The sequence below is a fragment of the Zingiber officinale genome, chromosome 6A, assembly GCF_018446385.1.
Source record: "Zingiber officinale cultivar Zhangliang chromosome 6A, Zo_v1.1, whole genome shotgun sequence".
In the NCBI taxonomy this organism is placed as follows: Eukaryota; Viridiplantae; Streptophyta; class Magnoliopsida; order Zingiberales; family Zingiberaceae; genus Zingiber; species Zingiber officinale.
In genome coordinates, this window is record NC_055997.1 from 132,250,934 (window position 1) to 132,393,914 (window position 142,981).

The window sequence follows — 142,981 nt, forward strand, 5'->3', positions numbered from 1 at the left end:
AAAATATCTTTCCAATCTACAAATAAGGAAAGAGATCTAATCTCTTTCTTTAATCTTTTGTAGATCCTTTTAAGAGAGATATTTTAATTTTAATTCTCTCCAATAAATTATATCTTCCACATAAGAAAAATTAAAAATTAAAATTCTTTTTAATTTAATGGGGGCCGACCACCTAAGCTTGGGTTCAAGCTAGGGTCGGCCACCCATGAACCAAGGCTTGGCCGGCCCTAGCTTGAACCACAAGCTAGCTTGGCCGACCCCTACATCATGGGTATGAAGGTGGGTATATGTGGGTATAGTACTCTATAAATAAGAGGCTACGATAGGAACTGAGAGAAGGAATTGGTTTTGGTCTCCCGATAAAATTAAGCATCCCGTATTCGCCCCGAACACACAACTTAATTTTATCAATAATAATTCATTCCACTAGAGAACTATTATTGAACTACCGCACCAATCCCAAATTACATTTTTGGGCTCCTTCTTATTATGAGTGTGTTAGTCTCCCTGTGTTTAAGATGTCGAATGTCCACTAATTAAGTGAGTTACTGACAACTCATTTAATTAATATCTTAATCCAAGAATAGTACCACTCAACCTTATCGTCATGTCGGACTAAGTCCACCTGCAGGGTTTAACATGACAATCTTTATGAGCTCATCTTGGGGACATTATCAACCTAGATTACTAGGACACAGTTTCCTTCTATAATCAACAACACACACTATAAGTGATATCATTTCCCAACTTATCGGGCTTATTGATTCATCGAACTAAATCTCACCCATTGATAAATTAAAGAAATAAATATCAAATATATGTGCTTGTTATTATATTAGGATTAAGAGCACACACTTCCATAATAACTGAGGTATTTGTTTCTTTATAAAGTCAGTATAAAAGAAACGACATCTAATGGTCCTACTCAATACACTCTAAGTGTACTAGTGTAATTATATAGTCAAGATAAACTAATTCCTAATTACACTATGGCCTTCCAATGGTTTGTTCCTTTCCATTTTGGTCGTGAGCTACTGTTTATAATTTATAAGGTACTGATAACATCATCTTCTGTATGTGGCACCACATACTATGTTATCTACAATATAAATTAATTGAACAACTACAACTAAATGTAGACAATTTGACCAAATGTGATTCTTTATTCAAAATAAATGTTTACAAAAGCTTAGGCTTTCAGTATACACTCTAACAATCTCCCACTTATACTAACGACTAAGCTGCCATATCTTCTGCCATACATCTGATTCTCATTCCCTCCACATGTCGATCGAAAGCTTTTGCTGGAAGGGCCTTAGTGAAAGGATCAGCCAGGTTATCTGCTGATGTAATCTTGGCGATGACAACTTCTCATCGCTTCACGATATCTTGTATCAGGTGGTACTTGCGCTCTATATGTTTACTTGCCTTATGGGTGTTGGTTGCTACTCGGAAAACCTAGAGGTTCCACTGTACAAAAATTTTGTACAAAGGTTTGAACCTTTTCCTAGCTAACATGTGTTCTTTTAAATTAAATTTTGGACCGCCTGCGGAACTTAACACGTTTGATCCAAAACTTAATCTATTCGTTCTTTTAGGTTTTGACTTGAGTCTCCTGTGGAACTTAACACGTTCGACCCAAATCACCTTAAGTTATTAATTCCATTAAATATTAATTTCCATAATTGGTTCCCAGTACTGACGTGGCGAGGCACACGACCTTCTTGGATATGGGAGCAACCACCACCGACTAGACAAAAACTTTTATGGAAAGCTAATATTTAATTTCCTAAAATAACTTTAGGTTAACCGAAAAGAACAATCAAATCACAAGGAAAAATAAAACAAAAGAACACAACATCGAAAAACATATTCGAAATACTAGAATCGTAAGCCTCTTGTATTTGGTATTATTTTCCATAAATAACTAGTATGATGCGGAAAGGAAAAATTACTAGTTATACCTTCTAGACAGACCTCTTGATCTTCTACCGTATTCCTTTTCTAACCTCGGACGTTGTGTGGGCAACGATCTTCCGAGATGAGAAAACACCAACCACCTTCTTCTCCTCCTAGCTAGGTTCGGCCACAATAAAGAAGCTTTACCAAGGATGAAGAACAAAACACCAACCAATCTCCAAGAGATGCAAGCTTTCTCTCCTTCTTCTTCTTCTTCTCCAAGTAGTATCCGGCCACCACAAGAGCTCCAAGGGAGATGAAGGATTCGGCCACCACAAGAAGAAAAGAGGGAGAGGATGATGGCCGGCCACAACACCAAGGAAAAGAGGGAGAGAAATAATAGAGGTTGTTCCAATGAAGGCACCCCCACCCCTTCTTTTATATTCCTTAGCCTTGGTAAATTAAGAAATTTAATTACAATAAAATTTCCTTAATTTCCTTGACATGATTTAATTGAGAAAAATAAAATAAAATTTCCCAATTAAACTATAATGGCCGGCCACATCATGGAGGAATAAATTAGACAAGTTTTAATCAACAAATTAAAACTTCCTAATTTGTTTCCAGAAATTTTAAAAAATAAAATTTCTCTTCAAAAATCTATTCATGGTTAATAAAAAGAAATTTCTATAATTTTAATTTTTCAACATGTGAATAATTTTTAAAGAGAAAATAAAATATCTCACCAATCTACAAATAAGGAAAGAGATCTAATCTTTTTCTTTTATCTTTTGTAGAGAGATATTTTAATTTCAATTCTCTTTAATAAATTATATCTTCCACATAATAAAAATTAAAATTAAAATTCTTTTAATTTAATATGGCCGGCCCCCTCTAGCTTGGGTTCAAGCTAGGGCCGGCCACCTTAAACCATGCTTAGGCCGGCCCTAGCTTGATTCCAAGCTAGCTTAGCTGGCCCCCTTTAGGTGGGTATAGAAGGTGGGTATAGTACTCTATAAATAAGAGGCTACGATAGGGACCGAGAGGAGGAATTGGTTTTGGTCTCCCGATAAAATTAAGCATCCCGTGTTCGCCCCGAACACACAACTTAATTTTATCAATAATAATTCATTCCACTACAGAACTATTATTGAACTACCGCACCAATCCCAAATTACATTTTTGGGCTCCTTCTTATTATGAGTGTGTTAGTCTCCCTGTGTTTAAGATATCGAATGCCCACTAATTAAGTGAGTTACTGACAACTCATTTAATTAATATCTTAGTCCAAGAGTAGTACCACTCAACCTTATCGTCATGTCAGACTAAGTCCACCTGCAGGGTTTAACATGATAATCCTTATGATCTCCTCTTGGGGACATTATCAACCTAGTATCTCTAGGACACAGTTTCCTTCTATAATCAACAACACACACTATAAGTGATATCATTTCCTAACTTATCGGGCTTATTGATTCATCGAACTAAATCTCACCCATTGAAAAATTAAAGAAATAAATATCAAATATATGTGCTTGTTATTATATTAGGATTAAGATCACACACTTCCATAATAACTGAGGTATTTGTTCCTTTATAAAGTCAGTATAAAAGAAACAACCTCAAATGGTCCTACTCAATACACTCTAAGTGTACTAGTGTAATTATATAGTCAAGATAAACTAATTCCTAATTACACTACGACCTTCCAATGGTTTGTTCCTTTCCATTTTGGTCGTGAGCTACTGTTTATAATTTATAAGGTACTGATAACACCATCTTCTATATGTGACACCACATATTATGTTATCTATAATATAAATTAATTGAACAACTACAAACAAATGTAGATAAATTGACCAAATGTGATTCTTTATTTAACATAAATGTTTACAAAATCTTAGGCTTTCAGTATACACTCCAACAATGGGCTCGTGGTTCCTTTGAGTTTGCAACTGCACCGCTATTATCACAATAAATTGTGATGATTTTGGGAAAACCAGGAATCACATCTAAGTCCATTAGAAAGTTCCTGAGCCATACTGCTTCTTTAGCTGCCTCAGAGGCTGCTACATACTCAACTTCCATGGTTGAGTCCGAAACACATTTCTGCTTAACACTCCTCCATGCAATGGCTCCACCTCCCAAAGTAAATACATAGCCTGATGTAGACTTACTATTGTCCCTATCTGATTGGAAATCTGAATCCGTGTAACCCACAGGAAGCAAATCGTCTGCTTGGTAAACTAGCATATAATATCTAGTCCTTCTCAGGTACTTTAATATATGTTTTACCGCAGTCCAATGTCCTTGTCCAGGGTTACTCTGATATCTGCTAACCATGCCCACGACAAAACAGATATCAAGTCTCGTACATAGCATTGCATACATTAGGCTTCCTACAGCCGAAGCATAAGGAACTGCTTTCATGTCCTCTATCTCCTTTGATGTCTTCGGAGACATCTCTTTAGATAGAGCTACTCCATGCCTAAAAGGTAAGAAACCTTTCTTGGAATCCTGCATGCTAAAACGAGCAAGGATTGTATCTATATATGAAGCTTGGGACAGACACAACATTCTTTTCTTGCGATCCCTTATAAATTTGATCCCAAGAATGTGTGCACAATCTCCTAAGTCCTTCATATCAAATTGTTTGGACAACCATACCCTCACATCCGATAATACCTTGACATTATTGCCAATTAACAAAATATCATTTACGTATAGTACAAGAAATACCACCACGTTTCTGTTACACTTCTTGTATACACAAGACTCATCCGGACACTGAATAAATCCATATGACTGGATTACTTCATTAAACCGGATGTTCCAAGACCTTGAAGCTTGCTTCAATCCATAAATGGACCGATTGAGCTTACACACTAGATGCTCTTTGCCTTTTTCAATAAACCCTTCTGGTTGCTTCATATGGATGTTCTCTTCAAGACTTCCATTAAGGAAAGCTGTCTTGATATCCATTTGCCAAATCTCATAATCAATATGAGCAGCAATGGATAAGAATATCCGGATAGACTTAAGCATGCCTACCGGTGAAAAGGTTTTAAAATAAATAAAAATCAAAATTAAAATTAAAATTTAAATTAAAATTAAATTAAATTAAATTAAAACTCTTTTAAAAACTTTAAAAATTTATTTTAAAATCTTTTCAAAATTATTTTAAAATCTTTTACAAATCTTTTAAAAATTAATTTAAAATCATTTTAAAAAAATTCTTTTAAAAATTATTTTAAAATATTTTAAAAATATTTTAAAAATTATTTCAAAAAAAATTATCATTTTAAAATTATTTAAAAATAATTTTAAAGATTCTTTTAAAAATCATTTAAAAATCATTTTAAAAATTTATTTTTAAAATTATTTAAAAATCATTTTAAAAAAAACTTTTAAAATATATTTAAAAATCATTTTAAAAAATAATTTTAAAAATCATTTTAAAAAATAATTTTAAAAATCATTTAAAAATTATTTAAAAATTATTTTAAAATCTTTTAATAATTATTTTAAAAAGTATTCTTTTAAAAATATTTTACAAATTATTTAAAAATTATTAAAAAAATACTTTTAGATATCTTTTAAAAATTCCTTTAAAAATCTTTTAAAAATTATTTAAAAAATATTTTAAAAAATTATTTGAAAAATATTTTTAAAAATTATTTTAAATCTATTTAAAAATTCTTTTAAAAATATTTTAAAAATTCCTTTAAAAATCTTTTACAAATTATTTAAAAATTATTTTAAAAAATAGTCTAACTTAAAAATTATTTTAAATAATTTAACTTAATATTTTTAAATTATTTTAAAAATTATTTTAAACTTAAAAATTATTTTAATTAATTTAACCTAAAAATTATTTTAAAAATTAATTGAACTTAAAAATTATTTTTAATTTAACTTAAAAATTATTTTTAATTTAACTTAAAAATTATTTTAAATCTCTTTAAACTTAAAATTATTTTATATGTTTTTAAATTTAAAATTATTTTAAATTTTTTTCAAATTTATTTTAAATATTATTTTAAACTTAAAAAGTATTTTAAATCTTTTTAACTTAAAAATTATTTATTTTTTTAAAAAAAATATTTTAAAAATTAAAACAATTATTCCCACTCGTCGAGTGATTTCAAAAAGTTTTTTTAAACTAACTTAATCAAAAATAAAATTAAAAATCAAATTTAAAATCAACTTAATTAAAATGTAAATTAAATTAATACTGATTAAACTAAATTTAAAATTTACTAAACTAAATTAAACTAATTAAATTATGTTAAACTTAAAACTTAAATTAAGTTAAAAAAATTAAACTTTAAACTGAAAATTTAAACTTAAAATAAAACTTAAATTTAAAATTAGAATTAAACTTTGAAATTATATTTTAAATAAGTTAAACTTAAACTAAATCCAAACTTAAAGTTAAATTAAAATTAAAATCAAATTTAAAATTAATTCTAAGTCTATGTTACTTAATTGTAATTTAACAACTTGAAATTAACAACTTATTTAATTTACTTAATTTCTAATCTTATTTTTAAAAAATAAATTATTTAATCTACTAATTTATTCAACTTCGAATTAATACTGACTACAAACTTAATTAATCCTACTTCAATTAGATTTTAAAATAAATATTATAACTAAGATTGTTATTAAATTAACTCCATCAATTAATACAAAATTTAAGCTATTTTCATCAAATAAGTATTAAATTATTGAATTAGTAACAAATTATTTTAATACACCTAAATCTAAAATTAATTATCTTTTAGATTAGTTGTTTAATAAATGAATAATTATACCAAGTATATATAGATAATTATGTAGGAAAATATTGCTAAATCCCCTAAAACACTTAGGTACCCAAACCCTAGTGTTGACTTCAGAGGGAGTGTTGACTTCAGGGGGAGTGTTGACATCAGGGGAGGTAGTCTTGAGAATTATGTAAAAATATTTGGAAAATCTATAAATACAAAAATATTTTGAATAACCTTCTCACACTTTATTTGAAAATTTTTTTGAATTTCTTTTTCCATTTTGAAAACTATTTTGCAAATTTATGTTATACAAAAAAACACTCTATGCTTTTCAAAAACTGTTACATATTTTGAAAAATTATTTTATTACTTAGTAAACATTTTAAAAACTTAAGTTGACAAGGTCTTCTTAAAAGGTATTGATGCACAATGATTTTAAAAAAAAAAAGAAAAAAAAATGTTTTGAAAACTCGCCTTCAATTTGGACCAACCCCCTAGACACATAGGAAGTTTTCCTTGTGGTTAACAAGAAGTCCTAAGAATGTGTCAGGTTAAGGGGGAGCCCTGATTGAGAGACTAAAAGTAATCTTTAAAATAAATTACTATTGAAAATTTTTAAAACTAAGTTTGAAAAATTATTTTCATAATCTTTTACAAAATTACTCTTTGCTTTACAAATTTTTGTGAAAACACTTTGAAAAATATTTTAAAAATACACTATCAAAAAGTAACTTAAACTTTCAAATGTCACTTTTTATCACTTAGAAAACTCACTTTCAAAAAGTTTTTCACACATTGTTGGTGCAAAACCTAATAGAAACTAACCCTTAAGTTCTTATCCTTTTGATGTGTGTCAAAGGGGGAGAGCGATATCTTAAGTTAGAAAATCTTAAGTTAAGTTAGCATAACTTAAGAAAATTGTCAAATATCAAAAAGGAGGAGATTGTTGGTGCAATTAACCTCTAAGATTTCGATGTTTGACAATATGACCAAGGGTTGACCCAAACAGGACTTGATATTTGAGAGAAAGAAGTCTAGTCAGGACTAGATTACTGGCAAAGGTAAGTCCTAACCAAAGGTTAGGCAAAGTGGAAGTCTCGGTGAGTGAAGTTAGGTGGTGGAAGTCCCAGTGAGTGAAGTCGGGCCCTAGTGAGTGAAGCTAGGTGGTGGAAGTCTCGGTGAGTGAAGTCGGGCCCTAGTGAGTGAAGCTAGGTGGTGGAAGTCCCAGTGAGTGAAGCTGGACCCTAGTGAGTGAAGCTAGGTGGTGGAAGTTTTGGTGAGTGAAGCCAGACCCTAGTAAGTGAAGCTAGGTGGAGGAAGTCCTAGCGAGTGAAGTCAGGCAATGGAAGTCCTAGTGAGTGAAGCTAGGCAATCCTAGGAGGTAACCCTAGGTTATACTTGAATTCTGTTAATACTGTGCTAACTCAGTGTTGGAGGGAAGCTCAGCTAGGTCGACGAGCTGACCGAATAGCTGGTACGAAGCCCAGACGGGTCGAAGGGCTGACCGGACGTCTGGCAGACAAGTAAAGGTAAGTCACTGGAGGGGAGTGACTATGAGGACGCGTTCCCAGGAAGGGAACTTAGGCGTCAATCCGACTTAGAACCATTTCGGAACTCTAAGTCGAGATTTTGACTAGATTCCGGTCTCGGAGAGATGGAATCTAACTAATACTATAATTGTTTAACTTAAACTGTGCTAACACCTTGTTTTGCAGGATATATACATCATATGTTTGCCTCCGGACTAACGTTTTCTTGCAGGAAGGAAGCTGCTGGAAAACTAGGGTCCGGGTGCCCGGGAGGTGAAATTCTATTCCAGCATCGCCTCGCCAAGTGGAGCTCCCTGGTTGGCTCGGCTACGTCATAATCAGGGCGCCCTGGAGGTTCCAGGCGCCCCGAACCTCCTATATAAGGAGGGTCAAGGCTGAAGCTCCAACAACAACTCAGAGTTTACTCTTTTGTGCTTCTGTGACGCTGCGAAAAGATCTCCGACAAAGTTTTCTCTTTCCTGTCTTATTTTCATAATTGTCGGTTTTTCTTTTACTACATAATTCCTGTACTTAGTGTGTAATAAGTTTTCAAATTATTAGTGATTGCCCATCGAAAGCACCCATGTGTACGAGCCTTGGAGTAGGAGTCGTCAAAGGCTCCGAACCAAGTAAATTCTTGTGTTCTCTTTGACTTGTTTATCCGTTGTGCTTACTCTACAAATTTTTTATTCGATATTCACCCCGCGCCCCCTCTATCGAACGCTACGATCCAACAGTTCTCCCTTGAGCGTCGGATTTTTGACTGCTCCCTGTGTCGAGGGCTACGGTGGATCAGATCCTTTCTCTTAGTCGGAGAATGTTTCGCCCAACCGAGACATGCTTCGTCCGACCGAGCGATGCCCTTTACACGTTGACCACCTTAACTTTAACCTCCTTTGACCTCCACCGTGGAAGCAGGGGTGGGGCCTCTCCTAATCACCGCATCACTTATCTATAACTCAAAGTCGAAGAATCATCTGTGACCTCATTTACTCATAATATTTAACATTCTTACATTTGATACTTCCATTTCAATCTAAATAACTATCAACTATCAACCTACTAAAATAACGTTCATAAATTTTCAATTCTCCTTCAATTAATAAATAACTTGTTTCTTGTTAACATGATTTTAAAAAAAATAAAGCGGAAAAAAGAGTTGAGTAATTTGAATTAGTCGAACAAATTTCATTTTTTAGAATTTTAAAATAAGATGAAAATTTAATCCAATCAATGGAGTGGGAGCTTGTGGGGTTCCTTAACCCATTGACCTTAGTTTGTTGGTTCCAGACATTGTAGTAGAGAGGCAACGAGGGATCAAAATGTGGTGGTGATGTAGCAAAACAACCGGATCGACCAGAGTCGCTCTGGGTGGTGCACGAGCGGTGTCCTTGGGACCTACCGTTGGCCGACAAGAGTTGGATCCAAGCGTGGACAGCTGGGAAGCAACTTCGTGATTCTAGATTCCTAATCCATCGCGTCGTCTTCTCTCTTTTCCTCCGCTACTTGTAAATATCTGTCGAGGTCGTCTGTGCCCTATGTTATGTCATCAATAACCACCAGCTCCTGTTCTCCATGGAAACAAGCTGCTATGCTTTCCTCGATCCCTCTCATGTCAAAGTACACCTCATTTTTCCTTGCTCATTTCAGATTTTTTTCAAATATTATTACGATTCATCAATGTTTATCCCTTAAATCATTACTTCTTCATTAGAAAGGGGAGTAATTCAATTTATATAAAAATCTAACATTTTTTTTAAAATATGAGGGGGCGGTCGCACCCCCTCGTCTTTAAGTGTCTACGCCTCAAAGACATTAATTAAAGGGTACTGATGCTTCTAGAAGTGTCTTCGTAATCTCAAACTTTTTAATGCAAAATTGTACACCAAGGAAAAAGAAGATATCACTTCGAAATTTGTTTCTAAATGGTCCTTGGAATTTGAAATTATTAAAGTATACTCCAATAGTTTTATTGGAAGTGCGATTATTTAATTTAAATAAGTAAATAAAAATTCCATCCACGGTTACTTTGACCTGAAGTGATTTTGGAATCCGGAGTATTAGGGTGAGCAAATCATCTGTTATCAGGTGGGCAACGTGATTTTGGAATCGCCTTCGGATTTTGGCATTGATCCATTCCATTGCTTAGCGAATTTTGTGATGGACTTTAGTCATAAAGGACGTGTAAACTGTAAAGTAAGCTGCAGACCGATGGGTAAAGGGCAGAAATGTCATTTGAGATCAAGAGCTCCAGCACTTATACCACATGATCACTTCTGATTTCAGCCCCCTCTCTGTCTGTCTTCGTCATGGCGAGAAGCTTCTCCCCGGCGATTCCTCCGCCTCCTCTCCTCCTCCGTCTTCTCTCCCTTCTATTCGTCTCGTCGGCCGTCTCTTCACCGGTTGCCTCCGCGTTGAGGGCGGTGGCCATGGACGGTGGCACTCCCTGCACAATGTGCGCCTCCTGCGACAACCCCTGCCAGCCTATCTACTACCCTCCCCCTCCTCCCCAGTATCCAGCCACCCCCCAGTGCCCCCCGCCTCCATCTGCGCCTGGATCGACCTTCTACTACAACTCTCCCCCTCCTCCATCCATCGGCGGCGGAGGCGGAGATGGAGGCTACTCCTACCCTCCGCCGACGGGCGGGATCTACTACAAGGCGCCGCCTCCTCCGAATCCCTTCATGCCCTACTTTCCCTTCTACTACTCCAGCCCTCCTCCGCCCTCACATTACGATTTCTCCTCCGCCGCCGCCGCCGCCGCCGCCGGTCCCAAATCCCTCGTCCTCTTCTTTTCCGCTTTCCTCTTCCGCTTTCTCTTCCGGATCTGATAGGAATCGCTCATTCCGCTTTTCCCAAAATGCCCCGCTCGACCTCCCTTCCTTCAACAGAAGCAACAGATCTGACGACTGAAGGCTGAAGCAGAGGGCGAAGCAAGCAGCAACGATTTCTTCATCTCTGTCTAGTAATTATTAATCCTCAACTCCAAAGTATGTATTCGATTCTATTTAAAATTTGCATAAATCAATCAAATTATTGATGTTTGGCATGCTATAAGAAAGCTGTAATCAATCGAATCTTTATGATTTTGAAAGCGAAGGGCATTGTTTAGATTCTTTAGAATGAAGATTAGATGGGAATATGTTAACAGTGATGGAGGTCGGTGTGATCACATGCAAGTTTGGTGGTACCCATACTCTTCTCTCTCGGTGTTCTCAATTATTGCTGCAGATAGTCTATAAGTTGCGATGACCACATAGTCTACATGGTGATGGCTAGTGCATCTAATTAGGTGAGGACCTCTTCATACCACTGTTGTTTTTTTCCTGAGTCCACATGTCTGATCAAGTTGTGATTTCCATGAGCTGTGTCTTAATTTTGTATGACATATTAAACCTACGTTTCATTTCTCCCAAAATGCCACTGGGTGGAGTTATAAGCTTTTGGGGCATTTTTTATGTCAAGTGCTTCAGCCACTAGGCGAATGAGGCCAATGGAGTTTGCATGATTGAGAGTGGCACTGCCGCACTGGGACATGACCAATATTCCACTTCTATTCTCTTTAACTTTTTCCTATATGTTTATCAGGAAATTTTGTTCGCCAAATCTGACCAACTAAAAATAAATTGTAATGCATATATCCCTCTTCCAAAGAGATCAAGATTAACTCACATATATGGTTGCTTGTCTTGAAAATATAAGACTTGATAACAAAAAATTATTTATTTATTTTGTTTGTAGCGACAGAAGGTTAAATTTAATGAGAATCAATCGTGTCGTAGAATAAGAAACGGTAATTTACCAAAGGACATATGTAGAGATTTAAATTTATCAAAAAACGTACGTTACTTTGATATTTATCAAAGAATGTATTTTTTTAAGTGCATTTCTTATTTTACCCTCCTGGCAATTTAACTTTTTCTAGCGTTTTCTTTTCTTCATTATATTTCCCTCTTCTCTTTTTTTTTTACCGGCAGAACATATGAATAACATTAGTCAAATTTTTAATAACATTTTAATACATTTAAAGAAGCAAAAAATAAACAATGAATACCATATTTGAACTCCTTACAATTTTAGAAATCCACTGGAACTAAAATGAGTATAATCGGAGCTCTCTAGGTCGATCAGTGGGTTTTGGTCAAAATTCACTGATGGACCTAGAGAGCTCCGATTGCACTCATTTCAGTTTCTATGGATTCCTAAAATTGCAAGGAGTTCAAATATGATGTCCATTATTTATTTTGACTTTTCATATATGTTAATATGCAAAATCAAAGAATCAACAAAAAAATCTACGTTAGGCTTGATATGGAATTATATCAGCCCAACGAAGAGTATACATATTTTAGTTCTTATGAGATCTACTTTCACACACCTTAGTTTCTCACAAAACTCATAGATTGCAGAAGAACTCCCCTTGTTCACAACCATAAGTAATGGCTAAAAAAAAGTCGGACGATGCATCTCCTTAAGTATATACACATTCAACCACCTACTGCAAAGGGCTATGAATGTATCATAAGGCTGGTGAATAAGTGGACAAAAGGATTCGTCTTTGGAGCATGTTATAAATTTCAGATCAACTCGCTTCGACTGATAGGATCTCAAGTTCAGCCCACCAAAGGGAAGAAAGTCTTGGAGAAGCTACTTCAAGTGAAATTGAAATCACCTCCCGTAATATGGAAGTGACTTCCTTCATACTTGGCCTCTTGCTTGGATCAGGATTGATGCAATGTTGGATTACCTTACAAAGGATATCTAGGTCCCCGTCTTTGTACAATTTCAAAGTGGATTGAATCAAAGAACTAGCAATGGCATTGCCACTAAGGTACTCTGCAACCTATTATTATAGAAAAGTTGACACCATAGATAACAGTGCATATCTAACCATCCAAAATGATGAGATTTCACTAAAACTTTTGAAAAGGCTAAAGAAATTATGAGAAAAAAATATCAAAAAGAAGAACAAAGATACAAGATACTAACGTGTTGTCTCAACTCACCACATTAAGAAGTTTGGTATGTTCTTCAGAATATGGAACCTTTCCAGAAATTATTTCCAATACCAGTAGTTCACGATGCACCTGATATGATTTCATATCAAGCCCATGTTGGACCTGTTATGGAATACGTTGGGCCTGTTATGATTCCATATCAGGTCCAACGTGAGCTTTTTTGTCGATTCTTTGATTTTGCATGTTAACATCTATGAAAAGTCAAAATAAATAATGTGTACTATATTTGAACTCCTTACCATTTTAGAAATCCATAGAAACTGAAATAGATGCAATCGGAGCTCCCTAAGTCCATCAATGAGTTTCGGTCAAAATCCACTGATGGATCTTGAGAGCTCCGATTGCACCCATTTCAGTTTCTATATATTTCTAAAATTACAAGAAGTTCAAATATGGTGTCCATTATTTATTTTGGTACTTCATATTAACATGCAAAATCAAATAATCGACTAAAAAGCCCACATTGGGCCTGATATGGAATCATATCAGGGCCAACGTGGCCTGATATCATTCTATATCAGGCCCAACGTGGGCCTGATATGGAGTCCATATCAGATCCAACGTGAGTTTTTTTGTCGATTATTTGATTTTGCATGTTAACATTTATGAAAAGTCAAAATAAATAATGGACATCATATTTGAACTCCTTATAATTTTAGAAATCCATAAAAACTGAAATTGATGCAATCGGAGCTCTCTAGGTCCATCAGTGGGTTTTGACCGAAACTCACTGATCGACCTAGAGAGCTCCGATTATACTCATTTTAGTTCCAATGGATTTCTAAAATTGCAAGGAGTTCAAATATGATATTCATTGTTTATTTTTACTTCTTTAAATGTATTAAAATGTTATTAAAAAATTGACTAAGGTTATTCATATGTGCTGCCGATATAAAAAAGAGAAGAGAGAGAAATATAGTAAAAATAAAGAAAAACGGTAGAAAAAGTCAAATTGTTAGGAGGGTAAAATAGGAAATGCACTTTAAAAAGTGCATTTTTTGATAAATACCAAAGTAACGTACGTCTTTTGATAAATTTAAATCTCTACATGTACCCTTTGGTAAATTGCCGAATAAGAAATGATGTCTATCTTTACTTTAAATTGTTGTTTGGATGATTCGATCAAAATTAACAAACTATAACTTTCTCCTCTTTTACATATTGATATAGATCGATTATTAGTTAGGATTTGATCCTTAGGCCTCACGCTACCATATGCTAGTCAATTGTTCATCCTGAAGTGTTTCATTTTACTTGCTACATGAATATTGCAGATGTGGTTTTGTTTAGAAATCTAATTTATAAGAAAATTACGATCAAATTTTTATAAAATAAATTATATCATTGAATAATATTGTTTAATTATTTGACAGTATAAAATTTATATAATTTATATGTATTCATGTATTATATTAAAAGTGGGTATGAATAAAAGATAATTCTTCATCTGTCTTATAAATTTTATTTCCTATTTTAATATATTAGTTAGAATTTTAAAATGTTTCAAAAACATTCATTTAGTTCATTTATCATTAGCCACTGGGCCATAATTTCACAGCTAGTTGGGCTGCTTGGCAATTGGGCTAACATGATTTAAGTAGCTTAGGTGCACAGTGACTGACTGTTAACTTTTAAATAATTCACCAAATTCATATAGGAAAAAAAAAATTGGTTCGATCTCATTCTTATACAAATTCACAGTGACTGACTGTTAACTTTTTCTTTTTTTTTTTAATTGGTTCGATCTCATTCTTACCTGTAATTCATACACAGTCTTAGTTACTCATCATCAACTGCAAGAGACATAGTTTTTGCCCGACATCAAAATGGTCAAGTTACAGGCCGCAATGAGTCAGTGCATCTTCTCAATCTCGTCTATTTCTTCTGTCACTGAATTTCTTTGCATTAATGAAACCATCAACACAAGGTTCCCCTGCTCTCTCTGTTTCTTCTCATTGGGTATAAAAATATCTCATTTGGTATCTACCTTTTTCATACAAAGAGCCGTTGAATCTCTCTCCTGATTTATCTTCTTTCAAGTGCCGCTAAGATGATGGCTTCACCCTGCTCTCTCTGTTTCCCATTTTTTAAAGAACTCTACCAGGCCTGTCATGTTCTTCACTCGCTCAAGTCTTAAATGATGGGCTTGGTTTGTTGGTTCAACCACCCCCTGCAACAGGTATCCAAAACAAAGGATCTAAAGGAGGGAATTAAATATCGGTTGTTACTAAGGAGGTGTTTGGTTGATGGATTTGGAAATGAGTGAGTGGAATGATAGTAAAAGATAGTGTTTGGATTGTGAGTTTGAGAATGATTACTAGATTTATGGGAATCAATCAAATCCATATAACTTGATGGATTTCATTTCCATTCTTATTCCTATTCCATCCTACTATCAAACTCATACTCATAGTCATTCTCATCATTTAACTAAACGCTCTCTAAATCATTGGCGACTTCTCACCATAACAATGTTTAGTAATACACTAACATGTGTGTATCTCATCACTCTTTGTAGTCCAACTCTTTGATTGAACGATGTTGGTTTCCGTTGTTGGTTGAGTCGATCAATCTAGTAAACAGAACCCTCGTCCCTTTCAATCGAGTAGGAAAGCCACCAACCTTGAGAAACATGCATTCATATGACAAGTCAATTAAATTGATGACTCATTTCTCCATGTTCCATCAAATACAGCTCAAGAACACCCATCACAATTTTGTTTAATTAGTCTAGTTTGTCCTTTGGAATCCATATTAATTATTGTGTGGAGACTAGTCCAACAAATCATGTCTTTTTTTTTAATTACAAATTGGTAGGGTTTTGGTAAGAACTAGTCTCACTATTCAACTTCTCCTCCCCACCTCCACCTTCCCTAGTTGATTAAACACTTCCTAAATATTTGGAGATTATTAAATAATTTATTTTTACAATATTTTGAGAATATGTCATTTTTGAATAATTTAAGCATATATTGACAAAGTTTGTGAGATGACAGTGATGGATCTACCTAACCTATATAATTAATGATTAATTGAACTAAAAAATCAATTATAGGTTTGGATGTCATTGTTTTTTTTTTTTTTGTTTGTTATTTTATCTTTTCTTTTTAGTTGTCATTGTTTACTTTTATTTTTTTTATTTTTTTTATATAACCACTTTTTAGTTGTCATTGTTTACTTTGATGTATGTGCCAAGTCAGCTTCATGTACTCTATCCTTGACACTTTGGTGGACATGAAAGGTTCAAATGTTGCCTAACCCTTTCAATAATTCCAATTTGACCTATTTCTTCGTCTTTTTATATATATTTTTTTAAAAAGTGGTTTTCTTTCTCAATATGACTTATAATTTTAAATCAAGTGAATTTCCATTGTCATTATATTCCGGAGTAAACTGACCATTTGTTTCATTAAAATGGTGATATAATTCATATAGTTATTATAAAACTATATTAAATCATATATCCTTTAGCTTTTTCTAAACAAATGATAATTTTCTTTGCAAATTGGTCAATTTATATAATTCGTTTACCATATCGATGTATTCTATTCATATAATTTAAATTTTATTATATAGGACATCCGATTTGTCGGGAATAGTCGGAATACCATCGCATTGAAAAAAAAAATTATTGGTTTAAAAGACGAAACCAAAAGAGGAGGTAAACATGAGGATTCTTTTAGATATATAGAAAATTTTTTAATAAATCTTGGACCGATCATTACTATGAGGATTCTTTTATATAGAAATAATTTTAATAAATCTTCCATCGTTTTATGGAGCAGGCATACTGTCAAATCACGATAATTTTTTTTTTTGTTTGCTCTTTCTAGTACATCTTTGGCTTATTATTTTGAGCGATCTCTTTCTCTCTTCTTCTTTTTTTTACGCTAAAGGTTGAGAGACATTATCCCTCCTCTTTGAGCAACAAATGGTATCAGAGTCATGATCCAGACCGATTGCTATATGGGGTAACCTTGAATGAAGTTGAGAGGAGGTCTAAAGTAAGTCAAGAATAATTAGTATAGGATTGATGCACGTGAGAGGGAGTAAATCATGTGATTTAAAAAATATTTCTTTTTCGGTTTTATAAAAGTACACAATGGAAAAGATAAATAAAAAGAAAGAAGAAAATATGAACACAAGCGATTAATTGATTCGGAACCTTCGACGACTTCTACTTCAAGACTCATGACTATGGGCAAACCACTGAAAACCTCTTTCGGAACTGCTGGAAAAGAGAATCAATTATAAGAATGAAGTGTAACAAGCCTACATTTTCTTATGAAATAATTAAATTAGTTGAAAAATAATGTTACCCAACACGAAGACGGAAATTTGAATGTGCTCACGTATGATGTTGGTTCGTATACAGTAGTCGAGGGTAGTGGAGTTGTAGTACATCAGTATTGCGAAAACGGCGTAGCAAGATGATCGTTGACTCTTGAGAATGAGTTCTGTTTCAAATGTTGGTCAAACATCCCATTTAAAGAGTGTTGAATGTGCCTCCAACCTCATCCGAGGTGCCTTCAACCTAAAGTTTATCTCAAAAATTTCGACTTTGATCAGCTCCGACACCTTCGACTTTTATCCATGCGGAGGCGCCTCCATGCTAAGCTTCAGGGTGCCTCTGTGCCAAGCTTCACGGCACCTCCACCACAAAGGAGGTGCCTCCACACCTTTTTGCGCAGAGACTTCAGCTGAAGTAGTCAAGGCACCTCCAAAGCATACGAGGCATCTTGGATCACTGTTCATTTGAAACTAAAATTTACACTTAGCTCCTGCAAGTTCATGTTAGTCCAATAATAAAAAGTAACATGTAAAACTGAGTTAGCACAATACAAAGATAACATTATTAATTAGATTATGTCTTACTAAGATCATGATCTAGTCACGGTCTCAGTTTAGATTTCCAATATAGACTTAGATTGAACCAGCGCCTATAGTCCTATTTAGACTTGTCCTCACCAGATCACTCTTCTCCAATGACTTATCTCACTTACCATTTGCAGTCACTGGATCCACTAGGTCTTCCTGCCGGAATTGCACATCCAGACTTTAACCAATCATCTAGAATCGAACATCCTTATTGGACTTCAGTCAACAGTCAGGCTCCGTAAACCCAGCTAGACTTCTTGTCAGAATCGCACATCTGGACTTCAACCTAGTGTTAGATCCACTAGACTCGTCAATTCCTATACACTCGATAAAGAGATTATATTACACAATATATAACTTTAATCTATTTGTCATTCATCAAAACCTAAGTTTGACCATTGATGCTAACTGCATCAACAGTTAGATGTTTGCGGGAGGCCTGAAGCAGGTCAAGAGTGACCAGATGCGAATGTTTGTGAGAAGTCTGGAGCATGTCAAGAGTGACTAGATACTTATAAAGAGGTTCGAAGTAGGTCATGAGTAACCAGATACTTATAGGGAGACCCGAAGCAGGTAAAAAGTGACCAGATACAGATGCTTGCAAGAAGACCCGAAGCAAGTCAAGAGTAACTGAATGCTTGTGGAAAAGCCCGAAGCAGGTCAAGAGTAACTTGATACTTGTGGGGAAGGCCTGAAACAAGTCAAGAGTAATCAAATACTTACGAAGAGGCTCAAAGTAGATTAAGAATGGCCAAATACTTACAAGAGGTCGAGAGTAGATCAACAATGATCGGATATTTATGGGGAGGTCCGAACTATGAGAATAATAATGGTTATTCGTTTGAGGGAATGATGGTTAGAAATACAATCAAAATCTCATATTGAAAAAATATGAAAAAAATTTATGAATTTAAAAGAATAAAGATATCGGTATTAGACTTTTAGATAGAATCAAAAATAAAATCAAAAAAACTTGGAGCTAAAATGAATAGAATATTTTATTTTAGGTAGTGATCCTGTCCGAGCGCTGAGTCGACGGACGCTGGGGACGTGGCACGCTCCGCTGTCTCCGACTGGTGGTGTAGTTCTCCGACGATCCTGCAAAGAAGCCGAGCCGGGAGGGGTTTCCCGGCGACGGCCCTCCGACGCTCAAGTCAGGCAACGAACGAGGCAGAGTAACGTGGCTACAGTGAATAGTTGCGCATACCTTCGTCGACGTCTAGGGTCTTTATATAGGACCCCGGGGAAGCGCGGGCACGTTTCCCGATGCGTGCACGCTTCCCCAAACATACCTTAACAAGTCTGTATCAGAAAAGTGCCTCTGGCGCCATTCCGCAATCGTCCGAGCATATCCCGGATTTGACGGTGGAAGCTTCCACCGTACGATTCTGTGTACGGCTCAGCCGCCAACTCTGCTGCTTGTCAGCGGCAGGTGTCTCGAGGATGATGCTATCCCGTCTCCTTTGTCCTCTTGCGCGTCTTGTCTGTTCCAGGGCCGAGCGGATAAGCCGCTCGGCAAGCATATTACTCCTGCATTGGTCATATGCTCGGCTGAGACGGCTCCTGCCTGTGTTGCCTTGCGCGCCAGCCGAACGGTGAGCCCTCTCGACCATTGAAACCTCTTTATCTTGAGCATCGGAAACCCGACCCCTAGTCAGGTTGTCCTCCATTCGGTTCGGAGCATTCCCGGCTGGTCGGACTGCAGGGACCTGTTAGTAGGCTTGCTCCATCCGGTCGGCCGATCTCCGGGCTGACTATCTTGCCCTTTGACCTCCACGTGCCGTTGACCCTGCTGACGAGGATCCCCGTCCTTATCACCGGATCACATGCCTCCCCTTCAAGTCTAGTCGAAGGAGGCATCAAGTCCGACTGACTGGACTATGAATTTGGTCGAGTGACATTCGCTTCGCCATTCCTGAAAATGTATTTCCGATCGGCTCTAGGAGGTCTCCTAGGTCGATCGGCGAGTTGATGGCTATACCTTGGTAGTTTTGATCTCCCTCTATTGCTTGTTGCGCTGCTGTTCCGTGGGCGGTCGGCGTGTCGGGTCTCCCCGGAATTCGTGCCAATCCCCATTAAGCTGCCCATGCGCGGGTAATGTCGCTCATTAAATGCTATCCAATCGTTGATCGCCACTTGGCATATCCGCCGTCATCGTACGGCGGGGGCGTAAACTTCGATGGGACATACGTTGGTTCAAATCCGACGGTCCGATGTCCTCGCTTCTTTCGATGACCTGGATCGGACGGCTGTTGTGAACTGAGACCGGGGTTTAAGAAGCGCCGACACTGAACCTCCTTCTATCACCCTTGCCTTTGCGTTTTTGGCGACTTCTTCCGTGACCATCCTCCCAGTGTCCGCTTGCCTTGGTGCTCCAACAAACTCTCAGCCTTCTCCCTCGCACTTTGCTCCTAGTAAGCCCCTTCCTATCTCTGCTTTCTTCCGCTTTCTTCTTTTTTTTTTGGTGGTCTTTGCACTCGTTCACTGTAGTTTCAGTGTTCACCTTCAACCCTTTCATTTTTCTTTCCTCGGCTCTTCCTTCCCTGCTATTGTCCCGGCGATGGCTAGCACTTCGCAGCCTCCCGGTCCTTCCCCTGGCCTATGGTATATGACCATGGTCAGCCGCTTCGACGAAACTGACGCCGGACGTTTCCTTAATGAATTTGAATTGCCTTCTGACCATAGACTAGTTTTAGTCACCTCTTCCGATCGACCATCTAACCCGCCAAACGGCACTGTCTGCTTCTTCCGCGACCAATTTGTGGTCGGTCTGCGCTTCCCTCTACACTCCTTTATCCGGGAAGTTTGTAATTATTTCCGCATCCCGCTCGGCCAACTTGTCCCTAACTCTTTTAGGCTGCTGTGCGGCATAGTAATCCTCTTCAAGCTGCACGGTATTCCCTTAACCCCCAGAATTTTCCATTACTTTTACTACCCAAAACAGTCCGAGTGGGGTACTTTCCTTTTTCAGTCGCGGATCGGCCTGACCTCGAACAAGCACTGGAAGGAAAATTATTTTTACCTTCGTTTTCCCGAGCTGCCTTCCTTTCGTACCAAGTGGCAAACCACCGTGCCGGACCCACCTAACCTCGGCAAGTACAAGAACCAGCCGGAGTATCTTCATGCTGCTAATCTACTGGCCGGCCAGAGGTTCAATATCGACAAACTACTTCACGAGGGGGTGTTATATGTATTTGGCTTGAGCCCGATCCGCACAAAGCTTCCAAGCAGCTTGGGTAAGCACTTTCCTTGTCCTTTTTCCTTTTGGTCTAACTGATTTATTCTTCTGTTATGCATCTGACATCATGTGGCGCGCCAAGGTTGTCGAACGGCAGAAGTTGAAGGCCGCCGAGATTGAGGCAGTGGCATCCAAGGAGCTGGTCGATCGAGGCATCGCGTCGGTCGGCTCGCATGAGGGTGAAAGTAAAGGGACTCCAACTGAGGCCCAAGAGTCTGCCACTCAGGGCACCGCCACTGGAGCGACCGGGGATGCTACCTCTTCGGCCAGGCAGCAGCCTCCCTCAGAGGACGCGGAACGATCGGCGGGCGATTCCCCGCTGATAACTCGCAAACATCGTCGGACCACCATTGGGCTCGTCGAGCCGATGATCGGGCCAGTCGACGCTCCCCCAGAGGCGATCGACCCGCTACCTGCCGCACGTAAGACCGTTTCTTCTGATCGGACCCCCTCCCAGCTCGGCCAGCCAGCAGCCTCGACTGGAGCACCACCCGTTAGTTCTGTACCCCGGGTCCGCCTCCGGCTGAAGCGTTCGGACATTACTTCTGTCCCAATCGGCGAGTCTTCCAGCCGAGCCGTTTCTACCCAATCAGATCAGAGCGGTCGCCGAATGATCAAGTTCGTCCTCCGTCTCCCCACCGAGGAATTTCTTTTGGCGGCTGACCAGCCTGCCGCTCCCGAGCACCAAGTTACTATTCGGGGGCCGCTCGCTCAGACGTGGGAAGATGCGAGGGCTCGAGTGGCCCTGATGACTCCCGGTCAGCTGGCGGACAGCCATATGCAGCAAGTTACCGGGGTATGTTTCCTAATTCGCTATTATGATGACTTCACCAGGTTCGTAACATTATCCCACTCGATCGCAGCAATGGGTGGAGAACATAGCGGTCAGCAATCGTCTGGCCGAACTGGAGGAGGATTTGAAGAAGCTCCAAATTTCTGGAGGGGTGGCGACTGAGGGGCCCTCGTACGCCACGCTCAAGTCCGAGCTGGCCAAAATGGAAAAACTGCTAGCAGCCGAGCAGCGCAAATCTTCCGGCCTGGAAACCAGGGTGGCCGGACTTGAAAACCAAGTCAAGTCCCACAACCACCAGATCACTGTGGCCACCAACAAAAAAAATAGGGTCGTTGCTGATCTGGACGCGATGAAGGTGGAGGTTCGAGCGCTGGAGCAGCGCGTCACGGATTTGACCGACTTGCTAGCCGCTGAGAAAGAGAGTCGATCGGCCACTGAAGTTAAATTGCAAGCTGATCTGAAAGATCTTCAGGAAGCTCTCGACACATCCCGAGCGGCGTTGAAGGAATATCAGGGCGGAGAGTCCGACCGCTTCGAAGTGATGAGACGGAACTACCTCCGATCGGACGAGTTTGGTAACAAGTTAAGTGATCGGCTCGTCCTGTCCTTCGAGGAGGCTATCCGGGCGACCACTGCATACTTGAAGGCCAAGGGCCATCTCCCAGAGGATACCTCCACCCCCCCCCCCCCCCCCCCCCCCGAGATATGGCTGGCCTGCTGGAATCCGTTCCGGAGTCCATCTTCGAGCCCCTGGAGTGAGGAGAGTTTGTGGTTTTCTTGGTGTTTTTTGTAACTCTTCTGACCGGCTCTAAGGGCCAGGCTTTTAATGGATATATCCTGTCTTGTTATTTAACTTATTTAACTTTGTCAATACTTGTGTCCTCCGATCAGAGCGCGAGCTACAATCGTTATGTCTCCTCCCTTTCTTTTCGTTAATCATTTCTCGTGTTTATAACTGAGCCGCTCGTATGGACCCCCCCCACTTCTTATACTGGAATTCTCGTTAAATGGTCGCGAAGTACTTTTGGTAACTTGGCCGCGCGGCCGCTCGGCTCACATGCCGACCCCTTTAGTACTTTCTCGTCGATGTATTCGGACGGAACTACATTATCACTATTTTGTCCCTACGGACAAGGCTTGTCGGTTGCTAATGTTGATCGCAGAGCTGGGGCCCGTATGACTTGTCGCGTCTACACCAGAGAGTCTTCCGGCCGGGGGATTTATAGTCCCAGGTCTGACTCTAGAGTTTAACGTCGCCGCTCAACGGTGCTCGGGTTTATAGTCGCCGGTCCGACTCTAGGGTTTAACGTCGGAGCTCGACAGTCTTCAAGCCGGGGGGGTTTATAGTCGCCGGTCCGACTCTAGGGTTTAACGTCGGAGCTCGACGGTCTTCAAGCCGGGGGGTTTATAGTCGCCGGTCCGACTCTAGGGTTTAACGTCGGAGCTCGACGGTCTTCAAGCCGGGGGGGTTTATAGTCGCCGGTCCGACTCTAGGGTTTAACGTCGGAACTCGACGGCCTTCAATGGTGAGCTTATAGCTCGAATAATATATTTCCGGCCGAACGGCACGGGGTCTTCTCCATCGAGCGTTAGACTCGGATAATATATTCTCGGCCGAACGACACGGGGTTTTCTCCATCGAGCATTGGGCTCGGGCAATATACTCCCGACTGAACGGCTCGGGGTCTTCTCCATTGGGCTCGGATAATATACTCCCAACCGAACGGCTCGGGGTCTTCTCCATCGAGTATTGGGCTCAGATAATATACTCCCGGCCGAATGGCTCGGGGTCTTCGCCATCGAGCATTGAGCTCGGATAATATACTCCCGGCCGATAGGCTCGGGGTCTTCGCCACGGCATCACGCTGCTACTCGCTTGGTGCGCCAAAATCATGCATTTGTTCTTATAGCTTTCATTCCTGCAACCAAGTAATACATCCGAACAGAATATTTCAAAGTATATTACATCAGCGCACCTTTCATCCAGCCCGATAGGGCTGGAGGTGGTTTGCGCTCCACGGCCTCTCTAGCCTTCGTCCATCCTCATCTTCCAAGTAATAAGCTCCCGATCGGAGCTTCTCGATGACTTTGAACGGCCCTGCCCAGGGAGCCTCCAACTTGTCCACGTCCCCGACCGGCTTGACTTTCTTCCACACTAAGTCGCCCACCTGGAATGTTCGAGGAACCACGCGACGGTTGTAGTTCTGCTTCACTCTCTGCCTGTAGGCCATTAGCCGGACGGATGCTTTGGCTCGCTCCTCGTCGATCAAGTCCAATTCCAGCTGCCTCCGCTCGGCATTATCTTCATCGTAGTTCTGGGTCCGGGCGGACTCTACGCCGACTTCGACTGGGACGACCGCCTCGCCTCCGTATACCAAGTGGAACGGGGTGACTCCCGTCCCCACCTTAGGGGTCGTGCGGATGACCCACAAGACTCCCGGCAGCTCGTCCACCCAGCTTCCTCCCATGTGGTCGAGCCGAGCCCGAAGAATTCGAAGTATCTCCCGGTTGGCTATTTCGGCTTGACCATTGCTTTGGAGATACGCCATAGACGTGAAGTGTTGTTTGATGCCATACCCCTTGCACCATTCCTCGAGCTGACTTCCGACGAACTGTCGCCCATTGTCCGACACGAGCCGACGCGGAATGCCGAACCGACAGATGATGTTTTGTCAGATGAATTTTTTGACCATGTGCTCGGTTATCTTGGCCAATGGCTCAGCCTCCACCCACTTGGAGAAGTAATCTACCGCCACCAATAGAAATTTCCTTTGTCCAGTCGCCATAGGGAAGGGTCCTACGATGTCCATGTCCCACTGGTCGAACGGGCAAGACACTGTGGACGCTTTCATTTCTTCCGTCGGCCTATGTGAAGAATTATGGTACTTCTGACAGGAAAGACACGTTGCGATGGTCCGAGCGACGTCCTCGTGTAGCGTTGGCCAGAAGTATCCGGCCAGCAGGATCTTCCTAGCCAAAGACCGGCCACCCGGATGGCCTCCACATGACCCTTGATGTACCTCCTGGAGAATGTACTCGGCGTCTTCCGAGCTGACGCATTTCAGCAGAGGTCGGGAGAACGCCTTTTTGTAAAGTTGCTCCCCGATGAGCGTGAACCGGCCGGCTCTCCTTCTTAATAGCTGAGTTTCGTCCCGATCGGAGGGCGTGGCACCCGAGCGCAAAAACTCCACGATAGTTGCTCTCCAATCGCTCGGGAATGTGAAGTCGTCCATCCGATCCACGTGTGCTACCAAACATACTTGCTCGATGGGTGGATGGATGACGACCGGCGACATTGAGCTTGCGAGTTTAGCTAACTCATCTGCCGCATGGTTCTCCGCTCGAGGTATCTTCTGGACTACTACCTCGGTGAAGCCTACCTTGAGTTTCTCAAAGGCATCCGTGTACAATCTGAGTCTGGCGTTGTTTATTTCAAAAGCGCCCATGAGTTGCTGAGCGGCGAGCTGTGAATCCGAGTGGATCACGACCCGACTGGCTCCAACATGCCGCGCGGCTTGCAATCCGGCTATGAGGGCTTCCTATTCTGCCTTATTATTTGTTGCCCGATAGTCCAGACGAATGGATAGATGCATCCGCTCTCCCTGAGGCGAAAGTAGTACTATCCCCATTCCGCTCCCGAGCCGAGTGGACGATCCGTCCACGTATATTTTCCATGCAGCTTCGGGCTCGGGCTTTTGTACCTCAGTTACGAAATTCGCCAAGGATTGTGCTTTGATCACCGAGCGGGGTTGGTATTGGATATCAAACTCGCTTAACTCTGTCGTCCACTTGATAAGCCGTCCGGATGCTTTGGGGTTCAGGAGTACCCTTGCTAGCAGGCTATTCGTCATCACAATAATTGTGTGCGCTAGAAAGTAAGGGCGCAACCTCCGAGCTGCAAGAACCAAGGCGAAAGCCAACTTCTCGAGACCGGTGTAGCGAGACTCAGCATCCTTTAAGATATGGCTTAAAAAATACACTGGCTGCTCCTCGCCGCTCGGCCTCACTAATGCTGAGCCCACAGCATGCTCAGTTGATGATAAATAAATGCGAAGCGGCTCACCTACGGCTGGTTTTGCCAGCACGGGTAAAGAATTCAGGTAAGCCTTTAATTCCTCGAACGCCCGATCGCACTCCTCATCCCATTGAAACTTGGTGGCTTTACAGAGTATCTTGAAAAACGGCAAGCTCCGGTCGGCGGTCTTAGAGATGAACCTTGACAGCGTCGTTATTCGACCGGTGAGACGCTGCACTTCTCGGAGGTTTCTAGGAGGTGGCATGTCCTGCAGCGCCTTTATCTTGCTGGGATTCGCCTCTATGCCCCGCTCAGTCACAATGTAACCCAAGAAGCGCCCGCCTCTTGCTCCGAACAGGCACTTCTGAGGGTTAAGTTTGACGCCATACCTTCTCAATGTTTGGAAGGTCTCCTCTATGTCCGCGTAGAGATCGGCCGCTCGGAAGGACTTGATAAGTATGTCGTCCACGTACACTTCCAAATTGCGTCCGATCTGCTCTCTGAAGACCTTGTTCATCAGACGCTGGTAGGTGGCTCCCGCGTTCTTCAATCCGAACGACATTACATTGTAGCAGTAAGTGTCGTCCGCTGTGACGAAGCTGACCTTCTCTTGGTCTTCTCGGGCGAGCGGCACTTGATGGTAGCCTTGGTATGCATCCAACATGCATATCAGCTCGCACCCGCCCGTGGAGTCCACCAGCTGATCGATCCGTGGAAGAGGGTAGAAGTCGTTCGGGCACGCCTTGTTCAAGTCTCGGAAGTCGATGCAGACTCTCCACTTGTTGCCCGGCTTGGAGACCAGGACCACGTTTGCAAGCCAACTCGGGAATTGTACTTCCCTTATGTGGTCGGCCTCCAGAAGCTTTTCTATCTCCGCATGGATTATTACATTCTGCTCCGCGCTGAAGTCCCTCTTCCTTTGCTTTACCGGACAAGCGTCCGGCCGGACATGAAGTTCATGTTGCACTACACTTGGCGAGACACCTGGCAGCTCATGGGTCGACCAGGCGAAGATGTCGCAGTTCCGCTTGAGGCATTTGATCACCTTTTCCTTCTGCTTCTCCTCCAGATCGGATGCTATAAAGGTGGCGGCCTCCGGTCGGGATGGGTCATTCTGCACCTCCTCTTTTTCTTCATAAACTAAAGAAGGTGGATTTTCAGTAATAGCATGTACCTCGACATGCGGCACTTTCCGAGCGGACTTGGATTTGGCCCGGACCATCTCCACGTAGCATCTCCGAGCGGCCAGCTGGTCTCCCCGCACCTCCCCTACTTGATCCTCCACCGGGAATTTGATCTTCTGGTAGAAGGTAGAGACGACCGCCCGGAACTCGTTGAGAGCCGGTCGCCCCAGGATCACGTTGTATGCAGAAGGAGCATCGACCACAATGAAGGTGGTGGTCCTTGTCCTTCTGAGCGGCTCCTCGCCCAACGAGATATCCAGTCGGATTTGACCGACCGGCAAGACTTCATTCCCCGTGAATCCGTATAGGGGAGTCGTCATTGGCAGTAGTTCGGCTCGGTCAATTTGTAGTTGTTCGAAGGCTTTCTTGAAGATTATGTTGACTAAGCTGCCTGTATCAATGAAAATGCGGTGAATAGTGTAATTGGCTATTACCGCTCGGATGATCAGGGCGTTATCGTGAGGGACTTCAACTCCTTGAAGGTCCCTGGGCCCGAAGCTGATCTCGGGTCCCTCGCCCTTTCCTGGCTGCAGCCGACCGCGTGGATCCTCAACTGCCTCGCATGCGCCTTTCTGGCTCTATTCGAATCTCCGCCGGTCGGACCCCCGGCGATGATGTTGATCTCTCCCCGAGATGCGTTGCCCCTGTTCTCCTCCTCCCGAGCCGAACGTCGAGGTCGTTCATTTGACGTTCGATGGTTGGCTCCGTGTTGCTGATGGTGATGCTGCTCGGGGGATCGCCCTTCTGTCCTTTGCCTGGGGTTACGTTGTCGATGTTGCCGATCTGGTGAAGGCGATCGGCGGCGATAACTCCTCGGTGCGGGATGAGCGATGGGGGGAGGCTCCGACAGTCGCGAGTATTGTGAGTGGCCGACTGATGGAGTGAGCAAAACATTGGGGTCCATACCTTCCCCTTGTGTTTGGGCCGATCAGCCGCGACTTGTTGGACGGCGTGCGACCGAGTATGCTGATGAGGACGGGCGGCTTCGGCCCGCGGTCCTCTTGGTGGCTGGTGACTGATGGGTTGCTTCCGCTCGGCAGGAGCTGGTTGGTCGCTCTGAGCTTCTTTCCTTCTTGCCGCCTGGGCCTCCTCCACATTGATGTATTCGTTGGCTTTATGCAGCATGTGGTCGTAGTCCCGAGGCGGCTTCCGGATGAGCGATCGGAAGAAATCACCGTCCACGAGCCCTTGCATGAACGCGTTCACCATTGTTTCCGAGGTGACCGTTGGAATGTCCATGGCCACCTGGTTGAAGCGCTGAATGTACGCTCGGAGCGGCTCCCTCGCGCCTTGCTTGACGGCAAACAAGCTAACGCTTGTCTTCTGGTGTCGCCTACTGCTAGCAAAATGATGGAGGAACGTCGTCCGGAATTCCTTGAAACTGGTGATTGAGCCGTCCGGCAGTCTTCGAAACCACCGATGTGCCGATCCCGAAAGCGTTGTGAGGAACACTCGACATTTTACACCATCTGTGTACTGATGCAGAGTGGCGGTACTGTCGAATTTACCTAGGTGGTCGTCTGGGTCGGTCGTCCCGTTGTACTCCCCGATCGCAGGGGGCACATAATGCCTCGGCAGTGGATCGCGAAGAATGGCATCTGAGAACTACTGATTGGTCCGCTCGGGCGAAACGTCCGATCGGGGCGCCTTTCCTTTTCTGACGTCCCGGATGGGTGCCTCGTCTGATGAGGATCCTTTGTCTTGATTGGCTTGCGCCACCTTCGAGGGCGTCTGGAACAGAGTCCGATGAAAAGGTATTGGGGCGGGTGGCGCACCCATCTGTGTGCCGGCCGACCCCTTATTTTGTCCCCATATTGAGAGCTGCTCCTGCCGGTCTTCGGGTGGCGCTCTGCCACCCGAAGCTGATGTTGCTTGCTGCACTGCCCGCTCGGCTTGAGCTTTCTGTTGCGCTCCACAATCTTTGCTGCTCGCGCTTGGACGAGTGCTTCGAGCTCTTCAGGAGAGAGCGTTACCAAAAGTTGACGTCCAGTTTCTTCCATCTTCTTGGCTCGGATTCAGGTGCGTTCCCACAGACGGCGCCAATTTGATCCTGTCCGAGCGCTGAGTCGACAGACGCTCGGGACGTGGCACGCTCCGCTGTCTCCGACTGGTGGTGTAGTTCTCCGACGATCCTGCAAAGAAGCCGAGCCGGGAGGGGTTTCCCGGCGACGGCCCTCCAATGCTCAAGTCAGGCAACGAACGAGGCAGAGTAACGTGGCTACAGTGAATAGTTGTGCATACCTTCGTCGACGTCTGGGGTCTTTATATAGGACCCCGGGGAAGCGCGGGCACGTTTCCCGATGCATGCACGCTTCCCCAAACATACCTTAACAAGTCTGTGTCAGAAAAGTGCCTCTGGCGTCATTCCGCAATCGTCCGAGCATATCCCGGATGTGACGGTGGAAGTTTCCACCGTACGATTCTGTGTACGGCTCAGCCGCCAACTCTGCTGCTTGTCGGCGGCAGGTGTCTCGAGGATGATGCTATCCCGTCTCCTTTGTCCTCTTGCGCGTCTTGTCTGTTCCAGGGCCGAGCGGATAGGCCGCTCGGCAAGCATATTACTCCTGCATCGGTCATATGCTCGGCTGAAACTGCTCCTGCCTGTGTTGTCTTGCGCGTCAGCCGAACGATGAGCCCTCTTGACCATTGAAACCTCTTTATCTTGAGCATCGGAAACCCGACCCCTAGTCAGGTTGTCCTCCATTCGATTCGGAGCATTCCCGGCCGGTCGGACTGCAGGGACCTGTCGGTAGGCCTGCTCCATCCGGTCGGCCGATCTCCGGGCTAACTATCTTGCTCTTTGACCTCAACGTACTGTTGACCCCGCTGACGAGGATTCCCGTCCTTATCACCGGATCAGGTAGATATATAAATTCCTTCCGTCCTAATAAAATTGATTAAACTCCTAAAAAATTAAAAAGTTACGAAGTTTATTTTGTTAGTAAATTAATAATAAAAAAAAAATCTTTCTATATCTTCTTTGTTACAAAGATGTATTTCTAATGTAAGATTTCCACTATAACATCAACAACGCTGTTAAACAAAGCATGAAGTGGAAAAAGAAATATAATTTTTCTTAAATTTAAGCAATCGACAATATATTAATTAAACAGAAATTAACAAGTGGGATTTAGACCTATAACAAATTAATAATGAGAAATTGACACGAATCTACTTAATTTAGTTGACCTTTCTAACACTGATCTGATAATTATTTTTTAGATGACTAAAGTTATGCTTGCAATAAATAATATTTGCAAGTATTATACATAATACTAATATTACCTTCTAAATAAATTAAAATTATAGTTCGTCACCATAAGTATTGACATTTATATATGAAACGACAATATGCGGATTGTATTTACCATATCGTTATCCTATTAATTAACTTATGACGGTTAAATATTTAAAACTAAAATAATAAAATTTTAAAACATTTGTTGGCGCTTTTTGTCTTTGTTGAAAAAGAAAATAAATATTCTGGTAATTTCCATTTATTCTCATTTTTCTTTTCAAATAAATGAAATATATATATTTTTCTAAATCATTTTCCTTGTTCCGGTGCTCTCTCCCAGGCAGGAGCCACGCGCTCCCTCTTGCAATGGATCACTGAGTTTACCATTTTACCCCTCTCATCGTCCTACATAAAGCCGCCCGCCCCCTTCCCCTGCTTCGGTGCTTCCTCCTCCACGCGAGACGCGACTAACTCCATGGCCTCCGAGCTCATCTACCGCCGTCACGACGCCTCGCCGCCGGAATTTGCCGAAAAGTACACCCCAAAGTCGGAGAAGTCCCTCATCTGGCTCTCCCGCTCCCTCCGCTACTTCTTCCGCCAGCAGCGTCCTCTTTTCCTCCTCTTCGGTATGGCCCTCGCCGCCCTTTTCTTCCTCCTCTCCCCTCGCTCCTCCCCCTACCCTTTAGACTCCGATCGAAACATGTGGATGTCCACCGAGGCGGCTCACTCCTACGGCGCCCACCATTCCCACCGCGCCGCAATCCAGACGGCCTCGAGAGGGCTCTACGTCGGGGGGAAGATTCCGCTGGGGCTCAAACGGAAGGGACTCCGCGTCGTGGTCACCGGCGGGGCGGGTTTCGTGGGGAGCCACCTCGTGGACCGCCTCATCGCGCGGGGGGACAGCGTCATCGTTGTTGACAATTTCTTCACGGGACGGAAGGAGAACGTGATGCACCATTTCGGCAACCCTAATTTCGAGCTCGTCCGCCACGACGTCGTCGAGCCGATCCTGCTCGAGGTGGACCAGATCTACCACCTCGCCTGCCCCGCCTCGCCCGTTCATTACAAGTTCAACCCCGTCAAGACCATCATATCCTTTTTCATCAGGTTCTTCAATCATCCAAACCTTTTGATTTCAATTGTTTTTCCCCTAATCACAAAACTTCTTACTAGTAGTTACTTTTCTTGGATGCATCTATCAACTCTCTTCTTGCCTTTATTTACTTCCAGTTGCTTTTTCGATCTAAACTGTTTACTTCCAGATTGTTTGGATGATCCCTTTAGCCATCTATCAAACGATAGCTTCATTTTTTATTTTCCAAAAATCCGATCGCAACTGATATGATTTTGGACATCATCGCTATAATATTCTTGTTTTTTTGTTAAAAAAAAAAAATGTTCGTCGTGTCTGTCTCTTTAACTCTTTTCCGCACAAGACAAACGTGGTTGGAACTTTGAACTTGCTCGGACTGGCGAAGAGAGTCGGTGCCAGGTTTCTCCTCACCAGCACCAGCGAGGTCTACGGCGATCCTCTGCAACACCCTCAAGTGGAGACCTACTGGGGTAATGTCAACCCCATCGGTACGCCTCCTCTCTCACACGAATCGTAACAAAGTCGAGATTTTGAAATTTGATGGCTGGGTTTGGTATTGAAACGAACTGAGTTACTTCTTCAACAGGTGTTCGGAGCTGCTACGACGAAGGCAAGCGAACGGCCGAGACACTGACCATGGACTACCACCGGGGAGCCCAAGTCGAAGTACCCAACACAAACTCCCCTGATCTATTATGTTTCTTCACCAATCACAAACTACTTTTAATCAAGTAGTTTGATACAAGTTGTGTTTCTTCCACAGGTGAGGATTGCTCGGATCTTCAACACTTACGGTCCTCGGATGTGCATCGACGATGGCAGAGTCGTCAGCAACTTCGTGGCACAGGTATGCTACATTTGATTTCTGTTTGAAGTAGTCTAATTGGTTGGTCGAATGAGATGGAAATGCGTTTGGTGCGCTCGCTTAGGCCTTGAGGAAGGAGCCGTTGACTGTTTATGGCGATGGGAAGCAGACAAGGAGCTTCCAGTACGTCTCTGATCTGGTGAGCTATGAGCTATCTATCTTTTTTTCCGTCTCGATCCATCAATTTCTGCTTTGAATGTTTCATCGAGTTTGATTGAATCCATAATTTCAACAAAGCACTGTCGATGGATGGAATTTTTAACTTCAACTTGAATATGTTACGAAGTTGTTCACCTAGGATTTGTAACATAAAACAGGTGGAGGGTCTGATGCGGCTGATGGAAGGGGAGCATATCGGTCCATTCAACTTGGGCAACCCGGGTGAGTTCACCATGCTCGAGCTTGCGAGCGTGGTGCAGGACACCATCGACCCAAATGCGAAGATTGAGTTCCGCCCCAACACAGAAGATGACCCCCACAAGCGCAAGCCGGACATCACCCGTGCTAAGCAGTTGCTAGGGTGGGAGCCCAAGATCTCCCTCCGACAAGGCCTACCCCTCATGGTCTCCGATTTTCGACAACGCATCTTTGGCGACCAATCGGAGGCCGCCGCCACCACCAGCACCGGCGCAGATTAAGGTGTCGTAATTCGCGCTAGCAGCTATTCATCGTCCCTAAGCTTTGTATAAATTACTACTATTTCTGCAGAATGGTATAGTGTACGAGTAGCACAAGCAGAATGTAATTTTAGTTATTTGTTGTGGACCATAAAGTTTATAAATGTAATATTATTGCACATGAACTTAATAAATATCATATTATTATTTGCCTCCACAAGCTAATGTAATTGGTTCATGTAAAAATATTTCTGTCAGTATATCCTTACATATGTTAGTGTTGTCGAACAAAGTCCCCGCAATTTATCTTCCTTTTCAAGAGTGAGGGACCACCTACCTTAAAAGGGCTGCTGAAATGAAAATTTCACTTTTTTGTTGCCAATAAATGTCATATTAGTGCCCCTTGGAAGTTGATATTCAGGTAGAACTTTACCATCAGAGGCACGATTCCATTTTTATCATGTGTAAATGCTGTTTAATAGTATCTCGTGTTCCTGTTTCAAGAAGACCGTTTGATTAAGACGAAATAAGTGACAACTTCACTTTTTTGTCACCAGAAATGTCATATTATTCAATTGAAGGAATTATCAATTTGCCGTGCATTGGAACAGATGAAGAAATGAATTAGAGGAGAATAAACATTTCTTAGTTTGCTTTTCAGAATGTATAGGTAAAAAATAAATATTCCTTACTTTGTTCTTTATTTAAATTTAATTTGTTATTATATTTAATTAGTATCAATTTTATATATATATATTGTAATAAGAAAATGTAATATTATTTACATCTTGGAAAACTTGGACAATCTAATACCGACATAACAAACTCCACCTGAACGATCATAGCCAAATATAAAATATTTACCTAAGATTTTCTTGTCAAAGAGATATAGATAAGAAAACATTTGGATTTTTTATTCAGTTTGAAGTTTGTTTTGTCTACATCCTTGTATTGCACTTTCAATATTTCTAATGATTTATTTTTTCGAAATACAAAAGAATTATTCGAAAAATAAAAAATAATAATAAAAGGGACAATTTGGTGCCTAAGATAAGCGGAATCAACCTGCAAGTTCACTTATGGGTGCTCGATCCATTACGTCCCTCGCAAGCTCTGCATTTTTCTGTAGCAACGGATCAATGTCTGGCAACTTCGGGATCTGGAAAAAGAAATAGTAATGGAAAAAATCACGATCATATCGACTTACAAATAAAAATTGAGAGAAAATAAAATTATTAATATTTGAAAATAGCCGGGCGTAATGATAAAATAAAACAAAATCGATTGAGATACGACTACGACGACAACTGACTTGCAACATACAAGAGTAGATTACCCAGGAAACATACAAGATTTTATCCCAAGAGTCTTCCTAATGATGGATTGATGACATATCTGCAGTTTATGTGTTTGATCCAAGAAGCATGAAAATGAGATCACACACCTGTGCCAACAAATCAATCGTCCGGCGTAGAAGCCTAGCGAGATCACCCTCATCCATAGCGCAGTCCATCATTATTTCTCTCCATGTTAGACCAGAGGCCCAGGCTTCAACCATTCCCGAGAACTGACCATCTAACTCACAGGGAATCTGGATAGTAGAAGATAAGCTTACATAGTGACGGAGTGTAATGACTCAGACATTTAGCCAGTAACATACCTTAACACCATGATTCTCTTGAATTTGTATAAGACTGTTTCTTTGGTCCTCAAAGAGGTGGAGCACAGCAATAACGTTCTTGGATGGCTCATATACATAGCTGAAAAATCAAGAACAATGTCTCGTAACAATACAAATCATCCACAGTAGTCAAATTGTCCACAACATTTAATTTGTAGGTCTTTGGATCAATAGATCAGTATAACAATATCAAAATGATTAGAAATATGTTGATTATATATATATATATATATATCATTCATATTTCAATCTACTATCATGCATAGAATGGTTTCGTTGCTTTTACAATGCATAATAAAAACACATTGCGAATGAAAAAAAAAAAAACCTAAGCATCCTAAAGGTAGGTAACTAACTTGGCAGAAAAACCAACCTGTTGCTTTTCCAGGGCCGCAACTTTATACCCTCTGAAACTAAACTTCCACACACTGCAGCAAGTTGAGCTGGCTTTAGGTCCAATAGAATTTTATTCCTTAGTATCATGGCAAGCCATAGCTCATTTTCTCCTCGTATTGTTGCTGCTGTTTCACCCAAAGGGAATATAACTTGAGTGTTCAAATCCAACGCTTTAGTTTCTTGTATCACCTTGCTTATCTAGTCAGAAGCAACATAAACTCACAGAATTAGCAGTCTTACAATATAACAGCAGAGGTGCAGCTATTCATAAGACAGGGAAATAAGATATTGGTGGTGAAGGCAACCAAGTATGTCACTGCCCTGAAGATTCATTATCGGCAGGCAAATGATTTGATTTAATTGCTCTTGTATCCTAATGTAATCTATTTTTATTCTCTAGCTACACAAAATTCAATATGAAGGCTGCATCTGAATGACCCTACTAGACTTATACAAGGACCAGACGTTTTTAAATAAGCCCTGCCACATTATCAGTTATATGCTTTGCTCGCTGTACATATTCTATTAATCAGTATTAGATACGATATATAAGCAAAAGAAAACTTAATACTGACTGCTTAATTAGATACTAGAAAAAGCCAAAACAAAGAACACCAAATTTAAAATAGCACTGCATAGATATAGAGACATTGAAGCATACTAAATATGCACACCTGCAAGAATTCTCTCCAACCTGTTGGCTCAATTTGTGATATTCGTTTACGTAATCGCTTTGACCTAGCATCCATGCGTTCAATTTTCTCTTTAGTAAATTTGGTTTTATCAATGATCTTTTTGAATTCCTTGAATCCTTTGGTGCTTGTTATCATTTTTTTCAGTTGTGAAACTTTGCCTCTTTGCTCCTTGTAACGTTCAACAGCATCCTGGTATGCTCCAGATTGATTTGCCACCTGCAATAATAACCAACAAATGTTCCTCAATCATGAACAAATACAGCTTTATTAACAAAGCATTCTGCTATATGAACAGAAAAAACTTTCTTAATTCATCAGACTTCAACTTTCATCTAACAAAAATAGGGAACAATCTTCTCCATGTCAATAAAATGAAAATAATCAATAATGGAGCATAAATTATTGGAATTAAACCATGGAATATGCCAGCACTTTTAGTAGTCTCTAAATCCTAATTATTTTTCCCCCTGGCACAAATTGTCAACAAGCTAGCTATTGATATTTTTTATGTACATGATATAAGTAAAATACATTGCCAGAATAGAACAGATTAATTAATTGAGGATGAAAGCTGAGCAGGATAAATATAAGATCGAAACAAACCTCAGCATCTTCCGGAAGGCTACTCAATACAGGAACATTTAAGCTCCACGACCATGTCTCAAGAGATCCACCCATGGACAACAATGACCCAAATTCAGAATCAACAACCTTTTCCCACTGAAAATCTTCCACCATGAGAAGTTTCATCAATGAATCTCGCGGTAGATCACCATTGCCTGATGAGATGTTAGGAAATCCTGTTCTGTAAATAGATTTTATCCATTTCTCTGTGAAGAGATACCATGTGTTATCTGAACTGAGAGCCAGATAATAAGCTAGTTTCCCATCCTCGTCATCTGTTGCAGCTTTGGAATCTATGTCCAAGTTGCCGAGATCAGAAGAACCTAATTTCACCTGTAGCACCAGTTTTCAGTTACAGGTGAAAAGGGATTCTGGCCACTTAATTCATTTTTAGGTCACTTGATTTAAGAATCTAGATTACAACTTGAATAAATACAATTCTTCCCTATTCAAACTAAGACAATATAACATTATTAGAGAAGAAAAACCACATCATACCACATTGGTAAAAGTTTTGGGTTTTCTAGGAATAATGCTGTCATGGTATATATTTCAGTTCCGCATTCACTGAACATGCAGATTCATGATGACGGCAATAAGTTGAGTCACAACTATTTGGATTGGACCCTTGATTGAAATGTACAACCATAGAAAAACATTTTGATACATTCAATAACTGTGGCACTAGTAATTTTCTACTCCCAACAGCTGACACTTGTAAGTACACTATTGTGCATGTACCTTACCCATCTACACAATTACTAGATTTTTTCCCCTTTTCTAAAACTCATCACGGTAAATGTCCAAGGATTCTATCATAAACTTCTGAGGATTATTATTATTTACAGAAAAAAAGAACTCTCCATATCAGCCAAATTTAGCAACTATATACAAATTATACATGAGTTGGCAATGGTGAGCCTTAAAAGGGATATCTGTTTTTTGTTCTTTCACCATTGCGATTCCATATCATACAAACCAAAGTTTCAACCAACCAATCAATTTGATCATCTGGGTGTGCATACTACGACTGTGTGTGCCATGTAAACTGCCAATAAGTCTGCCTATGTTAAACCTCCCCATGCTCCTACTTCATGAAAGCCCTGAATTAGGCAACCTTTTTAGCTGATGGTGGCCCTTTGTCCTTGTAATGAAAAATAAATAAATCCAATTTAAAGTTATATAATATATGAGGGAGAGAAGGAAGCAACATAGCAAGAACTAATATCATAATCTAATTATACTCAAGTGCATGCGCCAAGAAATATTTCCAACTTCACAATTTTACTATCTAGAACATTTTTAACTTGTCTAGATAAAGAAACAAAGTTTATTTTTTTATACTCACCATATTTACAATCTTTTCTGCAGCCATAGAACTGAGTTTTCCGATATAAACAGCAGGTATATTGTGCTGAACTGCTTCCTTGTCTTTATATTGCAAACAGACAAATGGAAGGATTTCATTTCCAATTTCTTCTAGCAATTGTCTCCAAGCAGCCATGCGTTTAATTTCCATCTGTCGCCTGAGTTCAGTCTTAGTCCGTTTCTCAGCCTGAAAGAATGATTATTAATTTATCGTAAGATAGCAAATATTATTAATTATTAATTATTAACTTCTCCACAGCAACAACAAATATTTTATGCTTAAGATAATATAGTTAACTTGTACTACTTCACTTATAATGTACTTTTGTTAGGACTAATAGTATATGTTGGTGCAGCAGGGCCAGCAAGAGAGTGAATTGTCTGTACAAAATAAAGCTAAACCCATCTTGATCATTCAACTCAGATTAGTAGCACAATTAAATTAAATAGAATTGAACAACTAATAAAATAAAAGAGGCTAAGAAATTACTTGGTTACAACATAGGTGGTTGTTAATCCAAAGCAAAAGAAAGCATTAAAAAAAGTCTCCTTCGTGTAGGTGGAGAAGTCTCTTACACTCGTTGAACGTTCAGAAATGTGCTAGGAAATGAATACAAGAGTTGTTGAATATTTCATAAATCCAAGGATCTATTTATAGCCCCTGTATCCGTAGCTTGAAAACGCCTTCAAAGAGGTCCAAGGCGACTTCCATCGGATAGAGTTTATCTGCTGAGGGTAAAACTTTATCCTGGCTAACGGCTAGGGAAAGTGCCTTCCATGGGCTGGAAGGCGTCTTCGCACTGTTCATCGAAGGCGCCTTCCACAAGGCAGATAAGCTCCCATAAGCTGATCTCTTCGTGTGGGTGATGCTCCAGCTATTCAGAGTTGAGCTCACCCGAACCCAACTCTGACCTTCTCTTCGAGTAGCCTTCCTACTCGGCTTCTTGTCCCTCGGACAGTCGCGCTCATCATTCTCGTCCGCCGATGTCCTCTTCCGCAACACCTCGTCCTTCGGATGCACCGAGCCCGTCGACTCCTTTCCCGTGTCATCCTTTTCGCTAGTTGCATCTTCTGCTCGACTTCTTATGTTCCTAAGCTCCTGCACACTTAAACACAAGGATCAACTACAATAGGACCTAACTTAACTTAGTTGACCACATCAAAACTACTAGAGGTACTTACGATCTTTCCCTTTTTTATGTGCATCACCCTAAGTTAAAGTTAGGATTAAACAAACTAATAACATAATTATGTAAACATTTTGCAGTTAGAATAAGATATTACAATTCAAAGAATTAAGCAAGTTAACCAAATTGCAAAATTAGTAAAAAGGTAAAAAAAACCTTTACTCCTTAACTTATACCTATTTTTTTCCCTTTGATCACATCAAAAATCAAGAAAAAATACGACAAATAGTTAAACAAATTAGAAAAAAAAATTTCTAGGTGTACATTACAAACATCACTAATAGGCTGATATTTTTCAGAAATAATTTTCAAACATAATCGATTTTTAATAATTAAGTTTCGATTTTGAAAAAAAAATAATTTAAAAATTACTTTTCAGTTTCGAAAAATCTTAAAAATTTTTGTCAAATTTAAGCAGAATAAGTTAAACAAGTAGAAAAAGTTTCACAAAAAGATATTATTTAGTCTAATAGAAATGATTTATTTTACTAAAGCAACTTATTTTCAAAAATAAATCAAAAAAATATTTTTCAACTCTCAAAATTCTGCTAATTTTTCTTGAATATGATAAACAGATTGTGTAATATTGGAAAAATCAAAGTTCCTGAATTTCTATTTTTCGGAATTTTTAATATTAAAAATTAACTTTTAACCAAAAAATTATAATAAATCAGATAAAATTCGAAAAATGTTAAAAAATTTTGTTATGATAGAAGACCTCATGTTTTATCCCGAAAAAATAAAAGATTTCAAAGATCAAGTCTGAAAATTATTTTTAATTTTCAAAATATCTTTTTCGTTAATAAATACATAGAAAATAATTTATTAGTCAGAAAATTGTAAAAATATTTCCTTTGACAGAGTATTATATTTTATCACAGAATAAATTGTTTTTCAAAAACTAAGTTTGTGAAATAATTTTAAACTTCAAAATACAATTTTTATTAATAATTTTATAGAAAATAAATCATCAATCAAAAAATTCCAAATAAAATCCTGTTTATACATCATATTTCCATTTTGCACATGAAAATTTTTTAAAATTAAGACCAGAAGACTAATGAAATAAATGATTTTATAGAAATGACTAAATTAAGTAAATTAATGCATAAATAAAATTTTGAGCAGAGAATATAACAACGAAAATTACTCAAACAATTATCTTAACATTGAAAGAAAAATTAATCTAAAATAGATTTTAGAATCCAATATGGATTCCTACCTACTGAATTTACTAAAAATTTCGACGGTACATAATTCCTAGGGAATTTCCTAATCTGTCCTTGGTGATTTCTAATGTACCAATTAATTTTACCATACTTTCTAAATTTTGATTTTTGAAAATCGTTTGAACATGCATGGTCATTTTTCAATTTTTCTATTTATACTTTTAATTTTCATTTTCTATTTTTAAATTATCAAACATATCTAATAGACATGAATTTGCTAAGTTTCATTTTAACCTAGCATTATCTTTTTCTAGTTGTACTATATTCTTAGATAACATCTTGATAAACTCAAAAGATTGCTAGGAAAATAGTGCACGTACCTCACTTATCCCGTGTTCTTAAGCTCCCCTTCTTCGCAGAATCCCCCCTTCATCAATGCTCATCTCTAAGCTGTTTTCATCTTCTCTATGGTGGTCTACTAATAGGGCTAGTCTGACGTATTTTTCAACTTCTGATTCCGATGATGACTCATCCTATGTTACTTTTAAGTTTTTGTGCTTTGATTTGATTGGCACTTTCTTTTTCTCCTTCGTCTTCAGTTTTGGGCAATCATTCTTGACGTGCCCTTCTTCATTGTAATTGTAGCATCAGATCTTCCGCTTGCTCCGAGATTGTTTCTTAGACTGCATCTTATAAAATTTATTAGATTTAATAAACTTACTAAATTTTCTTACCATTAGGGCCGCTTCGCCTTTTTCGATTAACGCTTCGGAGTCTGGATCGTCTGTTCTTGCTTTCAGGACAACGTCCTGATTGGGCTCCTTTTTTAATTCTACACATCTAGATTTGTGAAGTTCTAAAGTGGAAAATAAATTTCTAAAGTACTTACCTCTAGATCTTTTCAAATATAATAGGAGTCTACTATAAACGTCCAATCTTGTGTCCTAGGGAAAGCATTTAACGCATACCTTAAAGAATCTCGGTTAGTTATTTGTTCTCCGAGATTCGTAAGTCCGGTGATTAACTCCTTCAGCTTAGCGTGCAGTTGTGCTACTGACTCTCCTTCTTTCAGCTGGAAAATGGTCAGTTGGTTCTGGAGCAAATCTCGTTTAGCGAGCTTAACTTCGAACGTACCTTTGTAGCTCTAGGAACTTTTCCCAAAGTTCGTTTGCTGATTTGTAGGCGCTGATTCTGCAGACTAGCACGCTCAGCAGATAGAATTCAGCTCGTCCATTTGCTACGAAGTTTGCTTGCTCCTTCTTGGTCCATTGGTATTCCTCTTTTTCACTTCCTTGTGGGTCCTTGAGAGCTACAAAATCATATTTAATTATTAAAAGCAATCCAAAGTATGTTTTAAAGAATACCTCCATGTGTTTCTTCTATGTTCCGAATTCTTCCTCGAACTTCAGTAGGTAGATAATCGATCCGGTCATTGTCTCGGTGCTTCAGTCGGCGGTTAGTTCTTCTGAGACGTTCTGGCTCTGATGTCACTTGTTGGTGCAGTGGGGCCGGCAAGAGGGGGGTCAATTGCCGGTACAAAATAAAGGTAAACCCTTCTTGATCTTTCAACTCAGATTAGTAGCACAATTAAATTAAATAGAATTGAACTAATAAAATAAAAGAGGTTAAGGAATTACTTGGTTACAACTAGGTGGTTATTAATCCAAGGCAAAAGAAAACACTAAAAAAGTCTCCTTCATGTAGCGGAGAAGCTTTTTACACTCGTTGAATGCTCAGAAATGTACTAGGAAATGAATACAAGAGTTGTTGAATATTTCCTAGGTCCAGAGATTTCTTTATAGTCCTTGGAAAATGTTATCCGCAGCTTAAAAACACCTTTAAAGAGGTCCAAGGCACCTTCCATCGAATAGAGCTTATCTGCTGAGGGTAAAACTTTATTCTCGGCTAACGGGGAAGGCACCTTCCATGGGCTGGAAGGCGCCTTCGCATTGTTCATCGAAGGCGCCTTCCAAGCCATGGAAGACATCTTCCACAAGGCATATCAGCTCCCATAAGTTGATCTCTTCGTGTGGGTGATGCTCCGGCTATTCGGAGTTGAGCTCATCCGAACCCAACTCCGACCTTCTCTTTAAGTAGCCTTCCTACTTGGCTTCTCGTCCCTCGAACCATCGCGCTCATCATTCTTGTCCGTCGATATACTCTTCCGCATCACCTCGTCCTTCGGATATACCGAACCCGCCAACTCCTTTCCCGTGTCATCCTTCTCGCTAGCTGCATCTTCCGCTCGACTTCTTGTGTTCCTAAGTTCCTGCACACTTAAACACAAGGATCAAATGCAATAAGACTTAACCTAACTTGGTTGACCATATCAAAACTACCATGGGGTACTTATAGTACACTGTCTTTTTCTGGCACAACATGGTCAAGGACAAATTGAACATCATTAATAAATGATATAAGGCATAGTAGAGGTAAATATGATGCAAAATGAACTGTTATAATGAGAAACTAGTAAAAGAAAATTAATAGTAGAATGGCTAAACCCCAACAATTATATAAGATAGAATGGAACTTGAGGAGCCGTTATTGAATATATTACGTCTTAGTTAAATTCAGAATAGTTACCAATGTTAAAGTTTGTCAATTTCGGCATTGTGCCTTCAAGGATTGATTAGGTAGAGCCACAAGCTTGATACCCGTGATGCGACTTCATCCTTAGGAATTTAATAATATGGATCATCTCTTAAATAACAATCAAGAGAAATCTACAAAATCAACGGAAAAGATCTTATGGAACAATAATTCATCAGAAAAGTTAAAATTGTTTCATCTTTCTAAACTAAATATCATAACTATTACCTTGAAACAAATTAAATGGAATAACTGTCAAATCAAATTTAGCAACTTTTTAACCAATATAAATAGCAAAATTTTGAACCAACAATATCCCAAATTCCCAGTATTCTAAACTACAAAGTAATGACTTGAGAACTTTACCCTTAATTGTCCTTGCAGTCCTGAGATCTCAGTATAATCAATCTCAGATAGTTGTTCCTGGCATTTTCTATCGATAGCATCTTCAGTAACCTCTAGAGAAAGCATCCCAATTTCTACTTGTATTTTTTCAAGCTCTTCTTTAGCAGCAAGCATGACATTACTGCCGACATAGTTTCCAAAGCTTTGCTCCACTAGCTTCCGTGCTTCTTCCAAAGTTCGCTTGCACTGGGAAAGCTCTTTACATTCTGGATCATTAAACATACGAGTAACTTTTGAACCCTGTCAAACATGTGGTGACGCCATATTACAACAAGTAAACAAGATATAACTTAACAGGAGATCTGCATAAACAGATGACATACAGAAAGGAGATTCAAAACCATCCCATATGAAGCAGTAAATTGTGAAACAAGTGGTTCAAGGGCAGCAGAAAGTAGTTCGTAGCACTCCTGAGCTCCTTCATAGGGTGTCTGGATAAAAACAACATAGCCCACTTCATCAATGCCTCTTCGTCCAGCACGGCCTGCCATTTGGAATAACTCATTTGGGCTTAAAAATGTTCGTCCAGTTTCACCCTTTTTGCTAAGTGAGGAGATTACTGATGTTCTAGCAGGCATATTAATCCCTGCAGCTAATGTTTCGGTGGCAAAAACAACTTTTACTAAACCACGCTGAAATAATTCTTCGACAAATGACTTCCACAGAGGTAGGCATCCAGCATGATGTGCAGCAATTCCATGCAAGAGACCCTTCACAGCAACTCCTCTAACAGCATCAGGATACTTCATCCTAAACCTCCTATATTCAAGTTCGACTTCACCAGATTCACACTCATCTAAAAGATTGTAATCTTCAACATACTGAACTGCCGCATCACAACCTCTTCTACTAAAGATAAACCAAATGCCTGGAAGCATGTCCCTCTCTACAAGCTGCCATAAAGTATCCCTAATCTGAGGAATCTGAAGCATATAATAGCACACGGCCACATGTCAGAAAAAATTGGTTTAACAAGCATACAAGAAATATATCCTCAAAGTTTCAGCAAACATCTATGGTGGTGAAAGAACTGGAATTAACCAGCAAATTGGTGACCTCAAGTTTATATTCTACACCTGCGAACGACGAATGTGGTTCATATCATTTTTTGACAATGGTGTCTGCCTTGATATATGAGCAACACTCTTGTAACCATGTCCACTGCGCATACTTTGCTTCTTAGTTTTGTTTTCACGGGATAGTTCACCTCTTGAAACAGAAGCTTGCATAAAGTCCAGAGAAAGCTTCCTTCAGAAGAAAGCAAGAAATCAAAAGATGTAGACCAACTTCAATATACAAGTTTAGTTTGGAAAACAAATGGATTACTAGATGTTGCACAAATAATTGTGAAGAATAAGTTTACACGGCAATTTAGAACATAACATGGATCAGATGATATCATTCCATAATTGAAGACCACTTGAGCAGATATTTCTACCATTCTGATAATCTTAAGCCTTGATCAATTGATCTAATTCCTCCTAAGAACCCCACTTTAGGTGCTGTGGCAGTTGCCCAGTAAATATTATCGGATATTGAGTGTTAATTGATATCTGCAGTTCTGCACAACCTTGTATGCCATGAGAACATAAATGGTTAATTAGAAAATCAGCTACAAGGAAAAAGAATTGGTGAACCATATGCAAACTAAAAGATCTCCAAGAGATCAATCAAGTGGAAAAGGAGTTTCAGAATTTAAACCTAATAAACGAACCGAACCAACTGAATTTGAAAAAATTCGGTTCGGTTATTCAGAATTTCAGTTTTTTTTCTTAAAAATATCAGTTATATTGGTTAATTTGGTCGGTTTAGTTTTTAAAATCCCTTATTTGGTTAAACTGAATAAATCACAACAACAACAACAACCAAGCCTTATCCCACTAGGTGGGGTACTATATGAATCCTTTTACGCCATTGAACTCTATCTCTTATTATATCATAATCTATACTTAAATAAATTTTATCTTATTTTATTATTGCTAACCAAGTCTTTTTTGGTCTTCGTCGTCCTCATTTGATACGCGTGTTTGTCATAGTTTCACATCACCTAACTGGAATATTGTCCGTACCATCTTAAATATCTCTCGGAGTTTTTCCTCAATAGATGCAATTTCGATTTTCTCTCTAATCCTCTCATTTCTTATTTTATCTATCCTCGTATATCCACACATCTACCTTAACATCCTTATCTCTGCAACTCTCATCTTTTGCTCATGTGCTCGAGTCATAGCCCAACATTCAGCTCCAAATAACATAGCAGGTCTAACTGCGATTTTATAGAACTTTCCTTTAAGTTTTAGAGGTACTTTAAGATCACATAAAACACTCGACGCTCCCCTCCATTTCAACCATCCTGCTTATATTCTATGTAAGACATCTCTCTCAATCCCTCTATCGTTTTATAAGAATGATCCTAAATATTTAAAGCTCTTGGTTCCGAACAACTCGTCCTCTCCTATCTTAACAATTGTCTCATTACTTCTAATATTGCTAAACTTAAATTCCATATATTCTGTCTTTAATCTATTAAGCCTAAAATCTTTCCCTTCTAATGTTTTCCGCCAAGATTCTAATTTAGCATTTACTCCTTCACGTGTTTCATCTACCAAAATAATATCATCTGCAAAGAACATGCACCACGGTACTGTGTCTTGAATGTGCGCAGTGAGTTCGTCCATAATTAGTGTAAAAAGATAGGGACTTAGAGTTGATCCTTGATGTAACCCTATCTTTATTGGAAATGCTTCAGTTACTCCGCCTGAAGTTTTTACTCTGGTTGTTACATCCTCGTACATATCCTTACTTAGTTTAATATATGTTACGCTAACACCTCTCTTTTCTAAAATTCTCCATATGATTTCTCTTGGAACTCTATCATAAGCTTTTTCTAAGTCAATGAATACCATGTATAGATCTTGTTTTTACTCCCAATATTTTTCAATTAATTATCTAAGAAGATGTATATCTTCTATTGTCGACCTTCTAGGCATGAACCCAAATTGATTTTCGGTCATTGTGGTCTCTTTCCTTAATCTTTTTTCTATTACTTTTTCCCAATGTTTCATGGTATGACCAAGGTTTAAAATTTCGACCTGTGCCGAGGTTTCGGTCTCAGACCGTAACGATACAGTTTCGGTATCGTATCGTGTCGTACCGTTACAGTTTCGGTATTTTTTATTTATCTATAGTAATTATAAGATAAATATGTTTATTGTGTATATAAAAATAAGTTGTATATTGATTTATTATAAGTTCTCAATTATTGAATAATTTAATATTGTTAGAAAAAATAATTAAAAATAATTTTATTTAAATAGAATTGATATATTAATAATTCAAATTAAAATGGAAGTATCTATAATAATAATAATAAATATATAAATTAATATAAGATATTACTTTATATTAATAATAATTATATAAATTAACTATTTATTCATTTAATTAATTATTAATTAAATAATATATATTTTAAATAGTAAAAAATATCAAGTAAAAAAAATTTTTAAAAAAAATTAAAAATATCATAATATAAATATAATTTATTAGAATTTTTTAAAAATTTTTTTAGAATTTTTTAAAAAATTTAAATGAAATTTAAAATAATAAAAAATATATTAGAATATAAATAAGAATTATTATATATTTTTTAAAATTTTTAAATGAAATTTAAAATATTATTTTTTCAGAATATTAATTAATAAAATTTATTTAATTTATTTTAATTTTAAATATATTTTTTATATATTTTATTAGAATAATTTAATTAGGGTTTATAAAAACCTCTTCGAAATATCACATATCCTCTACACATCCTCCTTGGGAATTCTTTAAATTAATTAAATAAAATAAATAATTATTAAAAATAGAAGAAAAAAAAACTCGGGCAGTACGTGAGATCGCGCCGCGATCATCGCGGGCGATCCAACGAGGGCCTTCCGGCGTCGCCAAAGCCAGCGCACGATGCCTTCGGCGCTGCAGAAGGCGTCATGCACGACGCCTTCGGTGCCGAAGGCGTCGCGGGACGCCGCCGGATGCATCCCGCGTCTCCTCCGGTGCCGACGGAGGCATCCTGCGTCTCCTCCGGCGCCGCCGAGACGGGGGCGCCTCCCGTGCCGATTTCGGCCGCCCGATGGAACGGTAAAAACCATCCATGTCGGGCGGCACGAAACAACATTTCAAACACTGGGTATGACTCATTAGTTTAATACCCCTATAGTTTACACAATTTTGTACATCTCCCTTGTTCTTATATAAGGGAACTAAAGTACTTATCCTCCATTGAACATGCATTTTTTTTCGTTTTCAATATCATGTTAAATAATTTTATAAGTCATTCAATACCTTATTTCCGTAGACACTTCTATACATTTATTGGAATATCATCTGTGTGCATCACATTTAAAGTTTGTTCTACTTTTGAAGTTTGAATTCTACGATAAAAATTGAAATTTCTATGCTTATTTGACCTACTTAAATTACCTAAGTTTTGTTGGTCACCAAAATCTTCATTAAAAAGTTGATGAAAATACCTCTTCCACCGTAGCATCGTTTACTAATACACTATTACATTCATCTTTAATACATTTTATTTGGGTAAGATCTCTTATTTTCCTTTCTCTCACTTTAGTTATTCTATAAATGTCTCTTTCCCCTTCTTTTATAGCAAATTTTTGATATAATCGTTCAAAAGTTTCATTCTTTGCTTCACTCACTACTTCTTAATTTCTTTCTTGGCTATTGTATATTTTTTTAAGTTTTCCTCGTTCTTACAAATATATAATTCCTTATAAGCTATTCGTTTTTCTTTCACTTTCTCTTGTATTTTCTCATTCCACCACCAAGATCCCTTACGTAGTGGTGCATGTCCCTTTGACACACCGAGTATACTCTTAGCTACTATTTTCAACTTTGATACCATCTTATCCCATGTTGTATTAGAGTCATCTATATTTCACCTAATGCTTGTACTTCTACCTTCTCCTTAAATATATTTTGTTTCTTATCCTTTAACTTCCACCACTTAATTCTAGGAGTCGTATATATTTTCTTGCTATTAATACTATGTTTGAGGCATATATCCAACATTACTAACCTATGTTGGGTAGTTAAACTGTTTTCTGTGATGACTTTGTAATCTTTACAAATCTTTCTATCCTTCTTCCTAACCATAATAAAGTCAATTTGCGATTTATTGTTCCCACTTTTGAACATGACTAAGTGTTCTTCTCTTTTCTTAAAAACGTATTAGCTAATATAAGGTCATGTGCTATCGCAAAATCTAATATAATTTTCCCTTCCTCATTTCTTGTTCCAAACCAATAACTCTCATGTACCCTCTCATATTCATCATTTTTCACTCCGACATACCCATTTAGATCACCTCCTATTAAAATCATTTCATTTGGTGGAATATTTTATAATATTTCATCTAAATTGTCTCAAAACCTTGATTTGGTAGCTTCATCTAATCCTACTCGCGGTGCATATACGCTAATTATGTTTATAGTTCTTTTGCCACTATTATCTTAAGGCTATAATCCTATCCCTTTTTCTAACTGCTCCTGTAACTTCATCCTTTAACGAACTATCTACAATAATACTCACTCCATTTCTTGCTTTACTCTTTTCAGTGTATTATAACTTAAAACCTGAGTTCTCTATCATCTTTGCCTTTTCACATATCCATTTTCTCTTGTACACACAAAATGCTAATTATTCTCCTAATCATTATATCTACTACCTCCATTGATTTACCAGTCAGGGTTCCTATGTTCCAAGTTCCAAATCTTAGATTATTAGTTTTCATATCATATTTGTTCTTATCCAATCTATGGTTTGAGAACTCTTGTCTATTTAACACTACACCCAAGTTCCATAGAGATGTAGCGGTCCTTGCTAATACGTTGTAGCGGTCCTTGCTAATACGTTGTAGCGGTCCTTGCTAATACGTTATAGTCAGACCTGTAACGCGAACTATTGCATATTTAGCACTACACCCAAGTTATGGAGATATAGCGGTCCTTGCTAAGACGTTACAGTCGGACCCTGCAACGCGTTTCTTCCGAGGAACAACCTAGCATTAACACAATAGTTTAATGAATCCATTCATTGAATATTGGTCATAGTTTTAACGCTGGCTGGCAACCTAACATAATCCTCCTCCTTTATCCGGTTTATCCGGATTAAACCGAATAAATCAAAATAAAAAAACTAATCGGCAAATTCCTAAGTGAACCTATAAATTTCTAACTAATCGGTAAATATCACACCATCATTGTTGAAAAATTCAATTAATTCGGTTAATTCAGTTTTCGACTGAATTAACTGATATTTTATTAGTTAGGTTTGTTCGTTTTTTTATTGGAAAATTCAATCAGTTCGGTTAGTTCGAAAAAATTCGGTGTTTCAATTAATTGGATTTGGTTTGGTTCGGCTTTAACCGAATACTCAACCCTACACAATGCCACTCATTACCTTACTAATCCATGCATGTGTGACACAGATACAAACAGTTTACACATGGCAAAGTCATTTTTATAGAATCATAATAAAAAGAGCATTAACACCAAACATTATTTCTCAAGTAAAAATCCCAAAGTTCAAGAATACAAGATTACTGAAAATTTTTCAAACAAGTTCATCGAGCTAAACCTATAGTATGATGCAGGATAGAGAAGCTAAAATGTTAGCTTGAGCACCTAACATGTATACATTAAACCAAGGAAAAAAGGTTGAGAAATATTTCAAGCAGTCTTTATAACCTATTACAGGACTTAAATATGCTTAGCATTACCACAAATACTATCAGGAACTACCTGTTCATTTTTTTCCCTTTCTCATCAAATAGTGGTAACAGAGAGTTCTTCAGCGAGAAGTGCCATGTAAGGGGAACTGGCCGTTTAGTGGATGTAACTAACTCTGTTTTACCATGAACCTGCATTCAAGTAATTGGATTTGTCAAGGTTGGAATGCAAGCTATTCAATAAGATGCAACAAAAAAGCATAAGCCTGATCCTATTAATGACTATATTTAAGATGTACTTATAGGTTCATACTTTCATCAATCATTTAAACATAAAGAATTAAGCCTCTTAATAAGGTTGTACTACATTACTACGAAGAGATTAAATTGTGTGCATGCACTTCAAAAGTCATGCTTCTCATCCGAAATTTGTTATGAATCACTTCTGACCAATTTGACTCTTGAACTTGTACTTTTATATATGCTAAAACTTAGATATTTTGAGGTATCACCTTGACCTATACACAATAGTCAATAATAATTCTCTGCATAACCAACAGGGAACTCCCATGAAAATTCTCTTTTAACTAATATTTAATGATGTGTTTCCAACAAAAGTTTCTCAAACGTCGGGTGTATTTTTAATTTTTAGTCAACAGTATACATATTCATTAATTGACAACTCCACATTGAACCACTATCCAAGGTCATATATACTTTCACACAGGAAATAAATTGAAAAGAAGAGAGTGATAACTAATAACCATATCCTTTATATCTATTAGTGTGCTTCCAACAAAAGTCTCTCAAAGGTCAGGTGTAATTTAAAATTCTAAAATCACATATGCAAATTTAATAATTGACAAACTCTGCATCGAGCTACTATCCTATGTCATATATGTACTTTCTCACAAGAAATGAATTCAAAAGAGACAGAGTGATGACTAATAATCATGGTTTAATTGACATTGTTAGCAACTTTAAGAAAATTATGAATTCCACAAGAGAACACAAACAAAATGGATATCAATGTAGGGGAAGTTGAGGTGGCTTGAAGATGTCAGCAATAAGTAGGATTTACAATTGTGATAGCCTAATTTAGTCTGCAATGGAGAATTATAGGCTCATGAGTAAATTAATATTAACTTGATCATAAGCATTTTTAGCAAATGGTTGGGAACATGGGCCTATCAAGTTAATGGAGGTTAATTAAAAAATCTGAGATTTTTGTCACAAATAGTATCAGAGAGAATCTAGTCCTAAGCCTGACAAAGTATTTAGATAGGGTTGCCTAGGCCTTACGTCTTGTCAATCAAGATAGATTTTGCTTATAAGGGTTGCCAAGGCCTCAATCTTGACAGGGGTATCAAGCTTTAAATGGGGGAAATTGTAATAGCTTAATTTACTTTCTTATGGAGAGTTGTGGGCTAATTAAAAGAATCCATAGACTAGATGAGTGAATTACTATTGACTTGAGATTAAGCATTTTCTGATCAATTGTTGGGTGTTAGAAATTCATGGCAAGTTCTCTCATTTGAGTAGGTTGTTATAACAAAAATCTCTTTTGTTGTGCATGATATACTTGCACCCACATGCAATGATAATTTTGTGAAAACGACAGACCCTCTTAAAAGTGGATATCTACTATAGCTTCTATAGGGCAACAGGACGAAAACTAGAAATAAGAAATATGGCAGTTACACCCAAGGTTGAATTGGAAACTTCGATAGTAGCTAATCACCATGAACATGAGATAATTTGGAGAAACTCAGATAGAAGCCAATCAAATAGAATAAATAGAAAGCATCTTCCAATGAGTTGATTAATAATAGAAAAGAACATGAAAGCTTCTGGAGTCTCATCTCACCTGCTCTATCCAGCCAGCCAATTCATCTGGATTTGCTACTGTAGCAGATAGACAAATAAGTTGTACTTCTTTTGGTGAATATATAACCTGAACAATTGCCTCAATTTTACTATAAAAAACTACACAGAAACAGGAACTAGTAAACAGAATATGGCATTACTTACTATCTCCTCCCAAACTGTCCCTCGAGATATGTCACTAAGATAGTGAACTTCATCTAAGACTATCACATCAACTTGAAACAATCTGCTTGCAGAAGAAATCATTCCTATACTGGAAAAATAAACGCTAATCATTGCAAGATCTATTACCCACTAAAACAAGGGCAAAGTGATGTTCTATCAGAAACACATGATGGAGGACTTGTCAAAGCCTAAGAGCGAGCTCAATCCAACCCAAAATGCCACAGCACTTAGACAGACAACTTGTTGATATTTAAGGATGCTTAGAAGACTCACAAAGCAATGTGGGACTAAGAGGCAAAGTTTCTTTCTCACATCACTTCTTTAACTCCTTTAACATATCTGCTTTCGACTAGACTAAAACGTCTTATATTGACTCCTTGTCAAATAAGCGGTTCCTGAAGGTTAATTGATTGTTGACTTGAATTTTAGTTCAATGGATTGTCTCAAATGTTAGTACTTCTAGGGGATTCAATTTCCTAAATATCATCTTCTTCAATTTAGTTGTTCTTCATACAAGGGTAATTTATATATGAACATTGCTCTACCATCACACTAGCACTTGCTAAATGATAATCATTGTAGGCATATGGAATTGTGCCTCAATTCTATTGCTGTAACATTAGTCTTACCATATATTACTTTATTCTCAACACATGAAACCCCTTGTGCGATTTTAATCCAATGACAGTCCCAGTGTACAGATATAATAACTCACAGAACCTTAGAGTGAAAACTAACTATTTGGTACCTGAAAATTATACCAAGGATTTTCTCTTAGTTGTATTTATGATCATTAGGTAATCCTATTCCAAGAAGTTTAGTTTTTAAGAAAATTTATACTTTAATAAGCACATGACACAAAGCAAGTTCATAAAAAGGTCTAGAAACTTGTCTATGATAGCACATGTTTATCTGAAGGGCACAGGTAAATATGATTTTCTACCTCTGATCAGCTTGTCTAGTTATGACATTGAGTACCTTTGATAGAGCATGTTACGCAAAATCTCAGTTGTCATGATCAGAATAGGTGCTTCTCTGTTGATAGCTGAATCTCCAGTTAGAAGGCCAACATAGTTATCACCAAATGTCCTCCTGAAAGAATTGTATAAAATCAAATAGTGCAGTTAGTGGAAGAAAGGAATTGAACTCCATCCTTGATGTAGAGTTTCTGTTCCATATAGCTTAAAAGAGATAAGGACTTCAAAAGAGGTGTTGTGCAAAAAAAAAAAAAAAATGGATTGAACCAATAAAGTGGTCGCCATTAAAGAAACCTACAACGGACTAAGTAATTATTATCTTTTTCTGATCCACAAATACTGACATATAAAATACCTCACCTAGAACTCCAAAAAACTACCTTAAGTAAATAAACCAAAAGGTATGGACATCACAAAATTGACTAAACTCTGACTGTGTTAGGACCAAGAAAAATGACGATACTGAGTAGCTTGACATTAAAGTGCAACTCAACAGACAACATAATATTAGTGCAATCAACCAAATAAAATGGGAAGAAGATAAGAACGTTGGGTCTGGAAGTGTCTGTTTTCACTGGTCACTTGCAATGACTTATACATTGGCTATTTAAGTGTAGAATAACCACTTAAGAATCCAGCTAATGAGCCAAATCTACCTGAAATCCCGGAATTTCTGATTTGACAAAGCCTTCAATGGTGTTGTGTAGAAGAGACGTCTTCCTCTACAAATTGTGGCTACAGCAGCAGCTTCAGCTATTAAAGTTTTCCCACTGCTTGTTGGTGCAGAAACAACGACGGATGAACCTCTCAAGAATGCTTGGATGGCTAAGCGCTAAAAAAAAAAAGAAGAAGAAATAGCCGTTGGAAAACAACATATTAGTTGAACAAACATAGGACTCTTATTATCCTTCAAATACTATTGGGAAACATGAGATAACAGGAATAATGAAAATTTTTCTATAGCACCTAATGTTACAACCAAGTGTAGGAACGCTATGTAACCGAGTTAAATCATCAAGAAGCAATAAGAGAGCAAAGTTCATGTTATCATAGCCATATTTATTCTTCTAATGTACATTCTTAGGCTTGTCAGTTTTTCATTCAATTGATTAGTTTCCTTTATTTTCACTTTAATAAGTCATTCCCTTTAATTTGTCTAAAATAAATTATTTCACTTTACTTTTTCTAAGATATATATTTTCCTCGGATAAGCACTCTCTAGGAATTATATAAACTGAATAAATGAAATTGTAACCTTGGTAGTTAGAGATTGACCCCTCAAAGTGAAAAAAAAAAGAAGATGAAATTAAAGGAGAATGATCTTCAATTGACTAAATATATTATTGGTCAATGAGAGATCCATATAGAGAAAATTCCATCTAGATGAGAAACCCGCAAAATATGACAATTTGTTGCTTCCATTTCGAGACAAAAAAAAAAAAAAAAAATGGAACCGAACCTGGAATTTGTCAATTGGAAAGTCATATATCCCAGCGAGCTCCTCGTAATCAATGATCTCCTGGCCAAACTCTCTCACTTCAGCAAGAAGCCTGGCCACTTTCTCTGACTTCTGCTCCTCCGATTCATTATACTGCCCGGACTCCGACTCCAGCAAAGTCGCCTCCGGTTCCCCATCCTCATCCTCCTGGTCGCTCTCGGTCGAAATCCCGTCTTCGTACTCTGGGGCGGATATTTCTTCGTCCTCCTCGTACTCCTCGTCCTCGTCCGCATCCGAAAGCGGCTCCTTTATCGGGGAAGTGGATCCGAGAGGGTTCACGCGGAGAAGGAAGAGGGAAGTCAACCTCGTCGGAGCGTCGACCGTGGACCGGCGAAGCGGGAAGGCACGGCGTGAGGTGGGAGGAGGGAGGAGGTGAAGCGGAGAGGGAGAGCAGAGAGCCGGTGGTGCGAGAGAGCGCATAGCGGATGGAGCTAGCGGAGTGCGACGGCACGGAGCGGTTTTATCGTCATTGCCAGATTTTTTTTATGTTTTTTACAAATTAATTATTAAAAAATAGAGCAAATTGCTCAAAATATTACTGAATCTATAAAATCTAATAAATATATTACGAGTTAAATCCATTTTAATTTTTTTTCATTATAATAAACTTTCGCAGTGTAAATTTCTTATCGTATTCGAAAATAAAATTTTCCTCATGAAAATAATATAGAGAAAAAATTAAATTCTTTAATTAAATATTTTATTTTCCCACTTTAGCCAAATAAAGTAAGTTTAGAAAATTTTAGGAGAATTTATGATATTTTAAACGAATACTGTGCCTTTTTGAAAATTACCAGTAATTTGACTGGTCACCTGCGACTCTGCGAGGTCGATAATAAGTAAATGGACGAGTCGATGTGTAGATTTGTAGTAAAAACCCAGACTCATTTCTTGCCACCTCTCGCTGTCGCCGGAACCAACCAAAGGCGCATCTCTGCGCGCACTCTCCCTCTCCCTAGGGTTTCGATCCGCCCTGTGCTCCGTCTCTCCTCGTCGTCCTCTTCGATCTACGATCTCACTGCCATCACCACTGCTACCGCTGGTGGTGACCATCTCCATAACCCGAGTGCAGAGTCGATCGCTCACTGATATCCCTGTCCGCGTCTGCTCTATTTCAGCTGATGGCCAAGACCAAGCCCGGCAAGAAGGACCTCGATTCCTACACTATCAAGGGCACCAACAAGGTCGTCAAAGGTATCTCCGCGATCCCTGCCCAGATGGCTTGCTCCGTTTTGGTCTATTATTCTCGACATGGTTTAATTGGTTGTGGGGGTGCCGTCGTGTCGAAGTCGGTGACTGCGTGCTGATGCGGCCGTCGGAGTCGGAGAAGCCGCCGTACGTGGCCAAGGTGGAGAAGATCGAGGTGGACCACCGTAACAACGTGCGGGTGAAGGTTCGGTGGTACTACCGCCCTGAGGAGTCCATTGGCGGCCGACGGCTGTTCCACGGCGCCAAGGAGTTGTTCCTTTCGGATCACTACGACGTGCAGAGCGCGCACACCATCGAGGGAAAGTGTATTGTGCACTCGTTTAAGAACTACACCAAGCTTGAGAATGTCGGGGCTGAGGACTACTTCTGCCGCTTTGAGTACAAGGCGGCCACTGGGGCTTTCACACCTGATCGTGTTGCCGTGTAGGTTTTGCCTGCTTTTCATCTGTTTTCTCAATGATCCGTGATCCTAGATTTCTTGTAATTGCATCTTTATATGTCAAGTTTGTGTTTTTCCTTCTTTTCGTTTCAGGTACTGCAAGTGTGAGATGCCTTACAACCCTGATGATTTGATGGTACAATGTGATGGATGCAAGGATTGGTAAGTGAGTTCGACTCCTCGTTCAAGCTTTGTCTGACTTGTCATTTACATAATTGCTTCAAACTAGGTTTTGGAGGGCACGCGGAAAAAAATTCTATTATTTTTTTTAAGTTAAAAATTGTTATTGTATGCATGCACTCGTGATTCGGAATGCTAAAGTTGGGAAATTTCTCCAACATGGGCTTGTCCATCCATCTTGCAAAATTCCTAAACAAGATCCCTCTTTTTGAAAGGCATCAACAAGATCTCTAGTTGATAGAAAAGTTGAAATGGTAATTAGTAAAACTTGTAAAGAACTAAAAATGCAAAAAAAAAAAAAAAAAAAAAAAACAAACACACACACACAGAGTAAACAATGAAGTAGATGAAAAGAAAACAATTCAAGTATGATCATTGGCTGTCGATGTTTACACTCTTTGGTTTGGCACGCTGCTTTTAGCTTCCTTAACATCTATATAATCTTAACCCCATTTTCCATTTTTTAACTTATTGAGAGGATATAAGGACGGAGGACTTAAGTTTAAGTTGATGAAACAATATGAAACAGAAAGAATTTCCTTAAGTGGCATCTACATTGAGGGATTTGGAAGAAAGGAAAGGGTGAAACTTTTAAATATCTCGTCAACTATACCGTTGACTGAACAGCAAATGTCAATCAATTAACAAGCTAATAATTTTATTCCTTATGTTTTCATTCACTTTTGACTTGATCAAAACAAACGAAGCACAAATCCTCAATATTTCTTTTATCTTTGTTTATTTCTGAGTAAACAAAGACTCTTGCGTTCATCGTTGCCAAAATCAATATCAAGATAAGAACTAGATGGTCAAAACACCTAAGTATTGTCCTTATTGGATTAGTATAGTTGATGAAATTGAAAGACAAAATCATTAAGCAAAATAAAAAAAGGAGAATAATTAAAATAGTGTCAGAGATAAATATATATAAGAAAACAATATGGTGCTCAATCATAACTTGAAGAAAGGGAAATGTTGAAGTCACAAAAGTGTGTGTGATCGGAAGCCTCCTTTCAAAGAAAGGGAAAGGCTGAAGTCGTCCACATACACATACACGCACATGAATGTGCGCGCGCGGAAGCATGCACCCTTTTGATGAAAGGGAAAGGTTTAAGTCTTACGCGCACGCGTGTGTGTGTGTGTGAAGTAGGCACCCTTTTGGTGGAGGATTTCAGACCTAGGATCTTAGCAACAACTTTCATAACTCTACCAACTTATTAGAAGGCACCTTAGTGATCAATCATAATTAAGATGTATATTATGTTTTATTAATTATTTGATTATCAATAACACATATAATATATAAATAGTAAATAGTATTAATAGAATTATGTTAGCAACACAATACATTATCAAATTTTCAATGATATTGTAATAATTATATTGTTATGATTAGTAGGTTAATAATGGTATCAAATTAATACAATATTATTTGATAATATCATATATTAAATTATCAGCAAAAGTTAGCTTTTATATATATATAAAGTTAGCTTTTATATATATATATATATATAAGATTATCAATGTGAATTTATTTATTAATTTCTTGATAATTCTTCGAATCTCTGTTTTTTTTTAAAAAAAAAACCTCATATGTCTTTGTAAGATGATCCATTTCTTAGGAAAGATTGGATTAGCCTTTCTTCCAACTTGAGCGATTCATATCAATTTTGGCAACTTGTAACCTTTCTATTCCTTCCGTTTGGTTCTAATTGATCATTTCCAAATAGTAAAGTGGGTGTCATTCACTTTATCAATTTATCAGACATTTCTAACAAAGCAAATCAAAATGCTAAAAGTTTTCAAAATGAAATCAAATCGGAACTGATATGCTTCAGTCCATTTAGAATTGATATTAAAAAGGTCCATCAGTGTTATCATCTTTCAAGTGTATGTATACGTACATGCTTATCTATTAAGTTCAAATTTATCAATTTGACATTGTTCGAAACCATAATCCAATCAGAACTAAAATCTTATTATTTTCAAAACCAAGCCTTAAATTGATATTAAAATTTTTTTATTGGTTTGATTTGTCCAGTTTGTTTATTCACTTTTCTGTTTTGATTCCCACAGTACCAATGACACAATATAAAGTAGGGAAATTCTTTAAAAGAAAGTGGACTAGGGATCTTTCTGGGTCACTTAAAAATTATGGTTGAGTTATTGCTATATAGGACTTTTTTCTTTTCTTTTTGAAGCATTGTTCGAAAGCTTTTCCTTCATATCCATTTGTTTCACCACCCAAGTACTATTTGTTGTATGTCCTTTATGTTGGGAATACAATCAAGTCCCACGTTGAAAATGCATGGAAAAGATCATCGGTTTAAAAATGAAAGATATCTCCATTGATACGTGACCTTTTGGATAGAACCTAAAAATAAATCCATGAGGGCTTAGGTCTAAAGTGGAAAATATCATATCATTGTGGAGATATGTGAATTCTTTTGGATATAACAAGCGGTATTAGAGTGAGGTTGCTCTTTACCAGACTAACCGCCGAAAGAAGCACGAGTCAGAGTCATGGTCTAGACCAAATGCCACGTGCGGTGACCTTAAACGAAGTTGACAGGAGGCTCGAAGTAGGTCAAGAGTAATCGGATACTTACGAGGAGGCTCGGAGCAGGTCAAGAGTGCGGGGAGGCCTATAGCAGGTCAAGAGTAATCAGATGCTTGAGGGGAGGTCGGACCATAAGAGTGATGATAGTTTTTTGTTTGAGGGAAGGATTGTTGGGAATACAATCAAAGTTTCACAAATATATGAAAAAGATCATAGGTTTAAAAGATGAAATATATCTTCATTGGTATGAGGCATTTTGGATAGAGTCCAAAAATAAATTCACGAGGGCTTAAGTCCAAAGTGGACAATATCATACCATTGTAGAGATATATGAATTCTTTTGAACATAACACTTTATTCTACATGAATGAATCTTACAATTCTATCAATTCTAATGATATTTTCATGTAATTGTTCTATATAAAAAAATGCTCAACAAGACGCGTACATCTTGTGATTTTTCAAACCTCTAAATCTAGTAACCTTTTTCCTGTGATATTAATAATTGTTTGTCCAAAGTTTGTGTTGGCGGTCAGTGATAGATGTGGCAATTTATACAATTTTCTAGTAAGATTGCAAAATTATAGGAAACCTGCCTGATAACAAAAGAAATGGTCGGAGATTAATTTAGAATCTAGTCAACCCTGTCTGCGCTAGATTTTTTTTTTTTGCTAGCCTTGATTGTTTGTATTTATCATCTTCAGTTTCCATATAATTATGTTTGTCTCGAGTGTTTGTACACAGTCAATTTGGCATGTTTCTTGAGCTTTTTTACCTTTGCATTCCTTTTAAAGCTATTTATGTTCTTTCTTTTGTTTTATGCAAAATGTTTTATTATCATCATTTAGTTGCACCTTTCATGAAGTGTCCATGTTTGAAGCATGTTGATTCTTTCACACTGAGGCAATTCGGCAATAAAATACTTATAACCTTAAATAGTCTCTTCTCTGCTTGTGGTAACCATGATTGAAGTTAGTAAGGAAGACTGACAACCAATGACTAATATAAATATATTTGTTTGTTTATTAATACAAATGTCTCTGAGAGGATTATTGACATGCTTATCTGAGCAACAATGTGAACTGATTTGATCATGGAGGTCACTATCTGAATGCATTTTGTTATACCTACAGGAATTTTTTTTGCACACTTTATCTTGTTTCAGTTGGTGGTTTCACACACGACTTTTGGAGTCCTCTTGTCCATTCATAGGATTAAGTTTCTACATAACACTGTGCCAGTGTGCAAGGTTTTGCATGAAATTATTAACCATTTAAGGTTTCTTCTCATGCACTTTTATCCATGCGTGTTATAACTCCTTTCTTGAATTGACAGAATCCCTACAAGTAATAAGTAATGCTTCTTGCCAGTGCAATAGTTTTATTCCAAAATTATGACATGCAAGTATTTGGTATATATGGTACTTTAGTAGCTTGATTGAAAGATAAGCATATTTATTACTTTTCCATTGATGATTTGATATAATGCATAGATAATTAAAGATTTCATCTTATGCTTTCTTGTTCCATGGATGAGATCCTATTAGTTACCGTATCTATTGAGGATCAATTCTTAGGATTTAAGTTCTTGTAATCAAGGTTGTTTCTCTTTTTTCAAAAGTCTGCTTAGCTACAGTTTATGCTGAGTTAAATAAATGATTATTTAAATAGGTTCCATCCATCTTGCATGGGCATGAGTACTGAACAAGCAAAAAAGTTGGAACATTTTCTGTGTTTAGACTGTGACTCGGAAGATGATGCAAAAAGATCATCGAATGGATATCCAGATTCGACAATTTCTGAATCCAAGGTAATAGTACTAGTATTTATTTGTGCAATTCTTTAGCCACTCAAGTTATACTTGTTTAGAAAAAATAACTAACCGCTCTTAATTGATCAAATTCATGTGATAATTGTTATTGGAAACACCTGCTATTTCGTAGGTAGTATGGCATCATTGATAATTTTGCTACAATAGTGTAAGTGTAAACAAACCTTTCTTAGAGCTCCGTCTTCTTGGTTTTATTTTTAGGAGCATTGATTTAGTGTAGTTTTCAGTTCTCATTTTGTAGTCAGGGCAGTTTCCAACTCGCTCTAAAGATTTTTAGATTGTCCTATCTAGTCTCATTGCCTGTTGATTTAATGGTTCTCTATCAAAAGTCAATATTCATTTTTGTACTTTTTCACGGATTTTACATTTTTTTTTTCGTTTTTCTTTTAAATGCTGCAGGTTGAACCTAAGAGAAGAAAAAGGTGACTGCTAATTGCTTTAGATGGATGTGCATTTTGTAAAACCCCATCATAATGCTGGTACTATGAATGAGATTGTACAGTGCAGAGAACAAAGAGTTTGACCATAACCATTGCACTGTTATGAACTTTGTGATTGTTTATAGTGGCAATATTTGCACTTGAGGAATCAAACGCTGGTGTTTCTCAAATCTCAAATATTCACCCCTCTTGATTACACTTCAGCCATATGAATATGCTTTAGTTTCAGTTAATGTCGTGTGTTATCTTCAAACCCCTGTCTAAACCATCATCCGACCTGACCGTTCGACCTGGGACTACTAAGGAGGTGTGGTCAGGTTTCAAAATATCTCTTGTTTGAGTAAGATGTGTGGAAGTTGAAAGTTTCTGTAGGTTTTTCCTTGAATTGCTCTTTTCTTTCAGGTGAAAAATGGCATGAAATTTCTGCATCACGCGCAGAGACAGAATGAATACTAGACGGTCCGTCTTCTTCCTTAGATTCTCCGAACCCCATAGAATCCGGTAATTTGAACATAACTTGAGTTTGGATTTGCATTTGTAATAATATTTAATTTAATTACTAATTATCAACCGATTTATTGATTAATCGGATCGTAGCTAAGAGTTGATCGGTTTTTCTTCATGGATTTTTCATCACGTACATTCATGAACAATATTTAATATTAATTTATAAATAATTTTTTTTATTAACTAAATCTATAAGCAAAAATCGGCGATTTATCAAGCGATGCAGTTGGTTTTGCATATTATTTAAAAGCGTAGTACATTTTTAAATTGTTCAAATCACACAGCTCTTTTCATTGCCTTTTCCATAATACTTCTCTTCTTTTTTTTATTTTAGTTTTTTTTTAAAAAAAAACTTATTTACTTCTCTTCCTTTTCTTATTTTATTTTTTTTTAAAAAAACTTAATTTCTCAACCTTCCTCTTTTATCTTTGCTTCCTCCTTCGTTAGAGCATTGGCTATGGCTATCGTTGTCCCTTCGTCTTCGTCTAGCAGTATAAGAGACATGGTAAGTCGGTGACCGTTTGAGATAAGGTTGAGTTTTGGACCGATTCATCTATCTCTTTGTCACTCCTCTCTAGCTCTTCAAGCAGGACGATGACGCGGCCTTCGTCAGTAGCTTTGCCCTCTACATGATCCCCTAGATGTTTGCTTACGCCCTCAATTTCCCCCTCTCCAAATTCCTATGGGTGTAAAGTAAGGTCTTGGTCTTGGCCAGCGTCGCTGTCATCACCCTAGTCTTCCACGTTGCCCTCACTTGACTAATCGTCGGTCACTTCCGCCTCGTCCTCTCAAGTGTGGTAGCGTCGCTCAACTAAGCTTGGTGGATTGCATCGCCAAGGGGAACTGTTTTGGCGCATGGAACGACTTCAGCTGGCAGCCTTTTTTGTTTGCGTACATCACTTGGTTCCCTTTGAAGGATGCTTAAATTGTAATCGTTGCCGTATCGTGATCCCCACGCCGTTGCATTTCATTTATATATATATATATATATATATATATATATATATATATATATATATATATATATATATATATATATATACTTCAACATATTTTTTTTTTTAAGTTTCTTGTTATTGTTAGAGGTAAAGTTCGACGAATTAGAGAAATCAATCACGGGAGAAGAAAAATAAGCGTTTTTGGAGGATGAGACTGACTTCGTTGATTCTTTGTTGGAAGGTGACTCCGGTCGCAAAAGTATCGGTGTATCCTTAGTAACAAAGTAAGTTTTTGATTTCGTATTAAAAATGTGAATTTTGTATATTTTAGGGTGATTCTATTTTTTTAACCTGCAATCGTTTGATGAAATATCAAAACAGATAATGATGGAGAAAACTCGTTAAGACATAAATGGAGGATGGATGGATGGAAGATAAAAAAATTTTTAAAAAATTTTTAGATTAAAAAAAATAAGACTATATATACATTTAATCAAATATACTTAACAATATACTTACTAAATTTATACTATAGATCTATGTCACTGGTTCTTCATAAATAATAAAGTTTATGAAATAAAGTATCAATAATTTAATGTGTAAATAATAAATCTCACTTGTCTTACTTAAAATTTATATGTTTTTAAAAAAGTTTATTTATTATGATTTTCATAACCAAGAAAATAATCAATTTTTCATATAATCTACAAGGGTATAAGGAGGAACACTTGAGGTATCTTATTATAAAGATCATGATACTGATTACATGGAGAACTTCACTCTTCCTAACTAATATAACTGCAAGCATGTTGATTTTTTGTGAATCTTAAAAAGGAATATTCATAATATTTTTATTATTGTTGTTATCTATATAATTGTTATTTCTATATACTATTAATTATCACTTTGTCTAAATTACTGGTTCTTCTTGCGGTGTGTTGTTATAAAACTTAATAAAACTTTGTTGCTATTATTGTTGTAATTGTATGAAAAGATAGTTGTAAATTTATGTTTTTTATAGTATGATAATTATTTTTTATTGAGTTTGTTTGTAGTCATTTGGATATCATGATAAATTTTAAATTAGTAACACATTGTTATATTGTTCCATTATTCAATCAAAATCAAAAGTTATGGTCTCTCAAATTTTAAATCAACAAAATATTGTTGTTTGTTTTTTAAGATCAGCAACATGAAGAGTTGCTGGTCTTTTGAAAATCAACAACATATTATTGCTGACTTAAAATTTGAGAAATTGTAACTTTTAATTAATATTGAATCACGGGACGTATAATATATTAAATCAAAGCTTATTTAGAGATCTTCGATTTAATATATTATACGTCCCGTTGTTCAATCTGAGTCAAAAGTTATAATCTCTCAAAATTTAAATTAATACGTTGTTCTTGATTTTCTAAAGATCAACAACACATTGTTGTTGGTTTCTTAAAATCAGCAACATGAATACTAGCAACAATTTATTGCTGACTTAAACTTTGAGAAATCATAACTTTTGACATCGATTGAACCATGGAATACATAATATATCAAATCGAAACTTGTTCAGATATTTGATTTGATTATTATACGTCCATGCTTCAATCCGAAGAAAATGTTATGGTCTCTTAAAATTTAAGTTAATAATACGTTGTTGTTCACTAGAAATGAAGTTGGAAGTTCACTATAAATGGTATGACGATGATCCTCATTTTTCGATGCTACAAATAAATATGACTCCCCTATGTTAAGCAAAATTAATTTTTTTTGTTTTAGAATGTTAGATAAAATTAATTTTTTCAAAAATCTCTAAATGAACTTCGATTTGATATATTGTGTCTCTCGTGATTGAACCCGAATCAAAAGTTATGATCTCTTAAAGTTGAACTTGTAGTTGTAGCAACTACGGCTTCGTATATGTTACAATGTGTATACTGGGTAAAATTTAAGAGACTATAACTTTTTAATCGGGTTGAACACATGCAGGACGCACAATATATCAAATTGAAGATCTCTAAGTGAGCTTCAATTTGATATATTACATATTTCATGATTCAACCCAAATCAAAAGTTATGATATCTCAATGTTTACGGTTCAACACATTGATACTAGTCTTTGTTACTGATCTTATAAAGACTAGAAACACGTTGTTGCTGATCTTCTGAAGACCAGCAACATATTGTTGCCAATCCTCTAGAGATTAGTAACACATTGTTGCTGGTTTTCTAAAGATTAGAAATATGTTGTAGCAACTATGAAATCTTAGTTGCTACAACTATAAGTTATAATTTTGAAAGATTATAACTTTTGATTCAGGTTGAATTACGGGATGCAGGGGCGTAGCTACATGGGGCCGAGGGGGTGCGACCGCCCCCTCTGAAATTTTGGGGGAAAAATTAATATAGTGATTTTTTTAAAAAAAAAGATTTAGTTATAAATTCTAAAAATTTCAGGATTTTTTTATAAAATATTCAATTAAAATAAACAAGAACCCAAACTTTTTTTCTCTCTTTCCGTCAATCTTTTTTTTTCTCTCTCAATATTTGTTTTTCTCTCTCCCATTGCCCGTACTTTTATCCCCTCTCCCTTCCTCCTCCAAATCCCCTCTCCTTTTTTCTCTCCTGTGATATTCTTCCTCTCATAATCCCCTTATTATTCTTTTCCTAATCTTAATTTTACCCTTTAAGTTTTCGTCTCTATTTTAACAATTCGATTAAGTTTCCGTCACTAATTAACTTTCTAATTAAGGTTTTTATTCTCAATTTTTCTTCCCAGCATCCTAAAATCTTCCTCTCTGATCGACCTTCTCTTCGATCTCTGACACGCTCCTCTCCTCTCCTCTTTGATCTCCAGCACTGGCATGTATCTTGTCGGTATGCACGATCTTCTCCCGTTCCCTCTCCTCTCTTAGTGACTGCTTGGCGGTGGCCTCACAGCAAGGTTTCGCTTTGGCCATAGCCTCACAGTGAGGTCTTTCCTTGGTTGCGGCCTTGTAGTGAGGTGGTGAGGTTGGGCGTGACCTCAATAGTGTGTCGTGGTCAGCTTGAATTCGCCCCCCCTGAATGCAAATTCTAGCTACGCCGCTGACGGGATGCATAATATATCGAATCGAAGATCTTTGAATAATTTTCGATTTGATATATTGAGCATCTCATGGTTGAACCTGAATAAAAAAGTATGGCCTCTTATAATTAAACTTGTAGTTGTTGCAGTTATGGTTTCGTAGATGCTATAACGTGTATTCTGAGAAAATTTTAAGAGACCATAACTTTTAACTCTGGTTTATCCATAAGATACATAATATATCAAATCAAAGATCTCTAAACGAGCTTTTATTTGACATATTATATGTCTCATGGTTCAATACGAATCAAAAGTTATAACCTCTCAAAATTTATGGTTCAACACGTTGTTTCTGATCTATTGAAGACCAGCAATACGTTGTTGTTGATCTTACGAAGACCAAGAACATGTTGTTGTTGATCCTCTAAAGATTAGCAACACATTGCTACTGGTCTTCTAAAGATCAACAACACATTGTAGCAGCTATGAAATCGTAATTGCTATAACTATAAGTTATAAGTTTGAAAGATCGTAACTTTTGATTTAGGTTAAACTATAAGATACACAATATATCAAATTGAAAATTATTCAAAGATCTTTGATTTGATATATTGTGCGTCTCATTGTTTAATCTGATTCAAAAGTTATGATTTCTTAAATTTAAACTCATAGTTATAACAACTATTGTTTCATAGTTGCTATAACGTATATGTTAGATAAACTTTGAGTGGTCATAACTTTACTTAAATTGAACAATGACATGCACAATATATTAAATCAAGATCTTTGAACGAGCTTTGATTTAATATATTATATCTCGTAATTCAAGCCAAATCAAAAGTTATAACCTCTCAAAGTTAAAACTTTTAGTTATAGTAGCTACAATTTCGTAGCTGATACAACATGTTGCTAATTTTTTGAAGACCAGAAACACAGTCTTTTGCAAATCAACAACCATCAACTCATTCTAAAAGTAGTTGATGAACCTAGAGATATTTGATTCACTCCAAACAAAGTCCTATGTGCTTGGCTTGGTCTCTTTATTACACCCATGCCGTCAAACACCATCGTGATACACTATATTGAAAGCAACGATTTTTTTTCAACTTAATTCAAGTATGATAAATGATGTCAAAAGCGTACTATAAGGGTCATGACAATCATGCTCACTGACCAACATCACAAATCAGTTTCTTGGATTTCCATTTTTTTTGAAAATGTCAAAATTTTAATTTTTTTAATAGCGAAGGTCCATCAGCTAGTTCTATCCACAAGTGGTTGATAGACCTAGAGAACTCAAAATAATTTCAAATGAAGACCTATATACTCATTTAATGTCACTGAATGACTTGGGCTCTCAAATAATAATGTGATACATTATATTAAGAACAATAATTTTTTCAACTCGATTTAAGTATGAAAAATGATATCATAAAACTCATTATTAGGGTCACGATTGATTTTCTTAATATATACAAAAACCTCATTAACAATATGTAGATTGTTCAGCTCTAGTTTTTTTTATCCTTATATTTTATTGTTGCTATTTAAATGTTCTATCTTTTGAAAATAATATGGAGAATGAAATGGTCCTGAAATAAATTATGTTATGAAATGTCAAAATCCTGTACTAGATTTGAACATTAATACTATGATATTATATTTTCTTATAATTATAATAGCATTAATCTTGCTCTATTCCGTTTTTTTCTGAATTAACAAGAACTTCTTTAATTATTTTTTAGAGAATATTTATCTCTTCTTGCAAAAGATAATGAAAGGATATAAAGCAAAAGACATATCAAGGAGGACCACTTGAGGTATCTTGCTACAGGAAATCATCTTGAATACTTAAAAGATTGAAGAACTTGATTTTTTTATTTGATGATATGGAAAACTTAACTCTTCCTAGCCAATATAATTGCAAGCTTGATTGGTTTTATGTGGATGTTGAAAAGAAACATTCATAATATTTTATTATTATTATTGTTGTTTATATAATTGTTTTATTGTATACTCCTAATTATTATTTTTGTCTAAATTATTGTGTTCTTCTAGTGTATTATGGTTGTAAAACTCAATAAAAATATTGTTGTTGTTATTGTAATTTTATGGTATGATAGATGTAATTTGATATTTTTTATAGTATGAAAATTATTTTTTCATTAGATTATTATAGTTATTGAATATTATAGTTTGTATGTTATAAATTGATATTTGGTATGTTATAAAATGATCTTGTACCTATATTTGGAAATATTATTATCGTAATATATGTTAGTAATGAATTATTGTTGAGATTTTATCATAGGACTTGTTAATATTATTATCTTAACAAGTGAGTATGATCGTTGTGACCCTAATAATGAGCTTTTGATATCATTTCTCATGTTTGAATTGATTTTAAAAAAAATCATTGTTCTCAATACAGTGTATTATATTGAGGGTATGAATATATTCAGAAGCATTAGACGAGTACATAGGTCTTTGTTTGAAATCATTCTGAGTTCTTTAGGTCCATCAACCACTTTTAGATGAAACTGGCTGATAGACCTTTGCTATTCAAAAAATTATAAATTTGATATCTTTGAAACAATAGAAGTTCAAGGAACTCATTTGTGATGTCAGTGAGTGAGATCATCATAACCCTTATAATGCACTTTCGACTCCATTTATCATAGTTGAATCAAGTTGAAAAAAAAATCGTTGCTCTCAATATAGTGTATCATGATGGTGGTTGATGGCATGGGTGTAATAAGGAGACTAAGTCAAGCACATAACACTTTGTTTGAAGTGAATTAGACATCTTTAGGTCCATCAAACACTTTAGGGATAAAACCAGTTGATGGTTGCTGGTTTGCAGAAGACTGTGTTGTTGGCCTTTAGAAGATTAGCAACATGTTATTGTTGGTCTTTTGAAGATAAGCAACACGTTATAATAGCTACAAAAACATAGTTGCTACAACTATAAGTTATAACTTTGAGAGAACATAACTTTCATTTATGATGATCTATGGGACGCACAATATATCAAATCAAAACTCATTCAAAGATCTTTGATTTAATATACCATACATCCTATGGTTCAATCTAAGTCAAAAGTTATGATCTCTCGAAGTTTACCCTGTATACATGTTGTAGCAGCTACGAGATGGTAGTTGCTACAATTACAAGTTATAAATTTGAGATGTCATAACTTTTGATTCATATTAAACTACGAGATGCATAATATATCAAATCGAAGATCCTTGAACGAGCTTCAATTTGATATATTGTGTCTTGTAGTTTAACATGAATCAAAAGTTATGACCTCTCAAAGTTATAATGTAACGACCCGGCCCCTCTGTCCCTTGGACGCCCCAAGGTGACCCCTCGGTCGTGCCGTTACTCACTAGATCTTCCCACCCCTGGCCAGTGGATTTTTGCCTTCCCCAGGATTCGAACTCTAAACCTTCAGGATAAGTATTAGAGTTTATGAATCCTGGTAGCCAAGTGAGTGTCGCTCACTTGGCTACTAGGATTCATAAACTCTAATACTTATCCTGGAGGTTTAGAGTTCGAACCCTGAGGAAGGCAAAAATCCATTGGCCAGGGGTGGGAAGATCTAGTGAGTAACGGCACAGCCGAGGGGCCGCCTTGGGGCGTCCAAGGGGCAGAGGGGACGGGTTGTTACAATAAAAGGCGCCTTTTTATTGTAACGACCCGACCCCTCAGCCCCTTGGGCGGCCCAACTGACGACCCCTTGGCGGTCCCTTGGGCGGTACTGTCAGGGGTGGAAAGTCCTAGTGAGTAACGGCACAGCCAAGGGTCATCGGTCGACGACATTAGAGATCGCCAAATGGGTCGACGACATAAGGGGCCACTAGTGGGTCACCGCAAGGGTCGCCCAAGAGGCCAAAGGGTTGGGTCGTTACATATAACTTATAATTGTAGCAACTACGATTTCATAACTACTATAACACGTTGCTTATCTTCTGAAGACCAGCAACACAGTTTTCTGCAGACAAACAACCATCAGTCAATTTCATCCCAAAAGTGGCTAATCACTACAAAAATACCCGTAATTAACGACGGGCGTAGCGACGGAATTTATATTCCGTCGGTGTTTTCCGACAGAATTTAATTGTGTCGGTATATACCGACGGCATATATATCAGTCGGCAATTACCGACGGAATATAAATTCCGTCCGTATATTACCGACGGAATTTATATTCCGTCGGTAATTGCCGACTGATATAAATAATCAGTCGGCAATTACCGACGGAATTTTATTTAGTCGGGAATACGAACGATAGGCAACAGATCTGGAAGATCCGGGTTAGCGGTTTTCGTAAATTACCGACGGACCTAGAATTCAGTCGGGAAACACCGACTGAATTATATTTCCGTCGGTGAGTTTTCGCCCGCATCCGCTAATTTTAAACCCGCAAAAATTCTATACTGATAAGCTTCACTGCTTACCGACGGAATTAACTATTCCGTCGGTAATTACCGACGGAATAATTAATTCCGTCGGTAATTACCGACGGAATTAACTATTCCGTCGGTAATTACCGACGGAATTAGTCGGCAGCTACCGACGGAATTATAATTCCGTCGGTATTTCGGTATTAGGGCACCAAATCGGCCGCTTTCCTATTCGCGCGATCTGCTTCCTTCCTCCTCTCTCGGCGATTTCCGTCCACGATCTGCGATTTCCCAGCGCGTCCTCTCCTCCTGTTCACCGGCATCTGCAACCAGCAGTCAGGTATGCTCTGTGCCCCTCTCTCTCTCCGTTTTCACACAGCTGGCGCCCGTCGCGGCCTGCACGCGGCGGGCGGGGCGCTTCAGCTGGTCCTCCAGCAGGGCCGCCTCGTCGGCTTGCCGCTGCGCGTGCTCGGCGACGAGGCGGCCGGCCTCGGTGGGCACCACGCCCCGGGGCAGGCGCTCGAGCAGGGTCTCGCCGACCTGCGCCTCCAGCTCGATGATCTGCCGGCTCACCGCCGAGGGCATCCCGGCGGTCGCAGGCACCTGATCGCTGCCTAATCGCGGCCAGCCAAGTGAAGTTGATAAAGTTAGTGTTAACTGTTAAGCACTTTGTTCATTCTCCTCCATATCTAAATTATCCTGCTATTGAACAAACCAAGTGAAATTGATGCAAACTTGATATGTACACAAAAGCTTGTATTCTCTTTTAATGTTATAATTAGAAAAAGTTGTCTTGTAGCAAATCTTCAGCTGCACTACGATATATCATTTGATTCTACTTATGTAATGGATCACTGGATCACTAGCTCTCTTCCTTGGTTCTAGTGTTTTATTGTAACCTGCCCTTATTTCTTTCTTTAGTTGTATAAAGTTCTAATGCTTGGAAAGAAAATGTTGCTTAAACTTTCACTTTGAATTTGGATATATGATATGTTAGTTGTTCAACAACAATAAGAAGTCCCTTCCTATTGGTTTTGAACGAAACGGGCATTACTTTATAGTTTGCATTTCGGAGATATATTAGTTTTATTTATTTGCTTTAGTGTAGAGGAGATTTATTGTAATATGATACAATGATTGTGAGATGAAATTGTGCGAATTTAAAATTATTTCAAGTGATATAAGTTTAATAATGTTTCAAATTATATTCTCTTTAGGTTATAACAATGTATATGAACAAAGCTTGGATGTACAATCGATTAGATAATGGTTTTATTAGAGAGGATTTTATTGTTGAAGTTGACCAGTTTGTGACCTTTGCTAAAAGTCATCCAGAATGTATGAATGGTGCTGAGTTACGGTGCCCCTGCAATCATAAAAATGTCAAAATAGAGCATTTCGTGATGAGAATACTGTAAAAATGCACATATGTAGAAATGGTTTTGTGCCAAATTACTACAATTGGTACTGTCACGGAGAGGCTTATTTATATGAACCAATTGGGCCTTCTGTTGGTTCATCTTCTGGGACTACTATTACCGCTCCTGAAACATCAAATAATATTGATATTTCAATCCAATCAATGGTTCAAGATGCGATGAATGCAGTTGATTATTCAAATATAGATGAAATACCAACCCCTGAATATCAACAACTATATGAAATGTTACAGGCTAGTGAAAGAGAAGTGTGGGAAGATATTCCTTCTGGTCATTCTCAACTATCAGCTACTGCAAGGTTATTGAATATGAAAGCAGAACATCATTTCTCAGAAAGGTGTTACGATGACATTTGTCAATTGATGTCAGAGTTGCTCCCTGCTGATAACATAATGACTGATAGCTTCTATGATACAAAGAAATTGATCAGAGGTTTAGGTTTGCCTGTACAGAAGATTGATTGTTGTATAAACAACTGCATGATATTTTGGAATGAAGATAGTGATTTGAATGAATGTAAAATATGTACTCACCCGCGTTTTAAGCATCGTACTCGCATACCAGGGAAGAAAAAGAAAAATATTGCTTGGAAGGTGATGTATTATTTTCCATTAACTGCTAGACTGCAACGCTTGTATGCATCTGCAGCTACAGCTGGCCACATGTTGTGGCATCATGAGCATGAGCATGAGCACGATGGAGGTATAATGTGTCATCCCTGTGATTCTCCTGCATGGAAACATCTTGATACTGTGTTTCCCTCTTTTGCAATGGAACCACGTAATGTGAGATTGGGACTTTCTGCAGATGGATTTCAACCATTTGGCCAGTCGGGACAACAATATTCATCTTGGCCAGTTATATTAACACCGTACAACTTACCGCCATGGATGTGCATGAAAGATGAATTTATGTTCCTTACCGTGCTTATTCCGGGTCCAGCTAATCCAAAAGATAAGATAGATGTTTTCATGCAACCTCTAATTGCTGAGCTGAATGAATTATGGAATGTAGGGTCGGTGACTTATGATATTGCAAGTAAAACTAATTTTACATTGCATGCTGCCTTATTATGGACGATCAGTGATTTTCCAGCATACTCAATGTTGTCGGGATGGAGCACGGCGGGTAAATTAGCATGCCCACATTGCATGACAGAGTCCGATGCATTTTCATTACCTTGCAGTGGGAAGGTATCTTGGTTTGATAATCATCGTAAATTTCTACCACTGGATCACCCTTTTAGGCGAAATAAGAAAAACTTTCTAAAGAATGTTGTAGTCAGAAAACCTCCTCCAGCAGTCCATGCTTCAGGTGAAGAAATCATTGAACAAATAGATAGTTATGGATTTCTCCCAGTATCTCAGCCTAATTCTGATGAGATAAATAAATATCTTGTTAGGATGTGCAAGTGTGGTTGGAAAAAAATGAGCATATTCTGGGAGTTGCCTTATTGGAAGTATCTACTCATTCGACACAATATAGATGTGATGCATGTTGAGAAAAATTTCTTTGATAATATCTTCAACACTGTGATGAATGTACCTGGAAGAACTAAGGACACTGCAAAATCACGTGAGGAATTAAAAGAACTAGTCAACAGACCAGAGTTACATCAGAATGAAACAACCAATAAGTTTCCCAAAGCGTGTTATACATTGGACAAAGATAGTAAGCAAGCTTTATGTAGTTGGTTAAAAGAAATTAAATTTCCAGATGGATATGTTTCGAATATGGCTCGATGTGTTGATATGAACAAGTTAAAAATGTTTGGAATGAAGAGTCATGACTGCCACGTGTTCATGCAAAGACTTATTCCAATAGCTTTTCATGATTTACTTCCCAATAATGTTTGGCAAGCACTTACGGAGTTAAGTTTGTTTTTCAGAGATTTGACAGCAAGGTGTATTATGATGACCGATATGCTTCGGCTAGAAACAGAAATTCCTCTCATACTTTGTAAGCTGGAGCGCATATTCCCACCTAGTTTTTTTGATTCAATGGAACATCTGCCAGTACATTTACCATATGAGGCACGAATAGCAGGTCCTGTTCAATACAGATGGATGTATCCATTTGAACGATTTTTGAGAAAATTAAAGAATAATGTCCGTAATAAAGCAAAAGTTGAAGGGTCAATAAGTAATGCTTATCTGGTTGAGGAAGCATCTTCCTTCTGCTCCTATTATTTTGCTGATCATGTTAAAACCAGAAGGAACAAATGTCCTAGAAATTCCGATGATACTCAGAATATTGACCCATCGATGCTTTCTATTTTCAAATTTGCTGGTAAACCATTGGGTGCATCTGTTTCTAGATGGTTAACTCAACAAGAATATCATGCTGCAAGAACATACATACTCTTAAATTGTGATGAAGTCAAACCATACATCAAGTAAGTTAACTTACCCACTTAAACTTTAATCTTGCTGTATTTGTTTTCTTAATATCCGAAATGCCTCAAATTAACCATTGTTGTTCACAGCTTGTATGAACAACAATTATATCTACAAAATCCATCAATGAGTGCAAGTCAAGTTGCTGACAAGTTAGAGACTGAATTTGCATTATGGTTTCAAATTTATGTAAGTTAGAGAAATTTTCATAATTCTTCATAAAATTAAGATCGATCCTAGCTAATTTATATCATACATCTTTTGATAGGTGAAAGACAGCAGAATATCAAATGTGCAAGATGATAGAATATTGAATCTTGCATCAGGACCCCTTCGCCAAATAATGGTCTACTCTGGTTACTATGTTAATGGTCTAAAATTCCATGTGACACAACGAGATTCACGGAGATTAACTTATAATTATGGTGTTTGTGTAAAGGGATCTATCGACACAAATAACACTGAGTTTGATTACTATGGTAGACTTGAGGAAATTATAGAGATTGAATATCCAGCATTACCTATAAAAAGGTGTGTGTTATTCAAATGTTCATGGTATGATCCGACCCCAAGAACAGGTACCAGAATACATCCAAATTATAATTTAGTTGAGGTTAATGCAAATAGAAGGTTCAATAAGTTTGAACCTTTCATTTTTGCAATGCAAGCGGGTCAAGTTTTTTATCTTGAATATCCTACGAAGAGAAGAAGAGCTAGTGAATGGTTGTCTGTTTGTCGAATGAAGTCTCGTTCGATCATAGAAATGCCGAACACCACTACTGCTCAAAACCATGATGCATTTCAGAATGATGAAGTAGAGAGACATTCAGTTGATTCACAACTTCCTTCTACATCACAATTACTTGTAGATGTTAATGCCAGTGACGAGGAGCTAGATGATGTAGAGACATCTAGCAGTGAGGATTTTGCTCACATAACAGAGTCTAGCGACGACGACTTACAAACTGTTGATGTTGAGTAGAACTATTTCCAGAGACTGACATTAATTAAATTTTAGCATTATTGATCTTTAAGTAAGTTATGATTCAATCATGTTTTATTGTCTGATTACCATGTTTGTTCACTTTATTGTATGCTATTTTGTAGATACTCATGGCAGATCATCCAGCACCACCACTTCGTGGATCTACAGTTCTTAGGGTTGTTGGAGAGACGTAAGTATTTTTTATTTATTATTAATTCATTTTCTTTTTTTAAACATATAGCTTATGTTTTAAAATTGTTTATATGCAGATTTACTCCTGACGGCCATCGAGTATCCACATATATTACAAAAAAATTTAAAGAAAGAGTCTGCATTGCTGGTACTACATGGAGACATGTAGATAATGCGACTAAAGATTTTTATTTTAATGAATTTCTGGTAAGTAAGTTGAATATGTACAATATATTTAATCTTTAATATACTAAATTTTTAACTTCTATTTGCAGAAAAAATATACATGGGAGGAAGGACAGGAGGGAAAATTTGTAGGGACTTGGAATATTTACTGTGCCAAGTTATACAAGGACCTTTTATATTATATGAGAAAGGATGGCACTAGACCAGCTTATGTATCCGAGGAGATTTGGAGTGCATGGACGCCACTTGGTCTGCAGAAAATGGCGATCAAAGGCTCTAAAAGCTCGAGAAAATAGGAATCTGAGCCATGTGGCCCGAGTACCGGATCTGCTCGCCATACATCAGGATCTCGATCTATTATTGAGCACGCCATGGATCTGGTGAATTGAATTTAATATTTTGTAAATTATATTTTTATTTATTAACAAACTTGTATATTTGTGAACCAACTTATTTGTGCATGCAGGAGCGTTCTTTAGAAAGACAACCCACTTGCCTGGAGGTCTTTCTTAAGACTCACAAGAGAAAGGATGGCACATACGTAGATCTTCGATCGAAGAACATTGGGGTTTGAATTTTTAACTTTATTATAATTAATCGTTATTCATTATTAAATAACTCTAGTAATTGTGTATAAGATATAATTTGTATATTTTTTCTACACAGGAGGAAATGACAAGCAGGGTTGCTCAGGCATCTCAGCCACCGGTAGAGGGAGGGGAGTCACAGGATCTATCCACCCAGCAAATAAATGAAATTTATTATGATGTTGTGGGTGGAAGGACAAAGAACTCCTCCCTCTACGGTCTTGGCTCCCAGGCCAAGGTGGTATTTGATCGTTTGAGGACTCCTAAGGGTCGTGCCAGTTCCTCTTCTTCTTCTTCTTCTGAGGTGGAGTCATTAAGAAAAGAAAATAAAGAATTGAAGACTCAGATGACTACCATGGATCAGAGGTGGGAAGAGAGATGGGCTGCTCAGGAGGAGACATTGTCCCAGATGCGAGCAGTCATTGCTAGATGGGACCGATCACAGCCGCCCCAGTCACAGGATCCCCAGTTAGAGCATGGTATTGAGTCACAGGAGACTCGAGACCCATTAGACCCTGCTGATGATTAGCTTCTTCTGAGGTATTCAATCAATTACAACTAAATTTTTTTCTTAGTGCAATCATTCTTGTTGTTATTAATTCAATATTAGTGTTGTTTGATTGTGAACCGAACATATGGTTTATTTTCCCCATCATAAAATTTCTCATCAACATTTAATAACCATTTGGATTAATTATTTATATTTTTAAATCATAGTATTTTTTCTGTCATTTGTCTTATTCTAATGTTTATTTATTGTATTTTTAATTTTTCTTCTGATGTTCCACTAATGTGCAGTGTACAACTTAAGTTTCATTTTTAGTTAAAGCATAAGTTTAATTTATATCACTTTCAGTTTTGCATATTGTTATAAAGGAAGGATTTGAAAATCCCATCACCTCTGACTAAAATATCTGTAAAGTTAAATTGCTCTTATTATAACACAACTATTAAAACTTATAGTAAGCTTATTCAATTGCTTTATGGTATATATAGTAGTTGCTAACAAAGCTATTATTACTCATTAATGATAGCACTATTGTATCAAGATACATACTTCCAAGTTTTTGCTATGTCTTGTGTATTTTCAAATTTTAAATACCAAATGCATGCTGAAAATAAATCTGACACTACCATGAGCATTTGCATACATCTTGCTTTCCACTAATGCTTGAATATGATTAATTGTTTCCTTATCTCTTATAAGATAGAGTAGTCATAACAATTTCATATTCTTATTAGGTTTTAGATTCTTAACAAATTTAAATATTTATCTTAAATTGTATTACATTTTGCAGGAGTTCGTATGGATACAATCACCACCGTACTATCATTGGATATCTACAATATAATCCAGGTATTTTATTACATGCAAAATTACTTATATATTACAATTCTTGAGGTATATATTACATTTATATCGATTCAGTCTGATTATAATCTTTTATATTTGACTTTTATAGGATTATATTTGGATATATGTGTAGGTGATGTATCATTGTAAGTTTGGATATTTTGTATTTGATGTTAACTTGTTAGTACTTTTGGATATTTTTGATTGTCAATATGTTTTGGATATTTGGAATTTTGGAGATATGGGCACTTGTTACTATGTTTTGTATTGTTTTTGACAGTTTTATTATTTGTTTGTGAGCATATTGTATGTTGTGTTGGTTGTGTATTGTATGGATTGTTATTATATATGATTTGAGTTTGTGTTACCATCGTTTGTGATGGTTTGTATTGTATAAAATTTGTATATATGATAATTGGAAAATGCAAAGCAGACATTTCAAAACTTACTGGATATTACCGACGGAATTTATATTCCGTCGGAATTCACCGACGGAAATATTCATTCCGTCGGCAATTTATCGAATCGTAACAGGTAGTTACGATACAATCACCGACGGAATAGTAATTTCCGTCGGCGTATACCGACGGAAATCATAATTCCGTCGGTGTCTACCGACGGAATAGTAATTTCCGTCGGTGTCTACCGACGGAATAATTAATTCCGTCGAGAAATATCGAATTTCGAATAGAACTTTTACGATACATCACCGACGGAATTATGAATTCCGTCGGCAATTTACCGACGGAATTTGAGCTTCCGTCGGTGATTTCCGACGGAATAATAAGCCGTCGGTAAACTCCGTCACCCGCCGTTGGCCCTTTTCTCCGACGGAAAACGTTTCTGTCGGTAATAATTACCGACGGAGTTTATAATTCCGACGGTAATTTCCGACCGAATATATTTTCCGTCGGTAAATTGATCACCGACCCAATTCTTTCCGATAGATAAATCTCCGTCGGTATTCCGTCGGAAAAGGCATTTACCGACGGAATACCGACGGAATATTCAGTCGTTATTTGCGACTATTTTTGTAGTGAATGAACCTACAGATGTCGGATTCACTCCAAACAAAGTCCTATGTGCTCAGCTTTGTCTTCTTATTACACTCATATCGTCAAAACACTATCACGATACACTGTTTGAGAGTAGTACTTTTTAAAAAACTTAATTCAAGTATGATAATTTTTTTCAATATAAAGACCAGCAACAACATTATTGTTAACTTAAACTTTGAAAGACTATAAATTTTTACTAAATTGGACCACAAGACACAATATACTAAATTGAAGCTTATTCAGATATTTTCGATTTGATATATTGTACGCTACATGATTCAAACCGAATCAAAAGTTATGGTCTCTTAAAGTTTAAATCAATAATATGTTGTTGCTGATTTCTAAAAATCAGCAACACATTGCTAGTTTCTCAAGACCAACAACTCGAAAAATTGCTGGTCTCCTGAAGATCAACAATTTGTTATTGCTGACTTAAATTTTGAGAGACCATAACTTTTAACTAAGATTGAATCATGAAACACGTAATATATCAAATCGAAGCTCATTTTGAGATCTTTGATTTGATATATCGTGGTTCAATCCAAGTCAAAAGTTATGACCTTTCAAAGTTTAAACCAGTAATACGTTGTTGCTGGTTTTCTGAAGATCAACAATATTTTGTTGCTGGTTTCTTAAGATTAGCACCACATTGTTACTAGTTTCTTAAGATCAACAACACGAAACTAACAACAATGTTGTTATTGACTTAAACTTTGAGAGATTATAACTTTTGATTTGAATTAAACTATGGGACATATAATATATCAACAAAACTCGTTTTAAGATCTTTGATTTGATATATTATATGTCCCGTGATTCGATTTCAATCAAAAGTTATGACCTCTCAAAGTTTAAATTAGCAATACGTTGTTGATCGCTAGAAATAAAGTTGAAAGCTTACTATAAATGGTATGTCGATGATACTCACTATCCGACACCATAAATAAATAGAATTCCCCTATGTTAGATAAAATTAAATTTTTTATTTTTAGAATGGCTTAGGTCCATCAATCAGAGATGTCTAAATGACTTCAAACAAACTCAATAAAAAATAATTATCATACTATAAAAAGCATTAATTTATAACTGTCATACCATATAGTTACAACAATAATATGAGTTTTACAAAACAAATTTAGAAAAACAACGATTAACAATATATAGTAATAACAATTATGTAAACAATAACAATAATAAAATATTATGAATATTTCTCTCCAAAATTCATAAAAAAAATTAGTATGCTTGTAATTATATTGGCTAAGAAGAGCAAAGCTCTTCATATCATCCAATGAAAAATTAAGTTCTCCGATCTTTTCAAATATTCTAGATAATTCTTTATAATAAGATACCTCAAGTGGTCATCCTTAATATGTCCTTACAAATTCAACAGCCAAAAATCAAACCTAGAAATATAGAAACTGGTGTAATGATCAGGGGTCGATTCTCAGGAACTGACGACCTGGGGTTTACCCCGCCATGCGCCTATGACCTGTGTACCTGCATGAATCTCCCTCCATATCCATGGGGCCGGCACTAGGGGGGCCGCTAAGGTAGCGCATCTATCTTTTTTAGAAATATAGAAAATCAATGAAAGCGTAAGGAATCTAGAAATAGGTTACTAGAAAAATTCATAATTAATAGATGGAAAACTCTTAGAATACTAATTCGTACATGTAAAATTGATTATTTTTCTTATTGTTAATCATAATAGATAATTTTTAAAAAAAATTACATAAATTTTAGGTAAGACAGATGAAATTTATTACTTTACATTTTAAATTACTAATATTTTATTACTCACGTAGAACTAGTGACATAGAGTCATAATGTAATAGTACGTATACTATTAAGGTTGATCAAATATAACATTATTTTTTCATCTAAAAAATTATAATCTTCCATACATCCTCCTTCATCTCTCTCAACGAATTTCCCCTATTATCGTTCGCCTTGGTATTTCATCAACAACTACCTATCAAAAAAATAGAATCATTCTAAAACACACAAAATTCACATCTTTAATCTAAAATAAAAAATTTACTTTGCCACAAAGGACGCACCAACTCTTTTATAACCAGAGTCGCCATCCAGCAAAAGATCGGCGAAATCAATCTTATCGTCCAGAAGCACCCATTTTTCTCCTCTCATGATAGGCTTCTCCAACTCTTCAGGATTTACTTCTAACAATAACAAGAAATTTAAAAAAAAAAAAAAAGATCAAATGTTAAAAAATAAAAAATATATATAACACAATGACATGGGGATCATGATACGACAGTGACTGTAATTTGAGCATCCTTCAAATAGCTAACTAGGACCATTGTTATCATGCAGTACCAAAACTCGAGGCTGCAAATTGGAAGAAACAACAAGGCAATTGAGGGACATGTAGCAAAGTATTCGCTTGATGCTGAATTGCAGTTTCGAATTGATCGATTAGCCTTTCATTATATATGCTAATTACCATAGCATTATGGCGGATCCAATGGAGAGCCACACGAAGGAGCCCAGTTCGGCGAAGTCTGCGACCAGCTGAAGTTGTTCCATACTTCCATGGCTGGGGCAGTTCCCATGGTGATGCACGCGAACTGGCCTTCCACCACAATCCACCAGGTCAAGTTGAGCGGCATCGCCTCACTGAGGAAGCCAAGGTGGAAGTGGCTGATGAGGATCCAAGTGAGGTCAACGACGGCAACGCTAGCTATGACCAAGACCTTACTCTCTGCCTGTCGGAACTTAGAGATGGGGAAGTTGAGGGCATAGGCGAACAACTGAGGGATCATGTAGTGGGTGAAGTTGTCGACGAGGATTGTAATGTCATCGTCTTTGTGGCAAAAGACGAAGACGTTCGTCTCCAGCGTCCCTATCATTCCGTCCCAGGGATAACACGGTAAAGGGAAGATGATATATAACTACAGCTCCAAAAAGAGAGGTATTATGGAATAATAATAAGAAGGGAAAAACTAAATGACCCTCAAAGTTCGGTTTCCATCCTTCTAACCCCGGTTCAAACACTTGCCGAATCGGAAGGAAATGCGTTAACTTTCACTCGCGTTAGACTGCTAAGATCTACTCATTATAAGTTGCAGGGTCCAAAAAATAGAAAAAATAAAATAAAAACCCTAATTAAATCTGCCGGCCGCCGTCTCGAACGATCCCCCACTCTTTTTTCCGGCGAGCGATTGCAGACGTTCTCAAGCTTACTCGACAGCACCAGAGCACGTCGTCTACATAATTGGCCGCTGTCTCGCCGTTTGGTCATCCTCGTGTGCACCGCCTCACTGCTTCATGAATTCTAGGTATATCAAAAATGGTCAACAAAACCTTTGCTTTCTCTTTTCCTCTGTTTCAGTAATTATTATCTTTGAGTAAAAATTATGACTTGCTCGCAGTTTTTTGCCTGTGCAGCAGTTTGGTATTTTTCACGTCGTTGGAAATGGATGGTGCTAGGAAGGATTCGTATGTCAAGTGGGTTAAATGCTGAAAATAGAGATCTGGATGGATGAAGTAAATCAAGGTACGGTTTTGTCGGGTAAGTTACTGCAAAGGCTCTGATCAATTGAACAGAGGGTTCCTAAGTACATGCTTCTCTTGTATCTAGAGCCTAACAGGACAATAGTAGAGTAAATACGTTTTTTTAGTTGGAGAGCAACAAAATGTTCCTAAGTTTTTGGTTTTGAAAGTAACTTTAATTTATGTTACTGCTAGAACTTATTTGTGAGAGATTCCAACTTCATGCATTGAATCATTAATATTAGTCATTAGAAGTTATATGCTTATTTCTATTTGCTGCTTTTGGCTTATAGTTGTCAGGACTGAGATTCTACCTAGGAACGGTGAAGGGTCCATAGGAGATTTCAATGTCATGCATTGAATCATTAATTTTTATCACTATAAATTATGTGCTTGTTTCAGTATTTTTCTTTGATTTTATGGTTGTCAGGATTGAGACTCTACCTAGGAATGGTGAATGGTTCGTAGGATCAAATTATAGGATTATAGCTTAACGTGTTGTCCTGCTCTGCTTCTAGCCTTGGATGCCTATTTGTCTTTGTTTTTAAAATTTGATTCATCACTCTCAACAGAAACAGCTGAGTTGACCATAGATTGTGCCGTTATCTATCTTTTTCTTCAATCTTCTTATTTTTATGATTGAGATTGTCCCACATTTTTCTTTAGAAGGAATCGGTGCTCATGTAATGCAAATAAAGTTGTTGGGTCTAAATTAAGGTTGTCTTTGATCATTGTTCTGATTTCTTTCAAAATGCTATTTTTTCTAACTATCCGCCAACTCTTGAAGCAAACTCACTAGAATCTGAGCTGATGATAGTAACTTATTTATATTTCTTTTCTTCTGTTTGGCTTTGTATATCTTTGTATTCATTACACATTTGAAATTAATAGTAAAATGATGCATTAATTCTTTCTCCTTGTGTTTGCTACATTAACCTTTTTTTCCCCTTGAGTTTAAGTCATTTCTTTCTTCAACTTGTGTACCAGGTCATGGAAAAGTTACAAATTCCTCAAATACGGACATGATGGAACCTCCGTACTGCAGATTATTCTCTGATAATTGTGATATGAAGTCATCTTTTAGAAAGCCCACCAATAATGCAGATTTTAGGAAGTATCGCTGTCATATGCCTATGGTAGATCATCTTTATTTTCATCTTGTGGTTAGTAAATCAAACCCCACGAGTTGTAAAGTTTCCTCCTGCAAATACTATTTAGACTAATAGTATTGTGTTTCCTCCACTTTTTAAAAATTATTCTGGGTTGAAGTTCCTATTGCAAAATATTATCAAAATAAATATGGAGATTAAGTATTTTACTTGATTTAACCTATGCTCACAACTATATCAACATCAATAATTCCCTAAGGAGACTCTAGTTTGTGGACTTTGATGGTTTTTCTTTCGTAAACATATTTTAAGTATGCTGATAAGAATCTTTTTCGTGCTATGAAAGGAAAGATAAGCGTCTATTGAAGTTAAGGAGGATAATCTTGAATACTGATGGGAAGGCTCCTTGCGAGAAGCAAAATGCTGGAGAATTGCGCCTTCACCAAGGTCTGTCTAAATTCATTTCAAGTGACTAGAATATTTGGTGATGACTCGTCTGTGATCTTATATTCCTATGTCTATGCTTGTTCATGCCATGTGAAGGGAAGGAAGATGATTTCCTGATGAATGTCCTTCATAGGAAGATAAGTTTATATTTATCTTCTGATAACTTTTCATCAAAGCAGGTTGATGGTTCTCATCCATTTTTCTGGAATAGCATCATTAGACGCTTCGAGCGAAATCAAGAACCACGGAAAGCTATAATTACATTCTGTCATATGATGCAGAGAAACATATCTCCTGACAAGTTCACCTTTCCTTTCATACTCAAAGCCTGTGCGAGTGCTATGGCCCTGAGAGAAGGTGAGCAAATTCACTGTCATGCCATCAAGAGTCCATATAATTCGGATCTGTTTGTTCAGGGCTCATTGATATTCATGTATGCCAGCTGCCAAGAGATTGATTCTGCTCGTGCTTCATTTGATGCGATGCCCTACAAGAATTTGATCAGTTGGAATATGATTATTGATGCCTATATTAAACATGGAAGACTAAATACTGCTCTTGAGATTTTTGCGCAGATGCCGGAACGTGATTTGTTCTCTTGGAATTTAATGATTGATGGATTTGTGAAAAATGGACAGATGGAGTTTGCCCAAAGGATGTTTGATGAGATGCCTGGAAGAGATATTGTTTCCTGGAATTCTATCATTAACGGATATGCAAAGTGTCGAGACATGACAACAGCAAGGAAAATGTTTGATCAGAGTCCATTCAAGGATGAAGTCACTTGGGGAATTATGCTCAACGGGTATGCAAAGTGTGGCCGAATCACCACTGCCCATAATTGGTTTGAAAAGCTACCATATAAAAATGCAATCAGTTGGAATTGTTTGATAAACAGGTATCTTAGATGTGATGATGTTAAATCAGCACAAAAGTTGTTCGATTTGATGCCAAACAGAAATGTCACTTCCTTTAACATCATGCTGGATGACTACATGAAGAAAGGTGAGTTACAACTCGCATATCAAATGTTTTACAATATGCCTGTGAAGGATGTTACCTCTTGGAACATTATTATCGATGGGAATGCTAGACTTGGAAGAATGAAGGTAGCAAGAGAGTTGTTTGATGTTATGCCATGTAGGGATGTGGTTTCATGGAATTCATTGATTGCTGGGTACAAGGAGAATGGTGAATCGAAAGAAGCAATTGAGGTATTTATCAAGATGATTATATCAGGGAAAAAGCCGGACAACTCGACTTTAGCTATGGTTCTCTCAGCAGTTGCTGATTTAGGCCTTATTTTCCAAGGTAGATGGATTCATTTGTACATCGATAAGCATGACATTCCTCTGGATGGCATTGTTGGGGTTGCGCTCATAGACATGTACTCCAAGTGCGGTTATGTCGATATTGCTCTGAGTATCTTCAATAGCATACCTCAAAAGGAAAGAGATCACTGGAATTCTATGATATCAGGGTCTGCAGTGCACGGCCGTGGTAATCTCGCCATCAACTTATTTGAAAAGATGCAAAGATCAATGGTAAAACCAGATGATATAACTTTTATTGGTCTTTTGAGTGCCTGCAGTCATGCTGGCCTAGTCGCCGAGGGCCGTAGGTATTTTAACCTTATGATCTCCAAATACGAAATAACTCCCAAGATTCAGCATTATGGTTGCATGGTAGACCTGTTAAGCCGCGCAGGTCATCTAGAGGAGGCAATCTCCCTGGTCAACGACATGCCGCTGAGAGCTAACGATATCATCTGGAGAGCCCTTCTTGGAGCTTCCAAGAACCAGAGTAATGTCGAAATAGCCGAACGTGCAGTGAGAAACCTGATCGAGTTGGATCCTTGCGATAGTAGTTCCTATGTGCTGTTGTCGAACATATATGCTTGCAGGGATCAGTATGACAGTGCCGGGGAAGTGTGGAGAACCATGAAGAGCAAAGGGGTTCCTAAGAACACTGGCTGTAGCTGCATAGAGGTCGATGGTGTCATCCATGAGTTCACTGTAGGACACATTGCACACCCGCAGATCGTCTTATTGTTGCATAGCATGACACAGGCATTAAGATTGGAAGGCTATTTGCCATGTTAAAAAGGCTTAGTTTGCTTGGTCTTCACGAGTGATGCTCGACCGATAAACTCAACTCGGGAACTAGGAATTAATTGATCTGGTTCTGGTTAAGAATGTTTTTAGAACTGGACTTGACTGATCGGTTCAACTGGTAACTCAGGAATAATTGGGAGCCAATCAATTCGGTTTGATCATCCCTGTTGAGTTCAGTTTGGGCTCGCTTCAACCAGAAACAAATGAAACCAGTAAGTTTGTCATTTGGTTTGTGTGCATGTCCAGTTATAGAAACAATAGTTTGTGTTGGATGACTGGGAGAATTAATGATTTATAACAAACCAAATCTAAATAAATTTGCATTTCCAAGTTTATGCTAGTGGCATGTAAAAAACTAATGTGTTACCGGATTAGTCGCTTTTAGAATTAGAATTAGTCTGAATTAGATATATGGATTAATAAAAAAAAACGTGTAAATTTAGATATACATGAACAAGCTTGGGACTAGTCACAAACAATTTATCAATTCTTATCAGGTAGCAAACTCATCGAAGTTTAGAGTTTATCATTGCCAGGAGAAAGAAAGTTCATTTCGGTTAATTTGGATGAACAAAATAACATGTCAATTTCAGGTACATTTTGAATACATACGTTGAATTGATATACGAGAAACAAAGAATACATTTTATTGTGGAACTAATGAATGGAAATGCATGGGTAGAAATTTATTTTATTATATTTTTTTCCTATAAAATTAAATAAGAAATGTCAATTACTATATATTCATAAGAACTAACATTAATATAAAATTTATTATCTAAAATATCATTGACCCAGCCAACCAGCCTTTAAGTGATGGTATATTCATATTATAGTCCCTCTATTCTAACAAATTAAGAGATGATAATAATGATAATAATAGATTATTTTTATTTTACAGCACTGATTTAACTTACATTAGCTGGCACGCGCCTTAATCACTCGGCCAAAGCGACTTGATGATTCCGATTGGAAGATAAATATATTTATTATAAAATACTACATCAATGATATCTCCATTTTCTTCCATTAGTTGCAAAGGATATAAATCATTTACCCTATAATTATTATTATTATTATTATTATTATTACTTTAATTATCTGAATTATAGTGTCCATTTGTTAACTTTTTAGATTTCTCTGCCATTCAATAAATGAGTTTAGTCTAACTGTACTTGAATACGTAAGAGTTTATATGTTTATTTTATCTCGTGGGATCAATCGTGTGAGGCTGCTGGATGATGAATTTCACCTTATGTTATCATTATATGTTTATTTTATCAAACTTAAAAAATATGTCTATATTTATTTATTAATACATATTAAAAAGATCGATTATACTAGGAAAACAACCTTGTGTTTCTTGATATTCAGTAATAAGCAGTCCCATCAGATAGATAGGTCTAATGGCTAGCGCATGAGATATTGTCACAATGAGACCTGGAGTTCGAATCTCGGTAAAATCGAGGTAAATACTTCCCTTATGTGCTAGTCACTATTCCAAAGGCTAGTAGCCGTCCGTGATTACTTCCTCTGTGTTGGCCTTGGAACGGGTTGGCGAGGGCGCTGGGGGCGAGCGTATTCGTCTTTTACCACAATGTCCAGTAATAAGCCACAATTCCAAAGGCTAGTAGTCGTCCATGATTTACCTCCTCCGTGCTGGCCTTGAGACGGGTTGGCGGGGCCGCTTGGGCGAGCGTATTCACCTTTTTGCCACAATGTTCAGTAATAAGCTCTTCCGTGTTGGCCTTGGAACGGGTTGGCGGGGGCGCTGGGGGCGAGCGTATTCGTCTTTTGCCACAATGTTCAGTAATAAGTTGTCCCCTCGAGACGATCTAGTGACTAGCACATGAGGTGTTGCCACCATGAGATCTTGGGTTTGAATCTCGGCAAAGTCGAGATAAATGTCTCCCTTATGTGTTAGTCACTATTCCAAAAGCTAGTAGCCGCCCGTGATTTACCTCATCCGTATTAACCCTGGGGCAGGTTGACGGAGGCGCTGGGGGTGAGCGTATTCGCCTTTTGCCACCATGTTCAGTAATAAGTTGTTTCCTCGAGATGATCTAGTGGCTAGCGTATGAAGTGTTGCCACCATAAGATCTGGGGTTCGAATCTCAACAAAGTCGAGGTAAATACCTCCCTTATATGCTAGTCATTATTCCAAAGGCTAGTAGTCGCTCGTGATTTACTCATGATTTACGTCCTCCGTGTTGACCCTAGGACGGGTTGGCAAAGGACGCTGGGGGCGAGCGTATTCGCCTTTTACCACCATGTTCAGTAATAAGCTAGTCCCCTCGGGACGGTCCACACTAGCACATAAGATGTTGCTACCATGAGGTTTGGGGCTCGAATCTCGACAAAGCCAAGACGAATGCCTCATTTATGTGCTAATCACTATTCGAAAGACTAATAGCCGTCCGTGATTTACCTCATCTGTATTGATCCTGAAACAAGTTGGAGCTAGGGGCGAGCGTATTCACCTTTTATCACCATATTCAGTAATAAGCTAAGATGGTCTAGTGGCTAACGGATGTTACTACCATAAGATCTGAAGTTTGAATGTAAGTATAGCAAATCATCCGTGATTTATCTCCTCTATGTTGATCCTGAAACATATTGACGGAGACATTGGAGCGAATGTATTCATCTTTTTTTGCCACCATGTTCAGTAATAAGCCCAAGAGATCAAAAACTGAAAGAACAATTATCATTTAAACAATATCCGAAGCCAAAGAATTCTCTTCATGGTAAAAACCATCACAACCTTGAGTCTCGAAGTCGAACATACTTCCTATACAAGGAATGTCTTAATTTTATCAAAAAATTGGAAGAAAAAACTACAATATGCATTTCTTTCAACGAATGACATTTAGAAGCCCTTACATCCAAACAGCAAATATATCGAACAAAAACAAAGAAATTTGAGAACATCTGCCGTCACCTACAGCTGAAATTGTCAACATTTTGCAGAGACCGTCATACTCCTTTGTACAATGTATCCTTTCTGAGGTTGTTCTACCATTATTGGCACTGACATCCATCTGGTTGCATCCACAACCTCTGCGCTAGAGATCTTTTAGTGGAAAAATACTTGTCATGAGTCCGACTTAGATTTTGATACCAAGAACTTAGCAACTGCCTGATAAAGTTGTTCTTCTTCAAAGGGCTTAGAGACATATCCATCCATTCCAGATTGCATACACTTCTCATATGTGGCTTGGATCACATCAGCAGTCATGGCGAGAATCGGCAGGTACCACTTAGCAATCGTAGATTCCTCCCCATATATAGAGTCTCCTTCATTCTTGATGCATTCATTTGCCAAGCTCTCCATCGACCGTATAAGTTTAGTTGCTTCAAACCTGAAAAATAAACCTCTATGTGAGTTCATTAGCTGATTATCTAGCTTTGTTCTGTAGGTGTGAGATTCAAATACTAATGCAATTTACAGAATTTTCAATATTATCAAGCATTACATGACATGATTTTTTCCCCCTTTTTGGTGATTGTTATCTAGCTTTGATCTGTAGATACATGTAACAGTTTCCTATTTTCTAATCACCTGCTCACCTCAGGCCTATCAGATATATAGTGATGCACGCCTTAGCTAGGATCGGAGACGTCTAGCATACAAACTCATTATGCAAGTAATCGAAAACACAAATTTTAACAGATATTCTAGAAAGTTCTAATATTTAGTTTTGAGAAATAAAACCCGCCAATTGTGTGAAAAATAAAATTTTGATCCATACCCATCCATTTCAGGCATCTGAACATCCATGAAACAGGCATCAAACTTATGTGGCAGTTGGAGGAGTGAAACAGCATCTTTCCCACTTTCAGCACATTCCACCCTCGCTCCATATTTCTTAAGGATGCCTGCAGCAACTCTAAGATTTACTTTGTTGTCATCGACCACCAATATATTCTTACCTGCTAATAGAGTGTGCAGGTTAGCTGGACCATTCAACATGTCTTTCCTTTGTGGCTTTTCTATTCCAAGCACATGATGAAGGCATGCTGCTACGGTGCTTGCTCTGAGAGGTTTCATGATCACAGTATCGATAATAGAACCAGCTTTTGTTTTCTCAGATTCATGGGTCACCAAGAGTATGACCTTTGGCAATTCTAGGATGCAACCATTTTGCTTAAGCGACAACAGTTGATCATGCAAGTCAACATCCATACCAGTGTACCATGAGTCTTTTTCAACAAATATGATGTACGGTTGTCTCCTGGATAGTAATTACAGGAAAAGAAAGAAATAATCAAAAATAACAACTGAGGAATATGGAAAGGACAAACATAGTAGCAAAATCCTGAATATTATAGTAATCAAAAGTGTTCATGCAAATAAATCAGAAAAGATTTTCGGTTAGTGATTGGGCATAACATGTCATTGAGCTAATTCTCTAATCTGAGCAGAGTGTGACAAATGGTACCAAAGCAAACCCAATTCTAAGTATGATGAAGTGTTAGGAAAAGGCTACTTGTATGATGGTGGAGTTACCACCAAAGTTGTCGATTAGGGATTATTCTAGGCAGTAAGTTGGATTTTGAATCTTGAGGGAAATGTCAAGCCTAAAGTATGGAAGATGTTAACACCTTGGAGCAGTGCCCGCATGGTGAGTGTGGATTAGTGTTGATTTATATAAATTTTGATGATGGTGTGAAAATGTACCATATAATAAGCAAGGCATGGTACAATTCCACATAATCTGGTTCAGGCCAAAGTTAATAAAGAGAGCTAGTTCATTTTGTTCATGTGGTAGTGGCTAGATCAGCAGCATGTCTTTCCATGATATTGATCAAGAAACCAAGGCAGTAATAGTATGCACTGAAAAATATGCATCCTTCAATAGCGAGCAGAAAAAACATACACTGTGAGACGTACCCAGTTTTTAGACTACCATTCCGTCCAACCAAGGAAATTAATGCCGTCTTGACTGTTTCTGAAATGTCAACAGCTATGCCCAACCTATTTAAATGGTACTGTGTTACAGCACTTCTAACTGGTTTGCCATCAATTAGGAATGCTTTCATTCCAGTAAACCCAGAAGGTAGAATCTCGAAAGGAGATCTCTTTGTCTCTGTAATTGTATCTTTATTGCAGCTCTTGACAACAGCACTAAATGTAAACGTACTTCCAACATTTGGTTGGCTGATGAAGCTAATTTGCCCGCCCATCAATTCAACCAGACATTTAGTAATGCTCAAGCCAATCCCAGTACCTCCATAGTTTCTGGAAGTTGAGCTGTCAGCTTGCATGAAAGGTGTGAAGACACGATCCTGGGCTCGTAAGGGGATCCCAATCCCTGTATCTTCAACGCTGACAATCAGAGTGACATTTTCCTCAGCTTTCTTGGATGTCACTTCACTTCCTGAGACCTCAGGTGCTAACTTTTCATCTGAAAGTAGAAGCTTGAAATTCTCCCAACTATTTCTAACATCTGGAGCTTGAAATCCACTCAAAGTATTAAAATTATGAACTTTATCTGCTCTTGTTTGCCCATTTAAGCCAGCATAAACTTCTTCTATCCCTGGATTTGAGTTCTCAACCAAATGGACTTGAACAAATATATGGCCCCTCTCAGTAAACTGTGAAAGTATGAATGAGTTATGAACAGGATATAAGCAAAACGACAGATCAATTGCTCCCTCAAAGTTTCAAGTTAGAGTCTACCTAAAGATAATAGGAAAAAATATTCCAGGACTTACTTTAACTGAATTCCCCACTAGATTTGTTACTATCTGCCGAAATCTCCCAGGGTCGCCAGTGACGACTTCTGGAACTTTATCAGATACAAATACAGCGAGCTGTAATCAGCCAACACATAAGAAACATACCAGAAATTGCATGCAGTAAATTCATTAATAAAACCATTTAGTCATGGAAAAGGAGAGAATAGAATAACTCAAAGAACTTCATCCTAAGGGACATAGGCTTACTTCAATGCCCTTCTCTCTTGATTTTGAAGAAAACAAGGAGATCACATCATCAAGGTTTGACCTCAAATCAAATGGAACTGCCTCAATCTCCAACTTGCCAGCTTCAATTTTTGCCCGGTCAAGAACTTCATTGATTAGTGAAATTAATGCCTTGCCACAAACTTGAGCAGTTTGAGCATAATCCTTCTGGGTTAAATTAAGGTCAGTATCCAAAAGCATGTCTAACATTCCTGCCATAAAAATTGACAATGGACAGTTTACACACTAGCAAATCATATAAATCCAAAAACTGACAGCAGAAAGAGGATCGATACCTAGTACACCATTCATAGGTGTTCTTATCTCATGCGATACAGTTGCAAGAAACTGTCATATTAGCAAAAGGAAAGAAATTAGAAATATGAAGAAAAGAGGAATTTCATGATCCAAAGGAAATGCCATACCTGAGATTTTGCAACATCTGCAGCCTCTGCTTGAACTTTTAGTTCTTCCATCTTCCGACAATCTTCTTTAACATTGTCATAACGATTCTTTGCAGTAAATACTATGTAACCACCAAGCATGATGATTACAAAGATACCAAATGGAGTTGTAATAGCAGACAGTGGAAGGGGAGGTTTTTCCCTGTACCTGATCAATACAACCAATTATTTTAGCAAGCATGAAACGCCTGGGAAAAAAGAATTGCATGTGTAAATTAATTTGTAATACCTAACCTGCAATGCATTTGGTGCTTTCTGAATGGATCTCCAAAATCAAGCATGCTGACATGTGAAAGAGGCATATAACCCTCTGGATCTTGAGGCCCATACATGATCAGGGATTCAGTAGTATTGGTTATATCATAAACATTTACCTCAATATCTTGACTACCAGCAAGCTGCCTCAATAAATTTTCCACAAGTGACTCTACATCAAACGCACCCCCAAGATATCTGTGAGGAAACAAATATTTCAAGGTGGAAGACGGTAAAAGACTATTGGCTGAAGATAAACTTACAAAATAAAATGCTTGTATCTAGCAATACATAATAAAGGAATATAGCTAATATTAGGACTAACAGATTGCAGTTTAGACATATGCAATACAACATTTAGATGTAATTCTCAACTTTTTAGAATCATCTACATGAATCTCCTGTCGATCAAATAGATTGGGCTATATTGCTAGTAAAATCCATTTTATCAAGAAATAAGATATATTTTTAGTTTTTCATTTGAGTGATATGGCAAAATTCTAAACCCGTTCATGAAAAATGAATGCATTATTGCTAAGGCCTAGATTTGGCAACTTCTTCTTTGTTATTAGGCAGGTTTTCTCACAAGGCAAATTAAAATATACTTTTAAGCCATTAAATACTTGAAGGTATTAACCATAAATCAGATAGCATGTAGTGAAGATGTTAGTAGAAATTGAAGGCCGATAGAATTGGAATAAAGTAAGTACATGTATAAGACAATATCTCACCCTGCAGTTGTTTGCACACGTTGTTCTACTGTTGCATCCTCAGGAAGGCCGGCATAATATACTGGAAATGTCAAAACTACACCAAGATGATTCGACTTAAGAAGCCTAAAAGGTTTTGTGAGAACAGCTTTCCCAGTAGCCCTAGCCCGTAAAATATTCTCTCTATCCTCCTGTGTAAGAAGCAGGAATCAACAAAAGCTAAAGGAACAAAAGCATTGGCAGAATTAATAAGTTGCCAAGTGCTAAACCTCGCTGGACATCATATCAAGTGCCCCGATATGAGATACAGTCTCCTGGGAATAAATTACGGGAGCATACTCATCCTGTATGGGTGATGGCTCTCTTTTAATGGTCATGATTGTCCACCCCTGTTGACTCTCAAATGTTTCCCTTTGGGAATGAACAACTCGCTCGGCATATGCTACCCCATTCAACAGAGGTCGTTCGAAGGCTGTTTTTGCAGTATAGTATGCAAACGTCTCCTGCATTTGAACTCAAATTAACTCAAGCACAATGTTCAAATAGGTAAAATAGAAGAGCGATTTAAACAATGTAGATTAGTAAACTATGTATCCTAAAAAAGAACTAGTGATATGTGACTTATCGAGAATCACAAAGGAATGTTTTTGCAGTGTAGTATATGAGTGTCTTCTGCAATCAAACTAAAATTGACTCACACACAATGCTTGAGAAGGTAAGAACATATAACAGATTTAACCATTACAGACAACTAAAATATGCTTCCTATAAAATGCATAACTGATACCAGAATCTTGCATATGTTTATCCAATGGGTAGTAACAGAAGATACATTGTTTTTCAATATAAAGGGAGGACAAGATGGGAAAAAAAGTAATGTCTAAATACCTTTAACCCCCTGTGTTTTCTATCAAGTAGCCTTCCCCCCCCCCCCATATTTAAAAACTCCGCCCGTGACGACCTAGTCATGGCCGGTCCCAAGCTCGGATAAAGGAGGAGGGTTGCGTAAGGTTATCAGCCAGCGTTAAAACTATGGCAAATATTCAATGAATGAATCCATTATATTTAAAAAATAACATTTAACCCCAATTGACCAAAAGTCAGATGTGAGAAAACTTATAAAAGATAATTATGTCCTTGTCTTTTTTTTATCATTTTTTGATAATAACCTCAAGAAGAGAAAAAACACATTGAATTTACCATTATATCCTTTGGTAAAAACTCTCAAAAAATTATACATGCACTAGTATAAACAACAGAAAAAACAGCACAACTGAAAGGGATAACCAGCCAAAAACTCATTCCACCAACCCTCACCAAACCAAAAAAGAGTCAGAATTCTAAATTGATGAATCAAATCAAATGAAGATGGAACAAAGTTCATCATTAAAAATCTGGCATATAGTGAAGTAGCAGTGAAGTGGTGGTGTGGCAAAATTGCACCAATATGCACATCAAAGACATTACTGAAGGATCGTTGATGGCAAGAGAGGGGTGAATCTCGTCCTTTTTAAACTTTCTTTTCTTTTGTTAAAATACGAATTCGCAGCGGAAATAAAATAAAGATAAAGAAAATAAGAGACAAATCTTTTTTATTTGGTTCGGAGCCTTGACGACTCCTACTTCAAGGTTCGCGATCCTTGACCGCTTTCGTTGGGCAATTCACTATATGAATGATAATACAAGTACAGGTACAATGGAATTTAAATACAGTTATACCAACAACGAATGAAATAACAAGAGGCGTAGGTTGTCAGTGAGCTTTCCGACATCGTAGGAACAGAGCTTGCACGTGTAGCACAATAACAAATGACTTGATCATAGATGTGATAATTAGCTCGGATCCTAAGTCCTTTTATAACCCTCGTTCAGTCGATGGATAAACTGTTCTGTCAACTGATCCTTTCCGTCGACTGAATGATCTATCAATCGACGGATCTCTGATATTTCCTTGTGTGCTGTGATCCGATCTGTGTAATCCCGGAAATCAAGTTGTTCTGTCGACTGATTCGCCTGATCCGTCGACGGGACCTCTGGCCTTCCCTGTTTGCTTCGATCCGGTCCATCAGATCCCATAAATCAAGTTGTTCTGTCGACTGAACCACCTAACTCGTCGACTGAACCTTGCTTTCCTTGTATGCTTTGATTTGATCCGTTGGATGAGGTTTATCCGTCAACTGAACACTCCGTTGACAGAACAATCTATGGATCCGTCGACCAAACCTTACTTTCCGTCGATGGAACATCAATTTATGCAAAACAATGTTAGTACAATAACACAATATTTTTCCAGCAAAAATAGAGTTTAGAACAGATATAATATGCAATATAAAGGCAGTAAGAACTGTCTTGATCTCAACTTAGAAACCTCCGTCGGTTTCTTTAGTTAGATCAATATCTAAGGTTTATCTCTAATGGGACACGACCTCACTTCACTACCTCAAGTAGTTTACCTTAACTCACCTGCCAAACATCGGATCCTCCAGACTTATTTGGACTTTCTCTGCTCAATGTATGATCGCCTGATCCACTAAGACTTTTCATGCAATACTAAATTAGCACAATAACAATAATAGTAATGCAAAATAGTGTTGGTAAAACTATACTTAGGTTTATTAAAATCCACTGGTCCGGTTGACCGTGCACGGTCGATCGGAAACCATTCGATCACACATGCTTGGAGTTCACTCCTTCAAGACTTCTCACTACCTAGGGTTACCTCCCCTAGGGTTCCATTGTCAGACTTCACTCACCAAGGCTTTCACCACCTACCTTCACTCAATAGGTCTTTTACCACCTAACTTCACTCACTATGGCATTTACTTGGAGTTCACTCCTCCAAGACCTATAGTTACCTCCCCTAGGGTGTGTTTGGTTGAGAGTTATCTTAGATAACCTTGATTATCCATCTAAGGTTATCAACGAAAATCCTGTTTGGTTTAGGCAATCGGTGATTCATAAGTAATGAGTAATGATCCATGCCCGACATGTCAACAAAAGAGGCATGTAATCCGGAATCGGAAAACCTCATAAAACTGAAGTTTTTCTTGATTCTGGGGTTAACGAAATTTTTTTATCAAAAATATCCTCCGATATTTATACTTGGGGACAAAAGTACCTCTAAAATTTTTATAACAAAAATTCCATTTTAAATTATAAAAACTAAATAAAAAAATAAAAATATGTGCTATTTTATTGAAAAAATAATTTTTTATTTTTAAAAATATAGTAAAGTTAAAATAGCGTAATTTTTTTTAAAAAAAAGTAAAGTTAAAAAAACGTAAAGAACGTAAACTTAAAACGTAAAGTTAAAAACAATGTAAACTTTAAAAAGAAAATAATAATAATAATAATATACATTATTGGTTCTGTAACTGAGGTAATACAGTAAAATATTAAATTAGGTTATATATTAAAACCTTCAAACAAATAAGTTTTTGTTGCATTACCTAAGTTGAACCAAACAATATTAGATTATGTTTTATTCCCCATAACCTTGGTTATATGATTACCTGGTAATCACATAAGGAAGGTTATACATGATAACTTGAACCAAACGTACCCCTAAGGTTTTCCTCTTTACCTAGGGTTACCTCCCCCTAGAGTTTTTCCTCTTGCCAAGCATCAGGTCACCTTGACCTGCTTGGACTTAACTAAGCTCCATTACATCTAGTCAACCACTTCTTGTTAGTCATTTAGTCAACCTTGACCTGACTAGACTTCTCACTTAATTAGATCAACCTTAATCAAGCTCCATTAAACATATTGTCAAACATCAAAACCTTGGAGATCGATTACACCAACAATTACAAAATCTAGGAAGGAAGTTCATAAGTCACAAGGTTAGTGCTCAAACATCTTAATATACCACATAAACTCAAAACTACTAACATCTAATAGATATCAACTATTATTTGCATGCAGAAAAATGGTGAATGTGGGTTCTTCCAGTGGATAAATGAAATAGAAGAAGAACAAGAAATTACGTGCATAAGAAATGGGTTGTTTCGGTAGTCTTTATAGAAAAAGTTGATCTTGATTATATGTGAGTGTTAGAGTTACAAGATGTGTTAAAGTAGATTATCCTAATCATATTCAGCACATAACTCTAACACTTAATTTCATGTGTTTCTTCTTTTATTTCATCCATCCACCGGAAGAACTCACATCTATCATTTTTTTGCATGCAAATAGTAGTTAACATCCATTAGATGTTAGTGGTTTTGGATTTATGTGGTATATTAAACCTTATAGTCACAATAGACCATAAACTTCCTTCCTAGATTTTGTAATATTTTTGATGTGCATATTGGTGCAATTTTACCACACCAACACTTCACTTCTACTTCATTATATGCCACATTTTATGATGAGGAGGAGATTTTTAATGATGAACTTTATTCTATCTTTATTTGATTTTGGCTCATCAATTTAGAATTTGAGATCTTTTTTGGTTTGGTGAGGGTAGTGGAATGAGATTTTGACTGGTTATCTCTTTCAGAATTACTACTTTTATATTATTTATGCTGGTGCATGTATGAATTTTGTAAGGCTTTTTACCAAAGGATATAATGATCAATTCAATATGCTTTTTCCCTCTTGAGATTATTATCAAAAAATGATAAAAAAAAAACAAGGACACAATTGTCTTTTATAAGTCTTCTCATATCTTACTTTTGTTAAATGTTATTTTTAAAATACAGAGGAGCAAAATACTACTTAGATAGAAAACACAAGGGGTTAGTATTTAGCCTAAGTAAAAAGAGTATTAATGCAGGTAGCTACCAAACATGTCTGGAAAAAAATGAACAAGAGAAAATTAGGAGAAACGTGTCTTTATCCTCACATTTCCCAGAGAGATAAAAGGAAAGAACTAGAGGATCAACCAAACAGGAGAAACACAGCATAAATACCCAATCAATTAAGAGAAGAAGAAGAAGGAACAAAAGTGGAAATGAATAATGACCAAGACCTCTACTTGTCCCACCTGATCAAGGGCTGGTGGCTGCTTCTGGTAGTAGAAAGTGGAGATGAGGATGCCGAGGGCGTGCACATGGTTGACGCTTACAGCAAACTGGTCCTGAATCATCCTCGCACGCTCCTCGCACATGCTCACCAGCGCTTCCTCCGCCTTAACCATGTTCTCCCTCCGGAAGTAGCAGTGCGACGCCAAGAACACGCCCACCGCAATCGCCACTCCGCCAACCACCGCTGCCCTCCGCCTCCACCACCACATCATCTTCCTTCTGTCCTCCATGAATGCCCTCTTCTTTTTCCGACTCAAAGTCGCACCACCAACCTTTTGCAAAATTCCCACCTTTGGATCTGCTTTCTCGCTCTGCGGCGGGGGAACGTCCAAATTGCAGTTTAGCTTGGTTTGGCTCCAAGCAAACAGCATCAATTCTTGTGTTGATTTGCGGGAAAGAGGATGAAGGCGTGGTTAAGACCTTCTTAAAAGGGGGAAACCCCGCTTATCCCAATGGCAATGAGCGAGACAGCCAGCTCGCCTCTCTCTCTTCTCTGGTTTTCTTCTCTGCTATCTCTCTCTCTCCTCCATTAAAAAAATACAAAGCGAAGGCGAGTCAAGTTGTGGTTTGGTACTGGCGACAACAACTGAGCACGTTCGTCTCTCTCCCGTTCCACTCTGTATTAAAAAGCTCGAAGGGGAAGAAACACAACCTTCAAGCTCAGAATTGAGATTTAAGGGTAGAAGCGTAATTAGCATAAAAAATGGAAATAAAAAAAAAATCTGGTCTTCCTCCGCAACCGGAGCACAATTACGCGAGAAGCTTACAATACTTTGGAGAAAAATCGCTTTCCCAGAGCGGTAGCGTCGAGGATTTAGCTCAATATAAAATCCCGCTTCTTCCGCTTCCACCTACCTCCCACTTCCCAATCCTAACCCACAGTTCCAACAAAAAAAAAAAATCTTGTTCTTCCCTCGCTCTCAGCGATTTGTTTTTAGTTGCAATCTACCTGTTCTTCAAAGGAATCCTAATGCGATTGGCTTCCACCTCCAAGACCAGATTTTGCAAGACAGTCTCAAGTATGCAAGCGAGCGGCGACCAAGAAGCCCCCCTCTCGGATATTTACCTTCACCCGAAGCAACTTCGGGTTCCAGGTCAGCTCCCGCTCCAAATGCGGTGATCGTGAAGACCTTTTCGTTGTCGAAAGAGATATCCAGAGCCTCGAAAGATTAGGGTTTTAGTAGTTTCCCACCACCGCGCAGGGCCACATGGAAGCGAGGGGGAAAGAACACGTTGACCTCCGATCGCAGCCGTCAGCGACGGGCTTTGAGCCCGTCTCCAGGTTGTAGACGAATAGTCCTTTATTAAAATTAATATCGTAATTTTTTCATTTAACTAATTTAATTATTATACTTTTATTATTCACTATCGTTTTTATGTGTCTATTTAGTTTCGGCAATTTATTAATGATGCATCAAAAATTTTAAATTCACCAAATGCACATATTATTTTGGTATTTATTAAAAAAGCGTACACATTTAAGTTTACTTTCCATTCTAACAAATCTAATTTTTTTTATCCATTTTTGCTCTATTAATTTTTTCTCTTTCCACTCTCCTATGCCCTCTTCAAACTTAAGAATTTAGGTAAAATCATTAAAATAATCATAAAATTGATAAAATTTTATATCATACTTTAAATCAATTTTAAAAATACATGATATATTCTTTTTAATTGATCATTAAATATTTTAATCTAAATTATAATATAAATCTACATATAGAACACTTTAATTCATACAATCATAAACTACTCATAATTTTAAACTTTTAAACGACCAAATACTTATCATGAAAAAATAACAAAAACATAAATTAAAGTCTAAAGCTTAAGTCTAAAGATAAATAAAACACAAGATAACAAATTAATATAAATCATTTATAGACAAATATAAATTTAAAATTATCCCAAAACGATATCATTTTGTCCAAAATAGTTCTCTTTTATTAATGATACCAAATCGATAAAATTATCTCAAAAATCATGTTTTTACAAGTTTAAATGTAATTTTATGATTTTGATCTAATTTTACGATTTTGTTCCGATTTTACTTTAATACACGATTTTATCATGATTTCACTCGATTTTCATAAGTAAACTCACGATTTTGTACGAGTTTAGAGTTCACTCGCGATTTTGATAACATTGGCCCTCTTCTCTCTTTTTTTTCTTCCTTCTTTCATGCTTGCATAACGTATAGATAACATTTATAAAATTTAATTGACCTTTTATAACATTTTAATATATTTGAAGGAATCAAAATAAATAATGGATAGTATATTTGAACTCCTTGTAACTCCAGAAATTCACAGGAACTGAAATGGATAAAATTTGATATGTCTAAATCCATAAGTGTATTTTGACCGAAACCCTCTAATTAACCTAGAGAGCTCTGATTGCACTCATTTCAGTTCATGTGGATTTCTGAGGTTGTAAGGAGTTCAAATATACTATCTATTATTTATTTTGACTTCTTAAACGTGTTAAAATGTAATAAGAAAGAATCGTCAAAATTCTTCACATTAGACCTGATATGTATATATCATATCAAGCCCAGCATAGACCTGATATGAAATCACATCAAGCTCAATATGGGTCTGATAAGGAATGATATTAGGCCTACGTTGATCCTGATATGATTCCATATGAAGCTCAATGTGAGAAGTCGAAATAAACAATGGATAGTATATTTGAACTCTTTGCAATTCCAAAAATTCATAGGAATAAAATGAGTACAATCGGAGCTTTCTAGATCTATCAGTAGATTTCGGTTAAAATCTATTGATGGACCTAGAAATCTCAAATTGTATCTATTTCATTTTTTATCAATTTATGAAATTATAAGGAGTTGAAATATTTTATTCATTATTTATTTTAATTTTTGAGATGTTTAATATAATTAAGAAGAGGTCTACGTAAAATATAATAAGTTAATTAATATTCTTGAATATACGAGGATATTCAAGTCATTTTTTGCTTCGTGATGGTAAAGCTCACTATATTACTCGTTGGGATAGTTTTGGTAAACTACAACTGGAAAATTCAGATAATGATAGAAGGAATAAATGCGATGGCAGAAAAAGAACTATACGCGTGAATTTTGATTGCAGAAAATAGCAGGTGATAAAAAGGCAACCTGTAAACCTATTGTCAAAACCTCTCACGAATGCTGCACTTCGCTGGATGCATGGAGTACATGACCACAATACTCCGTTTTGCTTCAACATTTTCCGAACAGAATTCCTCAGGAAATCTTTGTTTGAACAATTTAGGTGTGTTAGATTTTAATATTTAGGTAAAGATTTAAATTTGATTATTATTATATTTGATATGGATTATGAGTGTACAGAATATCGATATAATAAGAAAAGTCTAAGTGTGATTTTAACAAAGGAGAAAAATCTAAGAGTAGTTTTGACGGTGTAAGTTCAAATATGTAGTCTTGGTAACATAAGTCTAAGTGTGACTTGATAATGGTTGAAGTCCCGGAGGTGAGGAGCTTCTTGGCAAAGAAAAATCCGACAATTAGGATAAGATCGAAAGAAGTTCCAGAAGACAAGCTAAGGCGCAAAGGATGGCGAGAGATTCGATGGTCGTGAGGCTGATGGAGGAGACTAGAAGGCTAGATCTAGGTTGGTCGGGCAAGGACAGAGTGTTGAGTGAATGTCAAAACCCTAGGGTTAGGGTTTTACCAGTCGACTAGTAACTAGACCAGTCGACTGGCAACTGGACCAATCGACTAGCGACTAGACCAGTCGACTGAGCCAGGGCACAAAATATTTCTATATCTAATGTCTATGAAAATAGTAAACTGGTACAGTAGAAGTTATTATAGCGATTACTGTAGCAGTTACTGTAATAATTACTATAGCAATCAACTAATACCTTCATCAGTCGACTAGGATCGAACCGTTAGTATGTAACGATCGAATTCCACAGAGAACCAGTTGACTAGTGATTTTACCACTTGATTGGTGGCGGGAAACACAACTAGATGTTTCTTCCCGGACTCTATTTAAGAGGGCTCAGGGTACTCGGCTAAGGTTAACGAAAATAGCAGTGGTTAACCTTTTAGAATCTCCCAAGCTCTCGTGTGATCAAGCGTGCTTGTGCGAGGTTGTGACGAGATTTCTGTAGGACCGTTGGGCCGGCTAGAAGGGTTGGTAAATAACCTGTCAATTAAAAACAAACAACCCTTCCTCGAACGATTAAGCTAACACTTGTAAAATGAATTAAGCAGATAAATAAAAGCATAAAAGAAAAGACGAGGCACCAGATGTTTACTTGGTTACAACCGATGTGGTTGTTAATCCAAGGAAGATTAAGCTCAAAAACTCCTTCAGGCGGAGAAGCCTCTTACAGCGTTTAGGCACAGAAAATAGAAGCTTAACTACAACTAAAGCATACAAGTGTTTGGAAATAGAATGATCGTGATTGTTGAAAAGCTTCTGGACCAAGGCTATATTTATAGCCTTGGTCGGGCGCCTGAAGGGTTCCGGCGCCTGGGGGATAATCCCCCAACGGTTGGATCGAGTCAAACCTCGATCCTGAAAAAATCGGGCGCCGGACAGCCTCCGGCGCCCGGACAGCCCGGCACTAAGCCAAAAGTCAACCTGCTGACTTTCGTCCGCTCTTCTCCTGCTCGCCTCTGGTCCGGTCTGCCTCGGCCCGCTTGCTTGGGTGATCTCGACATCCGGAATAGGCTCACCCGAACCCATCTTCCGGTCTTCTCGAGCGTGCTTCCTCCCGGCTTCTCCACCGCGCGTGTCCTTCTCGCCCACCAGACTCATCCGAACTTGGCCCCTGCCGCACCCGCCGACCTTCGCTAGCGCCTCTTGCTCCCCGAGCAATCTTCCGCCCCGGCTTCCCTCGGAACCACCGCACTTCCTTCTCGTCACGGTACTCTTCCGCAGACCTCGTCCCTGACGACAACAGGTCAGTCCTTCTCGCTAAGCTGCCTTCCGCCGAGTACCTGTGCTCCTAAGCTCCTGCACACTTAGACACAAGGTTAGAAACAACGCAGGACCTAACTTAACTTGTTGATCACACCAAAACAACCTTGGGGTTCCAACAATCTCCCCCTTTTTGGTGTGATCAACCCAAGTTAAGCTAGGGTCAACAATAGATATGAAATTAAATAGTTTATTGCAATAACATGCAACATGATAGAAAAAATTAAATTTCAAACATTCCAAATTTTACTTTTCAATTTTCTACCTTCCCCTAGACTTATACTTTCCTTCTCCCCCTTTGATCACAATAAAAATGGGGAACAACCAAAATCTAAGGGTTTGACACTTAGAAAGATTATAGAAATTTATTTCAATGATTTTCCGAGAAAGCATATTTCCAAGTTAAGGAAAAAGATTTCTAAGTCAAATAATAACTTAAAAAATTTCTAAGTTTTCACCAAAAAAAAAAACTTTCTAAGCAAAAAAAATTTATGCAAGAAAATTTAGGAAGATTGATAACATTAAAAGAATTTTCTATGCATTTATTTATTTTAATACTTGTATCAAAAAGTTTTAAATTTCCATTTCAATTTATTAGAACTTCTTAAATCACACTTTTTCAAATTTAAAGCCACAAATATTAAACGTGCAAAAAATTGTATCATGTTAATTTCTATAATTTTTTGAATTTCTACTTCACAAAAATATTTTAATGGCATAAACTTGATAAAATTGTCCGACAATCTAATTTGTAAAAATTCTTTCGGCAATGTGCAAGATTCGTTTGAAAGAATATTTTGTGATAAAAATTCTAATTTGCAGGAATTTATTAATAAAAGATTTCTTAATCCGAAACACTTTTTCGATGACTCAATTTCTAAATCGCAAAACTCTTTCGAGAAAGTAATTTGTAATTCGAAAAAGTATTCGAAGAAAGTTTTCGACAACACTTTTAGTTTGCATACTTCTTTCGAATAAATGTTTTGCAATTTACAAAAGTTTTTCGATAAAATTTCTAACTTGCAAAATTCTTTAAATAATATTTTTGATTTACAAGACAGGTTTGACAATTGATTTTCTAATTCGAAAAATTCTTTCGATGATTCAATTTCTGATTCGAAAGACTCCTTAGGCAATTTTTCGATTGAATCATTTAATTGATCAGAAGATGAAGACCATACTTGACTTAGGTTCTCCCCCTGTTAAATTAATTTCTTCCGAAGATTCTCCCCCTTCATCGATCTCGGGATGTACTTCTGCTGTTGGGGCTGTCTTGGTAATTTCTTCCGTCTCGGATTCTTCTGATGACGGCTCGATGTCTATTGAGGAGACGACTTCAACCAGTTCTTCGTAGAGCATTAAGAACTTTTCCCAAAGTTCTTTCGTGCTTTTGTACTCTCCGACTCTGTCGAAGTCTTTAGTTGGTATTGCGCTTAGAATGTGAAACTCTGCTCGCCATGGACTCTTCACGTTGCTTCTCGTTCCAGAGGCGTATGCCGATTTTCTCTCCGTTCGTGTCTTTCGGTGCTTCATAACCTGTTTTCATTATTAGAGAAATACCAATATCAGAGTTGAGAAATACCTTCATTTGTTGCTTCCATGAAGAAAGCTCCCCCTCGAATGTTGGTGGGTAGTCATTAGCTCCGGCCATTGTTGCTTCAGACGGCGGTTAGTCCTTCTGAGGCGTACTCGACTCTGATACCACTTGTATGACCGTTGGGCCGGCTAGAAGGGTTGGTAAATAACCTGTCAATTAAAAACAAACAACCCTTCCTCGAACGATTAAGCTAACACTTGTAAAATGAATTAAGCAGATAAATAAAAGCATAAAAGAAAAGACGAGGCACCAGATGTTTACTTGGTTACAACCGATGTGGTTGTTAATCCAAGGAAGATTAAGCTCAAAAACTCCTTCAGGCGGAGAAGCCTCTTACAGCGTTTAGGCACAGAAAATAGAAGCTTAACTACAACTAAAGCATACAAGTGTTTGGAAATAGAATGATCGTAATTGTTGGCTCTCGACCAAGGCTATATTTATAGCCTTGGTAGGCGCCTGGAAGGGTTCCGGGCCTGGGGAGATAAAATCCCCAACGGTTGGATCGAGTCAGCTCGATCCGATCTCCGGGCGCCGGAGCCAAAAGTCAACCCCTGACTTTTGGTCCGTCTTCTCCTGCTCACCGCCCGTCCGGTCTTTCGCTCGGCCCACTTGCTTGGGTGATCTCGACATCCGGAATAGGCTCATCCGAACCCATCTTTCGGTCTTCTCGAGCGTGCTTCCTCCCGGCTTCTCTTGCCGCGTGTCCCTTCTCGCCCACCAACAGACTCATCCAGAACTGCCCCTCGGTCGCACCCGTGCCGACCTTCGCTAGCTGCGTCTCTTGCTCCCCGAGCAATCTTCCGCTCCGGCTTTCGTACCTCGGAACCACCGCGCGCACTTCCTTCTCGTCCGCCGGTGTACTCTTCCGCAGCACCTCGTCCCTCGGACGCACAGCGTGCCGTCCTTCTCGCTAGCTGCGTCTTCCGCTCGAGTACCTGTGCTCTTAAGCTCCTGCACACTTAGACACAAGGTTAGAAACAACGCAGGACCTAACTTAACTTGTTGATCACACCAAAACAACCTTGGGGTTCCAACAATTTCTCCACCCACAAGGAGCTACTTGAGCTTGCCATAGTTTTCTAAGGAGTCATCCACCGATGGATCAAAATCGTCCATCTTACGGGCAGCCGTGGAGTAGGAACCCTAATATCCGAACTACGTTACATAAACATGTCATTGGGGTTGTGTTTCTTATCTTTGTATTGCTTAGGATTTAGCTTCCTTGTTAGTATTTTATTTTGTATTTCCCCTGCGTACTAACGAGTGTAGGAAGCGACGATTTGGGTGATAGGCTATTCACCCCCTCTAGTCAGGCATCAAGGTCCCAACAATTGGTATCAGAGCGGGTCGTTCTTCTATAGACTAATCACCAAGGGAGCAAAGAGCTAGAGGAAGATGGAGTGTGAAGGTCCGCTAGGATGGGATATTCAAATCTCACCTCTATATGATCGAGAAGACTTCGAGTATTGGAGGAAGCGTTCGAAGACTTGGTTCCAAATGGATTGGGACCATTAGACCGCATTATAAGATCCTTTCAAAGCTTCAACGGACAAGAAAGGAAAACGCCTCCGACCTCAATATTGGACTAAGGAGAAAAGGAAGCAATCAAAGGCGGATAAAGAGGTAACGAAAATTCTATTAAATTTATTATCTCCTAACATTTTGTTGAGTGTAGGTAATTATGAGAACACAAGTGATCTTTGGAAAAATATCATTGTATTCCATGAAGATCCTACAAAACTCCAAGGAGTGGAGGAGCCCAAGGAGAAGGGCTCATTGGTTCAAGAGGAGAAGGACCAATCGGATGTTGACATATGTTCAACATCTGAGGAGGAGAAGGAAGATGAGGAAGTGTCATCCATATCTTCAAGGGAGGAGGATGTCGAATCATCCACATCTTCGAAGGAAAAAAAAGAAGAGCAATCCAAGGAAGAGGAGGTCTTAGAAGCTCAACCTTCAACCATGCCCACCAAGAAGAGCACTAAAGCCCACATCAAATGCTCTGAGTGTCGTGAGATGGGACACCACAAGAGTAGGTGTCTTTCACTCAAGAAGATAAATGAGAAAAACTCTAAATCCGGTAAAGTTCTTTTGAAGACTAACATAGATTGTAGGGATGGTGCTAAGGAGAAGAGGCACATTCAATGCTTTACATGTAGTGAGTTAGGCCACTATCACACGAAGTGGCCAAGGAGAGGAGAGCTCAAGAAATTGGCACACTTAAAGAAATGGGAGAAGAAGGGGAGCTCAAGTCAAAGGAGAGCTCCAAAGGTAAAAAGGAAGGTAATCCCTAATTTGAAGTTTAATCCAATTTCAAATTCCTTCGTGCTTATTAGGAATAATGGAAATTATGTATCCATGCATAATTATGGATTTAGGTATAATGATAGGAATAGATTTAACACGGTAGATAACCCTAGGAAATCAAACACTAAGGTTAGACCTAAAAAGAAACAACCTACCTTGCCTAAGGAGAGGAAGGTGGTTGAAAACCCAGACATCAATGCCAAAAAGGGGAGACATATGCCTAGGAAGGGTAGGTCTAGGAATGCAAAGGTGGACATGTTGATTCTAGGGTTAGAACCCTAGAATTGGAAAATCAAACCTTGAAAGAAAGACTTAAGGAAATAGAGAAAGTCCTAGATAGGTTCATTATTGGATTAGAGAACTTGATATGTGTTTGGATGGTCAAAGACCCAAAAATATCAAATTGGGTCCCTCCAAGACCAAAAGGAGATCAAGTGCTAGGGTAGCTCATGCATGACATTAATAAGAGAGGAGTGACCAAGGACAAGAGAGTGTCATCCAAAACCAATGAGAAGAAATATGCTAGGGTTGCATATAATTATGATAAGGATGAGGTGTCCAAGGTTAAGGACAAGAATAAATTAACCAAAGACAAAGTGTCTAAGGTTAAGAAAGTCTAGTTTGTAGGCCAAGTGTCACCCGAGATGCACGAAGTAGCCTAGTCATAGTGAATGAGTCACCTAGGGAGATGGCTAAGGATAAAAGCTCTAGGGGGAGCTCAAAGAGTCTTTAGGACATATGATAAATGGATCTCAAGCGGACCATGCTTGGGACTCAAGATGGGTCATCAAATGTGCCAAAGTGATATAGAAATGGATTTGAGTCTCAAATATAAGAAATTGGCACAATTGAGTTGTGATTCATGCATGAAATCTGAAATGATATTCATATTACATGAAAATTGGTTTTAGATGTATAGATGTCATATAAACTAATGCAAGGGATGCATTGTGGTTTAGTGTGGCAGATACATTAAGAGGAAGTCAAAACTAAGACTTTAGGTTAAGATTCAATTAAACCATTTAGATAGTTTTAAATTTTGTGTCAATCTTGGGATCCGTAATCAATATATTTTTTCAAGTGGACATTGGTAAAATATACCTCTTCATAAAATTTAGAATTTTTTAGAGGTCTGTGGAATTTTTGGTGCATTTATGAAGTTGAGCCAAAAATATTATTTTTGGCTAAAATAGTGTACCAGCTGACTGATACAATTACCAATCGATTGATAACACTGTTCACGAGCACAGAATATCTCTGTGAGCTCGTTTTAAAGTGAGCAGTTGACTGATACAGTCTAAAAATGTGTTTTAGCAATAAGAAATGACCAAAAGGATGATGAACGTGTATGTAATCTTATGGGAGATTAATACATGATGTTTATGATCATTAGAGGTTAAAGAGTCCAATAATTGGGTATTATTGGAGCTCTTTTTGATATATGACTGATATGGGTTGTGATAAGAGGATCCCTTTTTGGAGAGGAGAAGGGGAGAAGGAGGAACGAGGATGAGGAAGGCTGGAAAGGACGAGAGGAGAGGTCGCTCGAAAAAGGGGTAGGTCGGGTGTGACATACCAACCTATCATGATAGACCGACCGAGCATGTAAAACTAACCGAGCAGGTAGTACCGATCGAGCGTGTAGGACCGGCTGAAAAGACCGACCAAGTAGGCCCGGTCGGTCAGATATAAAGGATCAATCTGATGTAACGAAAGTATAACTTTGGGTGGTCTGAGACATAGTAGGGTCGTTCAAGTACATGAGTTTGGTAAGTAAAGACCGGTCGAGCAGAGGTACTCGACCGGGTTTATATGACCAACCCAACATAGAGAGGCGACCGAATGTAAAAGTTCTTGACCTTGTACACAATAGACAAAGATTGAACGAACGAAATATACCGATCAAGCCTATAAGCCTGGCGGGTAAAGGCTGACCGAGTTCTATAGATTGGAAGAACATAAATACATTTGGTCTCATGTAACCCTTGACCTACAGCTGGTTGAAGGAAGGATCATCGGATAAAGTTGCCTCTACAGACTCAACTGGATTATTTTAGTCAATGATGTAGGGTCGGACGTGCTCAAAAGATCGGCCAAGCATAAGAGTTTGGTAAACAAAGACCGGTCGAGTATAAGAGACCGATCGAAAGTAGAAACACTTAACATTAAGCTATCTTGAAGGCCTATATACACCCGACTAATTAGTCTCGGTCGATACGGTAGGGTCAACCGAATAGACAGGTCGAGCGTAGAGACGTTTAACAGCATACGATCGAATAAAGGAAGAGTTAAAGGGCAAAGACATCTTCATACGTCTGACCGATCAATCTTGGTCAGTAGGCTATGATCGCCCAGCTTTAATAGACAGGTAGAGTATGAGAAGTAAATTGAGCGTAAAGGTCTTCAACCTTACATTGTTTTTGGCATATTTATAATGAAGTCTTGGTCGGGTATAAGTAGTCGATCGAGTATAGAACTAAAACTAGTATGGACAGAATATATTCCACATATGTGCCAAGTAAGTTTATGTGACTGACTAGGCATATGTAACAAGTGAATAATAACAAGTGAACCATAATAATATACAATCATATGACAGCTTAATCAATTTGGTGGTAAATATCTTCTAGAATTCTCCGTAGGTATGCTAAACAACAAACAAGGTACATCTGGGGTAAGAAAAAGATTCCTTAAACTATTATTATTGCAGTTCTAGCTTACGTCATCTCTTAACAAACTTTAACAAATCGGGGTTCACCTCATGACTGTGGAGGTTAGATGAGGTGGAATAAAAAGAGGAATCCTCTCCACTGGCAAGGTACGCAAACATACGCATTGCATCCAAATCAAACCCTAATTTTCAGACAGCTTCTTCTTTTTCTTCTTCTTCCTCTTGCCGAAGACTAACTTGAGCATCAGAAGGCCTAGCTAGAGATTCTCACCCCGGTCTTAGGTTACTAATGCTTTGTCAATTAGTCTCATTGTGTGTAGGGAGACCAAATCACATCATCCACCGATCGTCGAAGTTCTGCTGATCCCTGGAGTCATCTCATTAGAGTTCCATTCTGCAAGGTATCATCCAGAAGGTCCGCTGTGATTTTCTCGGATCCTCTCCTATTCATCAGTATCAGAAGCCGTCATCATCCACCGCCATCCAGTGCTCCATCTCGCAAGCTTTCAGACAGTATCAATGGCAAAAGGAGAGAAGTGTTGGGTTTAAGTGAGAAACTTACACACCCTAGTAAGAAAACCTAGCTCAAGGGAGAGCTTAGGTGAAGGGGGAGCAATTGCTCACTTGTTGGCAAAGCGGGAGAAGTTTAACTTTATGGGAAATCCTAACTCAAGGGGTAGCTCAGGTGAAGGGGAAGCCTGGGGTTAGGTTTCATAACTTATGCATGAGTAGATATGCATGTTTATTTCCATTGTTATTGTATTTATGTTTCCCTAAGTTAAACGGGCTGCCAAATATCAAAAAGGGGAAGATTGTTGGAGCAATGTAGGTGCCCTAGGTTTTGATATTTGGGCAAAGGTTTAAGTTAAGTTTATTGTTATATTTGACATGTGATCATGTCCGAAGATCATGGAGACAGAAAGTTGGGGATGTGACTGCTGCGTTGACTAGATGTAGACCACGCTTTGATTTACAAACACAACAAATGTTAGTGTCGAGCCAGGGAAGGGGTCCCTGGCGTTGGCTCTCCGACGCTCAAGTCAGTCACCGACACGAAGAAGAAGACGGAACAACAGTGGCACAAGCGTAAATAGTGAATAATGCGTACCTCCGTCAGTGTATGGATCCCCTTTTATAAAATGCCTGGGTGGGCGACGTGCACACTTTTCGAGATATGAGCACGTTCTCCTATTGGTCACGAACACGTTCTCCAATTGGTCTTGGACACGTTCACCAATTGGTGGTGGGCACGTCTATTGGAGCAATCTAGATGCCCTAGGTTTTGATGTTTGGGCAAAGGTTTAAGTTATATTTATTGTTGTATTTGATATACATTGTGAGTGTGCAGGATATAGGTACAACGAGGAAAATCTAAGTGTGATCTTGGCAAAGGAGAAAAGTCCAAGGATGAGTTTTGGCGGTGTAAGTCCAAGTATGTAGTCTTGGCAACGTAAGTCCAAGTGTGACTTGGCAATGAATGAAGTCCCGGAGGTGGGAAGCCTCTTGGCAAAGGAAGACCCGACAACAAGGACAAGGTCGAAGGAAGCTCCAGAAGGCAAGACGTGAAGGATGGGAAGACATCCGAGGGACGCGAGGCTGATGGAGGAGGCTAGAAAGCTAGGTCTAGGTTGGTCGGGCGACGACGAGTGCTGAGTGATTGTACTCAGGGCAAAATCTTATGTTTTTTAAGATTTACTGTAGCAGTACTGAAGCGACATTGTAGCAGCATTGTAGCTATACTGTTACGACACTGTAGTAGTATTGTAGCAGTCGACTGGTTACTGTAACAGTCGACTGGTATACTGTATCAGTCGACTGGTAGCCGACCGTTGGGTAACAGTCGGCTTCACTTGAAGGACTAGTTGACTGATGCATACACCAGTCGACTGGTAATGAGAAAATAACTTAGTGTTTTCCTCTCGAGCTTTATTTAATAGAGCTCGGGGTACTTGGGCATGGTTGACGAAATAGAGGTGGTTAACCCCTATTAGTAATCTTCCAAAACCTCCAAGCTCTTCTTGCGATCTAAGAGTATTTGGATCAAGGTTGTGGTGAGGTTTCTCCACCGAGAAGGAGGTTTGAGCTAACCGGAGGTTTCCGGGGAGTCATCCACCGACGGATCGGGATAGTCCACCTTACGGACAGCCATGGAGTAGGAGCCCTAATCTTCGAACCACGTAAACGCCTTGTGTTACAGTTTGTTTTGTATTTTCTTATTGTCTATAAGGTTTAGCTTTCTTCTTGTTAGTTTGTATTTTGTTTTCCGCTATGTACTAACAAGTGTAGGAAGTGACAATTTGGGTGAGACGCTATTCACGTGTGGTGAGTGGGGATACTACCACACAAAGTGCCCAAGGAGAGGAGAGCTCAAGAAATTGGCGCACTTGAAGAAGTGGGAGAAGAAGAGAGTTTCAAAAATAAGGGAGGTAAACCCTAATTTGAATTCAAGTTTAAATTTAAATTCTTCCATGCATGCTAGAAATAATTTTCATTATTTACCCAAGCATAATCATGGATTTAAATATAATGATAGGAATAGGGTTAATATACGAGATAACCCTAGGAGACCTATTCATGCTAAATCTAGTAAGAGTAGATCTAATAAGACCCAAACTACTTTGCCAAAGGGAAAGAAAGTAGGTGAAAACCTAAGCATTAATCCCAAGAAAGGGAGACATATGCCTAGGAAGGTGGGTAGGTCTAGGGATGTCCAAGGTGGACATGTTGAGTCTAGGGTTAGAACCTTAGAGTTGGAAAATCAAGTCTTGAAGTCAAAGCTTATGGAAAAATTTCTAGAAAGGTTCATTATTGGATCTAAAGGACTTGACATGTATTTGGGTGGTCAAAGACCCAAAAATGTCAAATTAGGTCCCTCCAAGACCAAAAGGAGGTTAAATGCTAAGGTAGCACATGACATTGGTAAGGGAGGTGTGACCAAGGACATGGGGGAGTCATCCAAGGTCAATAAGAAGGAATATGCTAGGATGATATAAAATTATGGCAAGGATGAGGTGTCCAAGGTGAAGGACAAGAAGAAACTAACCAAAGACAAGGTGTCTAAGGTTAAAAAGGTGAATTTTGTAGGCCAAGTGTCACTCGAGGTGCACCGAAGTGACCTAACCACAGTAGATGAGTCACCTAGGGAGGTGGATAAGATTAAGAGCTCAAGGGGGAGCTCAAAGAGTATTTGGGACATATGATAAATGATCTCAAGTGAACCAATATGTGCCAAAGGGATTAGAGATGGATTTGAGTCTCTACTGTAGTTGGTTGGCACAATTGGGTTAAGTTTCATGCATGAAAATATGACATTGGGGTCATATTACATGAAAATTAGTTTTTGATGTATAGATACCATATACCCCCATGCTAGGGAAGTATTGTGGTTTAGTATGGGCAGATACATCAAGAAGAATCCAAAAGTAGGACTTTAGGTCAAGAGTTCAATTGAACCATTTAGATAGTTTTGAATTTTATGTTATTCTTGAGATCTGTGATAAATATATTTTTCCCAAGTAGACAAGGTTAAAATAGACTTCTCCACAAAATTTTAGAATTTTTGGAGGTTCGTAGAATTCTGGTGCATTTCTGAAATTGGTCAGAAAAGGTTGATTTTTATAGAAATATGATATCAGTCGACTAGTGCAGATACCAGTCGACTGGTAATAGTATTTTTGAGCACAGAATGTCTCTGTAAGCTCATTTTAATGAGGGCAGTCGACTGGTGTCGATACCAGTCGACTGGTAACAGTATAATTCGAACATAGAGGGCTCTGTGAGTTGAAATCTAAGGGGGCAGTCGACTGATACCTAGTGCAGTCGGCTGATACCAGGTTGGAAGTATTTTTTAGCATTAGAAAGTGACCAAAAGGATGATTAACATGTATGTAATCTTATGAGGGATTAATGCATGATGTTTATGGTCATTAGAGGTCAAAGAGTCCAATAATTAGGAGATTGTTGGATCTCTTTTTGATGTATGGTAAAGGGGGAGAAGTTTAGATTTAAGTGAGAAACCTACACACCTTTGCAAGAAATCCTAGCTCAAGGGGGAGCTTAGGTGAAGGGGGAGCGATTGCTCATTTATTAGCAAAGGGGGAAAAGTTTATCTTTGTAGGAAATCCTAGCTCAAGGGGAAGCTTAGGTTAAGAGAGAGCCTAGGAATTTAGGTTTTATTATTTATGCATGAGCTGATTTACATATTTATTTGCATTGTTATTGCATTTATGTTTCCCTAACTTAAATGGGTTATCAAACATCAAAAAGAGGGAGATTCTTGGAGCAAATTAGGTGTCCTAGGTTTTGATGTTTGGGCAAAGGTTTAAGTTAGATTTATTGTTGTATTTGATATGCATTGTGAGTGTGCAGGATACAGGTACAACAAAGAAAATCTAAGTGTGATATTGGCAAAAGAGAAAAGTCCAAGGATGAGTCTTGGCGGTGTAAGTCCAAATATGTAGTCTTGACAACGTAAGTCCAAGTGTGACTTGACAATGGATGAAGTCCCGGAGGTGAAGAGCCTCTTGGCAAAGGAAGGCCCAACAACAAGGACAAGACCGAAGGAAGCTCCAGAAGGTAAGACGTGAAGGATGGGGAGACATCCGAGGGGCGCGAGGCTGATGGAGGAGGCTAGAAGGCTAGGTCTAAATTGGTCGGGTGAGGAGGAGTGCTGAGTGATTGTACTCAGGGCAAAATCCTTTGTTTTTTAGGATTTACTGTAACAGTACTGAAGCGACACTGTAGCAGTATTGTAGCGATAGTGTTACGACACTGTAGTAGTCGGCTGATATACTGTAGCAGTCGATTAATATACTGTATCAGTCGACTGGTAGTCGACCGTTGGGTAATGGTCGGATTCACTTGAAGGACCAGTCGACTGGTGATACACCAGTTGACTGGTAGTAGAAAAACAACTTAGTGTTTTCCTCTCGAGCTCTATTTAATAGAGCTCGGGGTGCTTGGGCATGGTTGACGAAATAGATGTGGTTAACCCCTATTAGTAGTCTTCCAAAGCCTCCAAGCTCTTCCTGCGATCTAAGAGTATTTGGATCAAGGTTGTGGTGAGGTTTCTCCACCGAGAAGGAAGTTTGAGCTAGCCGGAGGTTTTCGAAGAGTCATCCACCGACGAATCGGGATAGTCCACCTTACGGACAGCCGTGGAGTAGGAGCCCTAATCTCCGAACCACGTAAACGCCTTGTGTTACAATTTGTTTTGTATTTTCCTATTGTCTATAGGGTTTAACTTTCTTCTTGTTGGTTTATATTTTATTTTCCGCTGCATACTAACAAGTGTAAGAAGTGATAATTTGGGTGAGACGATATTCACCCCCCCTCTAGCTGCGTCAAGGTCCCAACAACGCCCTCCTATTTATCGTCGTACAATCCACTTGTTGACCATGTCACATGTCGGCGACACTATCTCCCAAAAGGATATTCCAAGATAGGTCAGCGATCTCGCTGATTGGCCGAGCGAGATAGCTGCTCAGCTCAGTACTCCTTCGCTTGGCCAAGTATTTCTCCGCTCGGTCAGACTCAGCTACTCTTCCGTACGACAACGAGTCTTGATAATATGTTCTCACTCGACCGGTATGACGCTCCGGTCATCTCAACGCTCCTATGCTCTGTAACGAACTTATGATGGTCTTGGCCCACGGGCGTGTAGGATCGAAAAGAATTTAGATATCTCCACAATAGCATGATATTGTCCACTTTGGGCATAGACCCTCATGGCTTTGCTCTTGGGCTCTCCCCAAAAGGCTCATGTCAATGGAGATATCTTTTCTCTTATAAACTCATGATCTTTCCCATGTGTTTTCAATATGGGACTATGTTTGTAACCTTGCAACCCCAACAATCCTCCCCTCAAACAAAGAACCATAGGCTTAGACCCTCATGACTTTGCTCTTGGGCTTTCCCCAAAAGGCCTCATGTCAATGGAAATATCTTTTCTCTTATAAACTCATGATCTTTCCCATGTGTTTTCAATATGGGACTATGTTTGCAACCTTGCAACCCCAACAATCCTCCCCTCAAACAAAGGATCATAGGCTTCCCACGTCCGATCCTCGACCCACCAGGTCTTCCTACCCCTCGGTCCACCTGACCTATTAGGACTTCCTGTCTGGTGTCTGGTCTTCTTGATCCGAATATAGAAGCCCCCACTTTCTTTGTTCAAGGTCAATATTGTACCCACATGGCTCAATCAGACCACAACTCTTGTGCACAGTCGGCGGTTAAACCTTCTGACAGTCCGAGCTCTGATACCAATTGTAGGATCGAAAAGAATTTAGATATCTCCACAATAGTATGATATTGTCGACTTTGGGCCTAGACCCTCATGACTTTACTCTTAGGCTCTCCCCAAAAGGCCTCATGCCAATGAAGATATCTTTTTTCTTATAAATCCATGATCTTTCCCATGTGTTTTCAATATGGGACTATGTTTGCAACCTTGCAACCCTAACAGGGCGATTCGCTTGGCCTATCCCTTTGTCGGTCAGGCAAAACATGCCTGATCGCCCCATGATGTAGAGCTTTGCTCGGATACCTTTTGATGGGCCCGTTGGCCCTCTAGCATTGACCTCCTTAACTTTGACTTTCACGTCCTCCTTTGACCCACACTTAGTGGGCCCCTTTTATTACCGCATCACAAGTCTTCCCCTCAAGTCTAGTCTAAGGAGACTACAAGTCCAACTGACTAGACAAGTAGTACCTTGGGTAACCTCCGTGATTGGACACTCTCTGTGCTCTAGATGATGGTCAGCTGATATATGCTAATCGCCATTCAGAGGTAATGAGCGGTGAAGTTTGGTCGCTAATTTGGCGATTTAACTCACCGACCGACCATTCCTTTTTTGTCCCGAACTTCTGATCGGATCACATTATTTCGCCACACTGCTTTATATGTTGGCTTGGGCGTGTAGCTGCCGCTCGGATCATACATCATAAGCTTGGTGTTGGATCGGTCGCTCGGCTGTATCATAGTCGAATATCTGTGTCAATCAGGATGGTTGATGCCAACACTTAGCGAATTTTTCCATTTCTCTAGACTTTCTTGTCTGAGCGCCCAACGATAAGAGCTAATGTCCTCTCAATTTCTAGAAGACCATGTAAATCTCTGCTCATTATGGCCGAGCACGCTGCCCTTGCCTTTTGATTAAACCTCATTAATGCTCTGCTATAACTTGCTGCCACGTGTCCCACCTTCTGTTGCCGCATGTTCGACGTGATAGGCAGGTATCCGCTGGTGATGTGATAGTCGCCTTTTCAAATTCCACGGCCAAATCTTCTCCTGGTTTTTCACAACCCTTGATCGGATGGCTCAGGGCAATCAGCTACGATGTTTATAAACATTACTTCGCGTCGCTGTCGTCTTCATTCCTTGTGTTTTCATCTTCAGGCAGTATCTGCGACGTTTCTTCTCCTCTTCTTCTCTAGCGACCATCTTCAGTAAGCTTCTTCTTATTTTCCTTCATTGAATCCCTTCGTTGCTTCTTCTTGAATTCTTTATTTTCAATGGCCGACTTCCCGCAACCTCCTGTGCCCATCCCCGGGCTTTGGTACATTTCCACCGAGTTTAGGTTTAACGAGGAGGAGATAGACCAGCTTAAATCCAGATACCATTTTCCATCTAATTACTATATTGTCATTCCCTGTACCTATGACTGGTCGCACGAACCGCCAGCCGACTTTTTGACCTTCTTTAAGGACTAGTTTTGTGCAGGCCTTTATTTTCCCATTCATCCTTTCTTTTCTACCGTCTGTAAATATTTTCATATCTCCCTACATCAATTAATGCCAAACTCCTTTAGGTTGTTGTGCGGTGTAGTAGTTTTCTTCCGTATGCACGACATCCCTTTGACGCCTCGGGTTTTCCATTACTTCTATTATCCGAAGTTATCTGAGCTCGACACCTTTTTATTCCGAGCCCATGTGGGCTCAGTGTTCTTTGACAAAATGTCGACCTCCAAGAAACATTGGAGGGAATACTATTTCTTTGTTCATTTTCCCGAGCGGCTCGACTTCCCGACCGACTGATAGATGGAAGTGATGTAGCTTCCGTCACTCAAGATGTACCGAAGCCGATCAAACTATCTCTAAGAGGCATCCAATTTAGTCGGTCAGAAGTATCACATCCACTGACTGCTGTTGGAGGGCGTCCTGTATGTGTTCAGCCTGAACCCGATCCAAACACGGTTGTCGTCCAGCCTAGGTATGCTCTTTCTTCTCCTCATTTTTGAATCTAACTGATTTTTCTTATTTTTTTGCAGCCCACATCATGCTGAGGGCACGTTTGGCTGGCAAAAGCAGGCTTGCGGATGCAGACATCAATGCCGCGAGAATGGCCGAGTTGGAGAGTTGTGACTTATAGCCGGTCATCCACTCTAACGACTCGCTCGGCGGGGCGGAAGAGACACACTCGCCGGCCAGCGAGGGTGGAGGGAGTTAGGCAGCAGCTAGTGGATCTACGGCTGCTACAGGTGACCTTCCTCCCAAACAACCTTCAATGCTACTGATCGCAGTGGCTTAAGAGTCGGCCACCTCTAGCGAGCCTCTGATAAGACGCAAGAGGCGCCGTAAGGAAGCTTCCTACTGCTCCACCACTTCCACCCTACAAACCCGCGCCAGTACCGCTTCTCTCCCATCATCTGAACGGGGTGAGACATCGATGCCCATTCTTCCTGAGCAGGGAGCCGCAGCACTCCATACTCCTCTATCGTCCGATTGGATGCCTTCGCTATCCGGGCTGCCATCGGGGACTATCTATGCACCTCCGATCACCTTCATGCTACCACAATCCTCACCGGCTACACAAGTATCCATCATCTGACCATCCCCGATGTCCAAGTCTACTAGGAGAGCGACTTCTGAGCCTTCCAATCCGAGCGGCCAGAGGCAAATAACGGTCATCATTCATTTGCCCACTAATGAATGGAGTAGCCCGGACGACGTTGACTCCCGTACCCTGATAACCATGATTTTACTGTAATATTTTGATTCATATATGCATGGTTTGATGTTAATTTCATAGGTTTAAATCATGGTTACATCAAATTTTATGCATTGTATAGATTTTGGACATAATTATAAATTATTATATTTTTGTATTATTTGATGCTAATATTTGATTCTTTTTTGTAGGCATCAAAGGATCTTGGATTTGGATCTATTTGGGCCGAATTTGTGCTCGAATCAGAGTTGAAATGAGAGGATCAAGTTTCAGAGCATTATGAGCCGTTCATCAAAGATTAGACAGATCTAAACCATCCAGTGAAGATCTGGTCGATCCGACCTAAGGGAAAGTAGATCCAGACCCTAGATCGAGATCAGTACCTCCGGATCGGATTTTAGGTGGCTTTCCATCGTTGATCAAGCTCCAAATCGATTTCAGCCATCCATTCAGATCTGGATCATATTCAAAAGAGAAGCTACAGTACCTTCGTGGCTTCGTCGATCTCCTCCTCCGCACAGCTTCATCGCTCGTTCATTCTCCAGGACATTCCGGCCTCGATTCTTTCTCCGATCATCCTATCAAGCTTCAACCTCATTGTAGAGCTTCACGGCATCGTCATCTCGATCGTCTGGATCCATCGGCGGGTGTTCCCTCCGGCGGAAGTCTTCTCTCGGCAAGCCTCTGTTTTCGCCAGATTTGGAGGTGTTCCTCCAATCGGCGACTCTGATTCTCATCAGTGACATTTAGAGGTGGTCTTCCGGTGTTCCTGAACTCCATCCGACAGCAATCCGCAATCCGCAACTTCATTCCAGATCTAGAGATTCCAAGTAGCATAAATCTAAATTTTCGGCACTTGAGTGGGTTTAGGGTTGTTCTAGCTCACCGGAGGTGGTCCGCCGATGTTCTTGAGCATACTTTGAACTGAGACGCAGTTGAAGTTCTTCATTGAGGTCCAGAGTTGGGTGTTCTCGACTTTGACATTCTTGTGTGACGACAAGAATGTGTAGTTTGTACAGATTGGTTGTCAGTTGGTTCGGTTAGGGTTTATTTAGCTTTGTTACTATTTTTTATAGCTTAGAACATATTCCTTTTATGTTTGTTAAGTTCTTATCATTGCAATTTAGCATTTCTTTGTTTTGTTGAAGTTTAATTCATGTTTGGTAGTTGTAATTTCATTGATACAATTTAGTTTAATTCTTGTTTGATGCTTAGTTAATTGTTAAGTGTTTAATTTCTAAGTTAGGGGTTTAATTATGCTTTAGATCAGATTTATCTTGTGTTTTGTATTTCATTTTTAGATTGAGTGTGTTAATGATTTAATCACAACGTAGAGTGACAATGCGTTATGGTTTAATTGTTGACACCTAGTTAGGTTTCATTCATGCATTAGATTAATTTCTTACTGTTAGAGTGTATACTAAAAGCCTAGCTTTTGGTATAAACATTTATCTAGAAATAAGAATCACATTGGTCAAATGTCTACATTTATGATAAATGTAGTTGCTCAATTAATTTATATTGTAGATAACATGGTGTGTGGTGTCACACACAGAAGATCATGTTATTGGTTCCTTATAAATTATAAATAGTAGCTCACGACCAAGATGGAAAGGAACAAACCATTGGAAGGTCGTAGTGTAATTAGATATTAGTTTATCTTAACTATATAATTACACTAGTACACTTAGAGTGTATTGAGTAGGACCATTTGAGGTCGTTCCTTTTATACTGACTTTATAAAGGAACAAAGACCTCAGTTATTATGGAAGTGTGTTCTCTTAATCCTAATATAATAACAAGCACATATATTTGATATTTATTTCTTTAATTTATCAATGGGTGAGATTTAATTCGATAAATCAATAAGCCCGATAAGTTGGGAAATGATATCACTTATAGTGTGTGTTGTTGATTATAGAAGGAAACTGTGTCCTAGTGATCTAGGTTGAGAATGTCCCCGAGAGGAGCTCATAAGGATTGTCATGTTAAACCCTGCAGGTGGACTTAGTCCGACATGACGATGAAGTTGAGTGGTACTACTCTTGGAGCTAGATATTAATTGAGTTGTCAGTAACTTACTTAATTAGTGGACATTTGTTATCTTAAACACAGGGAGACTAACACACTCATAATAAGAAGGAGCCCAAAATGTAATTTGGGATTAGTGCGGTAGTTCAATAATAGTTCTTTAGTGGAATGAATTATTATTGATAAAATTAAGTTGTGTTCGGAGCGAACACGGATGCTTAATTTTATCGAGAGACCAAACCAATTCCTCCTCTCGGTCCCTATCGTAGCCTCTAGTATATGAGATTTATACCCACCGCATACCCACCTTCTTACCCATCCAATAGGGGCCGGCCAAGTCAGCTTGAACCCAAGCTAGGGCCGGCCAAGCCTAAAGGTTGAGCCCAAAGCTTGGGTCCCAAGCTTAGGTGGCCGACCACTAGAATATTAAAAAGGATTTTTATTAAAATTATTTCTTATGTGGATATCATGATTTTAAAAGAGAGTTTAAAAATTAAAAATTTCCTTTTATAACTTTCTACAAAAGATTAAGAGAAGAGATTAATCTCTTTCCTTATTTGTAGTTTAAAAGGATGGTTTTAATTTTTTGTTAAAACTTTCCTTATTTGTAAATCATCTACATGTTTAAAAGAGAGTTTAAAATTTGAAATCTTTTCTTGTTTGTTGATTAAAGGAGGATTTTAAATTTTAAGAAAACTTTCCTTTTTAATCATGTTCATGATTTAAAAGAGAGTTTAAAATTAAATATTCTCTTTTATAAGTTTCTACAAAATATTAAGAAAAGATTTGATATCTTTCCTTATTTGTAGATTAAAAGAGATTTTAATTTATAGAGATAACTTTCTTTTTATCCACATGTTTAAAAGAAAGATTTTAATTTATTAAATTTCCTTTTTATAAACCAATCATGAAGGGATAAAAATTATTGATAAATTTTTATAAATTTTCGGAAGCAAATAAGGAAGTTTTAATTGGTGTTTAAAATTTTATTTGCTTGGAGATTTTATGGTGTGGCCGGTCATTGCAAAATTGAAAAGAAAATTGTTTTTAATTAAATAAATTTTCCTTTTCAATGGCAAAAGAATTAAGGAAGTTTTTATTAAATTTTCCTTATTTGCCAAGATCAAAGATTATAAAAAAAAGGGTAGAGGTGCCTTCATGGGGTACAACCTCTATTATTTCTCTCCCTCTTTTCCTTGGTGTTGTGGCCGGCCAACCTCTCTTCCTCTCTTCCTCTTGGTGGTGGCCGAACCTTCTCTATTGGCTTGGAGCTCTTGTGGTGGCCGGATACTACTCGGAGAAGAAGAAGAAGAAGGAGAGAAAACTTGTATCCCTTGGAGCTTGGTTGGTGTTTTGTTCTTCGTCCTTGGTGAAGCTTCTTTGTGTTGGCCGAACCTAGCTAGGAGGAGAAGAAGGTGCTTGGTGGTTTCTCATCTCGGAAGATCATTGCCCACACAACGTCCGAGGTTAGAAGAGGAATACGGTAGAAGATCAAGAGGTCTTTCTAGAAGGTATAACTAGTAATTTTTCTTTCCGCATCATGCTAGTTATTTATGGAAATAATACCAAATACAAGAGGCTTACGATTCTAGTGTTTCGAATATATTTTTCGAAGTTGTGTTCTTTTGTTTTATTTTTCCTTGTGATTTGATTGTTCTTTTTGGTTACCTAAAGTTATTTTAAGAAATTAAATATTAGATTTCTATAAAAGGTTTTGTCTAGTCGGTGGTGGTTGCTCCCATATCCAAGAAGGTCATGTGCCTCGCCACGTCAGTACTGGGAACCAATTATGGAAATTAATATTTAATGGAATTAATAACTTAAGGTGATTTGGGTCGAACGTGTTAAGTTCCGCAGGAGATCCAAATCAAAACCTAAAAGAACAAATAGATTAAGTTTTGGATCAAACGTGTTAAGTTCCGCAGGCGATCCAAAATTTAATTTAAAAGAACACATGGTAGCTAGGAAAAGGTTCAGACCTTTGTACAAAATTTTTGTACAGTGGAACCTCTAGGCTTTCCGAGTAGCAACCAACACTTACTCGCTGTGTTTTTCTTTTGTTAGATTTATATTCAAAGTTCAAACCCCCATTTATATGTCAAAACCCCAAAAATAGGAATAAATTACGATCCTAAAATTACATCCTATCGTTGGTTCCTCGAAGTTCGATCCTGGTCTCGTTATTACAACATAATTGTGTAGTTAAGGGGTTCAGTGGAAAATACATTATTAATTTAATAAGCCCAATTGTGACATTAAATTCTAGGCATTATCAAATTTTGGCGCCGTTGCCGGGGAAAACAGTGTTTGATAATCTTAGGATTGTTCATTATTTTGGAAAATTTAAAATTTTTGTTGATTTGATTGCTTTCATGATTATGTATCCATGTGTTTGATTTTATTTGTTCCTGAGTCTTCTAATTTTATTTGCTAGTTGTTGTGTAAGAACAGGAAATTCTTTTTATCATGGATCCATATTATCAGCATTTTAGATATTGGAGTCAGAGTTATTATTATCAGCCTCAGACTGGAATTTATGCGTCTGAATATTAGTATGAGAATGTACAAGAATAATTTGCAAAGTCAATTTGGAAATGCAATGAAGTTATTTAACAAATGAGAGAGCATCAAGAGCAACAATTTTCAAGGATACAGAACATACAGAGTCAGTTAAATCAAATTACATCATCCATCAACCAGTTACAAAAACAAAGATCCAGTGAGGAGATGGATTGTGGAGCTCTTGTCAGGCCTGGCACTGCATCTACTTCTTCACTAGATTCTTTTAGTACTTTTTATTGTTGTGATGATGATGTAGTTGTTCAGATTTCTAACTCTACTGATAGTGTTACTTTAGATATTGTTGAAGATGCAGGTATTGGTGAAGAAAAGTTAAGTGTAGGGGAATGCTTACTGGAAGCATTACCCCAAGGATCACCAAGAATAGAGGATGAAAGTGTAGGGACTTGTGCTATGGAGCCAAGCACCCAAGGATCATCACATGAAGTTGTACATTCACTAGAACCAGAGCCTGAGCAATTATTTGATGAGGAAGAGGTAACAATCACCACTCCAAGTACCTTTCAAAATGACAAGGTGAGTATTTTTTGTGATTTATCAGAAAATTCAATAGAGGTACCATTTGTTGATTTTATTAGTTGTGATTCATTTCTTGACATATCATCTATCAAAACTAATATTCTCCTATCTTCTTTTTACCCCACATGTGGGTGGGAGGTGTTTTCTTTTATTGATGTCGTAGAAGAACAAAAGCTTCCGGAGTGGGTGCTTAAACTGAACCGCCTTAGACCTCCAGAAAGAATTTTCAAGGGAAAAAGGATTAATAAGAAGAATTTGAGTAGAACCATGATTACTCCATTTCCGGGGTGGCTTCTTTTGTTAGATCTTCTTCAACCCCCGGGAATTAAAGGGGAGTTGGTTCCAATTTTGTTTTCTTTTACATTTTAATTCATGTTTTAGGTCTAATAAATTCTTTATATGTTTCTTTAGTTTCATACTTTGCATTTTGCATCTTACTTTCATACTTTGCATTTTGTTAGTATACATAGCATTTCATTTGAATAAAAGTATCCATGAATTTTTCTAGTAATATTTGTAAGATGGTAAAAGCTTCTTAAATTTGATCATCAATTTTAGGTCATGTGACATGATTAGATGCTTTTCTTACATGATATTGGTTAGTGTGGTGGTAGATTCCCATTTGATTAGTTGAGTTTGATTGCAAGAAAAATTACCTAGAGAGGACCACTTTAAGCCTAAACGCTATTTTCTCTTTGTGTGACATGCACTCACAACAATTGAAGCTCTAGAACTTGCTTTGCTTCTTTTCAAATCACAATATCATAAGTATGCATGGAAATTAAGGATAGTTCTCATTCTTATTCCCTCGTTAATTCCAATTCTTTTTTTTCCCACAATTTTCTTTAAACATTATCATCTAGCATTCTAATTCTTGATTTTCTTTGCTTGTCATTTTTCTTTTATTGAGAGTCTTGGTTGACTATCTTGATGAGTTAGACTTTGCAAGATGATAAAGGATTAAGTGTGGGGGAGGTCTAAAGACCAGAATTTATATTCAAATTGATGATGGAGTGTTGAAATGATTCTTGTGCCAATTATTGAGCTTGTTTCTCAATAGTATTATTTTGAATGATGAATCTTAAGATTGAAGTGCTAAACTTAATCATTTCTTGGGCTTACTCATGTATAAAGCAAGCTTAAACAGCTTTGAATTCTGGAAATTGAAATTATGGTGAAAACTTATAGAGCTATGTAAGTGTTTTGATATGTTTTCAATAATTCAGTGCTAGAGTTGGCCATTTTGAACATTGCTTGTTCTGGACATGTACAAGGTCCTAAGATCTGAAGTAGAAGCAGTTTATTGAGGAAGGCAGAAATTTGCAGATGCAGAAACAAGAATCTGCAGGAAATTGAAGGTTGCAGTAACATGTAAATGAAGAGCTTAGTATCAATGTTGTGCCAATATTTAGAAGTAAATGGAAAACTATGGTGGAGGTTGTACAGTAATCTGAGCTAGCAAATTTAAAGCAGTCTAATGCTGGGAATTTCAGAGATAGAACCTTAACTTGATGGTTAAAGTTTGAACTAGGATTTAGTAACAAGCTTGAATTCTAGAATTCTGGAGAATATGTTGTGCATTAAACTTTTACTCTAAAATGCAGAATCTGCAATAATTGTGTTGAGTTTTTATGAAGCTTCTTGATTAATGGAAAGCTTAAGCTAGACCTTCAGTTATTTAGACAAAAAGAATAGCAGAAGAAAAATTTAGAGCTACTGGATTAGAATCTGGAAAATGATGAGATCTAAATGCAGAAATGTCTAGTTTTGTGCTGTCCTGCTCTTGAGGAGTAAAGATTGTGCCAACCCATTCCGAAATTCTTTAACTGAATATAACTTCAATTTTACATGTTACCACTCCTTTGTCATTTGTTATTCTTTTCTTTCTAAGATTTACATAGCTCATAGCATTAAATTTCAGTGGATTTGATTTTTGATACTATCCAGTTTCTGAATTTTCTGATCAGTGGTATTCTGGAATCTGAATTCTGAAATTGTATTATAGCAGTGGTACAGTTAGCAACTCCTATATTTGATTACAACGAGATGACATTTTCAATAGCTAATCAAATGATGAAAATGTTTATTAGCTGCTTATTAAAGTGTTGCTGTTGATTTTAAGGGAGTTCTGATTTTCTAGCAATGGAACAATCAGAAACTGATTAAGTTCTGAATAGAAGACCAATGAAACTGTAAAATGAGAAATGATTTTTGAAACTCAGTCCAGTAACTGAAATTTTCTGTTGAAATTCTGCATTTGTTGGGAGCCACATCATTCTCAGTTGGTATGGAGTAGCCTTGAACCTGAAAAGGAATTTAAGATTGCTGTCCAGAAATGCAGGAAGATAATCTGCAGGAATGAAGTTCTGAATTTTCAGAAATGAAGCATGGATGAATTTGGACTTTGTTGCTGTATTTTGATACAGTTTGCCAACTAAAATTTTGAAAATGTGTTGATGCAACAGTGTGAATTCTGCAACTCAAAGAACTTGACAGAACATTATAGTTGCTGAATTTCAATGGAACACTTTGATAGGCCCTGAAATTCTGATACAAGAAGTTGAGTTCTGAAATCTGAATTTTTAAATGAAGAAGTTGTATAGTTAGTTTTGCAATCAAGTACAATCATTTGTATGAAGAACTGGAGCCACAGAAATTCAAGTGCAGAAATTCAAGAAATGCAGAATTCTACAGAATAATGAATGTGGTATTTTCTGTGCCAATTTAGGAAATGAATTGTAACTAGTTGGAGTTGCCGAAACTTGTAAAGCTTTCAAGTATGCATTGATAGGGGTCTTAAGAAACAAGACGAAGAAGTATTGAAATTTTTGTTGGCTAAATAATGCAAAGTTGAGACAAAGTTATGTGGAAAAGGCTGAAATCTGCACTTTGCTGTGTGGAAAGGAGTTTAAAGCTATTAGTTCGTAAAAAATTTTGAAATCCAGATGTTATTTGAGTGGTGGTAAATGGATAACTTTCTTCTCCAAAGTTTTCAAGACTTTAAGGCAAGAAACTTTATACCAAACAGGAAATTAAGCTGAAAACTTAAGACTAACCGAAATTTGCAGCTTTGGGTCATGGACTGAATTGCAGCAGAGGGAAGTTAAAATTCAAGCTGAATTTTTGTGCCAATGCAAGTAAAGAGGTTAAGACTTACTGCAGGTCAAATGCAGAAGAGGATGTTAAGAGGAAAGAAGTGAACATCTGTAAAAGGAACTGAATTCTGATTTAAATGCAAATAAGTTTTGTGTCATAGGTAATGTGCTGATTTGTGCCAAACTTTCTGATCATTCGAATCTGAAATGAATGGAATTTGAGTCATTTTGATTCATTATTAAATGAGCTATCTTTCAAGGCTTATTAGCTAGGCAAATTTGGATGGAGTTGTTGAAACAAAAATCAACAAACTGTACAAATTCATGTTTCCACTATGTCGAAGCTATAAGTTATAAGGATTTTAATGTTTTGATAAGTAATGGATGCAATTCAGAGCATGTGATGAACCAAATCAAAGAATCTCATATTCGATTGGGAATTTTGAAGAATCTGCAGCTAAGAGTGTGCAGAACAGAATTGGAGTTGCAAATTGTTTGTGCCAATTCTAATCTGTGGAGTGCCCAATTCTTTGTGTAGTCCTCTGCACATGAAAAAACACCAGTTAATTTTTTTATCTATTCATTGATAAACTTGAATCAACTAAATTTCTGAATCTTGAAAACCAGAATTCAGCAATTTCAGAAGGAAGTCAATGAAAGGAGGAGTTTTCAGTTTGAGAAATCTGTCTAATTATATACCTGCTGATTTATGATCAATTTGAAGTATGAATGTCGAGTATTTTGAGTGTTGATTGGATAGGATAGGTGTTGGACATTATCAAATATTGAAATTGCTTAATGCAGTAGTTTGAAATGAGTAAGGATTTCTGCAGAACTGCAATTTATTTACAGCAGAGATCAATTCTGAAAATTAAGTGTCAAATTTATTTATTTCTGCAACTCAGACATCAAATTCAGATTTGGCACGTGGGCAGGAATTAGACGCAAGCCAGGATGCTAACTTGCAATAATTCCGAATTCAGCTAGTAAAATTATAGTGTCAAATATGGAGTGTGTTTTTGGACAGTAACAAGTGGGAATTTGATTTCTTGATTTCAAGTGCACAAGGAGATTTATTGTTAAGCTGAATTCCACTTGGGTCGGGCTGAAATGACTTTATATTCTAACTAACTATGAATCAGTAATTGATTTTTGAATAAGATCTAAATCTTTATAGAATTAATGGCAGAAACAGAAAAAGAAAATCTGCAGAAATCAGAAACAGATTTTGATTATAGTTTGAAGTTGTTGGAGCTATGTTGATTATAGCTAAATTCTTTGGGTATTGAATTCTGCAACATCTGCAAAAAGGCTGGAACATGAGGATTGAGAAGCAAGGATTTTAAAAGTAAAACTCAAACCAAATATGTAGTTTGGGTTTTGCAGTTTGTAATTACTTTAAATCTGATTTTACTGGAACTGCAGATTGTTGAAGCTGCTGATTTCTGGAATTGGCTGACTGCACTTAAGTTCTTAAATCATAAAGTTGGTATTGACTGACAATAGAGAATTATTGACACTGGTTTGTGCAAGAATTGTATGCAATTCCATTAGTTTCACCTCATCCATTTTATTGCTGAAGAATTTCTGAACTTTTCTGCTGCAATTTTGAGAATTCTGCAACTGAAAATACTACAGGAATAGAGAAAGATACAGAATGAAGATAAGTAAACAGTGGTGAAAGAGTATCAAGTTTTTGAATGCGTGATGTATTTCATTGCCCGAGACGACCAATGTTTTAAGTGTGGGGGAGGGAACTCTTCTTGGCAAGTTGATGTGAGATTATTTTAGTTTCAAAATGTTGAAATTAAAGTGCAAAAACAGTGAAGAAGAAAGGAAAAATAGTGGCAAAACAAAAGAGTATCAAGTGTGGAGATAGAGTATCAAAATTTTTGGATAGCCATCAAATTGAAGGGGAGGTTAGCTTGGTCTTTTGAATTGATAAAAACAAATGGTATTTAACTCTTTACACATCAAATTGATCAACTCATCAAGTATATTCCTCCAATACTCTTATCTTCTCATATACTTCATTGAATTCTTTTCTTTTGCCTATTTCATTCACTTTTATTATTCTTTTTCATTCTGATCCTGTCTGAATGCTGAATCAACGGACGCTGGGCACGTGGCTCTCTCCAAATTGCTGACATAGATCTTCAACCTGCCGTATGGAACTCCGGCGAACCTGCAAGGAAGTCGGGCCGGGAGGGGGTTCCCGGCGACGACCCTCCGACGCTCAAGTCAGGCAGACGAAAAATAAGAAAGTGGCTCCCAGGATCAGAGATTTCATACCTCCGGTGAAGTCTAAGGGCTCTTATATAGAGGTATGGGAGCTTGGTGCACACAAACCGAGGTGTACACGTGTCCTATACCATACCGCAGCATGGGGTTGTCAGAAGATCATGTCTGACGCCACACTGCTACAGTCTGAGCGTCTCCTTGATGGGACAGCAGAACCCTTTGTCGTACGATACTGAGTATGGCCTAGTCCTCGAACATGCCTGTTGTCAGCAACAGGGGTTACTAAGATGATGTCCCCACTGTCCCACACTTTTTGACTTCCTCTTCCCGGATCAACCATCAAGCCGCTCAACCAGCACATTCGCCTTTGATCTGGCATAGGTGGTCCTCCGTCTGGGAAGGTTCAAGGTCGTCGCCTGCTCGGCTCTCATAGCCTGACACCCTGGCCGAGCGGGCAGACTGCTCGGCCTTTACTCTTGCCTTGCACCGCGGCCGAGCGGACTATCCGCTCGGCCATATGATTTTCTTCATTGGAAATCTGGGCTCACGGCCAGCTGGTTGTTCTCTCGGATGAAGGTCATTGCCTAGTGATCGGCATGTCCCGCCCGCTCGTCGAGCCCATGGGGTTGACCCCCCTTTGATTGTTGACCTCCACGTGTCGTTGACCTTTCCCTCATGAGGGCCCCCCGGCCTTACCACCGGATCACTTGCCTCCCCCTCAAGTCTCGTCGAAGGAGGCGTCAAAGTCCGACTGACTGGACTGCCGGTCTGATTGAGTAACAGCCACTAGGCCGGCCCCGGGAATGCTCATCCGCTCGGCTCACACTCTTGTTATTACTACTTTTGTCTGGCCGCCGTTCGGCGTAAATGAACTCTGTTTTTGCTTGTTATTTGCTTGCTAGACCAATATTCATCCTTAGCCTTTGTTTCGATCATAATAATTTTTTCACGCTAAGTATTCTTTATAAGGGAGCCGCTCGGCCGTACGATGGCCTTATTCTTGCCTTAATAGTAGGACCGGTTATGGGTCGGCGCTTACAACTGGGTCGTACCATGCGAACAGCTATCCGTCCGGAGGCTTTATAAACAGCGGTTCTTCGCTCGATTTTTAACGTCGGAGCTCGACGGTCTTCCGGCCGGAGGGTTTATAGACGCCGGTTCGTCTCTCGATTTTTAACGTCGGAGCTCGACGGTCTTCCGGCCGGAGGGTTTATAGACGCCGGTTCGTCTCTCGATTTTTAACGTCGGAGCTCGACGGTCTTCCGGTTTATAGACGCTGGTTCGTCTCTCGATTTTTAACGTCGGAGCTCGGCGGTCTTCCCCTCGCCGGTTAGTCTCTCGATTTTTAACGTCGGACTCGACGTCCGGCTGGAGGGTTTATAGACGTCGGTTCGTCTCTCGATTTTTAACGTCGAGCTCGACGGTCTTCCGGAGGTTTATAGATGCGGTTCGTCTCTCGATTTTTAACGTTGGGGCTCGGCGGTCTTCCGGCGGAGGTTTATAGACCGGTTCGTCTCTCGATTTTTAACGTCGAGCTCGACGGTCTTCCGGAGGGTTTATAGACGCGGTTCGTCTCTCGATTTTTAACGTCGGGGCTCGGCGGTCTTCCGCGCGGGGGTATTGACGCCGGTTCGTCTCTCGATTTTAACGTCGGAGCTCGGCGATCTTCCGGCCGGAGGGTTATACGCCGGTTCGTCTCTCGATTTTAACATCGGAGCTCGATGGTCTTCCGGCCGGAGGGTTTATTTCGTCTCTCGATTTTTAACGTCGGAGCTCGATGGTCTTCCGGCCGGAGGGTTTATAGACGCCGGTTCGTCTCTCGATTTTTAACGTCGGAGCTCGACGGTCTTCCGACCGGAGGGTTTATAGACGTCGGTTCGTCTCTCGATTTTTAACGTCGGAGCTCGACAGTCTTCCGGCCGGAGGGTTTATAGATGCCGGTTCGTCTCTCGATTTTTAACGTCAGAGCTCGACGGCCTTTAAGGCTAATTTTGACTCTACCGTTCGGCGAAGCTATTTGCATCCTTTTATCATTTTGCTTCCTGCATTACAAGGACCTGAACGACCCACAACATATATAAAATTACATTTAGCGCACCTCTCATCCAGCTCGGTACGGCTGGAGATGATTCGCGCTCCATGATCTGTCCAGCCGCCGTCCGTCTTCATCCTCCAAATAATAAGCACCCGAGCGGAGCTTCTCGATGACTTTGAAGGGGCCCGCCCAAGGAGCTTCCAGCTTGCCAATGTCGCCGACCGGCTTTACTTTCTTCCAGACAAGGTCGCCAACCTGGAATGCTCTAGGGATTACGCGCCGGTTGTAGTTTTGCTTCATCCGTTACCGGTACGCCATCAGCCGGATGGACGCCTTGGCTCGCTCTTCCTCGACCAAATCCAGCTCCATGTTCCTCCGCTTGGCGTTATCATCATCATAATTCTGGATCCGGACGGACTCGACGTCGACTTCGACAGGAATAACCGCTTCGCCGGCATACACCAAATGGAAAGGCGTGACGCCCGTTCCTTCCTTTGGGGTCGTGCGGATGGCCCATAAGACGCCTGACACTTCATCCACCCAGCTTCCTCCCAAATGGTCGAGCCGAGCACGCAGAATGCGAAGAATTTCCCGGTTGGCTATTTCGGCTTGACCATTACTTTGGGGATACGCCACGGACGTGAAGTGTTGCTCGATGTCGTAGCTTTTGCACCAATCTTCGAGCAACTTTCCCGCGAACTGCCGCCCGTTATCGGAAACAAGTCGACGGGGGATGCCGAACCGGCAGATGATGTGTTGCCATATAAACTTTTTGACCATCTGCTCGGTGATCCTGGCCAGTGGCTCGACCTCCACCCATTTGGAAAAATAGTCGACAGCCACCAGTAGAAACTTCCGCTGACCGGTCGCCATAGGAAATAAACCCACAATATCCATCCCCCACTGGTCGAACGGACATGAGACGATAGCTGCTTTCATTTCCTCCGTCGGTCGGTGGGAGAAGTTGTGATACTTCTGGCAGGAAAGACACGTCACGAAGGTCCGAGCGACGTCTGCTTGCAGGGTTGGCCAGAAGTATTCGGCCAGCAGGATCTTCTTAACCAACGACCGTCCGCCCGGATGCCCTCCGCACGATCCTTGATGTACTTCTTGGAGGATGTACGCCGCGTCTTCCGAGCTCACGCATTTCAAAAGCGGGCGAGAGAAAGCCTTCTTGTAGAGTTGGTCTCCAATAAGCGTGAACCGACTGGCTCTCCTTCTTAACAGCTGGGCTTCATCCCGATCGGACGGTGTAGCACCCGAGCGGAGAAACTCCATGATGGGTGTCCTCCAATCGCTCGAAAACGCGAGGCCTTCCATCCGGTCGACGTGCGCCACCAAAGATACTTGTTCAATTGCCTGCTGGATGACGACTGGCGTTACTGAACTTGCGAGTTTGGCTAACTCATCTGCCGCCTGATTTTCCGCTCGGGGTATCTTCTGGATAATGACTTCTCTGAAATTGGCTTTAAGCTTTTCGAAGGCTTCAGCGTAGAGTTTGAGCCGATCGTTGTTAATCTCAAAAGTACCAGAGAGCTGCTGAGCGGCCAACTGAGAGTCTGAATGCAGCGTCACCCGTCCGGCCCCCACATGCCGGGCGGCCTGTAAGCCGGCTATAAGGGTCTCATACTCTGCTTCGTTATTTGTACCTCTATAATCCAGTCGGACGGCTAAGTGCATCTTTTCTTCTTGAGGAGAGAGTAATAGTACGCCAATCCCGCTTCCGAGCCGAGTGGACGATCCGTCAACAAATATTTTCCACATAGCCTCAGGCTCTGGCCTTTGCACTTCGGTGATAAAATCTGCCAAGGATTGTGCCTTTATCGCCGAGCGGGGTTGATACTGAATGTCAAATTCGCTCAACTCCGTTGTCCATTTGATGAGCCGACCGGACGCTTCTGGGTTCAGCAACACTCTTCCCAAAGGGCTGTTCGTCCGGACGATGATAGTATGAGCCAAGAAATAGGGACGGAGGCGCCGAGCGGCGAGGACCAAAGCAAAAGCCAGCTTCTCGAGCCCGGTGTAGCGAGATTCTGCGTCCTTTAAAATATGACTTAAGAAATACACGGGTTCTTCTCCGCTCGCCCTCACTAATGCCGAGCCCACTGCTTGCTCGGTCGAAGATAAGTAAATACAGAGCGGCTCACCCACAGTTGGCTTAGCTAACACAGGCAGAGAATTAAGATATGCCTTCAGTTCTTCAAACGCCCGATCGCATTCTTCATCCCAATGGAACTTGGTAGCCTTGCGCAAGATTTTAAAAAACGGGAGACTCCGATCGGCCGTCTTTGAGATGAATATGGACAATGCTGTTATCCGACCAGTCAAGCGCTGTACTTCCCTCAGATTTCTTAGAGGCGGCATATCTTGTAATGCTTTCACCTTGCTGGGATTTGCCTCGATGCCCCGCTCAGTCACTATGTAGCCCAAGAAACGCCCGCCTTTTGCTCCGAACAGACACTTCTGAGGGTTCAGTTTAACTCCATACCTCCTCAGCGTTCGGAAAGTCTCCTCCATGTCTTTAAAGAGATCTGCCGATCGGACGGATTTGATGAGAATATCGTCCACGTACACTTTCAAATTGCGTCCGATCTGCTCCCTGAACACTTTATTCATCAAGCGCTGGTAGGTTGCCCCTGCGTTCTTCAGTCCGAACGGCATCACATTGTAGCAGTACGTGCCGTCGGCTGTAACGAAGCTAACCTTCTCTTGATCTTCTCGGGCGAGCGACACTTGATGGTAGCCCTGATAAGCGTCGAGCATGCATATCAACTCGCAGCCGGCTGTGGAGTCCACCAGTTGATCGATCCGGGGCAGAGGATAAACATCCTTCGGGCACGCTTTGTTGAGATCCCGGAAATCGATGCACACTCTCCACTTGCTACCCCGCTTGGAAACTAGTACAACGTTCGCCAGCCAGCTCGGAAACTAAACCTCGCGTATGTGGTCGGCCTCCAGGAGCGTCTCAACCTCCGCTCGGATGATGACATTTTGTTCGGCGATGAAGTCCCTCTTTCTTTGCTTCACCGGCCGAGCGTCCGGTCGGACGTGGAGCTCATGCTGCGCTATACTCGGCGAAATTTCGGGCAGCTCATGCGTCGACCAGATGAAGACATCGCAGTTTCTCTGGAGGCATTTGATCACTTCCTCTTTTTGGGTCGCCTCCAGATCGGTCTCCATGAACGTGGTGGCCTCCGATCGGGTCGGGTGAATCTGCACTTCCTCTTTTTCTTCATAAACCAAAGTAGGCAGTTTTTCGGTTATAGCGTTTACCTCGATCCGTGGCGTCTTCCGAGCGGAATTAGCTTCTGCCCGGACCATCTCGACGTAGCATCGCCGAGCTGCCAGCTGGTCTCCACATACTTCTCCCACTTTATCTTCCATCGGGAACTTGATTTTCTGGTGGAAGGTGGAGACTGCCGCTCGGAACTTGCTGACCGCCGGTCGCCCCAAAATGACGTTGTATGCTGAAGGAGAGTCAACCACAACGAAGTTTGCAGTCCGCGTCCTTCTGAACGACTCCTCTCCCAGCGAAATGGTCAGCCGGATCTGTCCGACCGGCAGAACTTCGTTGCCCGTGAACCAATAGAGGGGGGTTGTCATAGGCAGCAGCTCGGCTCGATCAATTTACAATTGGTCGAAGGCCTTTTTGAATATAATACTGACAGAGCTTCCTGTGTCAATGAAAATACGGTGAATAGTGTAGTTAGCTATTACCGCTTTGATGAGGAGAGCGTCGTCATGTGGCACTTCGACTCCCTCCAATTCCTTGGGCCCGAAACTGATTTCGGGTCCGCTCGCCCTTTCTTGGCTGCAGCCGACCGCATGGATCTGGAGCTGTCTGACGCTAGCCTTCCTTGCTCGGTTAGAGTCTCCTCCGGTCGGCCCACCAGTTATAATGTTGATTTCGCCTCGGGAAGTGTTGTTTCTATTTTCTTCTTCCCGAGCGGACGGTCTAGGCCGCTCCCTAGACATCCGGGGATTGTCTTCACGCCTCGGAGTATGATGCCGCTCGGGAGTTTGTCTTTGCCGCCTGTCGGGTATCGTCCGATCAGCTTCACGAGGTCTCTGTCGCCTGTCGGATGATGGCGATCGATGGCCGCCACTCCGGGGAACGGGGTGGGCGATCAGAGGAAGACTCCGGCAATCTCTGGTGTTATGCGTGTCCGTCCGGTGGAATGAGCAGAACATTGGGGTCCATACCTTCTTCTTTGGCTTGGACCGCTCGGCAGCTACCTCTTACACATGGGACCTCGCATTGAGGGAGCGGATTGCTTCGGCCCTCGGTCCTCTAGGCGGCTGATGAGTAGTGTGCGGCCTCCGCTCGGTAGGGGGCGCCCGCTCGGTTGGTGCTTCCTTCCTTCGGGCCGCTTGGGCTTCCTCCACATTGATGTATTCATTGGCCCGGTGTAGCATATGATCGTAGTCTCGGGCCGGCTTCCGAATGAGCGAGCGGAAGAAGTCCCCGTCCACGAGGCCTTGCGTAAATGCGTTCATCATTGTCTCGGAGGTGGCCATTGGAATGTCCATGGCCACTCGGTTGAATCGCTGGATATAAGCTCTGAGCGGCTCTCTGGGCTCTTGCTTGATGGCGAATAAGCTCACGCTAGTCTTCTGGTAGCGCATACTGCTTGCAAAATGGTGGAGGAAGGCCGTGCGGAAGTCTTTGAAACTTGAGATAGATCCGTCCGGCAGTCTCCGAAACCACCGTTGAGCCGATCCCGAGAGGGTGGTTAGAAAAACCCGACACTTCACCCCATTTGTGTATTGATGAAGGGTAGCCGTGTTGTCGAACTTACCCAAATGATCATCCGAGTCGGTGGTTCCATTGTATTCACTGATCGCTGGGGGCACATAGTGCTTTGGCAGAGGGTGTCATAGAATGGCCTCCGAGAATTGTCGATTGATCCGCTCGGGAGAAGCGTCCGCTCGGGGGGCCTTGCCTTTTCTGTTGTCCCGTATTGGTATTTCATCTGACGAAGATCCTCGATCACGATTCACTGCTGCGGCTTCAGGAGGCGTGCGGAATAAGGCCCGATGAAATGGAACCGTGGCATGAGGTGCTTCCGCTCGGCCCCCTGATGCTGATGTTGCTTGCTGTTCAACCCGCTCGGCTTGCGACTTTTGTCTCTGTTCCATAAGCTTAGCGGCTCTTGTCTCGATCAAAGCGTCGAGCTCCTCTGTGGAGAGCATCACCGAGTGCGGTCGTCCAGCCTCGTCCATTGCTTCCGATCGGATGCAGGAGCGTTCCCACAGACGGCGCCAAATTGATCCTGTCCGAATGCTGAATCAACGGACGCTGGGCACGTGGCTCTCTCCGAATTGCTGACGTAGATCTTCAACCTGCCGTATGGAACTCCGGCGAACCTGCAAGGAAGTCGGGCCAGGAGGGGGTTCCCGGTGACGACCCTCCGACGCTCAAGTCAGACAGACGAAAAATAAGAAAGTGACTCCCAGGATCAGAGATTTCATACCTCCAGTGAAGTCTAAGGGCTCTTATATAGAGCTATGGGAGCTTGGTGCACATAAACCGAGGTGTACACGTGTCCTATACCATACCGCAGCATGGGGTTGTCAGAAGAGCATGTCTGACGCCACACTGCTACAGTCTGAGCGTCTCCTTGATGGGACAGCAGAACCCTTTGTCGTACGATACTGAGTATGGTCTGGTCCTCGAACATTCCTGTTGTCAGCAACAGGGGTTACTAAGATGACGTCCCCACTGTCCCACACTTTTTGACTTCCTCTTCCCAGATCAACCATCAAGCCGCTCAGCCAGCACATTCGCCTTTGATCTGGCGTAGGTGGTCGTCCGTCCGAGAAGGTTCAGGGTCGTTGCCTGCTCGACTCTCATAGCCTGACACCCTGGCTGAGCGGGCAGACTGCTCGGCCTTTACTCTTGCCTTGCACCGCGGCCGAGCGGACTATCCGCTCGGCCATATGATTTTCTTCATTGGAAATCTGGGCTCACGGCCAGATGGTTGTTCTCTCGGATGAAAGTCATTGCCTAGTGATCGGCATGTCCCGCCCACTCGTCGAGCCCATGGGGTTGACCCCCCTTTGACTGTTGACCTCCACGTGTCGTTGACCTTTCCCTCATGAGGGCCCCCCGGTCTTACCACCGGATCACATTCCATTTCAATTCTTCATGATTAAATTCCTTTTGATTCATGTACGCTATGTTTTATAGTGGTGGAGAATTAGAAACTAAGCAAGCTTATGGTAGTGAAATGTTGTGAGTTGCATTAAGTGAGCTCCACATATATGTAATTTTGAGTGTGAAAGTTAAAATAGGTAAATCCCTTGTGAGATTACAACTTGCTTAATTTTTCAATTGGATAGAAACTACCATACCTACTGATTATTGTTTGGATTGTATTCATGAATGTTTGTGATCTTTAGATGGACTTAGTTAAATTCCTTTTACTATCTTTTAGATATTGTTAGGGAATTTGTGTGGAAATGATTTTTGGTTTTCTTTACTTGCACGGGACGTTCAAGACTAAGTGTGGGGGATTTGATAACCATGATTTTACTGTATTCTTTTGATTCATATATGCATGGTTTGATGTTGATTTCATAGGTTTAAATCATGATTACATCAAATTTTATGTATTGTATAGATTTTGGACTTAATTACAAATTATTATATTTTTGTGTTATTTGATGCTAATATTTGATTCTTATTTTGTAGGCATCAAAGGATCTTGGATTTGGATCTATTTGGACCGAATTTGTGCTCGAATCGGAGTTGAAATGAGAGGATCAAGTTTCGGAGCATTATGAGCCGTTCATCAAAGATTAGACAGATCTAAACTATCCAGTGAAGATCTGGTCGATCCGACCTAAGGGAAAGTAGATCCAGACCCTAGATCGAGATCAGTACCTCCGGATCGGATTTTAGGTGGCTTTCCACCGTTGATCAAGCTCCAAATCGATTTCAGCCGTCCGTTCAAATCTGGATCAGATTCAAAAGAGAAGCTACAATACCTTCGTGGCTTCGTCGATCTCCTCCTCCGCACAGCTTCATCGCGCGTTCATTCTCCAGGACATTCCGGCCCCGATTCTTTCTCCGATCATCCTATCAAGCTTCAACATCATTGTAGAGCTTCACGGCATCATCATCCCGATCATCTGGATCCATCGGCGGGTGTTCCCTCCGGCGGAAGTCTTCTCTCGGCAAGCCACTGTTTTCGCCAGATTTGGAGGTGTTCCTCCAATCAGCGACTCCGATTCTCATCAGCGACATTTAGAGGTGGTCTTCCGGTGTTCCTGAACTCCATCCGACAGCAATCCGCAATCCGCAACTTCATTTCAGATCCAGAGATTCCAAGTAGCATAAATCCAAATTTTCGGCACTTGAGTGGGTTTAGGGTTGTTCTAGCTCACCGGAGGTGGTCCGCCGGCGTTCTTGAGCATACTTTGAACTGAGACGCAGCTGAAGTTCTTCATTGAGGTCCAGAGTTGGGTGTTCTCGACTTTAGCATTCTTGTGTGACAGCAAGAATGTGTAGTTTGTATAGATTGGTTGTGAGTTGGTTCAGTTAGGGTTTATTTAGCTTTGCTACTATTTTTTATAACTTAGAACAGATTCCTTTTATGTTTGTTAAGTTCATATCATTGCAATTTAGCATTTCTTTGTTTTGTTGAAGTTTAATTCATGTTTGGTAGTTGCAATTTCATTGATACAATTTAGTTTAATTCTTGTTTGATGCTTAGTTAATTGTTAAGTGTTTAATTTCTAAGTTAGGGTTTTAATTATGCTTTAGATTAGATTTATCTTGTGTTTTGTATGTCATTTTTAGATTGAGTGTGTTAATGATTTAATCACAACGTAGAGTGACAATGCGTTATAGTTTAATTGTTGACGCCTAGTTAGGTTTCATTCATGCATTAGATTAATTTCTTACTCGCTGTGTTCTTCTTTTGTTAGATTTATATTCAAAGTTCAAACCCCCATTTATATGTCAAAACCCCAAAAATAGGAATAAATTACAATCCTAAAATTACATCCTACCGTTGGTTCCTCGAGGTTCGATCCTAGGCTCGTTATTACAACATAATTGTGTAGTTAAGGGGTTCAATGGAAAATACATTATTAATTTGATAAGCCCAATTGTGACATTAAATTCTTGGCATTATCATACCCCAGAGCACCAGATTCGGATTCAAGGGTCGCTAGCACAAGTATGGGCCGATGCCTGAGCGAGCGCAACGGTCATCTCACCGGGGAAGCTTGCGAATAGCCAAGCCCAAACGACTACTGGGGTACGTATGTTGCCTTTATACTTACTTGCATTCATCCGTTCGACACTTACAATCTGATTATTGTTGTAGTATTGGGTAAAGAGTCTAGCTATGTGTCAAAGGCTTACCTTTCTGGAGCATGAAGTACAATAGTTGCGCGCTCTGAGCGGCCAATCAGAGGCCGCTCAAGCACGCACGGAGCAGCTGGCTGCTAAGGGAGCCAAATTGAAGGTTGATCTGAATAAGAGCTCCAAGCTGCTGCAAATGGAGAAGGCCAAGAGTGCTGAGCAGGCTTCGCAACTGGCGAAGCTCAATAAGCAAGCTAGCTCCTTTGGAACGAAGATCAATTCCACCAACGCCCAGAAGCTCCGAGCCATCGAGGACCTGGATATCAAGAATAAGGAGGCTCGGGTTTTGGCTCAGAATCTTAAGGAGGCTAAGGCTGCATTGAGCGCCGAGCGAGAGAATCGATTGACAGAGCAAGCTACGACGAAGGTTCAGCTCGCTGCTAAGGATGCTGAATTGGAATCATTGAAAGCCGAGCCAGAGGCATCCCGATCAGCTCTCCAAATTTATCAAGATGCAGAGTCTAGTCGGTTTAAGGTTTTGAGGCGAGATTACCTCCGCTCGGACCCATTTAATGACCGACTCACCGGCAGGGTGCTCCGCCTCTTCAACCTCGCCATTGATGGGACGCTCAACTAGTTGAAGGACGGTGGCTATCTTCCATCCGCACTGGCCAACAAGGTGATCAACTAGGAGAAGTTGACCAAGTCACTGCCGGATGACATGCTGGATTACCTAGAGTGACCCCCCATCTCTGCTCCGCCTGCCTCCTTTTGTAATGCCTCCTGATGTTTTGTAAAAATCTTCTAAATGTCTTTGCATGATCAGTCGTTCGACGCATCTTTCTTCTATTAATTTTTACTAGCATTCCTTCATGCCTTGCTGTTCGGTTCCGATGAGGCTTTGTATTACTTAGCGTTTCTTGAAAACTTTCTATATATAACTTACTACTTTCCCGATCATCAATGTAACTAGTCATAGAGACGTCCGAATGCTCATTCCAGTATAAGCCGAATGGCTATATCATAGCGATGCGTCTCTGCTTTGGCCACTATTCGACCTTTTAACTTAATTAAGGGCTTTATGTAAGCCACTCAGCCTCATTCATCGCCGACTTAATTTTAAAGTCGTCCCTCGGCTATTATTCATCGTAGACTCGAGTTTATAGCTGCTGCTCGACTGTTGAAGGCATAGACGAGGGTTTATAGTCGTCGTTCAACTGTTGAAGGCATAGACGAGGGTTTATAGTCGTCGCTCGATTGTTGACGTGGATTAGGGTTTATAGTTGTCGCTCGACTGTTGACGTAGACTAGAATTTATAGTCGCTGCTCAACTGTTGAAGTAAACTAGGGTTTAAAGTCACCGCTCAACTGTTGATGTAGACTAGGATTTATAGTCATCCCTCGACTGTTAATGTAAACTAGGGTTTATAGTTGCCACTCGACTATTAATGTAGACTAGGGTTTAAAGTTGTTGCTCGACTGTTGAGGAAGACAGGGGTTTAAAGTCATTGCTCGACTTTTAACTTGGTCGAACAATACAAGAGTCTAGAACACTTAGGATTTTTATTCATTGTCTTCCTGCATCCACAAGACATACAGTTACACAAGTACATTCGGATTTAACCACACACCTCTCACCCGACCCTATATGGATGGAGATGGTTCGCGCTACAAGGCTGCTTGAGCTTTCTCCCATCCTCGTCCTGCAGGTAATAGGCTCCTGAGCGGAGCTTCTGAATGACTTTAAAAGGTTCTCCCCATGAAGCCTCCAATTTGGTGACGTTGTCGGCCGACTTCATTCTTTTCCAAACCAGGTCACTAACCTAAAATGACCTTGGTGTCACCCTCCGATTATAGTTCTTCTTCATGCGTTGTCTATACGCCATCAATTGGATGGCGACCTTATCTCACGCTTCGTCCACCAGGTAGAGCTCCATGAGCCTCCACTCAGCGCTTCCATCGTTGTAGAGCTGCACCTGATTGGACTCTATTCCGACTTCCATTGGAACCACTGCCTCACCGCCATACACAAAGTGGAATAGTGTGATGTCGGTTGCCTCTCTTGGTGTGGTACGATGAGCTCAAAAGATGCTTGGGAGCTCATCGACCCAGCTACCTCTAGCATGGCCGAGCCGAGCCCGTAAACCCTTAAGGATTTCCTGATTGGTGATTTCTGCCTGGTCGTTGCTCTGAGGATAGGCCACTGAGGTGAAAGCCTGCGCAATGTCATAGCCCTCGCACCACTCCTTGAGTTTTCGTCCGGCGAACTGCCTCCCGTTATCTGAGATGAGCCTACGATGGATGCCGAACCGACATAGGATATTCTATAATATGAACTTAATGACCATGTGTTCGGTTATCTTGACTAGCGGCTCGGCTTTCACCTACTTTGAGAAATAATCTATTGCGATAAGTAGAACTCTGTGCTGATCGGTTGCCATTGAAAATTATCCAATGATATCCATGCCCCATTGGTCAAACGGACAAGACACCTTGGATACCTTCATCTGCTCGGTCAGTCGGTGTTGGATGTTGTGATATTTTTGACACAGCAAGCAGGTGGCCACTATCCGAGCGGCATCATCTTACAATGTGGGCCAAAAATATCCCGACAACAAGATCTTTCGGGTCATCGATCTGTCGCCCGAATGACTTCCGCAGGAGTCCTGATGCACTTCTTGAAGGATGTACTCAACGTCCTCCGGTCCGACACACTTGAGCAACGATCTTGAGAAAGCTCTATTATACAACTGGTTTCTGATAATAGTGAACCGTCCGACCCTCTTTTTCAACAGGTGAGCTTCTTCCTGATCGATTGGAGTGCTACTCGATCGGAGGAACTCTATCTATGGGCTCCTCCAGTTGCTCGAGAAGTTTATTCCATCCATCCTGTCGGTGTGCGCCACTAGTGAGACTTGCCCGATCGGCTGCTCTATTGTGATCGATGATAATGAACTGGCTAACTTAGCCAACTCATCCGTGATCTGGTTGTCCGATCGGGCGATCTTATATATAACAACTTCTTGGAAGTTTGCCTTCAACTTCTCGAAAGCTTTTGCATATAGCCTGAGTCGGGAGCTACTTATTTCAAATGTCCCCAATAGCTGTTGAGAATCCGAGTGGATGATGACTTTTGCAGCTCTGATATGTCGAGCCACCTGAAGTCGGCTATTAAGGCCTCGTGCTCAGCTTCATTGTTTGTAGCCCGACAGTCTAGTCACACGGACAGTTGCATCCTATCTTCCCGAGGCAAAATCAAGAGAATGTCAACCCCACTACCTTGCCGAGTAGATGATCTGTCTACGTATATTTTCCAAGTCGCGTCTGGCTCGGTGTTCTGGACCTTAGTGACAAAATCTACTAAGGCATGTGCTTTGATTGTCGTCCTAGGCTGATATTGTATGTCGAACTCACTCAGCTTGGTTGTCCATTTGATCAGCCGTCTGGATGCCTCTGGGTCAAGAAGGACTTTTCCCAAGGCACTATTGGTCATCACGACGATTAGATGTGATAAGAAGCATGGACGAAGTTTCCAAGCGGCGAGTATTAGTGCATAAGCCAATTTTTTAGGACAAGTGTAGCGAGACTCTGCATCTTTTAATATATGACTCAGAAAATATATAAGTTGTTGCTTAGAGCCATTCTGACGCATCAACACCGAGCCAACCGTATACTCGGTGGATAACAAGTAAATCATTAGCGGCTCGCCAGTGATGGGCTTAGCCAATATAGGCAAGAAGGTAAGGTACTTCTTGAGCTCTTCTAGCGCCTTGTCGCAT

General features: G+C 39.2%; 6 protein-coding genes across 14 annotated transcripts; 4 read left to right on the plus strand and 2 right to left on the minus strand.

Annotated features, from left to right (window-relative positions):
- The first annotated feature begins 10,278 nt into the window (after positions 1–10,278).
- Positions 10,279–11,286, plus strand: LOC121998171 (extensin-2-like). The gene has a single exon (XM_042552948.1). The coding sequence runs from the start codon at positions 10,510–10,512 to the stop codon at positions 11,029–11,031; it is 522 nt and encodes a 173-aa protein (XP_042408882.1). The 5' UTR covers positions 10,279–10,509; the 3' UTR covers positions 11,032–11,286.
- Positions 11,287–31,001: 19,715 nt separating this feature from the next.
- Positions 31,002–33,356, plus strand: LOC121998172 (UDP-glucuronic acid decarboxylase 4-like). The gene is made up of 6 exons (XM_042552949.1): positions 31,002–31,654; positions 31,998–32,145; positions 32,244–32,323; positions 32,421–32,504; positions 32,587–32,661; positions 32,840–33,356. The coding sequence occupies exons 1-6, from the start codon at positions 31,040–31,042 to the stop codon at positions 33,158–33,160; spliced, it is 1,323 nt and encodes a 440-aa protein (XP_042408883.1). The 5' UTR covers positions 31,002–31,039; the 3' UTR covers positions 33,161–33,356.
- A 672-nt stretch (positions 33,357–34,028) lies between these two features.
- LOC121998173 (DExH-box ATP-dependent RNA helicase DExH15 chloroplastic-like) lies at positions 34,029–54,976 on the minus strand. The gene is made up of 16 exons (XM_042552950.1): positions 54,490–54,976; positions 53,687–53,862; positions 53,032–53,145; positions 52,033–52,141; positions 51,869–51,955; positions 50,075–50,193; positions 44,333–44,504; positions 43,580–44,179; positions 43,218–43,496; positions 37,884–38,090; positions 36,515–36,868; positions 35,891–36,127; positions 35,194–35,414; positions 34,800–34,899; positions 34,584–34,730; positions 34,029–34,298 (listed from the first exon to the last, which is right to left on the minus strand). Exons 1-16 carry the CDS (start codon positions 54,946–54,948, stop codon positions 34,200–34,202), a joined length of 3,480 nt encoding a protein of 1,159 aa, XP_042408884.1. The 5' UTR covers positions 54,949–54,976; the 3' UTR covers positions 34,029–34,199.
- A 410-nt stretch (positions 54,977–55,386) lies between these two features.
- LOC121998174 (chromatin remodeling protein EBS-like) lies at positions 55,387–61,452 on the plus strand. Its single transcript, XM_042552951.1, has 5 exons — positions 55,387–55,722; positions 55,818–56,160; positions 56,270–56,338; positions 60,590–60,728; positions 61,149–61,452. The coding sequence occupies exons 1-5, from the start codon at positions 55,650–55,652 to the stop codon at positions 61,173–61,175; spliced, it is 651 nt and encodes a 216-aa protein (XP_042408885.1). The 5' UTR covers positions 55,387–55,649; the 3' UTR covers positions 61,176–61,452.
- Positions 61,453–81,365: 19,913 nt separating this feature from the next.
- Positions 81,366–85,827, plus strand: LOC121998175 (pentatricopeptide repeat-containing protein At4g02750-like). Of its 9 annotated transcripts, none has more exons than XM_042552953.1 (5): positions 81,366–81,603; positions 81,697–81,821; positions 82,805–82,980; positions 83,273–83,373; positions 83,553–85,827. In XM_042552953.1, the coding sequence occupies exons 4-5, from the start codon at positions 83,320–83,322 to the stop codon at positions 85,473–85,475; spliced, it is 1,977 nt and encodes a 658-aa protein (XP_042408887.1). In that variant the 5' UTR covers positions 81,366–81,603; positions 81,697–81,821; positions 82,805–82,980; positions 83,273–83,319; the 3' UTR covers positions 85,476–85,827. The 9 variants fall into 9 exon arrangements, with proteins under 9 accessions (XP_042408887.1, XP_042408888.1, XP_042408886.1 ...); XM_042552954.1 differs by having other exon boundaries at positions 81,713–81,836; XM_042552952.1 differs by having other exon boundaries at positions 81,713–81,821.
- A 2,405-nt stretch (positions 85,828–88,232) lies between these two features.
- Positions 88,233–99,186, minus strand: LOC121998177 (probable histidine kinase 6). The gene is made up of 11 exons (XM_042552962.1): positions 97,871–99,186; positions 93,153–93,386; positions 92,905–93,074; positions 92,153–92,371; positions 91,880–92,066; positions 91,751–91,802; positions 91,437–91,666; positions 91,206–91,304; positions 90,382–91,085; positions 89,240–89,722; positions 88,233–88,849 (listed from the first exon to the last, which is right to left on the minus strand). The coding sequence occupies exons 1-11, from the start codon at positions 98,279–98,281 to the stop codon at positions 88,582–88,584; spliced, it is 3,057 nt and encodes a 1,018-aa protein (XP_042408896.1). The 5' UTR covers positions 98,282–99,186; the 3' UTR covers positions 88,233–88,581.
- Between the last annotated feature and the right edge of the window lie 43,795 nt (positions 99,187–142,981).

Bases quoted from the DNA above. Each gene is read 5' to 3' on its own strand.
- LOC121998174 (XM_042552951.1), top strand. From the start codon at position 55,650: ATGGCCAAGACCAAGCCCGGCAAGAAGGACCTCGATTCCTACACTATC. The intron at 55,723-55,817 runs GTATCTCCGCGA...GTCGTGTCGAAG, and splicing joins CACCAACAAGGTCGTCAAAG to TCGGTGACTGCGTGCTGATG. The intron at 56,161-56,269 runs GTAGGTTTTGCC...TTTTCGTTTCAG, and splicing joins ACACCTGATCGTGTTGCCGT to GTACTGCAAGTGTGAGATGC.
- LOC121998172 (XM_042552949.1), top strand. From the start codon at position 31,040: ATGGCCTCCGAGCTCATCTACCGCCGTCACGACGCCTCGCCGCCGGAA. The intron at 32,505-32,586 runs GTATGCTACATT...GCGCTCGCTTAG, and splicing joins TCAGCAACTTCGTGGCACAG to GCCTTGAGGAAGGAGCCGTT. The intron at 32,662-32,839 runs GTGAGCTATGAG...AACATAAAACAG, and splicing joins TCCAGTACGTCTCTGATCTG to GTGGAGGGTCTGATGCGGCT.
- LOC121998177 (XM_042552962.1), bottom strand. From the start codon at position 98,281: ATGCTGTTTGCTTGGAGCCAAACCAAGCTAAACTGCAATTTGGACGTT. The intron at 92,067-92,152 runs GTTAGGTATTAC...TGTATTGATCAG, and splicing joins AAGCACCAAATGCATTGCAG to GTACAGGGAAAAACCTCCCC. The intron at 91,086-91,205 runs GTAAGTCCTGGA...ATACTTTCACAG, and splicing joins TAGTGGGGAATTCAGTTAAA to TTTACTGAGAGGGGCCATAT.
- LOC121998171 (XM_042552948.1), top strand. From the start codon at position 10,510: ATGGCGAGAAGCTTCTCCCCGGCGATTCCTCCGCCTCCTCTCCTCCTC.
- LOC121998173 (XM_042552950.1), bottom strand. From the start codon at position 54,948: ATGCGCTCTCTCGCACCACCGGCTCTCTGCTCTCCCTCTCCGCTTCAC. The intron at 36,128-36,514 runs GTTTGTTTCGAT...TTATTATTGCAG, and splicing joins GCCTTCCGGAAGATGCTGAG to GTGGCAAATCAATCTGGAGC. The intron at 34,900-35,193 runs GTTGGTTTTTCT...TTGATTTTTCAG, and splicing joins CGGCCCTGGAAAAGCAACAG to CTATGTATATGAGCCATCCA.
- LOC121998175 (XM_042552953.1), top strand. From the start codon at position 83,320: ATGGGAAGGCTCCTTGCGAGAAGCAAAATGCTGGAGAATTGCGCCTTC. The intron at 83,374-83,552 runs GTCTGTCTAAAT...TCATCAAAGCAG, and splicing joins AGAATTGCGCCTTCACCAAG to GTTGATGGTTCTCATCCATT.